The sequence below is a fragment of the Vulpes lagopus genome, chromosome 13 (genome assembly GCF_018345385.1).
Source record: "Vulpes lagopus strain Blue_001 chromosome 13, ASM1834538v1, whole genome shotgun sequence".
NCBI classification, from domain to species: domain Eukaryota; kingdom Metazoa; phylum Chordata; class Mammalia; order Carnivora; family Canidae; genus Vulpes; species Vulpes lagopus.
This window is the reverse complement of record NC_054836.1, coordinates 34,155,477-34,299,655: the sequence shown is the minus strand read 5'-3', so window position 1 is coordinate 34,299,655 and position 144,179 is coordinate 34,155,477. Positions and strand designations below refer to the sequence as shown.

Sequence of the window (144,179 nt, the reverse complement as noted above, 5' to 3'; positions counted from 1 at the left end):
CGCTGAGCCACCCAGGAATCCCGCATATCATTTTCAAAATGGAGCTGGGTTCTTGACACTTTCATGGGTACAAAATAAAGTGTGTCTCTGTATCTGAAAATATAATTGAACCTTTTCCTCCCTTAATCCCCTCAGGGTACACTGTTTCAGTATCTTCCAAGAAAATTATAAGAAGAGGGAGGAGTAAAGTAAGAGGCTGGCCTTTAAATATTCCTATAGATGCCAGTAATTTCATTTTATTAGTTTAAGTGCTTTAAAAAGGGAAAGTCAAAAAGCAAATTCTCTTTTCCCACTCATTGCTCTTTTGTGAGACCGTTATCATTTCTTAAGCATTTTTTTGCATATAACTGTAAAAAAAAGATCTGATAAGAAATCATTTATTCATTTAGAGGAGGGCATGCACCCTGGGTTCTTTTTCTGGTCCTGACGATAGAGTTCTGCTGACCCATGCATACCCTCCTGCTCTTTTCCCGTTATGAAATAATGGCTTTTACTTGTAATGTGATTAACCAGGGTTGGGGTACATTCTGCAACTACGGAACAAAATGAAGCCGTTGCCCCAAAAATGGACTGAACCTTTGACATTGACTGTATTAGTATTTTAATCAATGTGGAAACTATCAGAAGCTTGTACTTATAATAGTCCTAAACCACATAATGTAGCAGATAGTAAATATCAGTATGATTAAAATGCCCCTTTTTGTGAAATCAAATATAAAAAAAGCCTACTATTAGGTCAGTACTGGTGCTTTACTTCCTTTTGAGATTGATAAATTATTTGATTATTATAATAACAGCAGCAGCAGCAGCAGTTAACAGCAGCAATGATAGCTAACATTTATTGTTTCTTTTAGGCCAGTTTTATGGGTTGAATTGTGTCTCCACCTCCCCACCCCCGCCACCCCCAGTTCATATGTTGAAGTCTTAACCCCCAGTATCTCATCACATCACTGTATTTAAAAAGTTTTTAAAGAGATGTTGGAAGTTAAATGAAATCATTGGAGTGAGCCCAAATTCAGTGTGATTGATGTCCTGGTAAGAAGAGGAGATTGTGACACAGACACAAGGGGAAGAGTACATGAAGACACTGGGAGAAGATGGTTGTCTATTAGCCACGGAGAGAGGCCTCAGAAAGAACCAGCTCTGCCAACACCTTGACTTTGGACTTTTACACTTTGGAGTTACCTCCAGATTTGTGAGAAAATAAACTAATGTTGTTTAATCCACCAAGTCCATGGAATTTTATTATGGCAAGGATAGCAAACTGATAAAGAAAACAGTGTGCTAAGTGTTTTACATTCATTTTCTCTCTTAATTTTCATAATAATCTTTGGAATATGTGCTATTATTATTCCTACTTTGCAAATGAAGGATAAAATAATTTTTTTAAGGCTAATGAGTGGAAAAACCAGGATAAGAACCACTGCAACTGGTTTCTAGCATCCACAGATTTATCCATGAGGATGTATTGCCCCTTCCCTGCCATATCTCAGGTGATACAGGCAGTAGCACAAATTGGGAATTTGAGACTCACCTGGGACTCATGAGTGTCTTGTCTAACATTACTCAGATCAAATGCCTAAGTCAGAATCCAATGTCAAATGTGTCTGACTCCATGACTGTAAATCCTTACCATCAAACTATCCTGACTTTATTTCCTTTAGTCGAGGAAAAGACCTATCTCTTAATTTCTTTTTGAATCTTTAGAGCCTGCCATAGTGCTTGAACAAAATTAAAATTGGGCAGCCCGGGTGGCTCAGCAGTTTAGCACCAACTTCAGCTCAGGGCATGATCCCAGGCACCCAGGATCGAGTTCCCTGCATGGAGCCTGCTTCTCCCTTTGCCTGTGTCTCTGCCTTTCTCTCTCTGTGTGTGTGTGTGTGTGTGTGTGTGTGTGTGTGTCTCATGAATAAATAAATAAAATCTTTAAAATAAATAAATAAACAAAACTAAAATTGACAAAAATAACCTACTTTGTTATGCTTACTTTAGTGCAACATTTGCAATTTTAATAATTATTCATTATTACTTAGAACTAGGGTCTAAAAGGAAATAGCAGATTCCTTCTGTTCACCCCCTTCTGTTAAAATCAATAGTTGATGACATTGGCCAGCAATTTTGTATTTCAATAATATTCACAAAAGGATCAGACTGTTAAATGGTAGTGCATGGTTGGATGATTGTCCTTTAGCTATTTGGTTATTTTATCTTCTACCCCATCAGGCTTCTATTTTTTGTATCCACAGAAAGGCAATAACATTTTATTTTAGCTTTCTCAGTAGAGGTTTTATGAAAATTACTGAATAAAATGAGAGTTGGGAAACAATTTTAATTTAATTGAAGAAACATAATGGGGGAAAAGTCAAATAACCTAAAAGCAATTTTATTCGATCATTAAATGACCCGTTTAAACCCAGTACATTTACACAGCATAAATCTTTAAAAGTATCACCTTTTTAAAACCATTCTGTCGTATTTTAAAACTCATTCTCATAAACAACAACAACAAAAAATTCATGAAAATTCTAGGCAGATCCAGAGAGATATAAAGGTGGATATTGTAGTTTTCTGAAATTTTCTTTACTTGTATACTCCACTCTTCAGAACTTGTCTGAAAACCACAAGTTTGCAAATGCAAGTCTTATACTTCAAAAACAGATTTCAGAGTCCATGTATTAAAATTCCTTTGCTCACAGAGCAAGTACAGTAGGTCCTTGGCCAGAACATATTTCCTCCTAAAACATCTAACAAATTATTTATTTGCTTTCCCTAGCTCACTACTTATTAGAAGCAGCAAATTAAAAAGGAAGGCTCAGGGAATTACTAAACACAAATAAATTGTTAGCAAGAAACAGGGCTTCAACATAGGAAGAAATTTTAAAAAAGTAAATTTAAAGTGTTGTTTAATACCAAATGGCAAGATAGCAGTATAGAAAGACTGTAGCTTTTGCCCACAAATAGTCATGTGTAAAGAATCTTTGTTTACTACCTGTTTAAAATTTCATTGTCCATTTTATCAAGTGTAAGATGAAATAATATTTAATTTCTGGAGTGGTACAGGGATTAAATGAAATAATGTGTGCAAAATGCCTGATTAGTATTTGTTTAATTCTTAGGCCCAAAAGCACATCTCTGTATACACTTCAGTAGTTTTCACAACTCAATATATCCTAAAGTAATTCATGCTCATAATAATGAATGATACTGGGTTGTTATGACAATATTAAAGCTATATCCAGTAGGAATCTCTCCCAATATATATTTCATGTTAGAAAACACATCAGAATGATTATTGTTGGAGTCATCAATGGAATGGGTTACTTGGTCCATTTTTCTCTTTGGTTCCTGATACCACCACCATCTGGGGACACTGAGTACAGTATCCTCCTTCCAGGACTCAAGACGACAGGGCAGTTCATATCTCAAATGTTGCCAAACCACCAACACTAGAGATACAAGCTCTGGAAAGTCTCATACCGGCAATTAAATGCTCACCCCAGAAGTGACACATTGCTTTCATGCATGAATTCATCATTGTCATATGTCTCATCCAACCACAGAGGGCCAAGATATGTAGTTTTGTTCTCTGTCCAAAAGGTGGAGGACTGGAAATATTTGGGGAACAACCATATGACTAAACTCAAAAGAGACTGATGTATAAAGCAAGTTTCCAATATATTTATTTGAAGAAGAAAAGTCAGAATGGATCAGACTGGGTGCCAGCATTCATCTGTCAAAAGATCTGTCCCATTGCCATCATATTTGTTTTAAATGGAGAATATCTATTTTTAGTTTTTGGATTATTGATGTCAGCTTTCTAACAACACTCTCACCTGTATCCAAGCTGAGAAGCTATAATTAGAAAGTTGCTTGGTGGTTGACAAGCCAGATCAGATCACAGTGTTAGATAATTTAGAGGAATGATTCATTCATTTTCTGATAAAGCCTAATGAATTATCCTTGCCTCCTGACTGAGAACACTTCTCTAGGAATAGCAATGCTGGATTTAGTATCTCTCTTTGTTAGATCATGGTAAATAATCCTCAGAAAATTTTATATTTCTGACTTCTGTTTTTACCTGCCTCAACCTACTTCATCTTTTTTAGACAGACTCCCTTCAAAGTTTATTAATACCTTTGGTGAGACCCCATTCCAGCCCTGTTATTTCTACTTTTTTTTCAGTCTATTGAGGTACAATTGACAAATAAAATTGTATTATAAATATACATGTGATGATTTGATATATGTATATGTTGAAAACGGATTCCCACTATTGAATTAATTTAACACACATTCCATCACCTCATGTATTTACCTTTTTTGTTTGGTTGGTTTTTGTTTTCTGGTGAAAACACTTAAGTTCTACTCTCTTAGCAAATTTTAATTGTACAACACAGTGTTATCAACTATAGTCATGATGTTATGCATTAGATCCTCAAGACTCATTCCTCTTATAACTGAAGGTTTGTACCCTTTACCAACCTCTTCCTATTTTCCCCACCAAACCATCACTGCCCATCCAGCCCCTGGAGCCACCATTCTCCTTTCTGTTTCTGAGTTTGGCTCTTTCTCTCTCTCTCTCTTTTTTAAGATTCCACATACATGTGATACCATGCAGAATTAGTCTTTCTTTGTCTGGCACTTAATACAATTGCCTACTGATTCATCCATGTTGTTGCAAATGGTGATTTCCTTCTTTTCTAAGGATGGATAACATTTCATCATAGATAGATAAATAGATATCACATTTTCTTTATTCATCTGTTGACAGAGACTGAAGTTGTTTTCATTCCTTGGCTATTGTGAATAATACTGTATTTAATATATAAGTACAGATATCTCTTTGAGATTGTGATTTCATTTCCTTCGGGTATAGACCCAGAAGTGGAGTTGCTGAATCATATGGTAGTTCTATTTTTAATTTCTTGAGGAACCTCATTAGTGTTTTCCATAGTGGCTGTACCAGTTTACATTCCCATCAATAGTGTTCATGGGTTCCCTTTTTCCACATTTTTGCTAGCATTTGTTATCATGTGTCTTTTTGATAATAGGTACCCTAAAAAGTGTTGAGGTGGTATCTCATTGTGGTTTTAATTTGCATTTCCTTGATGATTACTAACATTGAGTACTTTTTTAAGGTACCTGTTGACTATTTGTACATCTTCATTATAAAAAGTCTTTTCTGGTCCTTTGCTCATTTTTAAATTGGGTTATCTGTGTTTTTGCTATTTGTATATGTGTTCCTTGTATATTTTGGATATTACCTCATCAGATATGTGGTTTACAAATGTTTTCTCTCATTTTGTAGCTTACCTTTTTGTTTCATTGATGGCTTTTTTTGCTGTGCAGAAATTTTTAATTTTGATGTAGTCCCATTTGTTATATGTTAGCTTCTGGTGTCAATTCAAAGAAAAAAAAATCATTGCCAAGACCAGTATCAAAGGGCCTATCTTCTCTTGTTTTTGTGATTGTTGGTTGTTTTGTTTTGACCAAAGTATATTTTACTTGAAAGTTGGATCCTGTATATATCTGATCTCATTCTTCATGTTTTACTTCACTAGCTTTATATTAGGGTTGGGAGGTGTCTTTACTCGAGATAAATGGAAATATTAAATTTTTTTAAAAATCTCACATGCTGGATCTGTTTACTAGGTTATGGGTACTAAAATCATTTGGTTAAGAAGGATTCCTGAGTCTAATCGGGGTTCAGTGGTGAAGAATGGTGAGATTGGTTAGCAATGAGACCATGAATTCAAGTGGGGGATGGGTGTCATAACTGTACCTAAGCCTCATATTTGCCATATCAGGACTAAAGCAATAAGGGGGACAGATTAGCAGTGTGCCCACATCATGTCTCCAGATAATGATGGTTTTATTAGTCACCATAATTGTCAGGCCAAATGGAGAAGGGATAGTATAATTTTAGAACAGAAAGGGCCTTATTGACTTTATTCAATATTATTCAGAATATTTTTATGTCCTTGGCTGATCAATAAAGGCCAAAAGACATACTGATTAAATACATTTTCTTTAGAAAAACAAATCATATTTAACTTACCACATTTAATTATATGCTTGCTAAAGAAACACCTTCTTTTATAACTCAAGAGATGAAATCAGAGCCAAAAAGGAACTCAGTACTTACAAGGTCAATACTAGTTGGTATGTTTCCAAAATTGTTCTCAACATTATTGTACAAGAAAAAAGTTTCAACATTTCATTGAACAAAAATATACAAATTACTCTCTTGGGAGCTGATAGTCCTTAACTGGAGAAAAATATTCAAGGGCAAGATGATCTGTAGTCCACTCTCCTGCAAACACAAGGTCTAGAGATAAGGGATGACATAATATCACCAGTAGAAGTGCTTTTCTTGAGGTTCAGCATCTGGAGCACCTTATATAGGGCAAGCTTTTATCTCTAATGGTGGAAATGTCATGGAGTAAATGGTCAGGATATTTGATTTACTGTCTAGTAAAAATGTCATGATAAAGGGTTATAAGAAAAACTATTGTGCGGTGGGAACTAAAACAGTGTTAATACTAGTTCTTATGTTTCTAAAAATGTCTTCAACATCAATATATAAGAAGAAAAGCCTCAGTATTTCTTTGAGCAAAAATGTATGTACTGCTTTTTCAGGTGTTTGATTGTCCTTGACTAGGAAAAAAATCTCTGGGGAAAATTGTTTCTTTACTTTAAGAATCTGTTTCCAGCAGTTCTAGAGATAATTTAATGTGAGCAGATACAGAATCAGTTAATCATTGACTACAGTTCCCACCTTCAGACATTTCAAGTTCATTACTCTGCCATGTCCCATGAAGTGAGAAGGAACACAACCTTTTAGGTTTTCCTGCAATTTCTTATTTGTATGTTTACAGCAACAGATCACATTCTTAGTAGTTAGTGTTTGTGTACTGGCCTCCTGATGAGGCTGCCTAAAAAGGGAAGCCGAAAGCTTTAAGCCAAATGACAGAGGCCTCAGGGTATGTTATCTCTCCAGCTCTCTTTATTCATAATGTCTGAGTCTGGTCTGGTTTTGAGTCACTAATCCTATGCTAAAGCTGATTCCTTTGAAATCTATCTTTAGGACTTTCATTCAATCAACATTTATTTAAAAATTTTTTAAAGATTTTATTTATTTATTCACGAGAGACAGAGAGAGAGAGAGAGAGAGAGAGAGAGGCAGAGACACAGGAAGAGGGAGAACGAGGCTCCGTGCAGGGAGCCCGATGTGGGACTTGATCCCAGGTCTCCAGGATCAGGCCCTGGGATGAAGGCAGCGCTAAACTGCTGAGCCGGCTGGGCTGCCCAACCAACATTTATTTAATGCATACTTTATGCTGAGAAATGCCTAGAATGTAATAGCACATTTTTAAAAAGAAAAGACACAGGAAATAATGGTTTGTTGAGAGGGAGGGAATACATAAGGAAACAATTATAACAAAACAATTAATTTAGCTAAGTTCAAAATTCTGAGGAAACCTAGAGTGAAGGGGATGTTGGGCAAGTTTCCAGTAGAGAGGTGATGAAAATGCTGGATCTTAAAGTTGGGCAGGAGTTTGTCAGCCAGAGAAGGTAAAGTGCAAGTTATATCAAACAGCGTAGAGCATTTAGTGATGAGAAAATAGGAGTGAGGTTGATGTACATTGGAAGCAAGATTTATGGGTTGGGAGATGGGTATTTGGAGAGGAATAGGGGCAGGAAAGGGAGATTCAGATCATGTCATGAAGGCTTTGAATTCCATGGTTAAGGTTTGGGATGTTATTTTTTTGGCAGCAAGGGAGCCACTGAAATTCTGAAGCAGGGAAATACTATGATCAGACCTCTTCTTCAGAAATAACCCTCAGATTTACATGGAGGGTGGACTGAGGTGGGGAAGAGCCTGAGCAAGGAAGGTGGGTTAGGAGGCCATTTCAGCATCCTTGTGAGAGTTAATGGAAATCTGATAATTGGCTCCTAGAATACTGAATTGGCAGGACCTGATGACCAAAGAAGAAGATACATCCTTAAATTCATTCAGTAATTAATCATTGAGCTCCTATTCTGTTCCAGACACTATTGTAGACACTTGGGCTACTGAGATAAAAAGACAAAGCTCCTGTTCCCACAAAGCTGTATTCTAGTGAGAGAGAAATAAATAAGTCCACTAATGTACATCCTCAAATTACATGATGTGACATTAAGTGCTCTGAAGAAAAATAAAGCACATTGTGGAAATGATGTTATATGACTTCTGAGCTTGAAGCTTCTGCTTTTGGCCTACAGAACAATGTCTGAGATGGCCAGGTAAAGAAATTAGTCTAGCAGATAGGAGGATCAGGGGAAAAGGAGATCCCTGGGCACCCACTGATAGCCAGCATTGTCTAACAGAGTAAGGAACATTCTATCTGAACTTTCTACTTCTACTGAAAGCTGCCTCATCAGTGAGCTCAGAAGAATCACTAAGGAACTGCCCAACTAACCCACAGAGTTATGAGAACTCATAGATTTTTGTTACTTTTAGCCACTAACTTTTGGGGGAGTTTTATTACACAGGAGTAGATAACAGAAACAATGAATGAAGAATAAGAGACAGTTACCATTTAAGAGTGATTACTGGATCACTGATATAAAATGACAAGCTGGCTTTGTGGCACCATTGGCTAAGAGAGGCAGAACTTGAAATTCTGAATTGCCCCAGGATGGAAAGTCTTTGGCCATTCCAGATGAGGGCAAAATTTAATTAATATTTTTTTTGGTATTAACTTTGAAAGGCCAGATTTAAAGAGAACTTATTTTTTTCCCTTTAAACCTTAGAAAAGTAAAGTACTCAGTAAGATAGCTCATTAGTTTGAATGCATATTTTAATTAAAGAGTAATTACTAATCAATATGTAACTGTAACTGTTAATCAGATCTTTTCAGATTTTGTTTTGTGTTTTCTGATTATTTACATAGGACAGGATCAGGGACAGTGAGAACAGGTCTTCAGAAATGGGTGGAATGAATAGGGAGACTAATACTAAGAGGAGAAAAGATGGAAACAGGAGCCTGAGTACTGAGATAAAGTTTTCTTATGTTAACTTTTATATACTTGTATAAAAGCCAGTTGACCACAGAACAGCATTTTGACATCCAGTCTGTTTTGAACGATTGTTGAAGAATTTTTTTTAAAAAAAGATTGAATTTTCATAAAATAGCCTTTATTCTTAGGAACTGTACTACTCTTAGAGTTACTATAATGTTTTTTGTAAGTGAGAAGAACCTGTGTGTTTTTCTGGGTTACAGTATACTACATTGGGTCATAAATTAGTGAAAAAAAAGTCCTTGCCAAATATCTTAATTTTTTCTCCAGAAATTTTAATATACATAATATTAATTGTAACATAGTTGTAGTCTTTCATTTTAGATACCAATAAGGATATTTCATCCTTTTATTATTGGCAGCAAAATTCATAGAAATGGCTTATAACACATTAATAGATCATCTTTGTCAGGTCCCATCAGTCTGGAAATTGCTGCTCAGTGCTCTTGTTATATATGTTCCTTCAATCTCCATGAAATTCAGTACAAAAGAAAATATCATTTTATGTATACTTTTATTGTGAAGAGAACATTGGGTTTCAAGAAGAGAAAAAAATAACCTTCACTTATCCATCTCCCCTGTTTAAAATGTACTTAACTTGGCCTGGATATTGATTTTAATGTTCAAGGTGTACAGTTTATACTATGGTTTGATCACATGACCTAACAAAATTCAAAATGAATCCAAAGCTTTGTGCAGCACCCCCTCTTCCAAACTAAATTTATATGTAAACTTCTCTGAAGAGGAGACAATGATGAAAATTGAGGGAAAATAATGAAATAATTAAATCTGTTGATTAGTGCTCTGGACTAAGCATTTGTATCCTTCAAAATTCATATGTTGAAATCCTAATCCCCAGGGTGATGGTATTCGGAGGTAGGGCTTTGGAGGCAGGAGTAACTAGGTCATGAATGGGAAGTGACAGTAGAGTGTTTTTTTCCATTCTGTCTCTTGCTCCACCATTTGAGGACACACTGAGAAGATGGCCATCTGCAAATCAGTATATTGAAGGCCTTTACCAAGAACTCAGACGTGCTGACACTCTGGTCTTGAACTTCTGGCTTCCAAAACTCTGAGAAATAAATGTATGTTGTTTAAGCCACATGGCCCTATTCTATGTTATCACAGCCCAAAGACAATAAGACTTTCAAGTAGGAGGGAAGCAATGACATTACCGCAGTTTTTTTTTTTTTTTTTTTTTACCGCAGTTTTTAAAAATTGCTTTTAACATATACATTTAAACCATGGAATTCTCAGTAGTGAAACTATTAATCTTGGTCAAAGAGTGGTTTTGACACCTGTTAAATAAATGCTAAAAGAAATGTGAACTTTTGTTCTCCTCCCAAAGGCCAGATAAAGTACTCTGCTATAAAGAAGCTGCATTTCAGGGAACCCTGGGTGGCGCAGCGGTTTAGCGCCTGCCTTTGGCCCAGGGCGCGATCCTGGAGACCTGGGATCGAATCCCACGTCAGCTCCCGGTGCATGGAGCCTGCTTCTCCCTCTGCCTATGTCTCTGCTTCTCTCTCTCTCTCTCTGTGTGACTATCATAAATAAATAAATAAATAAATAAATAAATAAATTTAAAAAAAAATAAAGAAGCTGCATTTCTTGGGACAATGGACACACGAGTGTCTGCATTATAGCCTATTATAATTGGCCTTATTTCATAATTATTTATGTCCATGTAAATCTTCCTTATGAGATCATGAGCCCTTTAAAAGCAAGGAGTACTTTTTCCTCATCTTTATATGTCTGACATTACCTAGTACAGAACCACATACAAATAATGAGATGAATGAATAAGTTTGAGATCATGCATTTTGCTTCTTAGGTCTTAGCTCATAGCACTAGCAACAGTTGTAATTATTGTTATTAAATGTGAAGATTGCTACTTAATGCCTAAGCACCCAGTAGACTGGGAGCTTTGTTAGGGCATGGATGGTGTTTGTCTAGTTCATCACTTTATTTCTAGGACAAGCATACTGCTGGAGTATGGTAGTTTCCCAGTAAGTATAAAACCTAGAATAATTGAATGCATGAATAAATAAATAAACAAACACAGCTTCAGTGTACCATCTGTCTCGGAGAAGGAAAAGCCCCAAAAGTACTTCCTTTCTGTGGATATGAGTGTACTGTATTTTTATTTGCTGAAAATGGTAACCCTAGTGTCAAGCCATTTCCTATATAAGACTAGGAAGGCTGTATCTGGTTTGGAAATTCATCTCCAAGGTCAGGGCCCTATTCCTGCTTCAGAGTTTTGTTTCCTCTACACAGGGAGGAAGAGCCTTGGAGAGCCAAAAACTTACCTTTCTACATGGCTCTTTTTCTTAGAGGAGCCATGCAGAGGTCTTATTTACATGGATTTTTTTTTCCTTAGGCACGTTTTGTCTCATTAAATATTACACATAAAGTCATTCCTACTAAGGTATAAGTGACAGGCAAGGTTAATTTGTTATTTCTATCAGGAATATTTATACTGTCCCTAGGCACCACCAAAATAAAAAATTTCAAACTGGAATTTTAGGATTTCTCTGAATTGTTTTTGGAGGTTGTTTTAAAAGTAGAAATTGTTTTGTTCTCTTGAAGTTAAGCATTTGGTGTTTGACTGTTATAGCTTCTTAAAAAGGTATATGTAAATCTGGGGTTCAGGCTCCAGAATCTGGGTGGGAGAGGGTTATCAGAAAAAAGGATTACTCTAAATTATTCAAGTCTCTTTATCCTATGACCAGAGGAAAAATAGACTGTATCTAACCTAAAAAGAAACAACTTCATGGAGTCCCTTCCCTTTGTTAGTGTTTCTTTTGCTAAGTATTCTCACATGTCATTCTTGGAGAAAGTTCTGTGAGGTGGGCCATTTTATGTCCAGGTTTTCGATGGAGCACCTGAAGTTCAGAGAGGTTGAGTGAGCTGCCCCAAGTCAAAGAGATGGTAAATGGCAGAGCTGTGATTCAAACTAAGGGTTTTTTTACTTTGAGGCCAGTCATCTTTCTGTTTTACCATGGTGGCCACCTTCCCCCACAGCCCCCTTTTGGGAAGCCCCAGGATCCCCCTGAAGCTGTTCAGGGTATAGGCCTAGGGTGTGGTTGTTGGGTAGTAAATGCCCCGTGGTTAAATGACTTTTGATTGCAAAGTTTTGAGAAAAAGCAATAATGCCAGATTACTTCAGTGTCAGAGATGGGAAAATGATTCAGAATCATATGCTGTTAGGCAACCAAATTTGGTTGGAAGTTTTTCTTTTTAAGAAGTTGAATTGCTCTTTATTCATGAGTAAAGCCATGGTGGAGGGTAAACAGATTGTGACACCACCATTGAGATCCATTCTCAAGGCCATTGGGCAGTTAAAGGGGAAGTGAAGCAAAATTGTGATGTAAGGGAACTTTGTCTTTGGTGCCCTCTCACTGACCCTTTAAGACTGCCTCTTTTCTCCTTTTAGCTCTGTGGAGCCTAATTATTTCATTTTTTTAATAAGATTTTATTAATTTATTCATGAGAAACATACAGAGAGAAAGACAGAGACATAGGCAGAGGGAGAAGCAGGCTCCATGCAGAGATCCTGATGTGGGACTTGATCCCAGGGCTTTGGGATCATGCTCTGAGCTGAAGGCAGAGGCTTAACCGCTGAGCCACCCAGGCATTCCAGCCTAACAGTTTAGAAAGAATCTGAAAGATTGCTCTACTGTCATGTTAGCTTGTGAATACTCAAAATGGAAACTTTCCTTAGGGTATGAGAACTTCAATAGAGGATATATGAAAAAGAAACAAAGAGTTGTGTTTTTAAATGGCAGCATCCCTGTAGGTCAGTAAATGGGGAGTGGGAGTCTTTTGGGGTGGAAAACTACTGGAACCGTGCTTCCTACGCAGTACTAGGAAAGAGTGACCATGAATTAGAGTTAGATACTTTATGTAAACTGTAGGTTGGTATTCTATAATTAGTAAGTTGAAGGCAGGACCCCATGACTTAAAAGTTGTAGACATATGGTGAAAATCAACAGCAAATTTTAAAAGAGGACTTAAACGCTATTGAGAGTTGGTGAGTGTTGGGATCAGTATTTGGCCTGTGGGAAAGAAGCACAAGACATAATTTCCCTTATAAAGTGGGAATTAAGGGAATTGGTTTGATATCCTTCATCTTTATGAAATAAAGAACTGAGAAAAGCTAAAAATGAATAGTATTTGATACAAAGCATCAGTGGTGCATTTTAATGTTGGATTTCTTGATGAAAAATTGTCTGGAGATACTGGGATTTGCCATTATAGATTTAATCAGACTAGGAGGCGGTATGATATAGTAGAAATAGCCTGGTTTTGAAGTCAGACAGGATTGGATCTTATTCTGAATCTATGTCAGTTACTTACTCTTTTGAAACCTCAATTTCCTCCTCTGTAAAATGAGAACAATAATACATAATTGAGTTATTTTAAGAATATTCTGAAAACTAATGAGATACTATCAATAAAATACCTAGTAAATATATAAAGGACTTTAGTGATATTCTCATATTTCTCTTTCCTTTTATTTTAGTAAATAGCTTATATATAATTATGCCTGAATATCATAAACTGATTATAGTTTCTAAATTAAAGCAGTGAGGTAAAAGTAAGAAGACTTAGAAATTAAGAACAATATTTACAGAGAGTTAGAAAGACAAAACTATGTGTCTAGTTGGAGAAGTTATTACCTTAATTTGATCACACTGTGCTTTCACATTGAGTTAGAAAATAGGCATATCAATAGGCACATGCCTCCTAAGTAGGAATAAAGGAGGAATAAATTACTTGGACCTTAGATCAATAAGGAATAGACCAAGCTGTTTATATTCAAACCTCATAAGCATGCATTTATTGGGAACAGGAATTCATTAAGTATTATTAATAATAATGATAACCTATATCCAGAATTGGAGAATCACTTTTGGAATTGGAAACATTGCCAAGGACTTGATACTTAAAATTCTTTAAATGCAAATAAAAGGAGTAGGGCAGGGAGAAGGGGCTGCATCTGATATAACTGATCAGGACTACATGGAAAATTATTACAATTTGTGAAATATGTACCATATATTAAGAACCACTGAACTTGAACTGTTTTCATAGATAGTTCTTAGCTCTCTAAATCTTCTGTTTTAGAATGAACAGTGAGGAGGCTGGATGAGAGCATGAGAAGAATTGAAGGCTTGACCATGTAGCAGTTTTAGGCTATTTTGAGGAGTTGATCTTTTGCTCATAATCTGACATGTTTTAAAAGTCATTTTTGTGCATTGTTTAGAATAGACTATAGGGAACAAGAACTAAAGTAGGAAAAGAGTTAGGAGGCTCTTATAATAATCAGGTGATAGTAAGTGCTTAGACCAGGGTAGAGGGATTTGAGGTTGTATAACAGATCCTGAATTTATATTGAAGATAGAGCCAATGGGTGTACAACAGACACATGAAAAAATGCTCAATATCATTAATCATCATGGTAATGTAAATTTAAAACCACAATGAAATATTATCTGTCAGAATGGCTAATATCAATAACACAAGAAATAAGTGTTGGGAGATGCCTGGGTTTGCTCAGGGCCGGATCCCCTGGTCCAGAGATCGAGTCCCGCATTGGGCTCCCTAGAGGGAGCCTGCTTCTCCCTTGCCTATGTCTCTGCCCTTCTCTCTGTCTCTCTCATGAATACATAAATAAAATCTTAAAAAAAAAAAGAAGTATTGGTAAGGATGTGGAAAAAATGGAATCCTTGTGCACTGTTGATGGGAGTGCAAACTTGTGCAGCCACTGTGAAAAACAATATGGAAGTTTCTCAAAAAATTAAAAGTGGAATTACCATATAATCTATAGTAATTCCACTATTTGGTATTTATTTAAGGAAAACCAAAACACTAATTGGGAAAGATATGTGCACCCCTATGTTTATCACAGCATTATGTACAACAACCAAGATGTGGAAGCAATGCAAGTATCCATCAATAGATGAATGGATAAAGAAGATGTGTGTGTGTGTGTATATATATATATATATATATATATATACACACACACACAATGAGAATATTACTCAGCTATAAAAAAGAATGAAATCTTGCCATTTGCCACAACATGGATTGACCTAGAATGTATAATGCTAAGCGAAACAAGTCAGAGAAAGATAAGTACCATATGATTCCAATTGTATGTAGAATTTAATGAACAAAACAAGTGAAAAAATAAAGACAAACAAGAAACAAGACTCTTAAATACAGTGAGAAAACTGGTAGTTGGGAGAGAGGGGGCGAGTGGGGGGCTGGGCGAAATAGATAAAGGTCATGTAGAGTACGCTTATCTTGATAAGCACTGAGAAATATATAGAAGTGTTGAACCATTATATTGTACACCTGAAACTAATGTAACACTCTATGTTAATTATACTCAAATAATAATAATAAACAAAAGCTAGACCCAGTAGGATTCTTGATGGATTGAATGGGAAAGATTAAAAGAGTAATCAAGAGTAACTACACATTACTGCTTTGAGTAACTCTACAACGAATATTGCCACTATTATGGGGAAGTCTATGGAGGAGCAGGGTTTTGAAAGAAGAGTTTGAAGTATAAGGAGTTTGGTTTTACTCATATTAAGTTTGAGATAGTTATTAAATATCAACTGGTAGGTCAGGAGGTAAATGGATAAATAAATCTAGGCTTCAGGAACTAGAGAGAGAAACTTAGAATTGTCAGTGAAATAAGATCTAACACTGAATGAAATCACCCAACAAATGAGAAAAGTTCTTAGGGCTGAGATTTTGGGTCCTCCAGCCTTCAGAAGCTGGAAAGATTAGGAGGAGTTCCCAAAAGAGACTGGAAAGAAGTGGCCAATGAGGAAGGAAAAGAATTAAAGAAGAGTTTTATCTTAGAAACCAAGTGAAAAAAAGTGTTTCAAAAAACAGAGAGATTGACTATGTCAAATGTTGCTGGTCAGTGGAAATGAGGACTATGAATTACTTAGTTCAGCAATATGGAAATCATTAGTTGACCTGATGAGTTGTTTCAAATGGAGGGACAAAGAGGCTTGCCCTAAACCTTTGCAGGCTACATAACAACAGTACAATTTGAAGTCCATGCACTATATATCTACATTTCAAAAATTACAAATCAAAATAGAAAAAAATAGAAAAAAATCAAAATAGAAAATAGCAGGTATTTTGTAACCATGAGGCACTAAACATGAAAAAAAGGCCAAGAAAATAGCTGAAACGTTGGCCCTGATGTAATATTTCCACTAAACCAAAGTCAGCAGCCACCTCTCCACACATCCGAGCTTGGCAAGAGAGGAGAAGGACCAGTCCCCATCTTCCCATTATCATGCTGGGAAACATATAGGGGCCAGCAATCTTCAGAACATGGAATGTGGGTTTCCACTTTTCCTTTCCTTATAGTGCAAGCATTGAGAGCAGTCTTGTCAGTGGGATAATGCAGAGGCTATTAGCTTTGGGGTTACCAGGTGTCACAGGAGTCTTCTGGGAACTGAGCTGCTTTGAGGTCCATGAGATGGAGGAAGCCATGAGTCCTGTGGCGCACCAAGGTGAGGTATAGCCCCTCCTGCTGAGAGGATGAGGATCCTCAGTCTTAGCAATTTTTTTATTCACAGTGAGCTCCCAGTCATTTTGAGGCAAGTCTGGTCTTGCACTATAAGATTTTCTTTTACTTATAGTTGAATGAATTCTAACTGATTTATAAGCATTCAATAAATATTCATTAAATGGCTGAATGAATAAGAAAACATTATTATGATATAATATACAGCCATTAATAAGGGTGAAGCACAGCTATAAAAATGATGTTTATTATAATTTATGTATGTTTATATATGTATGTATATACATTTAGTGCATATCTAGAATAGGTGTACAGAGAAATATACATATGCACATGTGTCTTTATCACTTTTCAGTGAGTACAGTTCTTTGCTATTAGCAAATATTTGAATGCTTATGAATGAATAAACATTAAAATAATAGTTCAGTGTCTTAATCTAAGAAGGAGAAAAGGCTCAGATCTTTATCTCAACCATTGGGTTCACTCCAAATTTCAGGTTGTCCTGCCTGCCAAAGGTACCTTTCCCTTTAAGGCCCCAAATATTTATTCCAAGGCATCTTTCCAAATTTCTGCTCAAAGCTGTTATTTTATTTTGCATTCTGTCTACCAGTGTTCATTAAATGCTTCAGGAAGTACTTACTTGTTTTTCAAATCCACTGAGATTTGTGCTAGGCAGGGTCATTTCCAGTGATGGCTCTGAACTACTTTGTTTGCTTTCTGCATTCTGCTGCCTCTGAATAGCCCCCCTCCATGCTGCTGTGGCTCTCCAATCTTCAGATCTTAAAATTCTCTTTTAAAAATATTTTATTTTAATTCCAGTTCATTAACAACAGTGTTATTAGTTTCAGGTGTGCAATATAGTGAGTCGGCACTTCCATATACTACCTGGTGCTCATCAGAAGTGTACTTTTTAATCCCCATAACCTATTTCACCCATCCCTCCACCCACCTCCCTTCTGGTAGCCATCAGTTCTCTATAGTTAAGAGTCTGTTTCTGGTTTGCCTCCCACTTTCTTCCCCCCTCCGCCCACCATTTGATCATTTGTTTTGTTTCTTAAATTACACATATGAGTGAAATCATATAGTATTTGTCTTTCTCTGACTCACTTATTTCACTTAGTATTATACTTGCAAATGGCAAGATTTCATTTTTTATGGCTAAATAATATTCCATTATGTATATGGAATAGATTATATATATAATATAATGAAATAATACATATATAAAATGGAACGGAAGAAGACATATATAAATATATATATATATATAATGGAATATATTCTATCACATCTTCTTTATCCTTTTTTCAACTGGTGGACACCTGGGCTGCTTCCATAATTTCGCTATTGTCAGTAATGCTGCTGTGAACACAGGGGTGCATGTATCCCTTTGAATTAGTGTTTTTGTATTTGGGTAAATAGCCAGTAGTGTGATCGCTGAGTCATAGGGTAGTTCTATTTTTAATATTTGAGGAATCTCCATACTGTTTTCTCCAATGGCTACACCAGTTTGCATTCCCACCAACAGTGCATAAGTGTTCTTTTTTCTTCACATCTTTGGCAACACTTGTTGCTTCCTTTTTTTTTAAGTCTAGCCATTTGGATAGGTGAGAGGTGATGTCTCAATGTAGTTTTGGTTTGCATTTCCCTGATGGTAAGTGATGTTGAGCATCTTTTCACGTGTCTTTGGCCATCTGTATGTTTTCTTTGGTAAAAGCTCTGTTCACGTGAGGCCTTAATTCTCACTGCCCAATGGACATTGGACTATGGTTTCAACATAGGTTTCATTAAGGCTCAATAGGTTTCATTAAGGCTCAGGATGCCCAAGGAATGACAATGCAGACGAAAACTTAAGACTGCCTGTAGGTCTAGCCTCTAGGTCAGGCTTCTAAGAGGGTGCTCCCTACTGGCCACACTTCTGAGGCCTTGCAGGTTGCTTGGGTGGGAGAGCAGGGGAAAGAGGGTGGGAGTGAGGCTGAGGGCAGCTTATCTTCCCCAAGGAATCCTTTTCAGATTTCCTTTTCTTTACATTTCTCTGTGGGCCATATCAGAGTTCCAAAATGTTCCATCTAAAGCCTAATCCAAAGGGAGGAAAACATTAACACAAATAGCCAAAGAAACAAACTGCAACAAACAACCCCATAATTAACCTCAGGCCCTTAGCCCTCAAATAAAGATTGCCTTTTATATCATTACACAGATGAATTATGGATTTAATCTGGGACATCTGCATCTAGATAGTTCAGTGGTATTGGGCTTTTCTGAGAACAAAGCTTACCTCTGTATTCCTTTTCCTTTGCCCTGAACAAATATTTATTGAGTGTATACTATGTGCCAGACACTCTACCAAGTATTTGGGATACAGTGGTAAATAACAGATACATCCCCTATACCCACAGAACTTACATTCTTAAAATTAAAAGTTTGAACATGGTAATTCTTAATTCTTTCTAGAAAAGTGAGAGAGTCGGCCCCAAGAATCAAGACCAGTTTATACTCTAAAATAGAGAAGATACTATCCTCTCAATGGCAATTTCACTTCTCTGCTCAGGCCCAGACACTATCTCTAGCAGTAGAAAGTGGTGTCTGGTTTCATTAATAATGAAGAGTGTTTGTGGGGTAAATCTCTGAATTGTGTCAGTAGTATATAATTTAGCCTAGGTAGAGTATTTTTCTAATCCAAACTCCAAGGAGAGAATATATCAGAACTACTTGGGAGCTCACAAGCACCAAGCACACACACAGCACACACCACATGTACACCATACATACACACACAAACCATCCCTTTTTCATCCCATTGCCCACCCCCCTCCACACACACACACACAACACACACACACACACACACATATATATAAGGGCCATACTGCTGAAGTTTCAAGAGGGAATATTTGACTTGTGGAGGAGGTGGGGGAATAGAGGTAGGAAATCTGTTATGTTAAAAAAGTAACTGGAAATCTTAATCATCTGTCAGATTTGGACTCTAATCCAGTTGAAAAATCAGTTGATTGGGAATTGGGAGAACTTATTTAGAAGGATGGTGACCATGTTCTCTGTAAGTAATCTATTAGGGCATGGGGAAGTCATGCCCTCTTGAGGTCCCACCTCTCCATAATTGTAGTGCTCTCCCCACCATGACCCACAATTGAATTATAATTACAGTTGCTTTTCCCTGGTACAGAACCTTGCCTGTATTCTTCAACCACATTCACATGAGCTGTGGTGGAGGTAAATGTCCTTCTTTCACTGTAGGCCCTAAAAAATCTTACATACAATGCAACATAGGAATTCCAGAGATTGTGATTTTATGTAAATTGTATATTCCTGCATTTGCTAGAATGTAAGTTCTTATAGATTTCTCCTTCAAATCTCCAGTTGGTATTTCTTTCCTATCTTTGGAAAGGTCAACTCTGGCCATGGGAAGAAAAGTTTCTACCCTTTGATACTTTCTCTTTGTCAAGCAAATTCCAAGTCCTGGAGGTTTATCTGGATTCTAATGAGTCTCATCTCTCCCCAGGCTCTGGTCCCAAAAGTAGGAGTCTGGTTCAGACCTTTTCTGTCTCTGACAGGAGCCTAAAAAGCAGGCACACATTGCCAAAACTAGGGCCTTATTTTTTTGCCCAGAGACAACATATTAAGAAAGTGCAGTCCTGTTGTATATGTCTTGGATCAAAATCTTGGCCTAAAAATAACCCTGGCATGAGTGGGTTTTGGAGCATCTGATTCCTTTCGGGGCCTGGCTTATTTCAAGAATCACCTCATTAGCTGTTCATGACTCTGTCTTAGCCATCTTGATGATGGCACCAGATGCACTTAAATTACTTTTTATTTTTTTAATTAAAAATATTTTAATTACAATTATAGGAGATGATGTAACAGATGGTTATTTTTCCATCACCCAGATCTAATAGTTCTTTCAGTCTGTCCTCTTTTTTGATGAAAAAATTGTAGATACAGCTAAAGAAACCTTCATCCTAAACTCTTTCCACATCCTGAGTCCTAGCAAGAGTCGGTATCTCCAAAATGCTATAAATACAGTTTACTATTATACTATGTGTGTTATGTATCCTAATAAACAATATTTAAAGTTGTTTGTGTCTTAAAGTTTACACAAATAATAATAAACAGGGTTAAATTTTATGAGATCTTCATGAATTATGATTAATATATTTTTAAAGGATAATATTTAATTTAATTTTTTTTTCCTTATAGTCTTGGTTTTCTTCATATGGAGTGTTCTTCATTCAGTTAAATGGAACCAGACAATAGTAACAATGACCATTCTTTAAAACAAATGAAATCACACTCAATATTCTATTTGTTTACATATTTAAAAACTATTAACTGCAAGGGAGAAAAAAAATCTATCCTTAAACCACAGCAAAGAAGAGAAATGCGTTTTTCCTTGCTTTCAAAGAACTGATGACATGGTTAAGACCTGATGACAGCTGTAAACAATTGGGTAAGTGCTTCAGCAGAAACTGCCTTGTAAGATAGCAATACAGATTTGGGTTTGGGAAATCCAAAATGCATATGTGGAAAAACCCATCATCATGGAGCAGTTTCTAGTTGTTTTATGATCTTATTAGATTGCAAAACATGAAGCAGAATGGATTAACACATTCTTTACCTTGCCACTGGGAAAGTTTGCAGGAATTTAGACATATGAGCATTTTGGTAGTAAAATGTAGATAAAATCATGCTGCAATAATTTAGAAATACTTGCATGAGGAATTAGAAAGACTTGACCAATGGTTTGAGTTCATTCTGTTTCCTCCTCATTTTTTAAATTTCAAAATCTGTGTGTATTTCTCATACAAAATGTAGAAGACATATAGAAAATCATGAAGAGGAAATAAATTGCTCACAATTCTTTCATCCTGAAAAAAATCACCATTAATCTTTTTTTTTTCAATTGGGATGTTATGAGCATTTACTTGTGTAATTATTCTTGTGTAACATCATTTTCTTTCATAATTTTAAAATTATAAAATATGTTTATTATAAAAAATTCAAGCAACACACACATACTTGCATTAAAAAGTCTGTTCTTGACTACCACTTCCCATGCAAATTTCACTCCACTGTTTCAAACACTGTTTGTTTCTATGCAAACATTTTTTAAACAATGGTTTTCCTATTATATTTTTCATTTGTTTACTTAATGATTGCAGCAGATTGTTACAGTGGTGACCCCCAGTGAACCATGCTTCCTGGAATCCACACCTTTGGATAGTCCTCTCCCACTTTGTGTCTGGGTTTGGCCATGTGTCTGGGTTTGGCTAATGGGACATTAGCAAGCTTGAAGCAAACAGAGGCTTAATAAGAACTTCCATAGTGGGGTTTGACCTCTTAGATCACTTCTTCTTGGAATCTAGCTACCATTCTATAAGGAAGCTGGTCTAGCCTTATAGATGAAGAGAAACTTTATGGAAGGGAATTGAGGTGCTGCTCTAGGTGTCAGCTAGCAGCAAATGACAGACGTGTGAGTGAGGTCTTAGACATTCCAGCCCCAGTTTACCTGCCAGCTAAATGCAACACGATGAGTTCCCCTAGCCAACACCAGAAAGAACAGGAAAATACTTCCAGTCAATCTACAGCATCTTGAAAAATAATATATAATTACTTTGTATTTTATTGGTTGTTAGGTAGCAATCAATAACTGAAACAATAATAGAGCAGTTCATTTTCATTCATCTCATCCTTTTTCATTTCCACTTAGTGCGCAATTATGTGATTATACAACCATTTATTTAGTTTCTACTTGATAGATATTTTGCTTGTTTGTACCAACAGTATTGCAGTGGACATCATATTTAACATTAAGGCAAATATCTTGATATATAGACTTTCATGCATACCTCTGAATATGTCCTTAGAATAAATTCCTGGATACCTCTGAATAAAGACTAGTTTATTTTTAAGGTTATTGATAGATTTTGCCAAATTGCTGTCAAGAAGTGAGATATCTTTATTTTTCAGAAAAAAAAATATTAAAAAAAAAAAAAAAGGACGCCAGGTGGCTCAGTGGTTGAGTGTCTGCCTTTGGCCCAGGGCATGATCCCGGGATCCAGGATCGAGTCCCACGTTGGGTTCCTTGCAGGGAGCCTGCTTCTCCCTTAGTCTATGTCTCTGCTTCTGTCTCTCTCTGTGTGTATCTCTCATGAATAAATGAATAAAATCTTAAAAAAAAAAGAAAAAATGAAGATAAGAAAGGCCACATTTAATCATTGAAAATCAGCTTGGACTCTGGCCTGCTTATGTTAATTACTTAGATTGAGAAGGTGGAACATAATTGTGGATAAACAAACAAACTTCTGTTAATGCTATTGGAATAAGGATCCATCCAGAATCAGGCATTGTTGGAGTTGAAATTTCTTTTGGTAATATCTGTTTAAAAATTGAAAGCAGAGAGGAGTTATGAATTTGACCTCTTTTTTTTTTTTTGGAAGGTTTTATTTATTTATTTGAGAGAGAGAAAGAGAAAGAAAGAGAAAGAGAAAGCGAGCATGCATGAGCAGGGTGAGAAGCAGAGGGAGAAGCAGAGAGAGAGAGAGAGAGAGAGAGAAAGCGAGCATGCATGAGCAGGGTGAGAAGCAGAGGGAAAAGCAGAGAGAGAGGGAGAGAGAGAGAGAGAGAGAAAGCGAGCATGCATGAGCAGGGTGAGAAGCAGAGGGAGAAGCAGAGAGAGAGGGAGAGAGAGAGAGAGAGAGAGAAAGCGAGCATGCATGAGCAGGGTGAGAGGCAGAGGGAGAAGCAGACTCCCCTCTCAGCAGGAAGCCAGATGAGGGGCTTAATCCCAGGACTCCCAGATCATGACCTGAGCTGAAGGCAGAGGCTTAACTGACTGAGCCACCCAAGTGCCCCTGAATTTGACCTCTTTCAAAAAACATTTTTCAATATCTGGTTTAGTTGAAGATGTATATACCCTTTGTTTCAGAAATTTTGCTCTTAAGTATAGCCTAGGGAACTCTCATGTGTGAAAACACATGAATTTTGAAAAGTATTATTTGTAGTGGCAAAGCAATTCTGTTTGTCAGTAGGAAAATACTTATATGGCTGTATATTGATACAACAGAATCATGCAGTGCAAATGTTATTATAGAAACTTGTATATCAACAGGTGAATCTCATCTATGTTGTGTAGGAATGCATATGGATGTAGTAAAAGTATAAAACATGTATGGGAATAAGCATCAAATTCAGAGTAGTAGTTATTCTATGAGGGAGTGAGGGTCATGTGATCAAAGATCAGTTCTCAGAGACTTCTAAAGTTTTGGTAATATGCTATTTTTTATGAATATGATATTAATATTTTATAATACAGCATGGCAAATCTAGACTTCAGATAAAAGGAAAACTTTACACATCCTAGTGTCTTCAGCATATTTTATGCAAATAGTTTCAAGAACAAAAATTCTAATTTCAAATGAAGATTGATGATCGTGCAGCCCCAGGGGCCGAGTGGTTTAGCGCCGCCTTCAGCCCAGGGTGTGATCCTGGAGACATGGGATCGAGTCCCATGTCAGGCTTCCTGCATGGAGCCTGCTTCTCCCTCTGCCTGTGTCTCTGCCTCTCTCTCTCTCTCTCTGTGTCTCTCATTAATAAATAAATAATTTTTTTTTAAAAAGAAGATTGATGATGATCTATTGTGGTTTAATCCTGTATACCCCCCACAAAGGTATCAACAGTTGTTCCATGGAAGCTATTAAAGTTGCTGTCCAAAGTTAAATGAAATTTCAGTTTATCAGAGTAGCATTGAGAAAATAAGGGAATCTGTTCATGGTTCTTGATTAATGCCAAGTGTGATCAACACAAGAGAGTTTATTACACTATACATTATGTGGATAATTTGACATGTCATTGTGCCTGCTGTCTGCTTTGAGTTTGCATGGCCCTGAGTTTCAGAGTTGTATCTCTGATGCACAAAAGCATCTGTCATCCTTTGTTGTATATTTTCTGTTATGCATACTCTTAAAAAACATGCTAAGCATTCATATAAATTATTTAATGTGTTTTGGGACAAAAACATATGTCTGGCTTTTTTTTTTTTAATTTTATTTATTTATGATAGGCACACAGTGAGAGAGAGAGAAGCAGAGACATAGGCAGAGGGAGAAGCAGGCTCCATGCACCGGGAGCCCGACGTGGGATTCGATCCCGGGTCTCCAGGATCGCGCCCCGGGCCAAAGGCAGGCGCCAAACCGCTGCGCCACCCAGGGATCCCTATGTCTGGCTTTTTAATAGGTTCTCCTCACATTGTATGTCATAAAACTGATTAGGAAACTCTTTTCCTTTAGAACTTTTCTTTTCCACTAGTCATATTTGCGTCTTAAAATCTTATTATGTGACTGAGGCGATTTCTCAAGTTGGGAGGTAGGTATGTGGCTATATGTTTTATTATTTTACACACATTTTATGCGTTTTAAATGTTCTGTATGTACACATTTTAAAGACTGTGCTGGGGGTGGGTGGGTAATGCAGAGGTGGCAGATGTCTCTTCTGTGGTATAATATTTCTTCATGCTGAGATGGGGAAAATACAGGTGATGGTTGGGGAATTCCCAGTCATATGTACAATCAATCCTTTTGTAGCTGGTCCCTGCTGACTGGCAGAGGAATCCCCAGTATTTTGGAAATATTTAGAATATCAAGAAAGTTTTCCAGTGGATAGGGCCTATTTTCACTTCCTTTAAAGTACTTCCTAATATCCCTCCCTGTATGATGACAATGCATTTTTGGCTCAGTTGGGGAAATAGTTCATGTCTTTACCCATTGAAGGGCCAGTCCTTCACTTTCCTATATAAGGAAGTGATAGCAGGTAGTACGGTGTAATAAGCATGTAACATGGACTGTGAAGACAGAGCATCTTAAAATCATATCCTGACATATTCTCCTGCAAGCTATGTCAACTTGAGCAAGGGCTAAGTTACTCAATTTTGCTGATTTGTTGTGAAAATCAAATGAGATCTCCTCTATAAAGTGCTTAACACACAGGGGCTCAGTCATATCATATTTTTTTCTTAAGACATCCTACAGTTTCGGGGCACCTGGGTGGCTCAGTTGGTTAAATCGTCTGCCTTCGGCTCAGGTCATGATCTCAGGGTCCTGGGATCAAGCTCAGTGTTGGGCTGCTTACTCAGTGGGAAGTCTACTTCTTCCTCTCACTCTGCTGCTAACCCTCCCTCATGCTCTCTTTCTCTCTCAAATACAAAAAAAAACTTTTTTTAAAAAAAAAAGACATCTGCAATTTCTGCATCATTTTGATGATATCTGTAACCATAGAATTGAATGGTTATATTAAGAAAACATATTGAAAGTCACACCTTGAAACTAAACCAGAGATTCTCAGGGTACTTGTTTTTTTCCTGGCTAACCATTAAAATAGTATGCTCAAAGATTCAATTTGGCTACTCTTTGTTGAGTGAGTTATTACTTATCAAAGCTAAGGACTTTCCTCTCATATGTAATTGTACAATAGAAGGTTCTTTATTTATATTAGAACAGATGAGTACATGTTTTGGTTTTGTACTTTTTATTTGCAAATTAGTGTCTATGATGATTTAACTGGAAAAATTATAGCATTTAAATCCATTAGAATTTTAGATTTTAAGTGATCTTTAGAGGCCATTCTGAGCCTGTTATTGCTACTGTTCCTTGGCCTCTCATTGTTTGTCAGGACCTACCAGGGGGAGGGTGATCCCTGGGGCCTCATCACAAAAAATTTCAATTGATTCATCATCAACAGCATCCTATTCCTGCCTTCCTTCTCCTAGCTGAAGAACTTCTAGAGATTTCATTCTCCAGTCAGTACACTTGCTGTCCTCTTCCTCATCTTGCTCTGGTTTTCAGACTTGAGGAAAGAAAATTCACTCTTCTTTGGGAGGAATTTAGACTCCTTATCTCATCTAAGCCCCCTCAGTTTGGTCATTGTATTTTGCTCTTCACAGCTCCTGTTATGCTTTGATCCCCGTTAAAAATTTGTTTGATTTTAATTAAGGAAGACCTGGAGAAGTTGAAGTTTAGTAGAACCCAAAGAAGGTTAAGCTTCTTTTGCCTTGACAAAGTTGGATGACAATAAGGTTGAGTTAACTGACTTTTTATGCACATAGGAAACTTATACCAGCAGAACTGTTGAAACACTAATGTAAACTGAGATAAGATAGAAGAGAAAGCACCAAAAAACAAGACACCAATCAGATAAATAAAATTCCATTATTTTGATTTTCTTTCCAAAAATTATGGAAGGGTAGCTCAATCCTATGTAGCTTAAAAACAAAAATATATGTTAACATCTCATAATACATACTTTTTCCACTTATGTATCCTCTAGTTAGAATATCATTTGTAATCTGTGTTTTCATTCTTTCTTGTTATTCTTTAAATTTTATTTGATTAGCTAATGCTGTGTTTTCCATTTATGGTAGAAATTCCAGAGAAGGAAACTAATCATCAGATGAAATAAAAGCAAACTGGAAAGAAGGAATGACATATGTGGTCCATTCAGCAAACTAATAACTAAAAGTTTCACATATTTAGTGTCAGAAAACAATTCGTTTCACATAAATACGTTTTTCAAAAATTGAAGATAACTATTTTAAACACATTACTAGAAATATTTGTTAAATGTATCTTGAATAAGTTCATCTCTTTCACAGTATAAACGTCAATAAAATGTTTTCTTTTTCTCAAGATTTTATTTATGAAAGAGAGAGTATGAGCAAGCACATGAACAGGGGGAGGGGCAGAGGGAGAGGGACAAGAAGACTTCCTGCTGAGTGAGGAGCTTGATTTGGGCTTGATCTCAGAACCCTGAGATCATGGCTTGAACAGAAATCAAGAGTTGGATGCTCAACCAACTGAGCCACCTGGGCACCCCTCAATGAACCGTTTTCTTGATGACTCCAGGGAGTATTTATTAACTGAAGATCTTAATCTAAGGTAGCCACTATTCTAAATGGGCTAAGATGATTATGGTTTTATTTTTATTTTTTTTTAATTTTATTTTTTTTAATTTTTAAAAATTTTTATTTATTTATGATAGTCACAGAGAGAGAGAGAGAGAGGGAGAGAGAGAGAGAGAGAGAGAGAGAGAGAGAGAGAGAGGCAGAGACACAGGCAGAGGGAGAAGCAGGCTCCATGCACCGGGAGCCCGATGTGGGATTCGATCCCGGGTCTCCAGGATCGCGCCCTGGGCCAAAGGCAGGCGCCAAACCGCTGCGCCACCGAGGGATCCCTGATTATGGTTTTAGAACTCAGATCTACTTTTCATAGATCTCTTTCTCCTTAGCCTTCTCTCCAGTATTAATAAGTGTTTCCCAATTTGCAGAGGCTAAAAGAGACATGTAATATTTATGGTAACTTGATACATACATATAATGGAATATTATTAAATTGATTAGTTTTAGACTAATATTTACTAAGTAGAAATGCTTAAGATGAAATAAAAAGTGGAAAAAATATATAAAAGTAGTGTATTGACTTGGATATCAGTTGAAGAAAGCAAAAGTATGTATATGCATAGAAAAAACAGCGAAAAGTGAATAATACATAATGGTTGTATTGCTGGAGATTTCAATAGTTTCTTTGTTTTAATTTTCCAAATTTTCTAGTATATATATTCTATATCTACTATATCTGTCTAATATATCTGTCCTGACATCTATATACATAAACTTTAAAGAAACAGGTAACTCACATCCACATAATGCTGCTGCTGCTACTACTACTATTACTACTACTTCTACTACCACTTATATAGTTATCGCTTTTCTTAGCACCTTGCATATATTAACTCAACAGCCTGTTGGAGACAATCCTCCATAGGTTTCTTGTACTGCTAACCATCTTGGTGGAAATGCCAAGAGTGCAAGACCCTGACAGTGCTATACTGGATCACTTCTGAGGATTGTGTTTGCAATGACAATCTTGGGAATGAAAGAAATATTAATATCCTATTCTGGGACAGAGTAGGCTTGCTTTTAGCCTTCCATAAAGCAGCAACTTCCCCAGGCCAGCATTCCTCTTCTGTAACACAATACACTGTGTGTGCAGGCATCCATCTAGGCAAACCTGCAGTGCTACTGGGGACTTGAATTCAGGGAACTGAGCCAGCAGTGTTGACACTCTGGCTACTGCTTTTGCTGTGGGTAATAAAGCCTTTTTTCTCTGATCTATAAATCTTGTATCTTTTGTCAGTGTTCATGAAGTTGCAACAAATTAATTTGTTAGCTTACAAGTAAGGTAATATCTAAGAGTTTTTACAGTTCTTGACAAAATTGCATTATTATTCCCATTATATGAGGAAAGAGAGACACAGAGGTTAAGTTACTGGCTTGAATTTATATAGCTAGTAATTGTCAGAACTAGATGTGAAACCTGGTAGAGGAGCTCCAGTGTCCAGGCTCTTAATTAAATTACTACATATTCTGTTACTGTGTAGCAACTGAAACTAGGTATTTTGGGAGTTCAGATGTCTACCAACTACTCTATGTGGTCAATAATTCTGCAAAATTGGCATTCCTAAGAGTTGCCATATGATGATGCTTATTTTTCTTCAAAAGTATAAATGTGGCAAATTGTTACCATGAGAGCCTGGGGAAAGCAAGTCATAAGGTCCCTCTATTCCTATAGCATCAGCAAAATATAAAAATAAGGAGGTAGGATAAAAGCAGAAACTATTCTATCACCTTTATATTTTGTATTATATTATTGTATGCTTGCCTTTTTGTAATATTTCTGGTAGTGACTAAAAGGAAAAGTTCTGTCTGGGTCTTATCACTGTCAATTATCTTGATATAAAATATGGAGGTGGGTCTCTTTATCACTTCAAAGCAGTCACTAGGTTGAATGTCAGAGCTTGACTCTGCATGAATCTCTAGTTGCACTTGGATCCAGAGCTGCTGTATTATACAATTATTGAAGGTGCCATTGACATGCACACAATATGAATGGCCCCTTCTAGAGTTGTGTGATATGGAGTTATATGACCTTTGATGCAATCTACAAAGAGGGACATCACTGACCTTTAAAAAGACGAAACCAGCATAAGCAAAATATAATTTTTAGTATCTCTTGACTTTGAAATAAAAGAATTGTGTCTGAAAGCACTTCTGAGTGAACTCTTTTAGATTTCTTCCTCCCTGCCTTTGATTTTCAGATTACAAATTTCTATACAATACAAGCTATTCCTATTAAAATATTGTAGGCAAATCCTGGTTTATTGAGTCTGGGGAAGGGGTTGAAATGCTACTATTTAATATTATTTAAATAAAATTAAATAAATTCCCAGGTGGTGTCACTGCTACTTATCCAAGGATCCGTAGTGGGTCTTTACAAACTTATTGGTTGGTAAAAATCATCTAGGCAAGCTAATGTTTAAAAATGCTTTTAGGCCCTACTCTTAGAGACTCTAATTAGGTGGCTCTTGAGGATAACCTAAGGTTTTTTTGACAAGCAATTCAGGTGAATTATCATCAGGAAATTTTGGATACACTGTTCTAAATCAGTGGCTATCAGATCTGGCTGTACTTTACTGTTAGGATAGGGCTTGTTTAAAAAATAAAGTGATCACTGAGAATTAGGCCCAAGTATCTGTTAGGGGCCTAAGAAATTGTTGCTTCCATGAGGGCAGGGACCAAAGTTTTTTGTTACTCACAATATCTAAAGAACTTAGCGCATTGTCTTACAAAGTGAATACTCATAAATTATTTTCCAATTGCCTAATTCTAGACTCCCCACAATTTACCCCTGGATTAGTCATAGCCCTTGTGATTTCAAGTGACCAAAACTCATCTTAAACCAGCTTATACCAAACAAGGGAATTTTGGGGGTTAACAAAAATAGAACAGTCTAGGGTTGTTCTGATCCCTGGCATAGTTGGATTCAAATGTTTAAATAATATTATCAGATATCAGGTTTTCTGCCCTCCCTCTTCCTTCTTTCCTTCTTTCCTTTCTTCCTTTCTCCCTTCTTTCCTTCTTCCTTCCTCTCCTTCGTTTTCCTTTTTTCTTCTTCTTTCTTTTTTTTCCTCCTTCTTCCTCCGTCTCTCCCTTCCTCCCCTCTCTGTCTCTCTTTCTCTCACCTTCCCAGTCTTTATGTCTTTACTCTGTTTCTTTCTTTCTTTTCTTTTCTTTTTTTTTTTTTTTTCTATTTAAGTGCTAATTTCTTTTGTATTTTCAGTAGGAGTCTCTACATGGAAGAAGTCCAAGGGCATCTCCAGGTCTACATGGTCCTTTAATCTTAAATGTCAATGGAAGAGTCTCTTTCCCTGATAGTGCCAACAAAATGATAGAGAGGAATCCAAGTAGCCTATTTCTGTGTGTATATATATATTTAGGGAAGAGGATACTTTGATTTTTGAAATTTGGAGTTAATTCTACTCAAACCATATGGATTGAAGAAGATGAATGGAAAAGTTGGGCGGGGGGAGTCATTCAAAGTTGGGAGGTGGTATTGTGCAGGGAAATATATATGTCTGCTATTGCCTCAAATCTGTATTTCCAGCCTCATTGTTTGGAATATTACTCAGTGGTGTATGACACACCCTTAACTAGTTACTGATCTGGGACTCTTCTGCATCTATCCCTTTTCCTAAGGTATTCTTTTAGTTCAATGTTCCCTAACATTGTCCCCTACTCCTGCTAACTTATTGTAGTCATTCATGTTATTCTTCAAATAAAATGATCTTTTTCTCTGAAGACTTCTTTGGAAGTGTGGTAAAAAAAAAAAAAAAACACATAACATGAAATTTATCATCTTAATCATTTCTAAGTATACAGTTCAGTAGAGATAATAATATTCACAATGCTGTGAAATAACAAGCTCCAGAACTTACTCATCTTGCGAAACTAAAACTGTATACCCATTAAATAACTCCCTATTTCCCCCCTCCTCTAGTTTCTGGCAACCACCATTCTACTTTCTGTTTCTATGAATCAGACTACTATGTTTCATATATGTGGAATCATATGTTATGTGTGTTTTTATACCTGACTTATTTGGCTTAGCATAATATCTTCAGAGTTCATCGATGTTGTAGCGTGTGGCAGAATTTCTTTCCATTTCAAGACCAAATAATATTCCATTGTTTGTATATACCACATTTTGCTTATCCATTCATCTTTTGATACAAACTGGGGTTGCTTCCCCCTCTTAGCTATTGTGAATAATACTGCTATAATATGTCTGTACATGAAACCTTCTTAAATCCCTCCTTCATCTTCTCTTTCTCCAAGGAATGAATTTCTCCCATTCTTATAAAAATATTGGTTCTTCCCATGCCATAATCCCATCTTACCCATGCCACTCTGCACTCCATGGTACATTGATAATTTTATGGGATTTGAATACCATCTGTATCACTCTTGGTGTATGCCTGGACATCCATTCTTACAGATGCCTCACTAGTTGCAAGAATCCAGAAAACAACACTGCTACAATTATGTAAAAACAAAAATGTTTAAGGCTGTCCAATTACTTCTCTATGTTGCAAGTTAAAGTAGAACATTTGGTGTGTGAAATTTTGTCTGTTTGTGTGTCTTAAAGCATTTGATTAATAAACTTCAAGTTTTTGTTCAAATTAATTGCCATAACTTTCTGTAGAAAAATCATAATTTACCCATATCATTTACCCAGTAGTTTCCAGAAGTACATTGCCAGAGAATTATAAACCTCATTCATGGAAACCCATATCCAGCTTCATGGCCATTAATGGTTTTGTATAATTTTAGTGCTAATGATCCCATTTGAAAGTTTTGATAGCTATCTGAAACTGCACATAAGGTAAATCCTTCAGATGTTGTAATTGCCTCTCCAGTCATTCTTGCTTTCAGAAATTGATTGCAATTTTTATGTTTTTTTCCATAAATATGTTTTTTATAAAGGAGAGACGCAAAAAATAATACTGCTTAAGATTCTCTCTCCCTCTGGCCCTTCCCCCCCTTCTCTCTCTCCTCTTAAAAAAAAAGAACATTATTTACAATAGCCACATTATGGAAGCAGTCTAACTCTTCATTCATAGATGAATGAATAAAGAAATTGTGGTGTGTGTATATATATATATATATATATATATATATAATGGAAAGAAATTGTGGTGTGTATATATATATATATATATATATATAATGGAATATATATATATATACACACCACATATATATATAATATATACACACCACATATATATATATATATATATATATATATATATATATATATATAATGGAATATTAGCCATAAAAAGAATACCTTGCCATTTATGACAACATGGATGGAGCTAGAGGGTATTATGCTACGTGAAATAAGTCGGACTGAAAAAGACAAATACAATATGATTTCACTTATTTGTGGAATTTAAAAAATAAAACAAATAAAGCAGAAACAGACCATAAATAGAGAGGACAAACTGGTGGTTGCCAGAAGTGAGGAGGTTAGTGAAGGGGATTGGAAATTATAGGCTTATAGTTATGGAATGAATGTCATGAGGATGAAAAGTGAAGCATAGGAAGATAATCAATGGTATTTTAATTTCATTGTATGGTGATAGATGGTAGCTACACTTATAGTGAGCATAACAAAATGTACAGAGATGCTGAATTACTATGTTGTATACCTGAAACTATACTTCAGTTAAAATAAATTCAGATAGCCTGTTTCAGATAGCCTGTGTTAGCAACTGATAGAGAACACTAGGGTAAGACTTCAAATATGTCCTCATCAGAAAGGAGTGTTTATCTAGTGCCCATCAAATGTCTCCCTGAGGAAAAGGATGTGTATAGATAATCATTCTTGGTATAAGCAGTTCATCTTCAGGTAAGATCTTCAGATAAGCTCCATGAGGGCAGGGGCTTTTATGAATTGCTCAGTGCTCTATTCTCAAAAAGTAGAACAGCAGCTGTGCAGAAAGTATCTGAACATAAAGAAATATTGAATACATGCTACACTTAAAGGTCTTGTATTACTCTCTGGATAGATATCCCTTTCAGGTTTACAATTTTATCTAGTCCTTTTAGTTTTAGTTCCTAAGAGACACCCAGATATGTCCACAGCTCTTCATATGGACAACTGCCAACTCTAACAGAGTGAGCCTCTCATATGCAATGGTCAAAAGTGTGATTTCACATTTGTTCATGTGATTCTTTGATTAAAGTCTGCAATCTCTGTAGGGTCTGTCCTCTAATGTCATAATATATTTCTTATGCCTAGCAAAGTACTTGGCACACAGCAGGCAGTCAGTAAATACTGGTTGAATAAAGAAATGAATGGATGAATGAATAAATGAGTGAAGTTGGACTACCAGAAAACTGGGTCCCAGGTTGTGCCAAATCCTTACACAATCATTCTAATGGGGAAGAAGCATGTTAATATTACTTGTTATCAGGGATACTATTGAAATTAGCTCCGTGAAATCTGTTAACTCTGTTTCCTATAGGGCTATTGGTGAGTTTTTTTTTCCATCATATTACTCAGTTTTCTACATACTAAGTAATGAAAATAATTTATTTTTCATCCAGTTTTGGAATAACTTTGCTTTCCCAGAGAGAGTAATCTGTCGTCTTTCTTTTATAAGTGAACAGTAGGGGTACAGCTTTAAAAGCATGACCTTCAAGTTTGCAACATACATAACAAAGCTCTTGGGAGAATAGACAGCTGATGACTTGCAGCAAAGACCCTTCCTGCTCATGGCCATCTGCTGAAGAGAGCCACCTGGCCCAACATTACTCCACTTCCCAGGAACAGCCTGCATCAATGAGGACCCAATCTGGGTTTGGGAATGAGAGGTATAAGGGCTATGTTATCCAATTGGAAGAACTCTCCAGAGCTGCCCCAGCTTCAGTGTTCCCCAAAAGGGAGATTTCAATGGCTTCATAGTTCAACTCCTCTCTCTTCTCATTGGACTTCTTTATCCTTCCCCATAGGTGCTGATCTCAAGAACCACCCCCTACCCAGTAAACTTCTGAATACAAAGACATCTCCTTCCTAGAAACCTTACAACCTTCTTTTTCTCCAAAATGAAAATTGAATGATTTTACTTCACCTGGAAACTCAGAAACCCAACTAAAGTAGCTAAAGTGACTTATATAATCTACATATTAACAGAATTGGTCTAGGTTGTCTATTTGGATGCCTGTTTGTCCAGTGTCTCTTTTTATTAATATTATATAATATTATTATTTTTAAATTCTTTTTTTTTAAATTTTTATTTATTTATGATAGTCACAGAGAGAGAGAGAGAGAGAGAGGCAGAGAAACAGGCAGAGGGAGAAGCAGACTCCATGCACCGGGAGCCCGATGTGGGACTCGATCCCGGGTCTCCAGGATCGCGCCCTGGGCCAAAGGCAGGCACCAAACTGCTGCACCACCCAGGGATCCCAATATTATTATTTTTAAAGATTTTATTTATTCATGAGAGACACAAAGAGAGGCAGAGACATAGGCAGAGGGAGAAGCAGGCTCTATACAGGGAACTGATGCGGGACTATGTCCTGGGACTCCAGGACCACACCCTAAGCTGAAGGCAGATGCGCTTAATCGCTGAGCCATCCAGGCATCCCAATATATAATTATTTTTATTGGGTATACTCTGATTTTAAAGTGGTGAACAAGGCAGGATTTCGATGAGTAAACAAACCAAATAAATAGGAATAATAGTCTGCTTAGAAGATAAAATAAACACTAAGCACAGAGATTTAGGTTTACTTAGGATGTGTTGAGATTTCTTGCACTAAAAGAAGATAGATATGCTGAAATATTGGGCATCTTGATTGTTTTCCCTCCAGTGTTCTTCCATTAGGGTACAGTTATGACCTTTTGAAATAAGTTGGTTGGACAGAAAAAGGAGGTGTGAGTGTATTTGCCTTTTCCTTAAAATTCACTTTCTGCTAAGAAGCAAGGTGGTAAAAAAAAAAAATGAGAAAGTCAGGAGGCAAATGGTCCCTGGTTCAGTCAACCTTCCACAGTTTCCTCCTTTTAGACAGTTGTCCTCAAATAACCTTTATCATGATGTCTTGATTCTGTACTTCTTCAAGCCATTTATCTCCTGGGAAATGAAACAACATGCAATGTTAAATTTCTCTTATAAAGTGGGTATGACTGCTTCTCAGTTCCTCATTTTCCAAACCCTTGTAACCAAAGTTACCAAACAGAAACAGCGTGAGAATTCAATAACAGAAACATTTGCTGATACAGTCGTTCATTTACAGGCATCTCATAGGTTCATTGTTTTTAGTGAATAGAAAGCAAAGCTTTTGACCTCCCAAAAAGGTGTTTTGGCTTGGGTAAGTGAAATATGTGCTCTGCTAACATTCCTGATAGACTACTCCTTGTACCCATATCAGAGACATTTACACTTTCTGATCTTATTTCCTCATGGTAAGGTTTTCTGATCTATTTCCTCATTTGAAATTTACCTCAAAAAATGAAATAGAAACATGAATTTCTTTGATCATGTTGGGGGAAATGCCAGGATCTCTTTTTCTTGTAATTAAAGTCTTCCTTAGGAGCACTACTTCCCTTAATGAGGGAATACTTTACATAACTAAAGGAACATTTAAATCTTGTGCATTTCCCATTAATGGCAGATTACTTCATACAGTCAGGAGTTTGGATATGATGTTTAAAGTAGACCTCAGAGACCATAATAACTTGAACACTAACTAGAACACTTGAATGTCTGAGTGTTCTAGCAGAGAAAAGAAATGGGGTGAATCTAGAGGTTTATTAGACAATTTGCTAACCTGTTTGTTTACTCTGTATTATGAATACCAGTTAAGATCTATTTATAAAAATAAGAGAAAATACAATAAAAAATATAGTGAGAACTGTCAGGCAGTTAAAGAATTCTTTCTTTAAAATAGAACTGAGGAAAAAAAATAAATAAAAAAAATAAAATAGAACTGAGGGGTGCTTGGGTGGCTTAGTCAGTTAAATGTCTGCCTTCAGCTCAGGCCATAATCCCAGGGTCCTGGTATTAAGTTCTGCATCAGGCTCCCTATTTAGCAGGGAGGCTGTTTCTCCCTCTCCTTCTGCTGCTCTCCCTGCTTGTGTTCTCTTTCTCAAATAAATAAATAAATAATAATCTTTAAAATAGAAGGTCTAGGAGGGCATGCATCTGTGTGACTCAATCAGTTAAGCTTCTGACTCTTGGTTTTGGCTCAGGTTATGATCTCACGGGTCTTGGGATTGAGCCCTGTATTGGGTTCCATACTCTGCTTGGAGTCTGCTTGAGATTCTCTCTTTCCCTCTGCTCCTCCCTCCTCTCACATGCGCCCTTTCTCCCTAATAAATGGATAAATCTTAAAAAAAAAAAAAAAAAAGAACAGAACTGTTCTAATAAGTTAACAAAAGAGTACTAAGTCATAAGAAAAATCTACTTGTCAAATCAGTTTATTCTGATAATCATCCTAAAATTTGTGGATTCTTATAAAACTAAAGTCTTTATAAAAAATAAATTTTGGGAAAATTAAGATAGTTATTTAGCAAAGATAAGATGATGTTCAGAAACATGGCTTGGAGAAATGAATCCTGTTGTAAGAACATCATCCCACCAAGATAACAAGGGAAAAATGACAGTAAAAGTTGTGACCTCCTTAACTTAATTATACTTTTTAAAAAAAAACCCTGTCTCAGTCTTAAAATTTGGCTATAAAATCACTAAGTGGATTCAGTAACAGAGGATGGGAAGCAAAAAAGAAAAGATTAAAATAACTTAGAAGAATATCATTAGAATGTGACATGACTTCATTCAAAAAAGGACTTTGGTGGATTCTGACCCTAACTAGGCCCAACTTCACAAATTAGGAGCACAAGGATCCCTGGGTGACTCAGCGATTTGGCGCCTGCCTTTGGCCCGGGGCGCAATCCTGGAGTTCCGGATCAAGTCCCGCGTCGGGCTCCCTGCATGGAGCCTGTTTCTCCCTCTGCCTGTGTCTCTGCCTCTCTCTCTCTCTCTCTCTCTCTCTCTGTCTGTCATGAATGAATAAATACATAAATCTTAAAAAAAAAAAATTAGGAGCACAGGCCTCCATAAGACTGCCCACATTTCATATATCACCTGCAAGGAGATCCTAAACCACCCTTACTTCTGACCAGCTAGCTACAAATTTAGAGGTTTGCTAGCTAGAATGACTCACAGAACTCAGGAAAGTGCTATACTAATGATAGCTTCAATCGTCTTCTCCCTATAGAGTGAGGACAGGTTACTGTCCCAGCACATCAGTGTATGACAGTGCATGTATTGCCAATCAGGGAGTTAACCTCAACTTTGGTGTCCAGAGTTTTCACTGAATTCGATTATATAGGCATGATTGATGGAATCATTGTCCACATAAGAGAACTCAATCTCTAGTCCTTCTCTCCTCAGAAGTTGAGCTGTTATCTCACTCAAAGCCTTAATCCTGTAATCACAGGGTTGGTCTTTTGGGCATGGCCAGCCTCCATCCTGAATTATCTCATTAGCATAAATCATCCAAAGGACTACTATGTTAATCTTATTTCAGTCACCTAGTTAGTATAAATTTAGGTATGGTTCCAGAAGCCCCCAATGAAAAACAAAGACACTGTTATCACTTTGGAAATTCCAGGGGTTTAGAGGATACCTCTTAGTAGCAAGGGACAGAGGCCAGCCAGATTCATTATTAAACTAAAGGGAACTGGGACACCTGGGTGGCTCAGCAGTTGAGTGTCTGCCTTTGGCTTAGGGTGTGACCCTGGGGTCCCAGGATCAAGTCCCACATTGAGCTTCCTGCATGGAGCCTGCTTCTCCCTCTATGTCTCTGCCTCTCTCATGAATAAATAAATAAAGTCTTAAAAAAAAAAAAAAGAACCATGGTTCATTGAAAATTATTAAAAAACTGATACATTCCAACTTATTAAGACTTAAGGATATTTATTCACTGAATTTTGTATTTAAATACTTGTAATTATTTATGTAATGCTAACATTGTTTTTCTAATAATCCTTCCTACAATATATGAGGTTTTATTTTATTTTATGTTTTAAGATTTTTATTTATTTATTCATGAGAAACACAGAGAGGAGCAGAGATATAGGTAGAGGGAGAATCAGGCTCCCTGTGGAGAGCCCTATGTGGGACTCTATCCCAGCGCTCTGGCATCATACCCTAAGCCAAAAGCAGATGCTCAACCACTGAGCATCCCAATATATGAGATTTTAAAGGTTGACTTCACTGGATAAGAAAATAACACATAGTGGTGTTCTCTTGGTTGTGATTCACAAATTTGTGCTTCTAACTTTACATTTTAGGAATTTTTATTTTCCACTTAATGATTTCCAAAATCACTGGACTGTGTTAATCTTATTCTGTTTACCAAAAATATAATAATGAAAGCTACTATTTTGTAAAATCTTAGCTCATTGGGTCTGAAAACAAGTTTGTGAACTTCAGTCATTTGACATCCAAAGGTTTTATATTTTCTAAAAGTAATTTTCTTAGGCTTTTATAATTTTCAGAAAGGTACTTACATCTACAGTACCCCCAAAATAATTTTTCCTCAAATATATTCAGGAAGATGATTTGTAGAAAGGCATACTGATAAAAGAAGAAAAAAATACAGAAATGACAACCCAACCTGATTCTTTCATTGACAAATCACTTGGATTACCAGCTGCATAAAAATTTTCCTCCACTTGTTTTTTTTTCTTCCTCCCTGCCTCTTTTCCTTTCTTCCTTATTTTCATTCATATGAGAGAGAAATTTTGAATTTGCAGATAGAGACTTTATTCCTTCCTAGCATATTTAAATTGCTTCTAATGTTCCACCAAAGGTCATTTCTTTGTATTGTTAAATTATGGAACTTTTTGAAAAAATACTTAATGTCTTAGGATCCTAGAGTAAAAGGTAATAAAGCTCTGTATTTTTGTATGTGTGCTAACATACTTCCAGAAACTTAGCAAAAATATTTCATAACCCATCTGTGTAATAATCAAATCCAGAATATTCTACTATTCATATCCCAAGCATGGAGCCCTAGGCAATTCAGAAAATTTGTGGGTATTGAGCCAAACTTCTTGTGAAAGCATTTCTTACTCTGCTTTTGTTGTCATAAAATGGAGTGGAAGCAGTAGCTAGAAGGAGACCTGGAAAAGGGCCAGGTTGATAAGTGGAAGGCCACTGGAGATCAAGGCCTTCCCTAAGTATCATTGCTGAAGACAGAACAGTCTTCTTTGGTATTTCCCCACCAAGATTAATAACTTTGTTCATATCCTACCTCCTCAGGCTTAGAAACAATATTCAGCCTTTTCTTTCTACCAGTACATTTTCTTTTTACCTGTTAATGCATTATCTCAATGAAGTGTCTTCCTACAGAAGATATGATTAGTGAATTCACACTAAGAAGTTAGTACATGCTAAGAGTAAAGCATGTTCTTACTCTTTTAGAAGGATATTGCACCTTAGAGATAATACTTTGATTCAAAGGGACAAATGTTTAATGATATAATTTTATGAATGCAGAAGAGATTATGATATTTTTTGTAGATAATTTGATTATAACCTAACGAGAACAAAAAAATTATGAAAAATACTTAGATTTAAAAAAACAGATTGAACATAGGAAGAGAAATTTACAGAAGTCTATAACTTTCCTCTATGATATTTACATCTATCTAAAAGATATAATGAAGAGAGGGCATGGGATATTCTTTATTGAAAAACAAAAAAGAAAGCCTTATATCAAGGTATAATCCTCCAAAACATTTGTGTGGCTTACGAATAAAGCAACAATAATGTATTGAGAGGTATAAAAGAAGAGTTGAATTTGCAATTTTGTACCGGAATACTGCTTTTCTTTCTAAAGAGCTCAAGTCTTTTCTTAATTTTTAGTATAAGTAGTTGACAAATATTATATTTAGCTTCAGGTATACAACATAGTGATTCAATAATTATACACATTATGAAATGCTCATCACAGTGAGTATAGTTACCTTTTGTCACCATATATAGTTGTTATAATCCTATTGACTATATTCCCTATTGACTATATTCCCTGCTATATTTATTATCTCTGTGACTTATTTACTATATAACTAGAAGTTGATACCTCTTAATCTCCTTCACCTATTTTCCCTGTTCCCATGCCTGTTTCCTCTCTGGCAACCACCAGTTTGTTCCTTGTATTTATTAGTTTTCTGTTTTTGTTTTTGTTTGTCTTGTTTTGTTTATTTGTTTTGTTTTTTAGATTCCACTTGTAAATGAAACTATATGGTGTTTGGCTTTCTTTGTCTGACTTCCTTCACTTGTCATAATACCCTGTAGGTCCATCCATGTTGTCTCAAACAGCAAGATTTCTTTCTTTTTAAAGGTGGAATAATGGAATATAATATTACGATATCTTCTTTATAAAGAGGTCAATTCTTACTAAATTATCTTTTGAAATCGCAAACATAATTACTAATAGGATTTTATTATTGGACAGATGTGGTACTTGATGCAAAATTCTGAATTTCATTTGGAAAAAATGAGATTAGCTAAAAATGTTCTGAAGAAAAATATAAAAAGGAGGGGTTTGCCTAAAAATGCATAACTATTATTATTAAATATTGTAGTAGTGTGAGAATAGATTAGAATAGATAATCAGTCTAGAATCAGCCGAGAATAGGTGGATAGACATCCTAGTGAATATTCACAGTTCTTTCAGAGCAATCACAAGGGACTCATGCCTGAAGACTTCCCTTAATTCAGCAACTTATTCAAAATGAATTCTGACTGATGACATTTTTGCCTACCAACTGGAACAGAAGCCGTCCGTACCCATCCTAATACCTAACACCTAATACATCCTAATACCTTAGGCCTCTCTATTGTAGTACACCCCCTCAAAACCTATGCCCCCTCATCTGGCTGCTAGAGCCAGGTGTGCGACCAGAGGCCTCTAGACATGCTAGAGAGTTAACACCACAGCTAGTAGCTATCAACTATCAACTGAGTGGGGTTACTGCACAAAATCTCTAGTTCCTTCCTCCCTAGTGTGGACACCTTAGAGGAAGGAGGTCTACACTGAATCAGACTTAACTTCCAGTTGCCCACGGTGGTAAAGAGTTTGATATGACATTCTTTATTGGTCATTTTTCATTTCTGCTTCTATTCCTCATTTCCCTATCAGTGTTTCCTCAGATCACCTCCTAAATAAATTACTTTCACTTGAATCTTTGGAGGTGGAGGCAGCAGCTTCTGAGGGAGTCCAAATTAACCCACCAGCTAAGATTACATGATTACATTTGCTCATTTTAGGGCTTCACAGACCAGGGCTGCATAGACCAAGAGTCTAATTTTCTAGAATACACAATGCTATGCTGTAGGTGCTACCAACATATTGCACAATTTGGGGACATGGGTGTTATTATTTTTCCTATTTTCTTTTTGGGATTACTTTATTCTTGAGAGATTTTTTTTTTAATTTTTTATTTATTTATGATAGTCACAGAGAGAGAGAGAGAGAGGCAGAGACACAGGCGGAGGGAGAAGCAGGCTCCATGCACCGGGAGCCTGATGTGGGATTCGATCCCGGGTCTCCAGGATCGCGCCCTGGGCCAAAGGCAGGCGCCAAACCGCTGCGCCACCCAGGGATCCCTCTTGAGAGATTTTTAATTTAGAGTACAGCTATTAACTTTTCTGTACAAAATAATTATTTGCTAACATTATCATAGTAGGGTATGTTTTCAGATTCCCATAATTTAAATTTATGAGCAAGAATGCATCTTTGGTTTGTGTGATCGCAATGGATTCACATATTAGTAAAAGAGTTGTATGTTCTTCCCACTGAGCCAGCCAGCACCCTCACATATTAGTAAAATAAAGAATTATATAATACATGGTGCCAGGACAATTAGTTAATTATATGAGATGAAATTCAAGTTATCCCTAACTTCATAATACAAAAATAAACACTAAATTTATCAATAAATTAAATGTAAATAAAAGAAAAAATACTCTAAAGCAACTAGAAAATAGTGTGGAAAATCTTGTCTTGGGATGGGAAATGACTTTCTAACCAAAAAAACAGTGAAGGAAATTGCATTGTTAGATATTACTACATAAAAATGAAATATTTCTGTGTTGCAGTTGTATAAACAAAACTAAGAGGCAAATTATAGAGTGGGGAGATATTTTAAGAAATTTTGGCAAGGGTTACTAAAACATAATATTAATGTTATGGACTTTAGAGAGCCAGAAATGGATAAGTTCACTGGTTTAAGACTTCATTCTGTTTTCTAGCTATGTCACCTCAGGCAAACTAATTAATCCTGATTATTCTCTACTTTCTTATCTGCTAAAGGGAGATAACCGTATATGTACTCATAAGGTTGTTGTGAATATTAGATGAGATTTTCTAGATAAAGTACTTTGCAGAATGTCTGAAATATGGTAAGAGTTCAATAAAGTCTAATTCTAAGTATTACTTTCTTTAAAATTGATCTAGATTTTTTAATAAATAGTGAATAATTACAATGCTATTTATTTTTTTGGAAAGATGAATGTGACAGAAATAAAAAGAGGACATAAACAATTTACAAAATAAAGATACTGAAACGACTAAGTGCCAGGCATTGAGGCACTTTTATGTATTTGTTATTTTAATACAACCCTATAAGATAGGCACTATTGTTATTTTCATTTATAAAATGAGGAAACTGAAGCACAGAGGGATTGAGGAACTTGCCAGTGGTCACACATCTAGTATTATTGCATTTATTTCTCAAGGAGTGTCAGTGATTGTCAAAAAAATATATATAATTTGAAAATTCCTTTACCTAATTTGGAGTACCAAAAAACTTTTCACTATTTTTATAATTAGTTTATTATTGATAAAATATTAAATACTTTTCAGTGGAAATTGATTCTTTCCTTTTGTCCTTGCTAGACATGGGCAGAGGATAGAAATAAAATTTGGTTGAGTGACTGGAGTCATTCTACTTTATCTGCTTTCTCCTACTCAAAAAGCTGCGAAATAGCTGGTGTTTGTGGGACAGGAGAGGGAGGAAAACTCTCAATAACTTAATAAAAAATTTTCAAATAACAGCCTAGAGTAGAAAAATTATCTTTGATAATACTCATAAAATAGAAAGCTGACAACCTAAAGGTCAGAGAAAAAAAGAGAAATTATGTAAGGAAAATGAATCTCTTCACAGAAGTCCCAAATGTAGGGAGGCACTTTGTTTAGGTGTAGATGACAGCAAAAAGTTTTAAGTCTGGGGTGGTCAACAGCATTGAGAGCCTTCTGGAATCCTTAAAGACCTGTCATTCTCATTAGCCAGGATGGCAAAGCTGAGGGTCAACATTGGAGATGATGGGAATGGGGCATCCTATAGGAAATTACTTTGATACAATGGAAGTCTACAAATATCCAATCAGAGAAGCTTTCCCAGAGGTTACAGAACAGAAAGACTCAGAGACTAAGTTAAAATTATTAAAGCTAATGGTTTATTGAATCAACATAAAGTGAAGAGTAAGATGCCAGGGAAAAAAGATAGTGTAGGTGAACATACCTATACTTAGGAAAGGGTAGAGGAGTAGAAGGACCACACTATGTTATACAGTGCTTTCATGTCTTATCTTTCTCTCTGCCTTATCAGCCATCCTCATTGTCAATGTGATTAAAAGGACCAGAATTGAGAATGAACAAGGAACTCAGCTAATGGTAGGGGCCTGAGGTTAAATGTTTGTGCTATAGGAAAGACACAGAGGCTAGGATGACTTGCCACAGGTATAGCTTGCCCATTAGTTTGACTAAGCAATTGTAGATTTTATCTGAGTTTCTTAGGCATAGGACACATGAGCCAGAATGGATGTCACTAATAGATGGAGGGTAATTAAAAATCTCGCAAGTATTTGATATCTATTTTGCCTCATAAATATTAGTAGAACATAAAGATTTGGTGTCTCATGTGCCATACTAATATTTGATCCCTTTGATCTTTCTCTCCACCTTTGTTTATCACTAGTGGCCTTTTTACCTTATTTATATCTAATGTATTTCACATGTTATTAACTTAGTATCTGTGCTTAACACAAGTTTTTCTTGTGTCTCATAAGCTAATTTTGTACTTACTATCTATATTTAATGTTTCTTATGAGTTTTATTGATTCCATTTGCTTTTCCTGTCTTCTGTAGGAGATCTGAATATTCTCAAAGAATACAGCAAACACACCTTACAAAGGGGAGGGTATAAAGAGGAACAAAGAAGGATCAGGGGTAATACAGAGGGAAGACTTCTGTTTGTGGAGGTAGTTCCTTGGTGTAGTATGGCTCTACAGAACCTAGCAAAAGGTGAACAGGGTACTCTTTCTCTCTGAGTATTTCCTGCATTCCCTCTTAGCTCAAATACTCCAGACTGTTTATACAGCATTCCCCCCTTATCTGCGGTTTTGCTTTTTGTGGTTTCAGTTACCCGTGGTCAACCACAGTCCGGAAGCAGATAATCTTCCTTTTGACTTATCCTCAGAAGGTCAGTAGTACCTAGTGCCATGTCACAATGCCTACATCACTCATTTCACTTCTCATCATGTAGGTATTTTATCATCTGGCATCATTACTAGAAGAAGAGTGAGTGCAGTACAATAAGAGATATTGAGAGAGAGAGAGTGAGACCACATTCACAGAACTTTAATTAGGATATATTGTTATACCGATTCTATTATTATTGTTAATCTATTACTGTGCCAGAATTTATAAATTAAACTTTATCATAGATGTGTATGTAGAGGGAAAACATTGCATATATAAGGTTCATACTGTCCCATCTCAGGAATCCACTGGGGATCTTGGTGTCCTGAGGGTGAGGTGGGGGTTTTGGGAGCTACTCGACTGGTTTACATGGATGGTTTATAAACAGGTGCTGAAGAATACTCTTCATATAGCTGCGTATTTTGAAAGCATTTCTTTTATAAACGGTTTTATGTTGTTTATTCTTCTACCATCACATCTTTACTAAAACTAATAAATTGTTTATTTTAGGTTGATAAGGCTTAACTAGAAAAGCATACCAAAAATCAGAGTATCAAAGGCTAGAAGAAAGGGGAATACACAGATATTCTCAAGCAGTTGGCTCCTAAATTATTCAAGATAGAATTAAGACTTGTACACGGAATTTGATTGTAACATATAAAATAGGGATTCATCAAGTATCCTACTCTATAATTCCTACTGCGTTCAGCTTGTATATGTAGTTCAAGACATACATTGATTTTCACCATTGAGTACTATACATTCCAGCTGAATTTTAATTAGCTGTGTTCTAATATAAGGGAGAAAAATCCCCACTATCATTTACAGTAGAAGACTTTCTTCTTTGTTTCTCATCTTGGATCATGGAAATCACCAAAGTTTTACTGTTGTCTCTTAAGTTTCTGATCTGAGTGGGGGTAGTACTAGTCCAATATTTGGCAATTTCTATTTTCCCAGGCACTTACTCCATACAGTGTCTGCCACACTAAGACAAATTTTAAGAAAGAATATTTAACATTTGCAGTTTCTTATCTAGGTAATTTAATTGTCATCTGAAGACTGTTATTAAGGCCAAAAGTGAAAATGTCCAAGTGAATAGGTGGCAAAATACTTCCATGATAACAGGTGCTAGTTTCATCACAGGAAACCTTGACTGTGCCAAAAGTTGTACTGTTCTGAACTCCCATATGGTTTTAATTCTAAAAGCTAGCTTTAACCAAGATGCTTTACATTTTTAATTGTTTTGAAAGGTTTTATTTATTTATTTGAGAGAGAGAGAGAAAGCATGAGAGACAGAGATCACAAGCATGGGGGAGGGGCAGAAGGAGATGGAGAAAGACTCCCTGCTGAGCAGGGAGCCCAAAGTGGGACTCGATCCCAGGACCCTAGAATCATGATCTTAGCTGAAGGCAGATGCTTAACTGAGTGAGCCACCCAGTCACCCTCATTTTTAATTTTTAATGAAGACCATTTGGCTACACTTTAAATGGGTTTTAATTTTCTTTTCAAAGATTATGAGAAAATATTCAAAATAATTTTTACAAATGAAGGATTATATTTCACAGTTGCTTAATAATCAATCTAGTTGTGTAAAAGCATTCAAAATAGTGTTAAATTGATGTTAACAATATTAATGTGACCATATATTTTAGTATTTCTCTATTGAATAGCTCTTTTCCCTAGGTAGAAGGAAACAGTGTGTGTCTGAGGTGGGGGACTACAAAGAGATAGAGATTTCAATACAAGAAAGAGTAAGTATGTATAGGACATTATATGTAATTAATATTTATATATGTCAAATAGGTTTTATTTTTACATCCGCTACAAAGATAAACACAGTGTTTCTCACATGGTACCGCTTAGCATTTACCGAGTGAATAAATGTAACATTTTATCTTATTCTTTTATACATATTTTTACAAAGGATTTTCAGAGAAGCAGGAGGTTCTTTTTATCTTTGCAGTTCCACCAAAAATAAAGGAGCACAGTCTTTCAGAATTATTCCAAGAGCAGTAGGGTGTGTGGAGGATTATCTCATTATCTCTGAGCATAACATTTCTGGAATCTCCCTAGAGCTAGAACAAGAAATTCCCTGTATTATTGTACTAGAAGAAAAAATACCAATTGTAATACTCAAGTATTATGCCCCCCTGCTTCTCCATTACTCTCCACCACTGACTCTTGTCACTCTCCCTTGATCCCCAGCAGTTTCTCCTTCTTGACATGGCTTTTTGCTAATAAAAAAGAGGACTAGAATAGTGCTCATGTCCAAATTATTGGCCCATGGAAAGAGAATTTAGATAACTGGAGGAAGGTTCATGGAGAAAGTGAATTAAACTGGACCTTGAGGTAAAACAGGAATCCAGATAGATGAAGCAACAAGAGCATTGAGGGTTAGAGGATGAGCATCAGTCAAGCAGAATAATGAAGTTCCACAGCTTAGAGTTTGTGATTGTACCTTGTGCAAAATACGGTAGAATATGTAGAATGAGTTTATACTGTGCAGGGTGTTTAAAAGCAGCTGGGGTAGTTCAGCATTGAAAAAGGTCAATAAATGTAAATTTACCATGTCAACAAACTAAAAAAGAGGAAAAATATGATCAGAAGTTACATATTATCATTTCCAGTATATCCTACTTGTTACACAGCCCTATTAAATTTAGGAGAGTGATACATAGAGATGTGAATACCAGGATCCTTGGATCATTTGGGGGGCCATTTTGGATGCTGACTATTGCAGATAGCAAAGAAGGGTATGAAAAGAAGCTTCATGTCTTTACTCATTAGGAAAGTGCAAATTAAAACCACAAAGATAGAGCAGTATACACCTATTAGAATGGCTCTTAAAAGTCTGAAACTACAAAGTCCTGACACGGGTGCAGAGTAACTGAAAACACTTGTGTAAAATGGTATATCTACTTTGCAAAATAATTCGGTAGTTTCTGATAAAGTTAACTGCACATTTGCCATTTGACCTAACAATTCTACATCTAGGTATTTAAATAAGGGAAATAAAAACATGTCTTTTGCCGGAGCCCCAGCGTGGACGAGGTGAGGCGGGCGCGCGGGGGCCGACAGCGCGGGGTCTCAGGCCAGGTCCAGCTTCTTCTGAGTCGTCGCCAGCTTGTCCTGCAGCCTCCGCTTCCTCCAGTCCAGGTAGCGCCTCCGCAGCCGGTTCGCCTGCCAGCCCACGAGCACCCCGGACGCGAAGGCCACCAGCACAGAGTGCATATAGCAGTTTTATTCATAATCACCAAAAACTGAAAATAGTCCAAATATTCACTAACCAATGAGTGGATCATCAAGTTGTGGTACATCCATACAGAGGAATTAAGCAAAAAAAAAAAAAAAAAAAAAAAAAAAAAAAGGAATTACTTATCATGTCAACAAAGTGTTATGCTAAGTGAAGAAAAAACATACACAAAACTCTATTTTATGGTATAATTCCGTTTGTATGACTTTCTGGAAAACAGAGACTATTAGTGGCTGTTAGGACCTGATGATAGGAAGAGAGAATTGACTATTGAGTATTGGAAACTTTTGGTCATGATGGAAACATTCTGTATCTTGGTTGTGGTAGTGGTTATATAACTACATGTATGTGCCTGTCAAGATCCATGAAGGTGACATCAGAGAGGGTGACAGAACATGAGAGACTCCTAACTCTGGGAAACGAACAAGGGGTAGTGGAAGGGGAGGTGGGTGGGGGCATGGGGTGACTGGGTGATGGGCACTGAGGGGGGCACTTGATGGGATGAGCACTGGGTGTTATACTATATGTTGGCAAATTGAACTTCAATAAAAAAATATATATAAAAAAAAGATCCATTTGGAAAGAGTGAATTTTTCTGTAGAGAAATTATACTATAATAAACCTGACTTGAAAAAGCAAATGTAATTTATTTAAATATAATGCTAGCTTCCATACTTTAGTATTGATAAGATTGTGTTTGGGTAAATGTCAGGTGAAGTGCTATTAATTCTGAGGGTAATTGCAGGTAGGATAGTTGGTTATGGTAAGAGAAATCAGTGATTGCATGAAAAGGGAGGTATTCTAGGTTCTTCAGAGGAACAGAAGCAATAGGATGGAAATATCTCTCTAATAGGATGAATATATATTTTTATAGAAGGAACTTTATATGGTTTTTATGTCCATATTTTATTTGTTTATTGGAATTGTCTCATGTATTTATAGAGGCTTACTAAGTCTAAAATCTGATGGGGTAGGCCAGCAAGCTAGAAACTCAGGAAAGAGTTGCAGTTTGAGTCTAAAGGCAGTCTTCTGGAGATTTGCAGATGAAGTCCAAAGAGTTGATGTTGTTCCAAAGGCAGTCTGCTGGAGATTTCCCTCTTGGCTGAGGGAGGTGAGTCTTTTGTTGTATTCAGTGATAGAACAAACTGATTCAACTTCAATTTCACCTGATTGAATGAGGCCCATTCATATTATGGGGGGCAATCTGCTTTACTTAAAGTCCCATAATTTAAACATAAATCTCACTCAAAACACACTCACAGACATATCCAGAATAATGTTTGACCAAGTATCTGGACACATTGTCCCAGTCAGGTTGACATATAAAAATAACCATCACAGGAGGTTGATTGGCTGGAAGGGGAATAAAGAACTTTCTGAGATGAAAGATGTTTTATATCTTCATTGGATTGGTAGTTGCATAGGTATATACATTTGTCAAAACTCATCAAGTTGTAAATTTAAGATCTGTGCATTCTATTATATGAAAATTACACATAGAAGAAAAACATCCAAAAGGGGCCTTGTACAGGTGTGCCATGACTGTTAGTACTCGCACAGAGTACCTATCATGAGTTGTGTATATGTATATGAGAGTGTGTGCGCATTAGGAAAGGAGAGATGGTAGATAAGGGATATTTTCCTGCTGTGATATTTTGTTCTCCACTTCTCTCCTTTATTTTTGAACCACCTGAGACCTTCACTTTTTGAGAATGCATTTACTTTATCCCCAATTCTTCATTGGAAGTGTGTGGGTCTCTTCTATGCTGCTCTTGTTTTCAAATGATTACTAACTAATTAGGCCTTTATCTACCTATTACCAGAATAGAGAGTTAAGATGTATGCTTATTCTTACTGAAACTTAAATTGCATGTTTATCTTTTATTAATAGAGGAAATTTAAAATGATACATATATAGTTACCATTCTAGTCATCCAATTTCGACTCAAAGACTTCTATATATATTTTTACCCAAATAGACTCCATGTCATCAGAAGACAATGAAATGAAATCTTGAAGCTTAATAATTGGTTTTTTCATGATTTATCCAAGGGCAAAGGAAAATGTCATTGTTGTCAAATAATAGGAAGATAGGAAATTGCCTAGTGAAAAGTAACCAACATTTGCAAAATCAGCCTGCAGATTAAAGTTAATATTTTTATGCAAAGAAATCTCATAAATTTAAATTCATTAAATATGAACTTTAATTTTTAATTTAATGAGATATAATCGGCATGCAATATATTAGTTCCAGTTGTACAACAGTGATTTGACATTTGTGTACATTATGAAATGGTACCACAATAAGTCTGGTTGCCATCTGTCACCTTACAAAGTTAATAAAATACTGACTATATTCCCCATGCTATATATTACATCTCCATGACTTATGTATTTTATAAATGGAAATTTGTATTTTTTTACCCCTCTTCACACATTTCTTGCATCTCTCTTCCCTCTGGCAATCACCAGTCTGTTCTCTGTGTCTGTGAGTCTGCATTTTGTTTTGTTTGTTTTGATTTATAGTTTCGACATATAAGTGAAATCATGATATATTTGTCTTAATGTGTGTGACTTATTTCATTCAGCATGATGCTGATAAGGTGCATTCATGTTGTTGTAAATGGCAAGATTTCATTCTTTTTTATGACTAATATGTGTGTGTGTGTGTGTATATATATATATATATATATATATATATATATATATATAAATGCCACTTCTTTTTATCCACACATTCATCAGTGGGTGCATAGGTTTTTTCCATATCTTGCATATTGTAAATGAAGGTGGGAGTATATATATCTTTTTTCAATTAGTGCCTTTGTTTTCTTCAGTCCAAAACCCAGTAGTGGAATTTGTGGATCATATGGTGCCTCTTTTTAAAAATTTTTGAGGAACCTCCATATTATTTTCCATAGTGACTGCACCAACTTCTGTTTTTTTTTTTTTAAAGATTATTTATTTATTCATAGAGACACACAGAGAGAGAGAGGCAGAAGCAGACTCCATGCAGAGAGCCTGACATGGGACTCAATCCAGGGTCTCCAGGATCACGCCCTCGGCTGCAGGCGGCGCTAAACCGCTGTGCCACCAGGGCTGCCCCCAACTTCTGTTTCTATCAACAGTGCACAAGGGTTCTCTTTTCGTCACATCCTCACCAACATTTTTTTTTGTCTTTTAATAATAGCCATTCTGATGGGTATAAGATGATATCTTATTGACATTTAGTTTGCATTTCTTTAATGATTAGTGAGATTGAGCATCTTTTCATGTGCCTGTTGGCTATCTTTGGAAAAAATGCCTATTTAGTTTCTCTGCCCATTTTTAAATCCAATTACTTGCCTTTTTGTTAATGAGTTTTATAGGTTCTTTTTTTTAAATTTATTTTATTTTATTTATGATAGTCACAGAGAGAGAGAGAGGCAGAGACACAGGCAGAGGGAGAAGCAAGCTCCATGCACCGGGAGCCCGATGTGGGATTCAATCCCGGGTCTCCAGGATCACGCCCTGGGCCAAAGGCAGGCGCCAAACCACTGCGCCACCCAGGGATCCCAGTTTTATAGGTTCTTTATATATTTTGGATATTAACCCCTTACTTTGCAAATACCTTCTTCCATTCAGTAGATTGCCTTTTTCTTGTGTCGATGGTTTCCTTTGCTGTGCAGAAACTTCTTAGATTAATTCTGTTCCATTTGTTTATTTTTGCTTTTGTCTCTTTTGGTGGTTGGATCCAAAAGACATTGCTAAGACCAACATCAAGGAGTTTACCCCTTATGTTTTCTTTTCTGAGTTTTATTATTTATTTATTTATTTTATTGAAAGGGTTTTTATTTATTCATGACAGACACAGAGAGAGAGAAGCAGAGACACAGGCAGAAGGAGAAGCAGGCTCCATGCAGGAAGCCTGACGTGGGACTCGATCATGGGTCTCCAGGATCACACCCCCTGGCTGAAGGCAGACGCTAAACCGCTGAGCCACCGGGGCTGCCCTTTTATGAGTTTTATGGTTCAGGTCTTAGACTCATATTTTTAGGACATTTTGAGGTAATTTTTATGTAAGATGTTAAGATAGTGGTCCAGTTTCATTGTTTTGCAGGTAGCTGTCCATTTTTCCAGCACCATTTAATGAAAAGATTGTTGGGGATCCTTGGGTGGCTCAGCGGTTTAACGTCTGCCTTCGACCCAGGGCATGATCCTGGAGTCCTGGGATCGAGTCCCACATCAGGCTCCCTGCATGAAGCCTGTTTCTCACTCTGCCTGTGTCTCTGCCTCTGTCTCTCACTCTCTGTCTCTCTCTCTCTGTCTTTCTCTCTCTCTGTGTGTGTGTGTGTGTCTCTCATGAATAAATAAATAAAATCTTTAAAAAAAATGAAGAGACTTGTTTTCCCATTGTATATTCTTGTCTCCTTTGCCATAAATTAGTTGACCATATATCCATGATTTATTTCTGGGATCTCTGTTCTGTTCCATGGATCTATGTGTCTGTTTTTGAGGCATTACCATACAATAGCTTTGTTGTATAGTTTGAAACCAGAAAGTGTGATATCTCCAGGTTTGTTCCTCTTTCTCAATATTGTTTTGAATTACTTGTTTGAATTCTATGAAAAATGTCATTGGAATTTTGATAGGGATTGCATTGAATCTGTAGGTTTCTTTGGGTAGTATAGACAAAGTAATATGTGCTCTTCCATCCATGAGAATGGAATGTCTTTCTATTTATTTATGTTGTTTCCAATTTCATCCATCAATGTCTCATAGTTTTCAGTGTATAGGTCTTTCATGTCCTTGATTAAATTTAGTCCTGGGTATTTTACTCTTTTGTATGTGAATGTAAATGTGATTTTTTTCTTGATTTATCTTTCTAATAGTCCATTATTAATGTATAGATATACCACAGATTTCTGTATGTTAATCTTATATCCTGTAGCTTTGCTGAATTCATTTATTAGTTTTAACAGGTTTTTGTTGTTGTTGTTGTTTTGGTTTTTTGTTTGTTTGTTTTGTGGAGCCTTGAGGGTTTTATCGTCTCACCTGCAAGTAGCAGCAGTTTTAATTTATTTTCAATTTGTATGCCTTTTATTTATTTTTCTTGCCTATTGGCTGTGTCTAAGACTTCCACCACCAAGTTGAATGGAAATGTGAATAGTGGGCATCCTTGTCTTGTTCCTCATCTTAGAGGTAAAGCTTGCAAATTTTCCCTGTTGAGTATGGTTATCTGTGAGTTTGTTATTACGGCCTTTATTAGGTTGAGATTATGTTCTCTTAATATCCACTTTATTGAGAGTTTTTATCATAAATGGATGTTGAATTTTGTCAAATGCTTTTTCTGCGTCTGTTGAGATAGCCATAACATTTTTATCCTTCATTTGTAATATGTGGCATGTCACGTTGATTCATTTAGACATAGTGAACCATCTTTTCATCTTTAGAATAAATCCTACTTGATCATGGTGTATAATCCTTTCAAAGTATTAATGTATTCTGTTTGCTAACATTTTGTTGAGAATTTTTGCATCTATGTTCATCAGGAATATTGACCTTCAATTTTCTTTTTTTGTGATGTCCTTGTCTGATTTCAGTTATCAGGGCAATGCTGGCTTCATAAAGTGAGTTTGAAAGCTTTTTTTTCCTCTTCAGTTTTTTGGAAGAGTTTGTTGCTACTAAATCTTCTTTGAATGTTTGGTAGAACAGCAGTGAAGCTATCTGGTCCTGGACTTTGTTGGGAAGATTTGATTGCTGATTTAATCTCCTTGTAAGTAATTGGTGTATTCAGATTTTCTATTTCTTCACGATTCAGAGTATTATAAATTTCTAGGAAGTTATCCATTTCTTCTAGTAGTTCAGTTTATGGCAATATAATTGTTCAAACCAGTCTTGTTTGATCCTTTCTATTTCTGTGGTATCTGTTTTAACTGCTCCTCTTTCATTTTTGATTTTATTTATTTAAGCCCTCTTTTTTTTTTTCTTGGTGAGTCTGACTGAAGGCTTGTCAATTTTGTTTATCTTTTCAAAGAACCAGCTCTTAGTTTCATCCATCTTTTCTATTGTCTTTTTAGTCTCTATTTCATTTATTTTTGCTTTCACTTTTAGTATTTCCTTCCTTCTCTAACTTCATGTTTCATTTATTCTTTTTCTAGTCCCTTATGTGTAAAGTTTATTCATTTGAGTCTTCTCTTGTTTCTTGAGGTAGGCCTGTATTGCTATGAGCTTCTGTCTTAAAACTATTTTTGCCGTATCACATAGATTTTGGTAAGTCTATGGGTAAGAAAATGGGATCTATTTTCATTTTTCTCTAGATTTTTTTTGCATGATATGACTGAGTAGTATTTCAGTAACATATTCTTTAATCTCCACATATTTGTAGTTTTTTCAGTTTTCTTTAGTAATTGATTTTGTTTTATATCATTGTGTTTAGAAAAGGGGTTTGATATGCTGTTTTCTTGAATTTATTGAAACTTCTTTTGTGGCCTAACATGTGGTCTATCCTCGACAATGTTCCATGTGCCCCTTGAGATGTTTATTTTGCTGCTTTGGGATGGAATGTTCTGTATATACCTACTAGTCTATTTGGCCTAATATGTTTCTTAAGGCACTTGTTTCCTTTTGCTTTTCTGTCTGGATGATCTATCTGTTGATAAAAGAGAGGAGGATTAAAACCTACTATTATTGTACTGCTGTCAGTTTCACCCTTTGGATATGTTAATATCAGCTTTATATATTTTGATGTCTCTATGTTGTCATTATATAGTGCTTCCTTTGTCTTTTATTACATTCTTTGTTTTAAAGTCTATTTTATCTAATATGAGTATAGATACACCAGGTTTCTTTTCATTTCAGTTGCATGAATATCTTTTTCTGTCTCTTCACTTTCAGTGTGTATGTATCCTTACTTATGAAGTGAATCTCTTGTAGTCAATATTTACATGTGTAAATATTTTTCCTTTTAAAAATCGATTTAGCCACTCTATGTCTTTCAATTGGAGAATTTAGTACATTTACATTCAAGGTAAAGTATTTATAGATATGTACTTACTAAAAAAAAAAAAAGATATGTAAGATATGTACTTACTGCCATAGTACTTACTGTTGATTGTTTTCTGGCTGTTTTTGTAGTTCCTGTCTTTTCCTTTCTTCTTTTCTTTTCTCTTTTTTTCTTCTGATTTGATGACTTTATTAAGTGTTATGCTTAGAATCCTAATTTTCTTTTGTGTATTTACTATAATTTTTTGCTTTGTAGTTATCATGTAGTTCACATATATCATCCTATGGATATAACAGTGTATTTTTAAATTAATAGCAACTTAAATTTGAACATATTCCAAGATTCTACATTTTTACTTCTCCTACCATTCTTTGTTTTTTATGTTGTTTTTTGTCAGTTTTTACATTTTCAAATTTTCTGTATCCTTTATATTTTTAGTTAATTTTACTACTTTTGACCTTTTTTTGAGATTTTACTTATTTATCTATTTAGAGAGTGCAAGCCTTAGCATAAGCAGGAAGAGGGGCAGTGGGAGAGGGAGAATCTCAAGCAGACTCCGTGGTGAATGTATGGAGTCCAATGCAGAACTTGATCTCACAATGCTGAGATCATGACCTGAGTCAGAAGCATAACTGTATGAGTCACCCAGGTGCCCCACTACATTTGACTTTTAGTGGTCTTAATAGCTTTATAAGTGATTAATCCCTGCCTTTACTATATATTTACCTTTTCCAATGAGATTTTTACCTTTGTGTATTTTTTGTTATTAATAGTACCATTTTTTTTCAGGTTAAATAAGTCCCTGTAATATTTCTTGTATGGCCAACTTAGTAGTGGTGAGCAACGTTAGCTTTTACTTCCCTAGTAAATCCTTTATCTCTCCTTCAAATCTGAATGATAATCTTGCCAGGTAGAGTATGTTTGGTTGGAATTTTTTTTTTTTTTAGCTCTTTGAATATGGCATGCCACTTTTTTATGACTTGCCAAGTTTCTGCTGAGAAATATGTTGATAGCCTTATGGGGTTTCCTTTGTACAAAACAATTTGTTTTTCTCTTGATGCTTTTAAGATTTTCTTTTAAACTTCTGACATTTTATTTTTTATTCAATTTTTGCTTTAATTCTAGTTAGTTAACGTACAGTGTAATACTAGTTTTAGGTGTAAAATTTAGTGACTTAGCACCAACATACAACACCCAATGCTCATCCCAACAAGTGCCCTCCTTAATTCCCATCACCCACTTAACCCATTCCCCACCTACCTCCCCTTCAATAACCTTTGGTTTGTTCTTTATAGTTAAAAGTCTGTTTTCTGGTTTGCATCTCAGTTTTCCCCCTCTATGTTTATCTATGATCCAGTAATTGCAGTATTAGATATTTACCCAAAAGATAAAAAAAATACTGATGCAAAAGGATATATGAGTCTGAATGGTTATAGCAGCATTATCAACAATAGCCAAATTATGGAAAGAGCCGAAGTGTCCATTGACTGATGACATGAAATATTACTCAGCCATAAAAAAGAATGAAATCATGCCATTTGCAACAATATGGATAGAGCTAGAGAATATTATGCTAAACAAAGTAAGCCAGTCAGAGTGAAGCAGGAGAGCTAGGTTCTTGTCTCACTGAGTTGAAGAATGAATCTCGTGGACAAAGGAGAGTGGGTAAAGTAATAGAAATTTATTAAGCAAAGATATAGAGAAAGCTCTCAGAAGTGAGAGAGGTCCTGACAGGGTTGCCACAGAGAGCTTTTTTGGCTGGCCTTTCATAGAAAACCTGACAGGAGAGTTGATGGATTTGAGATTTCTTGAGTGAATGACATGACTGTTTTGAGTCTCAGTGATTACTTGATAGCTGCCAAAGGAAGATACTCCCTAGTATTTTGGAGTCAGAGGGCCATATTTATTTCCTTATCTCGTTTTTTTTTTTTTTTTTTTACCTTATCTCTGCTGTGTCTCTGTGCCCTTGGGATTTACAGGAGCCCAGCAATCTGTGGGAGCCTGACTCTGGGCCTTTCCTTTATCTTTCCCTGCCTAACCCCATTTGTCCCTAACTCAAGAGAAAGACAAATACCATATGATTTCACTCATGTATGGAATTGAAGAAACAAAATAGATGAACATAATTTTTGATATTTTAATTATAATGTGTCTTGATGTGTCTGTCTTTGGGTTTATCTTATTTAAAACTCTGTGGACTTCCTGGATTTGGGTCTTTGTGTTTTCACTAGGTTGGGGAAGGTTTCAGCCATTATTTCTTCAAGTAAGTTTTCTCCCCTCTTCTCTCTGTCTTCTCCTTCTGGGACCCCAGTAATGTGAATGTTATTCCACTTGATGTCCTAGAAATTTCTTAAATTATATTTTAAAAAAGGAAAGAGCTATTTAAAATATTTTTGTTTTCTGCTTTATATGGGTGAATTCCAATACTTTATCTTCTAGCTCATTGATCCTTTTTTATTTTTTACTTCATCCAGTCTGTTGATTCTTTCTTGTATATGTTTTGGTTCAGTTATTGTATTCTTCAGCTTTGTGACTTCTATGTAGTATTTATGTTTTCTATCTCTTTATTGATGTTCTCTGTCCATCCATTCTTCTCCTGAGTTCAGTAAGCATCTTTATGACTACTACTTTGAATAATTTATCAGGTGTGTTATTCACCTCTGTATCATGAAGGTCCTTTTCTGAGGTTTTATCTTATTCTTGATTTGAGACATATTTCTTCATTTCCTCATTTTGCTTGGTTCTCTGTGTTTATTTCTGTGTATTAGGCAAAACAGCTACCTCTCTCAGTCTTGAAGTAGTGGCCTTGTATAGGTGGTGATCCTTCTTTTTTTACTGGGTCTCAAAGTGAGCAAAACTGAATGTGAGCCATCCAAGAGGGAGAATTCAGTTTCTTAAAGCACTTTGGGATTTCAGATATCTGTCCTGTTGGACTTCTAAGCCAGGTATTCTGGGGGCTCTCTGGTGCAGATCCCTGGAGTAGGGGTCCCTAATATGGGGCACTAACCCCTTGAGATCTCTTATTATTGTGTATCCCTGCCCTGGTGTAGGGGTTTTTTTTGTGTGTGTGTATGAGACCATGTGTGTTTGCTTCTCCTACCCCTCTTAATGTGATCCTCTTGTTATTTTTTGTTCAGAGTAGTTCATTTAGTTTTCTGATCTTTTTCTGAGAGAACTGATCCGTTTACAGCTGTAGATTTGTCTGTGGGAGGAGGTGAGTTCAGGATCTTTCTATGCTGCCATCTTGGACCCTTCTAAATACTTTTAAAAAACATAATAAGCAGTATTTTTGGAAACATTTTCAACGTTATTTGTTTTCAGATTCTTTGGTCAGGAGAGAGGAAGTTGTTAAATTATATCCAAAATCATTCTTGAGAAGAATCTGACATTGTTTTGCTATTTGAAAGGGGGAAAATGGTGATTATTTCTGTTTCAAATTATGCTCTACCTTGTAAAATAAGAATAGAATTAGTTAGAATTAGGGTAGACATACATAGTACTAGTCATTCATCTTCTTTACCTAGGAAGAAATGGGGCTCACTGTATAACCTTATATGTTATCAGCACCAATCTGTGTTACAACGAAGCCTCTTTTCAAGCATACTCAAGTCATCAGACTTCTCTGTCTTCCAGATGTAAGAATACATTTCAAAGCTTCTACTGGGTCCCTGGAAGCCCCACTAGGCTGGTAGTTAGAAGGAATATCTTTCACCCTATCCCTGTAGAGAGGTGAAATAGAGACTCACAACAGGGATTTTTCCAAAAATTTTTAAAACAATCTTTTTATCTCTACCACTTGTATCCTCTCTTTGTTTCCTCCATGGCCCAAGGGATCCTGACTCCCAGAACCAGTTCTCAGTACCATTTTTTATTCTTTGAGTCTGTCTGGTACATATACATATTTATATATTTCTTTCCCTTTTGCTATTCCTTGGCAATGTAAGTGTCATTTTCCTTTTTCCAAGCTCACACAAAAGCAGAAATAATACCAAAATAAGTGCAAAATTTAGTGGATTAGAGACGAATGTGGGTACATATCTGTTTATAGATCTACTTTTTTTTTTTTTCAAGATGAGATAAAATTGGATCTGGGGCAAGGGAGAAAGAGATGAATTAGACCTGAGGGAAGAAGAATAAACAAAAGTGATCCTCAATGTAAGAGGGACCATAAGGATTTTCTACTGGAGTGCCCAAGGAGTGGAATGGAAAGGCTGCTGTGCCCCGGCATCTTTGATGTGGCTATCCACTTTGTATGCCCTAAAGAAAACAAATAGACCTGGACACTCATGTTACTAAACAGAGAGGAAGGAGAGAAGTTGTATACTTTGGTGAGGATGGGAGTATGAAGAGAAGATTTAGTCCTCTGACCAAGATGGAATTCCATAGGCCATGTTAGGAATTTCCCTGTTAATTAAGGTAGTGGTTGAGATCCTCCACTGTTTCATGCATGCACACAAATGTAAATGCATTTAGCTTTTGGGAAGAACAGAGGGGATTTCAGTGATAGAAAAATGGGAACTGGCTATAGATAATAAAAATATTTAATGTAGGCCTCTATGTACACTGGAGATGTTAGGCTTGCTATAAAAAGCAATTGAAGTCACCTTATTTATTAAAATAACAGGTCAGACAATCATATTATTACTTTGATTTTAACTATAAAAAAATGACAAGCAAATTTCGAGCATAGTCTTTTTTTCAGGACATGTCTCAGGGGCCCAGAGAAAACTGAACATTATCAGCTCACCTGTAGTGAGTATTGAGTATCAAGTATACTATAACCATACTGAGTATCAGCTCACCTGTAGTGAGTATTGAGTATCAGGTATACCAGTAACCATAAGCTATGGGTTATGATTCTAGTTGATTCTAGTTTTCACTGTTTATGGAAATGGTTCTCAAACTTTGGCATGCAACGGAACTACTTAAGAGAGTATGTTAAAACACAGATCATTGGGCCCCATTTACAGAGTTTCTGATTCAGATTTGGGTTAGAAGCCAAAAATCTGCATTTCTAGTTAAGTTTTCTTGTGACATTAATGCTGCGGGTCTGGGGACTACCCTTTGAAAACTATGGATTTATAGATTATAATCTATATCTTGCTCAGTCTTTACTCAGTGAATATAAGAGATAGTAGCACATTCATGGATGGGATAATATACACCTATTAAAGGTAGTTTAAATCTTGACAGAAAAATTTTGAAATGTTCTTGAATAAAAAATACTTTATAATAGACTATTCATAGCATATTTCTATCTTAGATACAAACAGATATAAATCTCTAGAAAATGTGTGTCATTGGTCAATACTGGGTGATCAGATTGGAGTAGTGTTTATTTGCATTGTAGTGCCTAGGTATTTTTGAAGGTTTACATTATTTGTATAATAAAAGTGGTAGAGTACATAGAAAAATGACAGTATGCTTAGATAAGAAAGTGATTGATATTAGAAAGTTGCATTTTGAATTTTTGTCTGCTTTTGTATACTTCCATTTTTTACATTAATAATAAGTAGTATTAAAATTTGGTATAAAAAGTATTTAATAGTATTAAATATTTAATAATATTTTAAAAAGAAAATTTTAATTGAGTATAGTTGACATGTTACATTAGTTTCAGGTGTACAGCATAGTGATTCAACCTTAGTAGAATTTAAAAGTATTGATATTGGGGCATCTGGGTGGCTCAGTGGTTGAATGTCTGCCTTTGGCTTAGGTCATAATCCTGGGGTCCTGGAATCAAATCCCACAACAGGCTCACTGCAGGGAGCCTGCTTTTCCCTCTGCCTAGTATTAGAGGGTGTGAAATTAATGTTTAATGTAAATTTTTTATTTATATTTTGTGAGCATATGCCAAATTTTATAATTCCAATAATACCACTCTTCTATGTAAAAACTTCAGGACTTACTATTTTCCTAGTAGCCAAAATGAAAACTTCTAACCCTGGGAATCAAATTCTCTATAACTTTGGACCTGTAGGTTATTGCCTTTCATTATCCAATAATGTATCTCAACAAGATTTCATTGTTCTTGCATGGAATTCCCACTTTTGTCTGCTTTACCATTCCCTTAATTCTCCCTGACATCACCTTTCTACATGTTCACACTCACCTTTCCTTCAAATGCCAGGCCAAATGCTCTCTGTGGACCTGCTGTGGTATAACTCCAACACGTGAGTGCATTAGCAATTGTTTTTCATTTTTAAGGTTTATTCACTCCTTCCTGTGTAGTAATTTTACACATACATCAACTCTTGAACTTAATTTGTGACATATTTAGGAGGAGGGCATGGGGACATAATTTGAGTAGCAAAACTAGTTAAACTAGTAAAAATCTAACCTCACAAAACATATAATCAGTCATTTATGGAGAGAAAAACAAATCTGGGTATGAATTCTGCCTTGGCAACTTGCTGGCTGTGTGTATTTATATGGGCCCTTTAACACTTACCTGCCTTGTTTTTCTTATTTGAAAAATCAAGGGAAATGATAATTAGCATTGCTGAAGATTCAGTGAGACAATTATATAAAGAATACATTGTTAGTTATAGTTTATCTGCTATAACATCAAATGCAGTGGTTTAGCTAAAAGGATTGTTTCTCTACCAGGTATCAGTCTTGAGCTAAGCAGCTGATGGCTGAAGGGGAAGCTCTGACAATTTCAGCACAGGGCTTCCTTGGCTAGGACAGCTACTCCAGTTGTTCCAGTCAATAAAAAGAAAGAAAGAGGAAGTGAGATCCAAAGTCCCTCTTCTCTCATTTCACTGGCAACACTTAGTCCTCTAATCACATTTCCTGCAAAGGAGTTTGGGTAGTTAAGTCTTAGCTATGTGCTCTACTGACACTCAGGTTCTATTACTGAAGGTGAAGGGAAAAATGGAGCCAAACAGCACTCATAACAAAATCATGATTCTGAGCTTAAAAGAACATAGTCCAAACCCAACTGGGATGAATTCTCAAAAATAAGGTCTTTGTGAGACCTCCTTATAGGTTCCATCTGATCTTTCCACTGCAACTGTTTTACTTATAGATGTTCTCCGCATACGTTTTCTTTTCAAACTATGTCTTACTTAACTTTTTTTTTTAACTTATTTAACTTGTCCCCTCATCTGCTTTACTCTTGCTCCAGTTAAAAAGGAAAATCACAACACAAGAGTATTCCATAAATTTCAGTTGTTTAAATATGGCTCTCAAGAATGGGCAATTGAAGTTTATGAACATGTTAACATTTGTATCAAAGTGATGGTAGAAATCTCTGGCTAGTAAAAAATGCCTGATTATCTTTTAACTAATTTTTCAGTTCTCTATAATTTGGATATTCTTTCTGTTTCCACTTTTGGACAGCTATTAAAAGGGAAGAGGGAAATTTGGATGGCCTCATATCTTCATCATTGGCTCTGCAACTTTCTAGGAAAAAGTAGTAGCTTTTTGAAATTATGTAATGTCCTCTACCAATGACAATGTATGGATATTATTACATTTCCTTGTATGAAAATGTGGTATTGTCTGGCAGCTCTGAGGGTCATGTAACACACAATGGTAAACAAAGAAGCATTCTGTGCATTCTTAGATCTTTACGTTTTTATTTTAAAACATAAAATTTCATATTAATTAATACCTACTTTTAAACAGAATGATGCATTAATTAAATGCCTTGTCATAACTGTTATAAGCTCTGTTAGAAAAATAAACATCTCACAACAAACTACAGTGTCAGCTCTTTAATAAATACATAAAACAGAAGTTAGTAGTCAATCAGAATTACATGAACAGGTTCATAGTATATTTTCTGAAATTACCCCCCAATTTTCTGTGTCACTTAAGGCAGTTTAACTATGTATAGTTCAAAGCCAGAAATAATAAGAAACTTGTTTATTGAGAATTCATTTCTTTCATAAAAGTTATTTTATATTCAAATATTTTAATTTAAAAATACACTCTATATTAATTTTTTACAAAGGCTCAACTTGTTAAATGAGACAAAGAAGGTTATATTCCTGATAATTTAAAAATATTTCTAAATTATTTTTTCAAATGTTTAATAAAAACCCTTAATGAAGTAGCTGGTAAATGTAAAATAGTTTTAAGGTTATGTTAAATACACACAAAATGAATTTCTATATTATGTGCAAATTTATATTTTCTTATAATTTAGAATTAAAATATTTCATATTCAATATTCTTAATAAAATTTATGTACCATGAATTTTGTCATTGTGGGGAGTTCTTATCAAAATCACATTTATCTGTGGTAAGGTGTAAAGTCAGTAAATGTTCTTTACAAAAATCACACATTTTTCCATCCTTGATAACTGTAGTTTTTTTTTTTTTTAAATATTATTGGATTAAATACTTTTAACTGAAATAGGTCACAGGAGTTGGAAATCTGATTAATAGAGTTAGCTTACAATGATAGATTTTATGCAGGAAAGTATGCCAGGTAGATAAAAAAAAAAAAGTAGTGTTATTACCCTCAGGTATTTCATTAACAGCTGCCCAGATAGCTGAACAATTGTTTCATATAACTCAAATAAGTTAAATATGCAGTTTTATGACAATCATTACATGGCATTGAAAGTAAATTTATTAAAGCCAAAATAAAAATCAAACAAAAGGGCAGAAATGAGAAAGACGAACAAAAAACAGAGAGGACTTGAAGGGAAAGTTTTTTCCTACAGTACTAATTGGTTGTATTATATTTTTCTTCTGTCATTGACATAAGACATACAAGATGCTACAAAATCTAATTATGATGGTTTCATATATTTTTCCAGTTAATTCTGTTTAAAAGTGAGATGATCATACGAAAGTATGTTTTAGAAAGGAATAAAAAGATTAAAAATTTGTTTGCAAAATTGGGAGAAACCCACTCATTCTTGTCAGTTAAGTTAGGTTTGCTGAAATCATAGCCACTAGCGTAAAGTGTACAGAGGAAGATGAAAGAGCTTTTATAACCTAAAGGTCTGCAAGATCTGAGCTCATAATCAGACAGGCTCCTTGTTGAGTTGTGTGTAATTTAGTTGTACTGAAAATTGACTTCACACATTATCATAAATAGGTTCTCAAATATTTATAAGAAAAGGAATGTCCCTATTCTCATGAACATTTAAAGATGAATTAGTGTAATATTTATTCAAGTACAACTTCAAACACTGCATCTAAGATGCCAATGATTGCAAGATACACCATAATTTTAGAGATGTGAAATTGAAAAGTAGATGTCTTAGAATCAATGAAATATGAGTATGTACAATCAGTTACCCATAATAAATTTGCGACAGAGTAACTATAAAAGAAAAAGGAAATTATCTAAAAGAATGCTTGTTCTATTTTTTCTGAAAATATCTCTCAGTTTGCATTGCATTAAATGGAATTCTTAAGGTCAATATAAATAAGAATAGTTGTAAATTAAATATTGAATATATAAAACAGATTACAATATGCATATGATTGAATTCCCAAGTAGCTATATTTCACTCAATACTTTTATTTAAGATACAGATCTTAAATCCTTTAGATCTGAAAGAAGCTCAAATGGTTGTGAAAATTATAAATTCTTAGTTTTTAATGGGTGTGTCTTGGTTCAGTTGCATGATGAATTTTGAAATCATTAAGAGATGTTTGGAAATGAAGAACTTCATTAAACCATTATATTGAGTTATTTTTCACAATTAGCCTTATTGGGCTTAGAGTTTTAGGGCAATCTCTTAGGAAAAGTGAGTATGAAAACTAGGAGTAAGGAAAAGAAGGACAAGTCATTAAGTACAATTTACTATACCATGTACCAGAGGAATATAATTCTATGGAGAAATATTTTCATAGTTCATCATAATCATATTTCAGTGTCTCATGGATGCCTGTTGTCATACATAAGAATATCTTTAATGGGATTAAATATATATTTAAAAATTTTATGTTACCTATTATAAAGTGTTGTACTTGATGCATCCACTAATTATAATTTCGGGTTGAAAAATTTGCCTCCAAAGAAATCTATTCTGTTAACCTTAGATTTTTTTTTTTATCCTTATAAACCAAAGCTATATTGAACATTCAGTACATAATCAGATTTTTAGTAAGTTTTTGAGGCTTGCAGAGAATGTCTATGACTTCATACATATTAATGTTTAATAAAAAGATATGAAATGTTTATAAATCCACATACGCTGTGGTGTAAAGATGTCCCCAGAGAAATAAAATGCATACATTTATATTGTAGTGTATATATGGCACATTTCTAAATCATTACATACTTTACGGCACAAAAATGCTATCGTACCAAAAGTGTTGTTCAAGTTCTTTGTTAACTATTTAAAATTTCATTACTTATTTAATATCATGAATCTCAGGAGGCTCCTATGGTCATATTAGTTGAAAATAGGCTCTATTTACATAAATTATTTAATCTAAGAATAAGAATACCCTGTTTTCCCTTACCTGTTAATTCTTACTAGTCAAATATTAATTCTCTTCTTATAAGCCATTTTACAGGAAAATATCCATTATTCAAGTAAAATATAAGCTCTAGACTCTTTAAGAATTAGGTCTTTAAGTAAAAAAAGAAAGCACAAGATATCACAAGCATAACTACAATCATCAGTAAGCATTGAACTGCTTATCAGGAAGTTTGTCTTTTCCTAGAACAGCCTTGGTCCATTATATTAGTGCAAACTAGTGAAAGTATAAAAATATAAACCCTTGATTTTTAAGGGTTTCATTTTATTATGCTCCTTTGGATAATTCATTCCACATGGAGATTAGTTTACGAATATTATAATGTTCATTTTTTAAATTGTCAGTATTTTAATGAATGGATGATTTCCACTTTTTCCTTTTGGAGAGCTATTAGGTATCCATAATTTTCTTTTTAAAATGGGTACTGTGTGTGACAGGCAGCCCACAAAATATGATTTTTACATTATCCCTGGTGTTCAAAGTTATCTTACACAAGTGAGTCACAGTACTGAATTATGTCAGTGTCCCCAATCTCATTAGTTCAACTAAGCATCATAATTGCTTGGCTATAGGGGACAATTATTGGAGCTGCTGTGCTTGTTTGCTCCAGAACAACTTATTTTATGCTTTTAAATCCTCTTTGGGGTAAAATATGGGGTGGGGTTAAAATGCAAATATCTGGCATTTCTTCAAGTGCTGGAAGACAGCAAATTTGGGAAGTTAATTATAAAACATTTTAAACAAATTCCTTTGTTTTCATAGGCAAAGCTCTGTACTACACAAAGGACTATTGGACTTCTAGCCAATAAAATCAGACTGAATATGTCTGTAGGGATATGGTAATTGTGAAGAAGTTTCCATTGTGGAAGATAGACGCTCATGGCCTCTGATTCAAGCTCTCAGGCTGAGCACTTCACAACTCACAGGCTTGTGGTGTGAACAGATTTCCCTGTAGTTAGGCCATGCTGCATTCTCTTAGAAGCTATCAGGTAAGACTGGAAGCCAGTCATGGAATTCAGTTTGAGTTACTCTTTTTTTGCTTTATTTTGAAACTTTCTCATGCCCATATACTCAAGACTTCAATGAATCACATTTAAAAATACTTCCAATCAAAGATTTTAAAGATTCAAGAGGTAGCATGATATTGTACAATGTTGTACAATGAACACTAGCCTGGCAATAAAAAGATAGAAGTTCTCTTCAAATGCTGCCACTTAATCATTTGGGTGTTTTTTAAGATACCATTTAAATTTTCTGAGCCTTGGTTCCCTGACTAACTAAAAGGCTGAATTAGCTTATTTCTAAGATATGTCTATCCTCCTCCAATTGTATATGTTTAAAATTCTGGTGAGTATGGTTGAGGTGATTCAGGGAAAGCATTTCTTAGGCTGCACTGAAGAGTGAAAATAGTATCGCTTAATATAGCTTTTAATTTGAAAAATGCTAGTATCTACTTGGAGTATATATCTGAGAGAACTCACTAAAAAATGTGGCACTTTGCTTGAGGCAGAGTTTCGAAACACCTTGTGATCTTCAACCTGATGATTAGACAAGTGAAATGGTGAAGCATCCAGTTTTTCAGGTAAGATCAGTAAGACTCCACATCTGCGCACAATGAAGCTGTTCAGGTTTTGATGTTACTTTACAGTGTCCCTTATTAAACATTCAGCTTTTAAAATCAGTATTCTAATAAAGTGACATTGTATTACTAGGGTTTTATGGCAGTAGTAACTTAGCACTTATTTAATCCAGTCATCTGTGACATATATAAACTTATCCTGTAAGAAAGAAAAAAATATAAAGGCTAAGAGAGAATGTTGGAATTAGTATCTGTAAGAAGCAGAAAACATAAACACATGCATAACACTACACAGTTTCAGAAGCAATATCCCTTAAAATTAAGGTTTTATCTACTAACCTCTTGAATAAGTGAAACACTAACCATTTATTCATCTAGATGTTTTTATCTATTCACTGCCAGTTGTTGAAGTGTTTGGCAACAGCAGTATAACTGCCTTTTATTTTTTCATCCACATGTGTGGTGTGGGGATTACTGTACCCTTGTAGTGACACAGCATTGTCTCTGGGAAGCGTAGGAATGGCAGGTACCTGTAAAGTGTAATCAGTGCTCTTCAGATGATCTACATTCTATGCTGATCTAAATAAGTTATATATTACAGTAAAGTGCTACAATGACACTAGTCTCAAACAGTAGTAAGACACATTTTTCTCTGAAAAATTCAGCAGCAAAGTGAGTCACATGATGATAAGGATGCTTGTCAGTCTTCATTCAAGTGGACAACCAGCAACCAGCATGATCTAGAACAGTTTGTCTCCTCCTGTGACTTCTAAAATTAAAATTTTTAGGAGCAATTATTAAAAATCCAGTTTCCCATAAAATACTTTTTATCTTTTTAGAAGTTGCACCTGAAAGTTTCATGAGCATTTAACTTGCTGATATCCATTTTTATTTCTTCAGGTTTCTCACGTCGGTAGGTTACTGCTCTTGTGCAAACGCTTTGCAGAATCAACTTGTCCTTGATGGAGAAAAAATATTATTAATTAACAGTCTAAATATTGGAAGTAGACAATGACATACTGATTGTAATTGCTTTTTTAAAATTCACTGACCTTTTTTGAGGCTGACACCCTGTAATCCGCCGAGGACTTAATTTTATTACTATTCCATTGTAGTATCACCTGTCTAATGATAAGGACTTTAAGCAACCCAATCAAGAATGTAACTATGAAGATGATGAAAAATATTCTTAAATAGCTTGGGCTAGAGAAACATTCTGTAATAAAGCAAATAAATAAATGGATTAAAAACTGGAATGAGTAAATCAAAGGATTCTAACAAGCAAACAAGGTTCTCCATCTCAATTAATAGAACCAGAGATATTTGCAAATCTACATTTTCAAGACAGAAGAATGTCATTACTATTGATTCAAAAAGTAAACTCTGTCACTTTATTACACATTTATTACTAAAATATTTCCAAAAGAAAACTTTTGGATAATAGCCACAATTATTCAAAAATATTATTTCTTTGCAGCTTGATTCTTTAATTGTACTAACTGGAATGTGTCCAAATTCCTTAAACAAATACAATTTTATCTGTGGCAGAGAGGGGCAGTTTTTGTGGTGTGCATTGTTGATCACTAAGTGGAAAACAGGATTCAGAAATTATTTAACAACTCTATGTTTTAGCACATGTTTCTCTTGTTATGCTTGGTCTTCATTCGTTGCACATCAGTAATGGAAAATAAAGTAAACAACTGCAGAAGCTAAAATCAGTACCACTTTAAAAGATGAGTAAATATTTCCTTTGAAACTGTAGTGTAAATTTCCATTATTATTACATGTAGCCTCTTGGGACAATATGCAAATCTCTTTCCTCAATTTTTATTAATTTAGTTTTTATTTGTCTTTTAACCAAATCTGTCATTTTTTGCTTCTAAAAACTCCACTGTGTATTTTTTTTTTCAAGAACAAATCATTACTAGCTGGAAAAGGAAATGCTGCATTAAAAGGAGGAGCATACTAGGTTTTCTGTTTTAGCACTAGACCTTTGGCAAACTCTAGTTGGAAACTCTACAGGCTCTGTGGATGCCAGAAGTATTACCCTAATCTAAGAGGAACATTGCACAATATGCCAGTATTCCACAGAATTCACCAGCTGCCCCAGATTCACAAAATTGCCTCCTGGCTTAAAGAGGCATGTGTTTTCTGCCCATTCTCCAGACTTTGGGGACTTTACCTAAATGTCTGAAGGTCTCCCTGAGACAGTCTTTTGGGAGGGGACCTGCCAAAGTTTAGAAGATTACATGGGTAATTTGTGTCTGAATTCCCAGGGAGGACCAAGTATGCTTAGTATGCTTCTGAATAACCCAAAATGCAGAAATGAGGCAAGGGCTCCTCTCGAAGTGGGAAGGAACACTTAGGGCCCAGTTTTCCTTGGTCAGTGATAAGGTTCCTTGAAAGAAAGGCTAAAGGAAGTCCGAAGGACTACTAATTGAAATAGAAACACCAAATGCAAGTGCAAGTCTCCTGTTGTTTTTGGTCTCACACACAGAATCCAGGATGCTCTTTTTAAAGGTGGTGCCCTTAGAGTCTTCCACAATGACCTTCAGGTGAGTGGCAAGCATGCCTTTCATCCTGACAGACTGTCATTTCTCTTGGCTGACTTAGAACTAGTCAGTCAGCTAAAGCCGATCCTTAAAAGGGGACACGTGGTTTGATCCCACTTACTGGCTTCTTGCCTAGGAGGAGCTTAGCCAGAAGACCAGAACTTCACCCTTTAAGTGTGATTGAGTGGATAGATAATAGAGGTGGCTAACAAATGCTCTTTCCTGCTCTTTCTACCATAGTTGTGAAGGGGAGGGGAGCCCCCTAGCTTCCGATAAATTTTACAAATATTTCTAATGGGTTAGGATAGAGAACATTTTCAGGCTCAAATCTGCATGAATTTTAAATGTCATTTTGCATAGCCAAACATTTAGCCTCTGCCATGACTCCCATCTTAGTTTAGGTCAAGCAAGGGCTTTTCCTAAGGAACTTTAAGGGAATACTTTGTAACCACACTTAGGTCAGAGTAGGTTTGTTTACTTAACATAATAAATGACATGTTGACAGTAAGGGCTCTATTTATTAGAAAAGGCGCTTGGCTTTCTGGAGTGATTGCTGCAGCCCCAGCTGGCAGCACATGGGCTTTTTGCAAAGCCAAATTCGTTATGGGCTAAGATCAGTGTGTATGCAATGGAAGAAGGAAACAAAACTGGAGAAAGTTTATTCTTCTGTGCAGTGTGAGAGCTGGAATTATCTTTACAGGTCGGAGGAGAGACTAGAAGTAATAGTAGCAGTAGAAATGTTTTCAAAGAAGACATAATTTCAAGCTTAATTTCCAATTCATATATACTTTACCACCTTAACACCTGAGCAAAGTAGGGTACTGGCTTTTGGCTTCTAATGAATTTTTGTCTTAAAATGGTCTGAACACAGCTTTCACATGTTTTTCTCATTTGCTTTTTCTTTTAATTCACATCTTTCTTTCATGTTCACTGGTTCATTTAATCTCCTACAATTCCTTAAGGTTGGTATTATTATCTCCATTACAGATGAGGAAACTGAGACCCTGGGAAATTTTGTAAGAGGTCTGATATTTCTTATCCATTAATGTCAAGGGAAATGGATTAAGCCAACATCTTCAAATTAAAAGTTTCATGCCCTTACCATTTATGCTGCTTTTATAATCATTCACCCCTAAATTATATTTATATCAGAATGAAAAATACCAAAAAAGAATGGCCCTTTTTAAGTTACACATTTTTCAAAAGCAGATCATTGCTACTTAGAATTTTTGGCTTCACCTGAAACATAAAAGTAAATTTTGGTTTTATATGAGGAACTTTGTAACTGGAAGCAAGTTTGGGTTATGAAAGATAATTAGGTTCCATAGTTTATCCATAAGGGTGAAATGGATTCAACATAGGAAATTTCCATTCTTGGCTCACTGAGGCCTCTGTAGAAAATCTTCTTGGTGTACTTCCACAGGGGGGCACAGCACGAGAATTTAGCTGGATAACTGAGATGGAAGAAGTAACAATTCAGCCAAAACATGGCAAATATACTCAGCGGCTTTTTATAGAGTACCATCTCTGGAAGACTGAGAACACTGAAGCAGTTAGTCCTTTCTTTAGGATGACTGATTATAGGCTCTTTGGGGGAATGTGATTCTCTACAGATACTCTTCAGTGCTTTATTAAGCTTTGGTTTACCTGATGTTTGCTCCATATAATGCTGTTCCATAAGAGCACATGAGGTTTTGCAACGATCAAGTATAGCTTGAGACAGGTTGTGAGGGTGAAGGCATTGCACACAATTCCTGTAAGGAGGAACAGAAATGAAACATTTAAACTTTGTAATGGTTGTAGTCCATAGTATTTTCTGCAAGAAATAAAATATCAAAATAGAGCAGTCCTGCTTTAGGACAGGAGTCTTGTAAAACTGGGAAAGAAAGCCATGACATTTATTTATAATACTCATTGAATTTAATACCATAGCAAAATATAACCACTATAAATATTTTAATAATGTATAAAATAAAAATAATGAATTTTCTGTATTGAGAAGAAAATATCCAGGAAATGCACAGATACTTTTTTTGTTTTAAAGATTTTATTTATTTATTCATGAGAGACACAGAAAAAGAGAGAGGTAGAGACACATGCAGAGGGAGAAGTAGGCTCCTTGCAGGAAGCCGATGTGGGACTCGATCCCAGGACCCTGGGATCACACCCTGAGCCAAAGGCAGACACTCAACTGCTGAGCCACCCAGTCATCCCAACATAAGATACTTTCATCACAGATAAAACTTGCAAAAATATTTTAGAGAATAAATGTTATACTATTAGAAAGGTTTAGCCATGAACACAAAGTTCAAATTTCAATTGGTTTCACTAGAAGTAACTCCAACATTATGTTTAAGTAGTGCATTTCCAAGAGAGTTACATAAATTACTATGTATAATTTAAATTTTTTTACTTGAGCTACCAACCTGGGAAAGTGAATGTCTTAAAAAATTTGAATAAAACAAATTGGAAGGCACAGTGATGTTTAGAGTAGTGATCTTTGAACATGCTCTAATTGTTCCTGGGAAAAACAACAGTGGCACAAACAACGTCACCTTCATTTAACATATCACCTTTTACTTATCCATCACTTATTCCAGAGTTGCTTCATAAGTTTCAAAAACTTGAAAAAAGAAAAATCCAGTAATAATAGCTAACATTTATTCTAGGATTATTATGCACCAAGTGCAAAGTTTGGGGGTTTTGTTTGTTTGTTTGACCTAAATTATCTAACTTAATTCTATCACAGAATTATAGCAGATATTATTAATAATCGTCATTTCCAATATCAAGAAACTGAGGCACAGAGATTTCAACAGTGTACCCCAGATCGAAGAGCTGATTGATAGTAAGCTGGGGAGTAGGCAGCTTTTAATCCTCATGCTGTACACCTAAAGCCTTGATTAAACAAGGTTATACATCAGTTATATCTCAATAAAGCTGGGGAAAAATAACAATGAATACTGAGTATTACTCTTTAAAACAACAAACCCATTTCTAAAAAGCTAACGGAGTGAATGTCCAGATCAGTTCTGATGCTTTTACAGCTATCTAGTGACCAAAAGTTGGAATGTAAGTTTTCTAACTCCTAAACTCTCCATTCAGTTCTTTTTTAGCATGATGATAACAACTTACTTGGTTGAGAAGATCCAGCAACTTCTAAGATTAAGGAAGGCAAAATAGGATGAACATAGCTATAATGAAGGACTGCTTTATGTATATTTGGAGTTGGAGAACATACCAGTTTTCACTGCAGGCTGTGTGACACGTGGGGCAGTGTTCACAGAAGCGGCCAATGCTCCCAGGATCGGTGCACTCACACCTGCCACATACACATGTACCTCTTCCACTACACACTTGGCCCTTTTGATTGACACAGTGCTGGGCTGATGCTGACGGGCACTGGCACCGATCCCCTTCCCAGCCACTGAAGCACTGGCATCTGCCCGCTTCACACTCTCCATGCCCTGCAACAGACACTCCAGGACCTAAGTTATTGGGGCTGCTGACTTTGTGTAGTGTTTCCAAACATAAAATCCCCTCCCATATCCATGGAAACACACCAACAGTCAAGTGAATGGAAACAGCATCATTTTCTATTCGTCTTACAAGAACAGTGCTAGTGTTTAGGAGGGTCTATTTTCAAAGCTGTTCTGTTGTCAATAGTCTCTTGATGCTAATCTTTTGTGGGGACAGTTGTGACATCTGCCTTGATGCAGTGGCTGCTTGGACACTTGAAGGTCACTGTACGTTCAGTTTTATATTCAGTTTTAAATGAAAAACACACAAATATAAAAAAGCTACAAAGGCTGAAATAATGTTAATTGCCTGTTTTAAAATCTGAAGAACAAGAGTATTTGATTAATAGCTTCCATAATTTATTCTTTTGGTCTCTCATTATTGCTAAGGGCCTGGGATCATTTTGGTCTGTGAGGCAAACAAACCCTTCTAGTACTTCAGTTCTGCTAGTGCCATTTTGAAGATGAGATCTCTGGAGAAGTTGAACTAATCCTTTCACATCTTTAGGACATTATTTAGCAGGTTAGAAGGGCATGTCCTAAAATATGCTGTGAGCTGTTATTAGGTTGTAAATGAGAGAAAGCAAGGTGGATTGTGTATGCGTGTGTGTGCACGTGTGTGTGGGTGCATGCAAACATACACGTGTGTTGGGGTTGGGGTCATGCGTGCAGACAAATGAGTTGAGGAGAAACCCTGGTTACATGTACTTAAATGGATTTTAGACTGCAGGAAGCGTCCAAAATTTAATATGCTCATGTGAATTAGAAATCTTCTAAAGGGAATATATATTACAGGATTACATGGTATTTCTCAAGCTTATTTGGCCAGACTTTTCCTTCCTTCCTTCTTTTGCTTCCTGGCCTCATCTCTCCCTCGTTCCCTTCCTTATATTGAGAAGCACATCACATGGTAACTATTTCACAGAATCTACTGTTGGACCAACTCAACTGCTAATGTAAAACTAATGAGGTCCAGGCCAAATAAATGCCTGCCAGACCCTGTTCCCTATATGTAGGCTGCACGACTAATCCTAGCCAGCTGACCTGTGAACATGTGTTTTTATTCTCAAAGGAGACTAGTGAAGAAAATGTTTGTCAGCCTACAGTTTGCATTTATAATTTATACACAAATAATTCAAAGCAGATTTTCAACTGCCTGTGGGCCAGTAGTATAGTCAATATAAGGGCTAGTACATTGGTTTTCGATATTTAACTATAAATAGAGACTGGGCTTCTCAATGTATTTCAAGCTTCTTTGACAGATTAACAGTTGTGGGATATGAGAATTCCACCTGTAATCCATTCTACCAATGATGCTAGGTACAGCAGAATAAATATTTGGCATATAAAATATTCTGTGTATATAATAAAAAGGCAATTCTCCATTGCATGTGATACAGGGCAAATTTCTAGTTTACACAAGAAAATTTGTATAGAAATTTTGTATAGGTTTGTTTCTTTCCATATGGTTATGACAGGAAATATTTCAGTTAATCAATAATTTAATATTTTCTTACCAAAATGCAAACATTAAAAGGGTGCTTTGACAATAAGTGGATTTAGCACACTGTCACAGAAAAATTAAGTCATTAAAAAACAATATTTTCTATTAAATTTAAAATGTTGCACAGATTTTCTAACCTCTAGGTGGCAGCAACTAAATTAGCCAAAAAATACTTTTGATATTTTTGTTTTAAATTATTTCATTTTTAAATGTAGTCTGCATGTGGCCTCTGGTACTAATCTTCTAGATTACTTATGAAACCAGCATTTTCTTGGAGAATGCTATCCTTTGATAATTCTGTTGCTGGCATTGTTCCAAAAATAAATTGGAAAGGTTTAAATTATTACAAATTTATAATCCCATCTATATAATGCATTAAGAATTTTCCAATGAATGGAAACTATGTTTTCATGGCTCACTATCCTCTGAGCAAGCTGGAGGGAGTGACCACTTAGGAGAATGAATCAGATCTTTCTAGAAGAATACTCTGATTATAGAAAACCTGCCAGATATCATCAGTAATTTCTTTTTCTGGGTATATATCTTTACAAGATCAAGGCATACTTGAGAATAACACTTAAGTTTTAGTTTTCATTTTGAAGTATTTTCTGTGCAAAATAATTTAAAATATAAATAGCAGAATCATGTGTGATAAATCTGTTGCCATGCCCTAATTTCATAGTTTGAAATTCTGAATATTAAATGCAGATTCAGGGTTGGTAATTATAAAAATTTGATTTAAAGACACTTCAACATATGTGCTAGCTTAATAGTAACTAGTAAAAATTACATGTATATATTTATACTTACCAGCACACAGATTTCCATGGTGATATGGACAAGAGAAATCATCCTTTTCACAGTATTTTCCATACACTTTTCCAAACTTAACTTTGTGACATAAACATTTTCCACAAACACAAACTCCTCGTCCACTGCAAACAGGTTGATCCTTGTGTGATTTGCAAGTCTCAGAAGGAAATTGAGCCTCATCAAAATGACATTTATTCTCATTACACTGGAAACACTTGGCATCTAGAAAAATTTCATCTACACACTTTCGTTTAGATCCTCTCCCATCATCACACTGACAGCTGCAGTTTCTGTGTATGTGAATTTTAGTGGTTTCATTGAAACCAATAGGTTTGATTATTGCATAGCTCTTTCCTCCTGTGACATCACATTTTCTCATTGTAACTGTTACATTGAAAAGAACCTAAATGAAAAGGAGGGAAAGAAAATATATTTATATGTCCTGATTATTTTTATTGTCACATTATTTATATCTGTTAATGATAGTTTAAATCAATAACATACCATTTTATAGAAATTTATAATACCTGTAAATTATACATGCACTCTTTCATAGGTAGATGTAACATCCCTTTTTAATTTCATTTATTTCTTAATTAATGAACTAGAGAGTTAAAGGAAGCAATGACTGCTGCTTGTCTATATTGTACCATTAAATGAACATGGGTTCAAGCCTATTTGAAATGTCTACTCTACTTCCAATGATTAATTGATGTCCTCTGCTGATTTCTTAGCAAACTTGAGAGGGAATGACTATTTAAAAAATTAAGTCCTTAAAATGTAGAGTTACTGAATATTTGGCACAAGAGATAGATCAAATAAACTAAAGGACTACTGCTGTACTGGTTTAAAACCATGAGATAAGATGTTCAGATGAACAATTTTTTTAAAAAAAGATTTTATTTATCTATTTGAGAGGGAAGGGGGGCTGCACATGAGCAGAGCAGGGGGAGGGAGAAGCAGATTCCCCACTGAGCAGTGAGCCTGAAGCAGGCCCCGGGATTGTGACCTGAGCCGAAGACAGATGCTTAACCAACTGAGCCACAGAGGCGCCCCTTAGATGAACAATTTTTATTTTTGTTCCTATTTTCTGGAGGCCCAAGTGAAGTTTTAGGGTTCAATTTTAGTTTATACATGGTGTCAATGAAGGAAACCACGAGGCTTTCTCTGATGTTACTTAAGGAAAAAAGACTTAGAACTCTCTCAATACATATTTCTCAGTGGAGATGTGAGCCCACAACTAAAGATCTGGGTTGGCAGGAGTTTATTTCCCTTGTGAAATGACAGATCCTGCCAACTTTTTCCTTTTTCTCTATTTTTTCCTTTTTGTAGGACATGATTGGTTTAATGTGTCTCTGTATCTTTGTATTTGTTAGCCTACCTTACGATCTTCAGGTACTTTTGCAAATATGATTGTATGTTTTTTTCCATGTTAGAATGAGATTCATTAAAACTTAGAAATAATTTGTGGTAGCCTTTTTTGTTGGGATGGATATACATATGTATGTGTCTCCACTCTGACCAACAGGGCTAGCACAAATACACACATGCACGTGCACACACATGCACACACACACAAGATCTGAAAGATCTAAATTAGGCTTATATATTACATATATGCATCAGAAATTAGAATCCATTTCATAATAGTAAAATTAATGCAGTTGGTATTATGCTTGAAATGCTTTTTGTCCTTAAGAATGTTAAGGATTAACAGATGTGTAGGATAATGTGGTCATTGCCAAAATTAATAGAGCAAAACTTGGGGTTTATATAATTAAGAGGTCATATGACTCTTTCTGAAAGTCAAACTGTTTATACTACTTAGTTGAAAGTGAGGGGGGAAAAGGAATTATAGACAAAGGAAAAGGGAAAAAAAAGTAAGAAGTAAGGAAAACCATTCTGCCAAAACTGATTTTGAAAAAAAGAACTACTAAGAGGCTAACCCTTTCTCAGAAACTTTTGCTAGTACAAAGTTTATCTATACTTAATGAAAAATCAAATATAAATATTTTATAAACTGGTATATAATATCTTTGGAGCAAAATCCATGATTATGTAGAGACCTGCCGAATTAGATACTAGCAATAGTTGATTTCAAATAGCTTGTTGGAGCAACTATATACCTGCAGGTTCTAAACTTCCCAAGATGGAAAAATACGGCACAGAACTTTAAAGATGAAAAGAAGAGGGATTAGAAATCTTCTGTCTGAACTTTTCACTTAAAAGTGAGGCAATTGATGCCTCAAGACATAAATGGCTCACTGAAAATCACTGCATCTAATAAGAATTCTTCTGTGTGCTTACTTTCTTTTATGCCAATACTTGTGAGAATCCCTATCTCCCCTGGTCCTATCCTAACACTGCAATAATCTGGGCCCTTTGTTTTCCACATTTTATCCCTTTCTAGTTAAATGACACTTCTTTTTTTATTGTTCTTAATAAATTCTTTCACCTCTTCCTAGATTATTATGAGTGTATTGAGACAATAACACAGTGAAAGATTTTGGAGTTCTTAGCCTTTATCAATTGTTCCATCACTCCCATTCTTTTCTGTGCCTTATTACCTTCAATTTCAAATTTATTCTGATAATTTTCAGATTTGAAACCAAAAAGGTATTATCATCCTAAGTGCAGACACTACTTATTTGAAGAGATGTACTTTACTGACATATAGTGGCTGTCACCCCTAAATTTAAAGTTATTATTAAATAAGTATTTAATATAATATGTGTTTATTTAACTTGAGAGTTTGAGAAAATAGTGGAGTTAAAACAAGTAGGAATTTTGGAAAAAGACAATAAAAATCACTTTGAAGGGTGCAAATAAGATCGTTGGAGTCAGTAGTAAGTAAGGTTTTCCAGAATGGTTTGATTTTTCTGTGAGAAAACATGCCAGACAACTTAGTTTATTTTAAATGGGAAGAATGTACACCCACGTACTTCGTCATTGCTTGTCACATTTCCACATCCGTCTGTGCCTGGTTTTCGGGTCCCATCTGGACAGATGGCAGTAATATTAAAATAAACTCCTTTTACCTGGTTTTCCACCTGAACTTTCACTTCTGAAATGAGTTTCTGCAGAGACATCATTTTTTAATTGTATATTACAAAAGTTTCAGATGTAAGCAACTAAACAGTCAAGCTTATTAAGTCATTCTAGATTTAATTTTTAACTAAATCAAAGAGTCTATCTCTATAAAAGGATAAATATAGTATTTCCACATAATGATCCAATTATATTTGAGATACATAAGAAATACTGAATGATTATACCATCTTCATTTAAATTGTTCTATTTTTTCGCATAATTCCATGACTGCATTTTGATGACTTAAAGATATTTCTCGCTCAGGTTGTGTTACAAAAATAGTCATTTTAAATCCAACAGTATTTATATTTTGTTATAAAATTTAAAACATTGAGAACACCTATACTGTCAAAGGGTAAATCTTAACTGCTTAAAATCTGGAAACACATTTCTGACATTTATAGCTATTAAATAAACATTTCCATTTCAAACACTTTAGGCTATCATGAAAATACCTTATTGATATGGAATTGAAAGGTAAATTTTGGGGAGGGCATTTCTATACCATAAGTATAAGAATTACCTGCCTGCTATGGTCCTATAAATTTTCTAAGCATGGCCTAGGATTTCTGTCAAGTCCCTGGGGCTTGATTGTATCAACCAAATTTGTTCTAATCCTTAATACTGAAATGGGACCACTTACTAGACAGAAAACCATTCACTCATTTATTCACTCATTTATACAGTTACTCAAAAAATATCTATGTAATGCTTATCATGTATCAAACACACACAAATTTCTAGCACAATCTCTGGTTCCAAAATCCCCAGCTACATTAAATATATACTGAAGATCTGTGTGTATTTCATCTCATAAAACAGAGTCTACCACATGCAAAAATCCTTAACTTGTAAACAAAAGGAAAGAGGAAAGATGAAGTATATACATAAGGAAAGAGTGAATATAAAGAAAAATTTTTTTCTAATGACTTCTAATTTTTTACTTGAGTAAATTTTCATCTTCAACTGTATAATAGATAAAGAGATGTGTGCTTTACAGACTAATAACTGACCATGGTGGTAAATCTAAAACAACATACTTCTTCAAATCAGTAAATTTTATTTGGATTAGATAAGACTGTGTTAGCCACATTTTTAAATCTCGCAGAGAGTACATCCATTGTAATCACTTAATTCAACATTCTCAGCAAACCAACAGTTATTTCTTTTTTTTTTTTTTTTTTTTTAAGATTTATTTATTTATTTATTTATTCATAGAGACAGAGAGGCAGAGACATAGGCAGAGGGAGAAGCAGGCTCCATGCACTGGGAGCCCGATGTGGGATTCGATCCCGGGTCTCCAGGATCGCGCCCTGGGCCAAAGGCAGGCGCCAAACCGCTGCACCACCCAGGGATCCCCCAACAGTTATTTCTAATGGTATGTAAATGGTATTGATAGGGTCAGAAGGAAATTCCTAATACAATAAGTGTTCTCAGTTCGCCCTTCTGAAGTCCTTTCTCTTAAAAAGTTAATCTTGTTACACTAATGTTTTTTGCTTAAGCAGAGTGCAAAGACAAATATCTAAAATTTTGCCCAGTTTTGAGATTTAGAAATTAGGCCCCAAACATAATATTCAGTTTCCTTTTTAATATCTAACAGGTAAAGAGGAAGAATTTTTTTATATATATAATTGTTTGTATTCAATATAATTTATTTTTCATTTCTTAATTTCAGCTTATTATTGTAGTCATGATTTTTATTTAATTTTAATTCTAGTAGTAGTGGAATGTAAAGGATAAAAAATAAAATGCAGTAAATTCAGCATACACTAAATTTGTGTGTAATTTTATAAAATTCTTAAAAAGGAAATGCAAAAAATAAAAAATTAGGATGAAATATGTTTATTCTTTTCTTCCAATGAATTGTGAATTACTTCTGTTGGACTGTGAAGACAAAAAAAAATTTCAGAATAATTCTGAAAATATACATATATGTAAAATAATAACAGAATCTCAGCTTAAGGAGATTAGTTAGCCAGGCTAAGTCTTAACTGGATTTATATAGTATTTTCCCCATTGTTTAAGGTTAATCAGAACTACAGTTAGCTAAGGCATTGGATGCTTATCCTGGGAAAATAAAGAACAAGAGCCAAATACTGATGTTCCCTTTCCATTGGTATAGTCTGACACACAGGCAAGTTTGTCAATTTATATTGTTTGGAGTAACAACTGGGTTCATACTATAAAAACTAGGGTTATTTCTAACACTGTACATTCCCTTATTTTGATTATTCCTGGGAACAAACTACAGATGGGAATGAACTGTACACATTTGATCTTCCTTGATAAGAAGCTCCCCCAGTCCTAATGTTCTTTTGTAACAGTGAGAAATAAAAACAAAGCTGTTGTTCTTTATTTCATCCAATGTAGTTTTCAGATATAGAACAATTCCTTGGCAAACAAAACAAAAGTCAAGATTTATTTTCTTTTAAAAGAATAAAGTTTAAACAAGTCCTTCATTTACTATCCCATGTCTACTTCCTGACATTCCCTTTTGTGCTCAAGTAGAAGGCAGAAGCTGCAGGGAGAAAATGAGAAGAGAAATCTGAGGTTTCTCACAATGCTTGGGCTACTATTTACACTATTCATCTCTACTGTGTCAAGAAGAGAATCAGAATTTGGGAAGTGAGGCTTTATCAGTGGTCCATAAGTTCCCGGTAGAATAAAGCATATCTTTGATACTATGTAAAAAAAGAGAAGAAAAGAGAAAGAAAGAAAGAGAGAAGAAAGAAGAAAGAAAGAAAAAGAAAGAAAGAAAGAAAAGAGAAAAAAGAAAAAAGAAAAAAAAAGAAAAGAAAGAAAAGAAAAACAGGAACAGGTATTATCACACAGAAGGAAGCACCTGGGGCCTAGAGTTAAGAATGTCCTGGGTTCTGATCCTGATTCTGCTGCTTGTTTCACCTTTTGTTACCTTGCTTATCTTCTTTGAGCAAAGAATGGAAGACTAACATCTCCCTTATGGATCCCTTGTATGGATTAAATGAGGTCATATATAGAAACTAACTGGTTCTCAGTGATATAAAGTAACAATCACAATTGTTACAACATTTTAACAGGGATTATTCTATCCAGGTTTGACCTATACTAATGAGCAGATGTTTCTCTAAATCTTTGTATTTGTCTCTCTTCGCGGACTGGGGATAGTATACAGCTGTCAATTCAACAAAATAGTACACCTCTTCAGGTAATTCTTTTTTTTTTTTAAAGATTTTTTTATTTATCCATTAATTTGAGAGAGAGAGAGAGAGACGCAGAGACACAGGCAGAGGGAGAAGCAGGCTCCACGCCAAGAGCCCGACGTGGGACTCGATCCCAGGACTCGATCCCAGGTCTCCAGAACGACGACCTGGACTGAAGGCGGTGCTAAACCACTGAGCCACCAGGGCTGCCCTCCAGGTGATTCTTTTAAGCAAACTAGTTTGATAAAACTGCTAAAATTACTGGTTAAACAATCAAGTGATTGATCAAAGAGACCCCAACACAGTTGTCTCAGTAATCTATATATCCCAGGCAGTTCATTTTCCCTGAAAGTTTGATGCTTTAGTGTAGATTTATCTTTATGACATAGGAAATTGTGACATTTCTGATAAAAAAGTATATTCTTTAGCCATGATTTAGTGACTTACTGAACATTTGATTTGGAAGGAAATTCAGATAGCCTCTGGCTCAACATGAGTTTACTGTCAATGAGACAGTGAGGTACAGAAAGCTGAGGTGACTTTCCCAAGGTTACATGGTTAGTTAGTGGTAGACCAGGGCTAAATTCAGGTTTCTAGTTTTTAACCTAACTTTCTGCCCAACATTCCTCTCCAGATGACAGGACACTAATTTGTATCCTGCCATAGAAATTGGGGTTAAAAATTTTTGTGAAAAAAAAAATTATTTATTTATTTATTCATGAGAGACACAGACAGAGAGAGAGAGAGAAGCATAGACATAGGCAGAAGGAGAAGCAGGCTTCTCACAGGGAACCCAATTCGGGACTCAGTCCCAGATCCTGTATCACAACCTGGGCTGAAGGCAGACACCCAACCGCTGAACTACCCAGGTGTCCCTTCTGTGAAAAAATTATGTGTAATGTATACATACCTGATAGGCATCTATTACCAAATTATTTAAGTTTGCAGCCTTTGATTCTATTTCACCAGCGATGGTGCCAGGCAAGAGGGGTAGAAGATCCTAGAAAATATACAAACAATATTTACTTAATGACAGTAGTATACAGTGGTTCAGCAATTAACAAATATTAAAAATTCTTGTAGTTATTAGTGGAAGGTGAGCCATTACATGAATGATAAAATATAAGATACAAGAAAAATATAAGCAACCAAGTAGGGCAGCCAGAACACATACACCTGAAATGGGAGTGTATTTATATGTGCATGAGCATGTATGTATGCACAAATTACATATTGACCTAAAAACCCAATCAGAGTACAGACCAGCATTTCCCAAAGTATCTTGCATATTCTGTGGGACGTAGTTATCAAAAGGTTTCTGAGGGCAAATAAGTCTGGAAAGTTTTGCATATGGTTTCTTACAAGTAGATACTCAAAATGCACACTTGCAAAGTAAGGGTTCAGAGAAGTCCTGCAAGTTTTAAATAATTTAGCAGCAATAATAATTTGTTGCAGAATTTCTAACATTTTAAAATTACAAAACCCTTTTCTCATGTACCACATATAAATATTTAACAGAGCTACTGTTCCACGGAGTGACCTTTAAGATATGTTGGCCCAGACTGGAGCATAAAAAATCATTTTTTGCAAGTGCAAGTTTCATGGAGTGGGTTTTCTTGATGGATGGTACTTATAATTACGAAGAAAACTCTAGGTATTCCTAGTGAGAAAATGAGAATTAGCGTAGGGTTATAGGTTTACCTGAGTTCTAGATAAAGAAAACAGAAGAAACCAGTCTGACTGAAGTAACACATAGCAGAGAAGAACAAAGCTAAAGCAGTAAAAAACTGCACAATAATTTGAAATTCAACTATTTTTTCTCTATAATTTTTTTTTAATTTATAATCTCATTCTCTTTTTTTTTTCTTCTCAACTTTTAAAAAATTCTAGTTAGTTATCATATAGTGCAATAAAGGTTTCAGGAATAGAATTTAGTGATTCATTGCTTACATACACTTCCCAGTGCTCATCATATCAAGTGCCCTCCTAATACCCAACACCCATGTAGCCCATTCCCCACTCACTTCCCTACATCAACCCTCTGTTTGTTCTCTATCTTTAAGAGTCTTTTATGGTTTGTTTCCCTCTCTCCTTTTTTCTCTCCTTACCCCCATATGTTCATCTGTTTTGTTTTTTAAATTACACATATGAGTGAAATAATATGGTATTTGTCTTTCTCTGACTGATTTATCTCATTTAGTATAATACACTCTAGCTCTATCCATGGCATTGCAAATGGCAAGACTCCATCCCTTTTGATGGGTAATGTTCCAGTGTGTGTGTGTGTGTGTGTGTGTGTGTGTGTGTACCACTCTTCTTTATCCATTTACCAGTTGATGGACATTTAGGCTCTTTTCCATAGATTGGCTATTGTTGATAATGCTGCTATAAACATCAGGGTGCATGTACCCCTTCAAATCTGTACTTTTGTATCATTCGGATAAATACATCGTAGTGCAATTCCTAGAGTAACTCTATTACTAACTTTCTGAGGAACCTCCATACTATTTTCTAGATTGGTTGCATCAGTTTGCATTCCTGAAATTCAACTATTAAGTTGAGAGGTTAAGAGCACAGGACTGAAGCTGTCAGGAAAGTTTGGATAAGTATATAACCTCCGTTAATGTGTTTCCTTATCTTTAAAATGGGCTTTAAGTTAATTATACTTCCTCATTGTTATGAGTATTACATGAGTTAATGTTAATAAACTCCGTGCCTGATGATAGTAAGTATTCAATAAGTGGAATCTGTTACTTTGTTAATAAAGTAGTTTGGGCATTTAATTTGGGCTCCAGCCCTACTTCTGTGAATATTAATGGTTGTTACATTAAAAAGGGGTTCCATGGTATATCAATTTGGGATTAAAGTTTCGTTGTAGATTTCTAACAGAAGAAGTAGCGTGATTAAAGTAATGCTTTCAGATGAGATATACAGTAGTAAGGTATTGGGGAAGTTGGTGGAGGGAACACCAGCTTTTGTGGCTAATTTAAATAGATTCAAGAATTTGTTGAAGCCAAAAGAAAATATAGTTTCTCTGAAGTATCAAAAGAAGTAAAGGACAGTGAGAGTGGAAAGAAGTAGATACCACACAGGCAGTGGAGATCCAATGAATAGACATGTGCAATGAAAATTAGGCTATACAAACTTCATGAAAATGAAGAAAAGAGTTTCCTGGAAAAAGGAACCTAAAAGACTGTGAAAAGAAAGTAACAGCAGGGTCACAGAAGCAGTTTTTTATTGGGGGGTGGATCCCATGATGCTGCCAGAGTGACATGGCTGCGGGTCTCATCCAGCCTGAAGGATTATGGACAAAACCAACATTATTCTTAGGTAGGCGAGCTCTGTCTGGGTCAGCCACTTTGATGGCTCCTTCTGTTCCTTTATTGGATGACCTAGATCAAATCTTGGTCTATCGTTACTATTGAAAACTAAACTGATATTCCTCAACCTCTAACCTATTAAAAGAATATTCCTATGGACCGGAATAGAAGCAAGAGTCCAGACATAAAAGGTGTAGTTGGAATGCGATCTAAAAAAAGTCACATTCAATCATCAGAATGTAACCTGGTAGAAGTCTTCATTATTGTCACAATCAGTACTACACTAAGTATCAATCCCTACACTTGGTTCTAAGTGTTACATACATAGAATTTATATATAAATCCTAATTTTTAGGATAATGTGTGGTATAACATTAGTTAATACATTATTAAATTCAGATTGTACAAAGTACAATAACTTTAGAGTCCTTACCTGGGTATATAAGTATTCTAATTTCAACTACCAATTTTAATTTTTGTATTTTGGGAATTAACATACCTTATACCAGTGAAACTGTTTTCCTTGAACTGCAAAGATGACATTAATGTTGTTGTCTATTAACTTTTCAGAAAGTTGGCCTAGTGAGGGATGTTCCTACAAAGGAAAATGAAGAAAAGAAGGGAGTGAAACTTAATAGCTCAATCCCACAAGTACCCAAACATCTATTATGAGGAAAATCATACGACTGACATAAAAATGCATTGTGTTGGGAAGGATTATGGTTTTATTGCAGGCATTTAAATTCCTTAAAAAAATAAGATCAGCATCATAAGGATATTTCCACCTCCCATAAAAATCTGTAACTCAGAAAAATGAAGAGGGCTGAACCAACATTGTGCCAAGGATGTTCAGCACCTGTTTAGATTAACATTGGCCTCACAGTGGTATACCCTGAAAGATAATGTGCTATCAGAAATAGACACATTAGTGACATTCATATTCTGAAATTCAGTAACAAGTGTTGAAATGCAAATATATGCATGTATAAACAGAAATATATATTCTATATATAACATGATATAGAATAAACTTTATTTAAAAGCAGAAAACCTGATATTCAAATCCCAGGTTGTCACTTTATGACAAAAATTCTACCTCAGGTCCATCCTGTGTAACATGTTAATGGTTTTTGCAAGATTAAAAAGATGCCAATTGTATGTGATCTATTTAGTGCAGCTTCTTATATATAGTAAGTGCTCAAAACTAATAGCAATTATCATGATTTTTATTTCCAACAGCTTATACAAAATGTATACAGATCTCTCAACTTATTAGTATACTTAACCTTTTGGCTATGTGACATATTATAAATCTGCTTTACTTTGATAAATAGATCTTATGCAGAGCCAACTGTGACACTCTGGATTACCGAGAAAGCTGGGGAAGAGTAGAGGAAGGGTATACAATTTAGTAAATATGAGAAAGCTGCCAATTATGGAATGATATCTAAAGTTATAAAAAAAATAAAATAAAGTTATATAGTTAGACATAGTACTTGATATTTTTTTCTTTTCATAAGTGCTCTTCCAGAAATTAAAGTGATGATTTCAAATAACAACTTCATAACTAGACACTTCTCAGAGGGATGATGTCATAATTCACCTGGAGTGGTCCTCACCTGTCCATTGGTTGCAAGTTGCAAATGAGGATCATGTGACTGAGCCTAATTAGTACCATGTGATTCAAGTTCAAATTACTATGTAGTTTTTATTCCTCCTTTCACCCTCCAGTGCTAATTGTGTTAGGGGAAATGTTGCTAAACCATTTTGATGAACATTTCTGTATTTGGGCAAACTATGTGAACTTAGTAAAAGAGCTAATTTGACTAGTTTCCCTTATAACCTAAACTCTGAGACCCACGTATTAAACTTACATACATAGATATAAGATACAGCTTTGTGTTTAAAAATGCTATTGCTAACATGAGTAACTACTAGGATCTGTTTGTGTCCTCCTCTCCAAATTCATACATTGAAATCCTAACCTTCAAAGTGGGCCTTTGGGAGATGATTAGATCATGAAGGTGGAGTCCTCATGAATGGGATTAGTGTCCTTATAAAATGAGGTCCAGTGGAGAAAGCCACCTTGCTGTTTCTATCACGTGAGGTGGTGGAAATATTACTGCTAGAAGGTGTCATGTATGAACTAGAAAGGAGGCTCTCACCAGATCCTGAATCTGCCAGTGCTTTGACCTTAGAGTTTACAACCTCTAGAACTGTGAGGTGTTTTGTTACAGTAGCCTGAATGGACTAAGATAATAACCATAACAAATATGTTTTATTTCTATATAATCTGTTATTGTTGAGGTAGAAAAAATCAAATTTTTATGAACTGCATTAAAATGTGATATGAAACTAATTTATGAAGAGGTTAAAGAAGTAATAGATTTGCATAGGAAAAATTCTGCCCAAAGCAATTCTTAAGAATGTAACTTTAAATAGAAAAACAATTCCCAAAACATAAATTCTGCCAGATAAATTCTTATGCCTTACTCCTAATACTATGTATACTCTTAAAATAGATTTATGACAGTTTCCATAATGTTAGTAAGTTAAAGAGAACAAATCAAGGAGGGGTAAATCTAGTTGTATTGAGATATTTTTTTAATGGCAACAACTACTTTTGAAATATTTTTGCTTTGACAAAAAATAATCACAGTTTGCCAAGCATTCCCCCTTAGTTTTAAAGACCATTCATAATTTAAGGAAAATTTAATCCATATGTTTTTTTAACTAGTTTATACTTAAGTCACATAAAATCAATATTTAAAGAACATCCCAAAATGTAAGCAGTTTTGGGAGCCTTCTTAATCTCTTTCTCCCTTTCAAAAACAGGAAGTCACATTGATGGAAAAGTACACAAAATTTAAATCTAAAAAGTTCTAGTTTGGTCAGAAGCTCATTAAGAAGGTCAGTTCGATTTTTAAGTTTAAAAGAACACATTTTTTGAACCCTAGAAAGAAATCGGTTTTAAGGGAAAATTCCAGCTACTTTGAGGCAGATTGGTTAAAATTACAAATGTTTAGCAGATGTTTTAGTAAACCACTGTTGACAGGAGAACTGTGGATTAATGGCCATTTTTGAAGCCCCTTCCCCTTTCCTCCATGAAGCATATTATCTTTTATTTATTTTTTATTTTTATTTTATTTTTTTTTATTTTATTTATTTATTTTTTTGCATATTATCTTTTAAATATTTTATCTTTTATGTCTTGTATTTCACTAGCAGAACACTCCCTCTAGGCCAGCTGTCCTATTCTGGTGACGTCACTGCTTCACATCTCTAACTCCCCCCTGTCTAACCCATCACATATTGTTTCTCTAAACTCTAAAAATAATTAATAGAGATAACAGGCATTTCAGGGGCAAAAGGGAGAAGGGAAAGCAATGTGCCAAGACAGCTGCTAAGTATTTAAGGGCAAAAGGATTCCTTTCACATTTTTCTTCTTCACCAGCACCTTCACTGTGATTTGTGGGAAATAACTTCTAAATGTCAGAAGGGAAGAGGAGGTAAGAAAGATTCACAGGGAGCAACTCCAGTTAAAGAGATAATCGTGTAGAGGTGTATGGGAAAATTTTAATAATGTGCATAGATAGTGACAAAAAAAGTGTTTAAAATTCTCTTCATAAAACTGAACCTCATAGTAAAAAAATTTTATAAGCTAATAGAGAATTTATAGCATTGAATATCATCATAAGATGAAAAAAAACCCTCAATGTCTTATTAAATAAAGTACTCAATTATCTGGATTATTTTTTTTTACAGTTCACTTTTTAGAAGAAAGACAAATAACATGAAAGCAATCTGCTAGTAGAAACACATTTAAGATGAAGACTCTAAATTCTGTGTTGTCAAATCATCTATCTGTGTAATAGCATATTTTCTATTTTTATAATTGCGCAGTAGTAATCACATAGACTAGGGTTTCTCATGAGTGGCACTAGAGTATTCTGTGTTGTGGTGCACTGTTCTTGTCCTGTGTTCTGTAGGATATTTAGCAACGTCCCTGGCCTCTACTACTAGGTGCCAGTATCTCCTGCCTTCCACAGTTGTTTGTAACAACCAGAATGTCTCTGGAGATTGACATGTCCTTTGGGATTGAGGGGCGGGCAAAATCACTCCAGTTAAGAACCATACCAAGAGCAGGGGCTCTGGAAACAGACCTCCTGGGCTTTAATTCCTGGTTCTGCAATTACTAGCTATGTGACACTGGGTAATTGTTGTAGCCTTTCTGTGATCCAGTTGTCATATGTATAAAACAGGTATAAATACTACTACCTACCTCTCAAAGTTATGGTGGAGACTAAATGAGTTAACATGTATAAAGGCTTTCACTTACCATTCTATAGTTATTACATCCAGATTATGGTGAGTGGGGCTCATGTCCTGATGTCACACTGCTTGGTATTTACCATAGGCACCACTATGCAGGGCTGTGTGACCACAGACCAGTTCCTGCCCCCTTTAGTGTCCCCATTTTCTCATTCATAAAATGGAGGTAATAGCAATATCTATACCTCACTGTGATGTTGGGTGTTGTTATATAATGTAATGGGCAAATACCATAAAACTTAACAAAAGACAGCTTTCAAGAAAATACTGCTTAGTGAAAGACATTTGGAGGCCATTACCAAAGGCTAGATGTTGGGCTCCACTTGGATATGCTTTATTTGTTATACCTTGGTACCTGGCCCCTCAAGTGTTTGAATTTGTGGGGCCAAACACAGTATCATTGTAATCAGTGATATCCCAGTTGCTGATGGAGGAGGACAGACTACTAAGTTTTGTAAGTTTTTCAATTAAAGTGGTTATAAAAAGTTTTCTGCTTAAATATGATTGAGCTGAAACATGTCATTTAATAGGAACATTCTATTTCATAAATATTTTCACCACATTTGGTTTTTATAGTGTCACTTTTGCAAACCATTATTTTTTTCAGAGCTCATTTTCAGAGTCCTTATATAAGCAGTGCCAGGCTACTGTAAGCCTAGCCCAGGTGTTTCTGTGTGCAACTTTTGCTTTCAACTTAAAAGAAAAAATAAACTAAATATTGTTTGCAGGGATCATTCCCTGGCTATTTTTCTTTGAGCATGAGAAATCTTCAAATTAGGTCTAAAGTTATTATTGAAGTCATTATTGTTCTTATGGCATTTATAGTTTTAAACAGTTAAGACAGCAGTAAGCTAAAATCGGACATTTTGCTAATGTTTAGTGTTGTAATAATATTTTTAAAAACTGCAGCTGGACTTAAAATATTATTTAAAACTTTCTAGATACATTCTGCCTAGGTGACATCTCCTTTACTTTCCTGATTGTGCATGTTCATAAAACCCAGAGGTGCTTAGTGAAAGACATTTGTCTAAACTGGTCTTATCTCTAATTAATTTTAGAAGTTATGGTTTCATGTAGTGTTAAGCAGAGAAAAAAATAAGAAATATGTGAAAAGTATTATTACATGCTTTAGTTTAGCCATATTAGAATTACTGTTATCATTATTATTCTCATAATTACAAATCAGTACTTTCCATGAGACTCAATAAGTACTAATTCCCTTAACAGGATGATTTTGGTTTAGATGTCCTTGCCATTTGACTTTAAATAGCTGTTGTTAAATAAATAAGTAAGTAAGTAAGTAAATAAATAAATAAATAGCTGTTGTGCTGTTAAGCCTCAGTCTGTGCAAAAGGTAGTAGATTGAGGGGGTTATTCTAGATTTGTTTTTCATTAGATATAGAATTCAGTATCGTGCAAAATTAGGACTACTGTATAAATTTGGGCTTGAGAAGTACATTTTTAAATGTTCAAAACATTTATTTTTTTTAAATTTTTTATTTATTTATGATAGTCACAGAGAGAGAGAGAGAGGCAGAGACACAGGCGGAGGGAGAAGCAGGCTCCATGCACCGGGAGCCTGATGTGGGATTCGATCCCGGGTCTCCAGGATCGCGCCCTGGGCCAAAGGCAGGCGCCAAACCGCTGCGCCACCCAGGGATCCCTAAATGTTCAAAACATTTAGAATAATGATTATTTGGGGAAGACTTCAGAGTCGAATATGTTTAAAACTATTTTTTTAAATGACTCAATTTAGCTTGCTGTCAGTGTCACTTGCATTCACTGGTTTTCTGAAAAGCAGCCAGTACTCAGTATGAAGACTGTAGTGTAGGGGGCAAGCTGGAGCTCTAAGAATCAAGTATCCTGGGCAAGATGTTTACCCTCCCTCACTACTTCATCCTGGATCGGTATGATGATACCAACCCTGTCAAGCTGATAGGTAGATTTAATGAGCTAAAGTATGTGGAGGGTCCAGCAGATCATCTAGTTCAGGGTCAGTGGTAATAAATGGAAGCAGCCAGCACAGTCATAGCTTCTGGTATTAGATAGGTTAGGTATGGATCTTGACTGATATTTATAGTATGTTGGTGGCCTGGTATAAATCAATCTAAGGTCTCTAAGTTTCACCTTATTTATAACATGGGTTGTGGTGAAGACTGAATGAGTTAATGTAAACAATATGGTCAGCACTGTGCTAGTGCAAAATAAATGCTCAGTGAATTAACACTTTTATTAATATGTATCTGAGATTAAGAAGGTGAGAAGCAGAAAAAGATATTTAACACTTTATGAAGTTATTTATAAGTTATTTCTTAGCAGCAGAAATGGTTAACAGGGCTCTTTCCTGAAAGATTAAAATTGTCTCCTTACATGGAATGCTGTCTGATAACAGCATTCATTATAAATGAGCCTTGCAGATATTTGAAAATGTCAGAAATAGCCCTTTCATAAAAAAAGGAACACAAATAAATATAATAACTTTAACTTTTGTTAACTCAGCAGTGTTACGGATTAAATTATTCAGTCAAGTATCTTCTCAGGCTCCTTTTCTGCGGTTCTGGAAAAACTGCATATAATTGCAAGTAGTTCAGATACATGGTAAGAAAGAAGGCTTCCTAGGAGCTCCTACATAGCTCTGCCACTTGAATGTCCACCCCTTGATTTCATCTCAGGTCATGATTTCAGGGTTGTGAGATCAAGCCCTGCCTTGGGCTTCACATTGAGCATGGAGCCTTCTTAAGATTCTCTCTCTCCCACTCCTTCTCCCCCTACCTACCTCAAGCTGGCTCACTCTCTCAAGAAAAAAAAAAAAAAAAAAGGCAACCAAACTTAGAAAGGCAGCTTCTTAAACATGTTAAATATAGTTACGTGAGCAGTCACACACAAGCAGAATATTGACTGCTTTTAACCATAAGGAAGCAAAACTCTTTAGTAATGCCTAACTAACTTTTCTGCAGTTCAGCTTCCGTCCTCTAAGGCAGTGACCTGTTCAGCCCCTAGTATATCCAAATGAGCTGCAGGGGAGGGAATGAACTATGAAGCCAGCAGTAAGGTAATTCTGAGGAGTTGTATGTTAGGAGGGGTGAAGAATTCCTGAACATAATAGGATGAGGCACAAAGAAAGGCTGAGTCAAAAAAGAAACATCAAACCTAAGCTACCCAATATGTTTAGGAAGATGGTAGGGTTTTGCCTATTTGCATGTTTCCATCCAGAACAGAGTCACAGCAACTTTTGAAAATCCATTAATAAGGATTCATTTAATGACCAGTGCTCTTCCAAATATTTGCTCTTTGGCTCCCTTTCACTGTTACTAGAGACCTTCATATTATTCTTGGCCTCCACCAAGGATGGGGTGAATGCTGTAAGGAAGGCTCTGAGTAAGGGTGGGAATCACCCTGGAGAAGCTGAGTGGGGAGACAGGTTGAAATCCCAGACCCTCAGTATTAATAACCTTCTTCTACACTATTAATGTTTTTTATACTAATAGCTACTATTTTAGAAAGAATGCCATATTTTAAGCTGCCATTATTACTAGAGAAATTATAAAACACACTACTACTCAAGTTTTCATTCTGGAATTTAGAGAACAAGCAGTGGAAAATGTAATTTAATGAAGAGTATAACATTATTTTACAATGACCATATACTAATACATAATGTGTAAATAGAAACTATTTTAATTATATCTCACTTATTCATGTGAACCAAATTATGTGTTTTATGTCTTCCATAAGTAAGACTGCAACCAGGAAATTAGAGCAGCAATTATGCCAAGGACTTCAGCACTCTATCTCTTGTACTTTTCCCTTAAGACATTGTGGCAAAGATTTTAATGTAAGATTGAACTGGATTGAGACCCAACTCTGCTACTTATTAATTTTTTAGCTCTCTGTCCTTAGTCAACTTACTTAACTACTTCTATCCTCAGTTTTTCTGTTTGTTAAAAAAGGGGGGGAGGGGATAATTATGACTACCCCACAGAGTTACTCTGAAGATATTCGATACTGTATGCAGTGTTTGCTATAGAAGTTTCAGTTAATAAATACCCAAAACATGGTAGCTGTTATTATTCTGGAATTCACATTGACATACATGAAATATATGTACACAAGTAGCAGAACTCTGGCTCATGTAATTTAGTCATATAAAAGGTCTTTTATTAGTTATTTACTTTTATAAATAAAACAACCAGAGTGTCAGACCAAAAAGTTCAGGTACCATTCAACTGGTGTTGGCTGCTGGAGATAAAGCCAGGAAGCAAAGTGTTTGATGGCTTGTCTAACTTATACCTTTTAAAATTCCTCTATAATGCCAAATAGGAGAGGATGGAGATCATTTTTAAATAAGCAGGTAAATATGCTTAGAGTCAGGTTCAGGGTAGCTTTGGATATAGGAAGTTTCAGAGTAGTAGCGCATCTTGCAGATAAAAATAAATGCATAGTTGAGGGATCAATCAAAATGCTTCAACTTCTTTTGTTTTATTTATTTTTTTTAATTTTATTTATTTATCATAGTCACACACAGAGAGAGAGAGAGAGAGAGAGAGAGAGAGAGACAGAGAGACAGAGAGGCAGAGACACAGGCAGAGGGAGACGCAGGCTCCATGCACCGGGAGCCCGATGTGGGATTCGATCCTGGGTCTCCAGGATCACGCCCTGGGCCAAAGGCAGGCGCTAAACTGCTGCGCCACCCAGGGATCCCACTTCTTTTGTTTTAGGGCAGTGTCCCTGGAGATGAAGGGAATGAGAATTCTTAGGAGGAGGATCCCTTAAAACAATGACCTGGGATAAATGAGATAAAAATGTTCTTCTAAGGTATCAACAAACACACTGCTCCTTGGTTTACTCAATGCACATCAGTGACATGTGAAAGGTTCATTCTTTTAAGTAGGTGGAACAATGTTCAAGGAGGCAAATGAAGTTTATGATAGATTGTCCAAATTCCTGATGTCATAAGAGCCCAAACACTGTGTAAAATTCCACCAGAATTACAGTTTATTTCCATAAGGTTAATATGGCATGGCATGATGTCTAAAAATCTGAGAGCATTTCTATGTCTTAAGAAATCTTTCCTATATGTATAACAGCACCCTCTAAAATACAGTTATAAAGACATGACTTCAGTGACTTGGCAAAAATTCAAAAGGACAATGCAATGCAATCTGAGAATAATGTGATTATTATTTTTTCTTTTTTAAAAAAAGCTTCTCCTTGTCTCACAATAGAATAGTTCCTCTTGTCTCCTCCTCCACTCCCTGGAAAATAATTAGTACTCTATCTCAGATTTTAAAAGATTAAGTAAAAGGAAGGAAAGATAAGAAATGACTAAATTAAAGTGGGTGGGTCTACCAAAGCGTAATGTGGCTGAATAGAAGAGAATTAGCAAAGAGGAAGACATTATTGGAATAATTCCAAATCCCAAAATTAAAAATTCAAACTCTAGTTACCTTTTAAAATCTTTAAGTTTTCAGACTGCTATTAAGAGGCTAACCCAACCAAGGTTTGAATTTGTCCTGTGAAGTAACACACTTGCTCCTCTAGATTTTCAGTGTCTGGTTAAGATGTTGCAGATTAAGTAAATTTAAACTATTTAAACTTGACTCATGGGAACCACACAAATTTCAGCATAATTTATATGCTTCTAATATTGCAATTCCCAAATTGTGCATGAGGTTCTTGGAGTGCTACAGTACACTCACCAGAGCGCTTTGAAATAGCTTTAATTTTTAAGGTGATAATTAAGTATCTGCCAGGTAGCCATGAACTACTAGCTGTTAAGTAGCTTGTGGTTTTAAGATTACATTCGGCTCTGTTCCTTTAGGTGACATCATATCTTTGCAAAACTGGGCAGCATGAAAATCAATGTAGAACAGGAAATGAGGGTGGTGATGTCCAGTTTGATTCTAAGGCTTAGGAAGTTCCTATTAGTAAGTTCATTACTAAGAATGACATAAATATACACATATGTATTTTTTGATGATTCATATGTATTATTTTTTAACTGGCTACTATATTTTTAGGATATAAATAGTTTGGACCTAACTACTTAATAAATAGAACTGTCAGATTTTTTTTTCTGATTATGGAAACCAGGGGAAAAATTATTTAGACACTAAGGTACTAATATCTGAGAAAGCTTGGAAGCTTTTGTTCTAACATTCTGTGTAAATAGTTTCCATCAGAAATAAATGATGCTTTATACAGTTGATTTTCCACATGTAGAGTAGTAGCCAATGCTGGAAAGATGTGGTTCTAGGAGATTATATTAAGTGTATGATTCAGAGCTGAAGCTCACCCTCAGGAAGTAATTCAGATATCTACTGATTTTTAAAAAAGAGCCCCTATATATAGGTAAGCTTTAGAGGAAAGCAATGAGGTCCAGAATATTGAAAGCTGGCCTTGTGTTACTTTTTTTTTTCTTAGTCTTTATTTAGTTCTACCTATTATACTGTGAGAATGCTTCAGGCCAAATATCCTTTTCTTACCAATCCTTAATGTATATTAATATACAATTAATATACTATATATATATATAGCAAAGGCATATATATGTATTTCATTTTAAAATTCTTCAGTTGCATAAAAAGTGAGGACTTTTATCACTTTTATTTTTACATATTATAGAGTGCTTTTTAGCATATCAGAGAGTTAGCTACTAGATGTTGTTAAAATGTTTTAGACTTATATCAGTCAGCATTTATATACTGCATTATTCCATAACTTCTCTCTCATGGTTTATCCTGACTCTGTATCATGCTTGTTTAGGTAAACTCTTGGTATAAGAACAGCTGAATTGCCTACTTAAACTTCTACTTTAGCCATGAGAGTCCTAACTTCTAAGAAGTTTTTGCTACATTACCATGCTTGTTGATCTGACGTAGATGTTGTTTTTGAGATGGCAGTTTCCATCATTTGGCACCACTATTCCTGCCAATTTGCTATCAAGAGCAAGATGAGATGTCTGATCTGTCATCACCAGCAGCAATCTTTTAGCTTCTTTTCGCCATCCAATATGACTCTTAAAATAAACATGTAATTAGATATTGTACAATAACATAGATCCGTCTCAAGAAACATTAAGTTCAAGTTTAACAAACATTAAGTCAGGCTAGAATAATGTGCATAAAAACAATGCTGTTTTCTAAGTAGCATTAACTTTTATTTATACATCCTCTATTTTACCACAGCCATTTGACTGAACCAACTCCCAGCTAAAGCTTTCTGGTGTTCCCCCAGAGGAAGAACAAGCCAGGTTTACGAAGTGCAGAGTACCCAACACAATGTGAATAGGAAAACAGGCTATTTCAGGCTCTTCCTTGGAAAGTGGTGAGTGAAAAGAGTAGCTCTTTTGGAAAGGATTTTCCAAGTGCATAAGTTATTCTTTCCCTTTTATATTTTCCTATTTATAACCCTCTCCCAATTTAGCTCCTCTGTCCTGAACACATACCAAAATGAATAACATTGGTGATGAATAAGAGTTAGAAGAATGTATTCTTCTATATTATGTTTTCACTCTATAAATCAAAGAGAAAATAAAAATGTGGGGATGCCTGGGTGGCTCAGCGGTTGAGTGTCTGTCTGCCTTCGGCCCAGGGCATGATCCTGGAGTCCCAGGATCGAGTCCCACATCGGGCTCCCTGCATGGAGTCTCCTCCTCTCTCTGTGTGTGTCTCTGCCTCTCTCTCTCTATGTCTTTCATGAATAAATAAATAAAATATTTAAATAATAAAAAAATAAAAATCTTAAATTCTTGGAGAATTTGCATCTGAGCAAAAATTCAATATTGTGAAACTTCTTACCTCACAGACAGCTGCCTGAAGCATGGCATCAAAACCTCCTTCAGGTGTATCTATGTTTCCAGAGATCTTTTGTCTGTGAACTGCTTTTTCAAACTCAGTAATGTTCTCCGTCAAAGATAGCACATGGATGTATCCATGAGGAGGCATACAATCTAAATTGTAGTCACTATATGGGAAAAAGATGAAATGCAAAATCTATTTTGCTATGCTTCATTTAAAGATACTATTCACAGTAAAATTGTGTGGTTTGGTGTAAGAAAGGAATATATATATAATAATATTTTAATTTATATGTATCATATATATTTATATACATATAAATAAATATATTTTTGCCAATATAATTTTATTAGAGAAAATCTGTACTTTATAAAATCAGAGAAAAGTTCGATATTGGTGGATATTTCTTTGCAAGTAGGAAATAAGAATATAATGGTTTAGTGTCCAAAAACTTAAAGATGATTAAAATGTTTAATATAGGACACCTAACAGGCTTTTATTAATGGTTAATTTTAAGAGGAGATAAGAATTTTCAGTGATTTCCTATCATATCTGACCATGAAACAGCTGAAAAACACTTTTTGGGAACTGTTTTTAGGAATTTAGTGAAAATATTATACTATTCTTTGATATTTTAAAACATTGTACTAATTTTTGAAGTGTTGCTTGGTGTGAAATTATTGATGAAAAATCAGAGTTTATTAAAATTACTTTGAGAATCCTGTGATGTCCCAAGAAGTGAAAATCATTCCTCAGGCACATGCATGTTCAGGGAGAAGGAACATGAGGCTCCATGAGGAGATGTATTCATTCCGACAGTTAGCAGAGCTGTTTTGGTAGATTATCTATAAAGTTATTGGGGCAACTTATGGAAGTAGAAAAGAAGATGTTAAAATGAAATGTTATATTAAGGAAGAACTGAATACATTTCTGAGAACTCAACAGGCTAATTAGGATATTGTCTGAGAAACTTGTATTTTTAAGGTCAGTTCTTGTTTCATGGTGGGGCATATGCTATTTAGAATCAGACTTTCAAAATGATAAGAAAAGCATCTCTTTCCAGAAAAAAGACAAATTCTCATCTTTCCAACTACCCTCCATGTCCTAGCTGAGCTTTCTTTGAAGTCCCATCTTAGGTAACATAATTATAAACATAGCAGCAAAGATAGTTGTCATACTGGCAATATAAGTACTTTAAATTTGACAAACCTTAATTTAACAAATTTGGAGCTTGAAGACAAATACAGAATTCTCAAACACGTATTTATATGCCTGTTTGCCTGAATATTGGAGGTTTATCCAAGATGACTAATATTATTTGTGAGTTTTTTGTGATGAAACGAAGTGATATTTGAAAAAACATAGAAACTTCAAGCTACACATAATCTCATAAATTTTCAGATAGGAACATACCTCCTCTCCAAATATTTTCATTTCTCACTTAATAAAACAAAAATATAAAATTTAGTAAGTCCTTTATATAAAAACAGAGAGATTTTATAAGAAAAAAATAACTTGGCATTTATGAAGTCCACACCAACCACCAGATACCTGCATTGATTATGAATCCTTTCTGGGTGGATGCTAATGTATGGTGAAACTGTTTTATCAACATAGGAGCCAAATCCAAGGCGGAAGTCACGGGAAAAATATGCCATTTTTCTAGATAAATCATTTCCAACGGAATTTAATTTTTCAATATTATTGTGCATTGATGCTGAGACATCAACCAGGTAATAAAGATCCACAGGATATTTCTTCAGAGGATGAATTTTCAGCATAAAATTAGCTTCAGCTTCTGGTTCAAAGAAAGACAGACATCATGTAGTATTCATTTTAAACATCTCAGGATAAGCTCTCAATAAATCAGTCATGCTTTATATACATAACAACTAGCACAAATTTGTGCATAATGAATGAAGTTAGGAATATCCTGGAATAATTTTAAAGCAATTTGAAATCTGTATCAGTTTATTAGTTTCCAACTTATACAATGCATTTCTCACAATTCCGTGGTGCAGATAGTGATAGTAACAAACGAACCATAAAGTTCTATGCTCAATATAAATGTAGTAGAGAATATATTTATCCCCATATGAACTTACTTCCCTTAGTATCTAGGAAAGCACAGCACAATACTGCAAGCAGCATTCTGTCTCAAGAGTAGGTGGCTGTATTGGTTTGAAGAAAAGTAGAAAGGCATCTTAAGAAAGTTACCTCTTATTGGATGAGGGTATAAATTCATCCTTTTAGGTTAAGGCATATTTACATATGAGATGTGAAAACTCTGGTACTGAGTAGTATGTTACACTATCCAAACTAAGTAATAACTCATTATGAATTAGATGATGAGATTCCTCCCAACAGTAGTCATGGGATGAGAAAGAATGAGACAGTGGTCTAAAGAACTGTACCCAGCAGTGCCACACTAGGGACCTGGGCAATGTAGGGAACAATATTTATCTAACACATAGTAGGTGCTTGATAAACATATGTAGAAGAGGGATCATAGAGGCAAAGGAACTAGATGTGAAGAGTGGGAAATGTGGGAGCTTCCCAACAACTGTGTACAAGACAGTTTTATTTGGTTTTCTGTCTATTATCATTTGATACAAGGACCTATATCACTGTATCCAAGGATATGGCACTCTGTGGAGTTGGTAGTTCTGTATTTAATTTTTTTATCAATAAAATAAATAAATAAATAAAATTATTTTTATCTATTGATTGATCTTATTTGAGTATAGTTGACCCACAATGTTACATTAGTTTCACCTTAGAGGTTTATGAAGTTTATACATTATGCTGTGTTCACCACAAGTATAACTACCATCTGTCTTGTTACATAGCTATTATAGTATCATTGTCTGTATTCCTTAGACTGTGTTTTTATTCTCATGTCTTACTCATTCCATAATTGGAAGTCTGTAAGTATATAGTAAAAAGTCATCTATATAAATATGGACAATTTGTGAACTTTACTGTTTTAAACAATAAAGTAAGTGCTTTGCAAGTCATTTGTCAGTGGAGAGTAATTAGTGTAGAACAATTTTTTTTAATGAACACCGATTTGTATATACAATTGATAGCCTGATCTACTTACCAGAAGATATTTTATTTATTTATTATTTATTTATTTTAATTTTTTATGATATTCACACAGAGAGAGAGAGAGAGAGAGAGAGAGAGGCAGAGACATAGGCAGAGGGAGAAGCAGGCTCCATGCACTGGGAGCCCGATGTGGGATTCGATCCTGGGTCTCCAGGATCGCGCCCTGGGCCAAAGGCAGGCGCTAAACCGCTGCGCTATCCAGGGATCCCCTACCAGAAGATATTTTAAGATATTTTCAGTCTTAATGTATTCAAAAGCAGTGACATTGTCTTTTAAATTATTTTACAAATCAGATGTTTTTAAAATCAGTTATAGAATATATTCAAAATAAGGTTTTTCTGGTACGTAATAATAGTTATGGGAGAAATTACTCATTCCTAATTTGCCTGTATGTGCTGGAAAACCCTTTACTGTAACACTCAGTTTTTTGGCCCAAGAGTTTGGGAGATGTAAAGGCCACTCAGTCCACTTTCTCACTACTTCCCTTTATGAGCTGGGCTGCCTCCAAAGAGCATATATTCAGCTCTGCTTTTCCAGTGTCTGGTAAAAAGACCTGTCCCTGTGGAAGTGTCTTGCAATTTGGGTGGAGAAGTTCAATTCAGGAGAAAGTCAGAATCTAGACAGGGCCAGATCAATAAGAAATAGAAATGGAGCATAATTAGGGAACATGGCTCATGTGGCTTAATATGTGGATCAGCTGCTGCTTTTTTTTTTTTTTTTTTAATTTTTTACAAATTGGATGGTCGTTTTTTAACTGTTGACTTGGGTATAAGGCTAAAGACCTTAGGCACTGGTCACATGGTGTTTTCATCTTGGTGATCATTACAGTATATGGTGGCTCTGTCTAAAGATGAATGGCTATGTGATTTCATGGAGTTATTGCAAAATTTACCAGATATTTAGTGTATTGTGCAGGTTGTTATAAAATTGGTTGGTTATCTTAGCCAAGGGAATCTGCAAAGGCACAGGCCTTAGAGGACAAAGATATTCAGGGAGGTCCAACCAAATGTTAGCCGTATAGGGGGCCTCAGCACGCACTAGCTTCTCTTAACCTTGCAAGCAAATTCCTAGTCTCACTGGCCTCAGCAAAGAAGATGGTTGTAAGAAAGCCTGCCAAATGGTCAAGGTTGGAGGGTTTAGGCTGCTCTTGATTTTGAATTATATAGATGCTTGTCTCAGTTTTGTACCTGGGTCACTTGAAGATCTCAAGCTAAGGCCTCAGGAAGATAAAATTTTAATAAAGGGGTAAAGAGACTCTTTCCATACACAGGCCTTTTAGTCATTACTGGGGAATATGATAATTACCATTTCTAAATTGCAAGGCATTTGCAGCACCTAGATGGCAAAGTCGGTTGAGCGTCCAACTCTTGATTTCGGCTCAGGTAGTGATTTCAGTGTTGTGAGATTGAGCCCCAAATCTGGCTCTGCACTCAGCGGAAGTCTGCTTGAGATTCTCTTTCCCTTTCCCACTGCCCCTACCCCCTCTAAAATAAATGAATAGATCTTTTAAAAATTTAATAAACTGCAAGGCATTTGAGGTTCCCATAAAGTTCTGACTTTAAGTCATCAGCTCAAGATAGGCAGCCCTAGACAGCCTGATCCCAAACCCCACTTTGCTTGCTAAGGAGGAAGCTGGAGGGACCAAGCTTGGATTACCGTGTTTTGCCTCTGAGCTTGAGATATTCCACATGTGCTTTCAAGCTGGCTCTTGATGGTTTCATTATATATGAGGAAGAAACCTTCTCAGAGACAGTAGAAATTACTTTTTATGGGAACATGGATACTGTACCCCCAGATAAAATCTCCACTCAGTTCATACTGGGATGCCACCAATACAGGGTTCAAAAGGAGGATTATATAAATGAGATTTTGAATATTATATGAGAAAAAAACTACATGTAAAATAAGACTTACTATTTATGAGGTTATCAATGTAGGCAGCAATGTCATAAATACTACTCTGAGAGCAGAGCTATGTAGGGTGGATTCTTTTAGTGTCTAAGAGCTACTAAGTGACATAATCTATTTAAAATATTTACCTCAGTATTTAGAAATATATATATATATAGTATATATATTAATTACTATATATATATAGTAATTATCACTATTAGTATTACTAAGCTTCATTAAGGTGAAAACCATTTATCTCTAAAGCTTCTGGGTTTGGTACGGGCAAGGCTCCTCATAAATGTATTTAGCTAAACTACATTTGAAGCACATTTTGATGCATCATTTCAAAAGGTCCACATATTTTAACCTTAGTGAGAAGCTAATTATCTATGTTTTCTTCCCCACAGAGTAGGAAAAACTGAAATAGCTTCTCTGTTTGAAAGGAAAGAATATCATCTGGCCACAAAATGTTTATGCCACTATCTATATTATCTCCAAGAAAGCTTCATTCTTACACCTTGTGAGATTCTAAAGGCTCAGATCCTTTTTTCCATCAATCAACTTCAAAGGGAAGAAGTGGGTCTGTGACATAAAATAAGAAAGAGGACTTGGAGGAAAGCTGAGACTTACTTAGAGCTTTTGCCAGTATTGATTTGAATAGCCCAAATAATTAGAAGTAGTTAGAATGGTTTAAAATCATTCAAATAATGAGGTGAACATCTCTGAAGACTTGGCTACAAAAATCATGACTGGACATTGAGAAAAGATAACTAAAACTGTTCTGCATAAAATGAAACTAAGAAACCATAAGAAAATATGGAAAGCTAGCAGGAAGAAAGAACAGCCAGATTCTGTTCATTACACTTGGGCGAGGGAAGGAGAAGGCCCCAAAACAAGATAAGATTGAAACATCAAGGCACAGACTCCAGCATGTTTCTGGATTTCTGTGGGGGATAAAATAAGGGATAAGTGCTAGGGGTGGAGGGGAAAGAATGCGTGATTTCTATATTTTTCTGGTTTTTAAAAATTTTTTGAATTTAGGAAGAATACCTGAAAAATCTTACATTTAAAATTAAACTACACTAAATTAAAGGGCATTCTTTTGTTACAATGTTAAAATGAATCAAGTTTGAAAGATTTTCTTAAAATAGGGAGGTATAGATTGTATTAATCCTTATTATAGACATTGTATTACTTCTGAAGCAGAATTAGAGAATTCGTTTCCCTCCTCTATCTTCCTAAAGATTTCATTTCAGTGTAGGATCAGTAGCTTCTTTATATTATTTTTGCTTAAGATTGATAGGTAAAAATAAAGAAAAAAGTATAGTTTAAGAAGTAAAAATGAAAGAAAATCTCACTTTTAAATCTCACTTTAAATATATAAACTATATGAGTCCTACTACCATTCTTTTTTTTCTACTACCATTCTTTAAAAAGCCTAGTCAGTATATCATATAATAGAAATATTCATGAAAAAAATTTTAATTCTTAATAAGTGCTACATTGAAGGTAATGATTTTTTATAAGATAAGAATAAAATGATTATAAATAAACCAAATCAAAATTAGGGAATAAATACATTTTATACTTAGGTATGCATTGTATATGTCATGGTAGAAAGGACTTTTATATTATGAGGAGTAATGTTTCTATATATCTGGAGTTGGTAAAATGTAGCTTTATATATTATGCCTCAAAGCTGGCACATCCTTGATGCCACATGCATTTTTAGATGAACTTCTTAAATATAATTTAATAACTACTTGTTATATATGCATATTATAAAATATAGTTCTTTCGTAGCTATGTTGGAAAGATGGCTTGTACACTTTAGACAATTACACCAATTTGCATGTAGAAATTCAGACAGTAGTGGGAAACTGAATAAAATCAAGCCACATAATGATTGACATAGATATTAGGCATTTCTCTTTTCACTCTCCTACTCCTCATATACCTTCACTTACCATCATTTACCACCTGGTGTTGATGTCTCCCACATCTTTGTCCAACCCGTGTTTCCTGCTGAACTGCAGCCTCATATATAATAAAAGTCATTACCTCAAGCTAAAGTGTCTCCGTTTGAACTCAGTACCACACCATCCACGGAGGGCAGCCATCCCTCTCACCTTGTTGCTTGAGCCACAGCCCAAGTGTCCCAGTGTTCATCAGTCACCAACCCCTGGGGATGCTATCTCCCATTATCTCTCATGTCTATCCACTTTTCGTCTGCCTCATTACCATTATTGTCATTGCTTATCTATAGCACTGAAGCAGTTACCCATCTTTTGAACTGTTAATTTTTAGTCTTAGAAGGATTCAACCACCATTATATCTACAAAAAGTAACAGACTAAATTCATTTAAGTATATAAATTTAGATGTTAACACACCCATAGGAAAAAAATGCACCCTTGTAAATTTCAAATCCTCTGTTTAAAAAAGAACAGACTTTTTGAAAGAATATAGTCACACTTATTAGAGGTAAAATAATATTTGATAAGCTTCATGTATAAGCTGCTGAAAAGTAGTGTTCAGTTAGAAAAAGAGGAAAATTTGTATAGAGAGGCATATAACACGCTAAAAAGAGAACTAAAGTTGGTTAATAAGTTTAGGAAGCTTTCTAGTACTAGAAAAAAGGCAAAAGAAACAGGTAACAGACTAGTTACTCTTAAAAATGGAAGAGATTGAAAAGAATGAAAAGACAAGGTTGACTCCTAAAAGCTTTAACTGAATATCTATTTTTCTTGTGAATAACCTGATGATATAAATTAAAAACCTAAATAAATGTGTATCTATTTGACCTAGTAAATTTACTTATAAGAATGTATCCTAAATGAATATGCTATTTTATACAAAGAAACATGCATGATGAGGATCATTGAAGGTTTTAAAAATTTTCACTCAAATTGGATTGGGATTGACTTCTAGTTATTAATTCATTTGGATCTTACTAGATTTACAGACTATGTTTATAGAAAACTGTCATTGTTATAATATTGTCTTTCTAATCAAGAACATAAAATTCTTCTGTACTTTTTCATTTCTTCTTTGAGGTAGCACAATAGATCTCATATTTTTTTAAAAGTTTATCCCTATATTGTTTACATTTTAGGTTGCTGCTATGAAAATTGATGCCCTTTTTCATTATATTTAATATTACATAGAAAATTTATGGATTTGAATATTTTTAAAAACCTGCCATATTTATTTATTTTTATTTTTTATTTATTTATTTATTTTTTTTTAAAGATTTTATTTATTTATTCATGATAGTCACAGAGAGAGAGAGAGAGAGAGGCAGAGACAGGCAGAGGGAGAAACAGGCTCCATGCACCGGGAGCCCGACGTGGGATTCGATCCCGGGTCTCCAGGATCGCGCCCTGGGCCAAAGGCAGGCGCCAAACCGCTGCGCCACCCAGGGATCCCATTTATTTATTTTTAAAAGTATGTATATCTTATTTATATAATGATGACTGAGGAATTTATTTTTTTTATTTATTTTTTTTTGAGGAATTTATTTTTAATTTTTATTAATTTTTAAGTTCTAGGCCCAATGCAGGGCTCAAACTCATGACCCCAAGATCAAGAATTTCATGCTCTATAGACTGAGCCAGCCAGGTGCCCCTGTTTTTTATTTTTAATTTTAAAAGTTAGTTGATTTGCTTGGATTTACCAGAGACATATAATGATAATTTTGCTTTATCTTTTCAAAATATTTATAGCTTGTATTTGGTGGGGGTTTTTTTTGTTTTGTTTTGTTTTTGTTTTGTTTTTGTCTAACTGCTTTTAAATAAAACTTTCAGGAGGATATTAATATACATTAAGAACTGTTCTTCAATTTTGCTTTTGGCAGAATGGACACTAAATTTTACTGTATGATTTTCAGCATCTGTTGAGATAACAATATATAATTTTTTTCTTTGGCATTGTTTTCCTTATTACATTTGAGTTAATGTAGTGGTTAACTAAAATGTTAAGGATTTGATACTAGGGTTATGCTAACCTTGTACAGATTGAGTAGCTTCTAGGCCTTTTCTAAAACTAATGGAAGAGTTTATGTAGCATAGGGATAATACATTTCCTGATGTTTGGGTGAACATCATTTCTTCCGAAGGAAACATTAAATATCCAGTGGGGGTGTTTCTTTTATAATGATCTTGATTTCTTTTATTTTTATTAGGTTTCTTAGGGTTATCCCTCTTCTTGAGTCAGTATTAGTTACATATGTTTTTCTTAAAATTATCTATATTATCAAGATTTATACATTTTACTGTAGATTTTTATGCATAATATTTTCATAATGTCTTTTTTCCTTAGTATTTGTTTTTCTGGTATAATCTATGTAACTGGGTTATTTTTTCTTCTTTTCTTAATTAGCCTTGACAGCAATTTATCTATTTTATTGGACTTGGTAAAGAACCAACTCTTGGATTTATACATTAATTTCACCTTTTTATTTCTATTTTGCATTTCATTATTTTTTTTGGTATATTTTTTATTAAATTTTTTTCTTATGAATTCCTTCCTCTTATTTTTCCTTATGGCTATTCTGTTTTTGTTATATCTTAATTTGGATGCTTAATTTTTGTTCATTCTTCTTTAATAATAAAAGCATTTATAGATTTTAAGTTTCCTGGGAGCAACTTCAAACACATTCCATATATTTTGATGTATGTTGTTGTTATTATTAAATAGTCTATGACTAGAGTTTGATTTATTCTTGGAAATAGACTTTATTTAAGGAAAAACTATTTTAGTTTGTTACTTAATATTTGTTTATCCTCTTGTATTGATTTCAAAATTTATTGCATGATTTACAGAGATAGTGACCTATAAAAAGTTTCACTTTTTGGAATTAAGTTTTCTTGTCTAAGATATGACTAATATCCAAAAATATTCCATGGCCTTTGAAAGTATTATTTTATATATCAAGTGCTATAGACTAAATTGTGTTCCCTCCAAATTTATGTGTTGAAGCCCTAACCCACAATGTAATGGTGTTTGAAGATGGGGCCTTTGGGAGATAAATAGGTCATGAGGGTGGGGGCCTCATGATGAAATTAGTGCCCTTATAAGAAGAAACACCAGTGAGTGTGTGTCTCTCTCCCTCTCCAGCCACCAAATCAGCCAGCACCTTGATCTCAAACTTTCTCGCTTCCAGGACTGTGAGAAAATAAATTTCTATTGTTTAAGCCACCTATTGTACAGTATTTTGTAATGGCAACAATAGAAGCTAATGAATGGCATAATCTTATCAATCTATTTACTTTCATTTTTGTGTATCCCTTTCCAACTGTTGCATATATATGATCACCCTGGGCTGTTTTATATGGTGAAGAGCATAGTTTTAATTGGAAGCTGGGAGTATGCCTAGAGCCAAGAAAGAAATAGACTTTGTTTTTCTGGTAATCTAAGAATCTGGAAGAAATAGCTCTGCTTTGGAATAGGCAAGTCATGTGTCAATAATGATTATTTAAAAATTTAATGACAGGATAAGACCACCCAGAATAAAACAATGAAGACTTGAAGGCAATGGCATACTGCTTAAAACTAAATGCATCTAAATGACTGATGCATACCCGTGTACCTGAAATTATCTTGCCATGTGTAGTGTACACCCTGGGATTCTCTAGCACTGGAGGAAAATGAATAATTTCCAGTGGCCTACTACATGTGACAATCTGTGGAATACAATGTGATAAAATGGCAAGTATAAGCGAAGCATAGAAAGAAAAGTATGTGTTAATCTCAGGGGCCATCACAAAGCAGCTCAAGTTAATTATGATAATTATGAATTGTAGTTTTGTGTTTAAAAGTTTATCACAAAGGCTTTAAGGGCTTAGTTTAATTTACAACTCTACTAATTAATTAATCAACTGATCAAGTCAACAAATACTTATGGAATGCTTGCTATAAGCCAGCACTCTGTGAGGCTTTGGAGAAACAGTGGAATAAAACATGTTCTCTTTCTTCCAGAGCTGGCAATGGAATAGGAACACAATTACACTACAATTTGATCAAGTCTGGAAACACATAATTATAATATAGTGTGGTCAGGTTTGCAGAGACTGTCCGAGGCCACACAGCTAGCTAGCTATAGGCACACAAAAAAAGCAGAATTCTGATTTCTTGATTCTGAGCCCACTGTTATTTTTACTACAATAGTACTGCCTTTCACAAAATATTGAATATGAGCAAATAAAGCTAAATTTAATTTCAAGTCAGAATCATAGGTTTATTTGAAAATCACCAAACCTGGACGCAGCTGGATCAACACTTCTCCTGGTGTCACCTGGGTATTAATTTCATTTTCACTTGGTATTACATGTACAGATGGGTATTCTATTGAATCAGTCGAGCAGCCTTTGCTTATTAAGTTGGAAATAATATCACAACGTTCACTCCTTAATCCACCTGAAATGAAATCCTGTGTAAAAGAAGGAAAATGACTGACGTTTTTAGTGCATACCATCTTAGTTATAACCAAAAAAATTAAAAAATAACTCACACAGCAAATATTACAAAGAAGCCATCTTCCAGTATTGCACAAATTATGGAACTATTCAAAATAGCTCCATGTTTCCAATAAGAATATGAGTAAAATTATCTTAATGAAGCTTTAATTCCTAAATCTTATTTAAAAAGAAGAAAATTAGTATTAACGTGGAGATTTAAACCAAGTACTTATATTGTTAACTGATCACTGTAAAATTATACCAACTTCTTTCTAAATATTTTACATTGGAAAGACTATTTCAAAAGAAAATTTATTCAAAATAGGCCATTCAGTCATTCCAAATATAAGTCTCAGTTCTTAAAGAACCCAGCTGGATGTTTATTGTATAAATCATGTTTGGAATATAGAGCAAGCCCTTAGGAGTCACATGCCTGGCAAGATACTAAAATTTTTTAAAAAGTATATTGAAAGTCTATATTTTTAGACCATAAAATCCCCCAACTTAGACACATAATAGCCTGTAAATAATTTAATAAACTAAGGAAGATGTTCATAACGAGGCTGGGAGATACCAAGACTGCAGCTAAAATTCTCCAGATTTTGCAACTAAATCTAGAATTTTTATTACAATTCAGCATTGGTTAGTTGATTGTCATCATTCAATAGCTATACAATAAACTTGAAATTAATGGAGAAAAGTTAAAATTTAATTTATCCTAAGAAAAAATAGATACTTTTATTTTTTATGTAACCATTCAGGTTTTTCCTTAAGAATAGGAAATGTATCGAAAAGTATAGAAATATGTTTTATTATATATAATGTTGGCCTGGACTATTTGGAATATTTGCTTACACATTAGCTGGATATTTGCTCAGTGATCTTCCTGGCAGTGGCTATTTTGATCTGGCATTCAGTCATCCCTCCTTTAGTTCAGCTGATTCAGGGAGTTTGGTTTCCAACTAATCATTCATCCAAAGAATACAGACTGAATACTTACTTAGGGACAGTAGTTTGTTAGGTGCTGAGGATACAGAATAGAATAAGATAGAGTCCATGTCATCAAAGAGTCAACACCCATTGGTGAATTTAGCAATTAAGCAAGTAAATATAATTATTATGGGCATTAAATTTAGAGTAAGCACAGAATTTCATAGGTTTATGGAGGAAGAAGATTATCAAGTTCAATACTAGTTGAATCTTAGATCACCAATTATGAATAGGAACATCCGTAGTACTGGCGAATATTAGATGGGATCGTGGTGGGCAATATAAAAGCATTCCTACAAAGATTTTAATTTAATTCCTTTCTTAATATAGAGCAGGTGCAGGAAAACTAAGGACAGTGGGACAAATAAAACAATCCACGGCCTGTTTTGTGTTACTTGAATGCCAAAAAAAAAAAAAAAAAAGTGATTTCTACACTTAAAGAATAATAAAAAAGAACATGCAAGGGATCCCTGGGTGGCGCAGCGGTTTGGCGCACGCCTTTGGCCCAGGGCGAGATCCTGGAGACCCGGGATTGAATCCCACGTCAGGTTCCCAGTGCATGGAGCCTGCTTCTCCCTCTGCCTGTGTCTCTGCCTCTCTCTCTCTCTCTGTGTGACTATCATAAATAAATAAAAAAAAAATTAAAAAAAAGAACATGCAAGAAAGATAGTATGTGGCCCACAAAACTTAAACATTTTTACTTTATGGCCCCTTACAGTACTGATCCTGAACTAGAGTGTGAAGCACACTTATAATATAAAAATAATTAAAAGATAAAGGAGGATATATCCTTTTCTTTCTTTTCTTTTTTTTTTTTTTAAGACTTTTTCAGGATATATCCTTTTCAATCAAGATTTCCAGCTATCATTTGGTAAATGACTTCATGGGAACAGAAGAATTCAATTTGCTTTGCTATTGACCATACACTTAGATTTTTAGCATGAAGTTTAAAATATCCAAAGCCTTGGGATCCCTGGGTGTCTCAGTGGTTTACCACCTGCCTTCAGCCCAGGGTGTGATCCTGGAGTCCCAGGATGGAGTCCCACATCGGGCTCCCTGCATGGATCCTGCTTCTCCCTCTGCCTGTGTCTCTGCCTCTCTCTCTCTCTCTCTCTCTCTCTCTCTCTCTCTCTTTCTCATTCTCTCTCTCTCTCTCTGTGTGTGTGTGTGTGTCTCATGAATAAATAAATAAGATCTTTAAAAAAAAACCAAAGCCTTAATTTCTTGTATTCAAATTTATCCATCTATTGATAAAACTCAGAGGTACTCAATATAAGATTTAGCTTATAAACGGTTTGGAGTTCCTCAAAGAAAGGAGGCATATAATGTGATAATATGTATCACTTTCCTTCAGAAATCTCCAGGCTAGATGGGAGATCCTCCTGTCCTGGAGCTTAAGGAATATTGAGGCTGCAAGAGATTTGGAACATCTATGCTCATTCATGCCTCACATGATAGGCCACAGACAAAGGGCCATGTGCATTTTAAGATGTAAGAACCCGGACTTCAAATCAAGAAAGAAATAAAGTACAAATAATTATGATTTTCTTTTTCAGCTAGGGATTTTATTCGTGTATACAGAAATGGAAAGAAAGGAATATAGTTAATTCACTGCAACTATACATCACACCATGCCATTTGACCTTTAAATGTCAAATCATTTTGCTGAAATAGGCAAAATAGTCTCAATTATTTTGCAATGTCTGAATCAGCATGGCTGTTTTTACTCCACTGTAAAAACTGAGTTAGAAAAATACTGCCAATTTGACAATTAGGTTTGAGAAGGAAAGAAAAGACCGTGACATCAAAATAAAGAATGGAATGCTGCCCCTACGCACTGTGGCCTACTTTCCACTTTGTATAAAAGAAAAGAATTTGAAACCACACCCTTTTAATTTGTGGTGTTTTGTGTCACTTTAATTTCTTCTAATTCTCATGTTTTATTTTTTCTGTAAGAAATACACAAGCAAAATCATGCTCCAGCTGTCTCCATCTCAAGCCTATTTGTAAATGAAAAAACCCAGGTTGAAGTTACCCCAGGTGGCTTTTCATCAGTTGTTACTTTTATCCATTCAATATAATTATCTGGGGAAAAAAATAGGAAAAGTTTTTTCTTCTCATTTCTGAGTCTTTCTGATTTCCAAATACGGCAATCTGCACAGAAATGAAACAACTCTATCATCTTCCTTTTGACAGTGAATGCCCTTTGTGTTGCATTTTAGTATAATTATGTTCGAAGGCTGCCCTCTAAACTTCTGGCTATGTAACCACAATCCGTGGTTGGCACAGCAGGCAAGAGAGAAAGAGAATTCTTCAACTCATCAAGATGTTTACATTTGTTAAAAAGATTGAGGCATTAAGCTAGGTAATATTGATAAGATCCCTTCTAATTATTTTCCAATTATTTTTATGTAACATGGAGAGAAAGAGAAAGCAAAACATATAGAATGATGGATTAACATGCTATACAACAAGAATGTAGATTAACATGCTATACAACAAGAATGTAGGTAAGTTGAATATGCCCTGTCCAGATTTTCTAGTGATGTTTTACTTTTGATCAGCTTTGAAAATTGTACAAACCACACTTAATTTCTTACTGTTTATCTATTCTAATCATGAACAGGAAGAAAAATGCCTTTCCCTGTTCCTCTACTCTCATTGGTTAAGAAATAAAAGACATCAGTTTCATATGTGTCTAATGGTGGGTAATCTTTCAAAATTAATCATTATAGTCTTCTTCTTGACAATGTCAAGTCAGCCTGCACGGAGTGGACAGCTCCTGTTAATGATATGGCTAATGGCTGAGTCTGGTTGCTTTCTCTTGGGCTGTATTCTTAATACAATCTTCTTGGTTTCTTAACCCAAATGAGTTGTTCTGGAGTCTCAAATTCTTACAGTAACAACTCCCGTCTCTTAAGCAATGCCTGGGTCAAATGCTTCTCGCATACTGTTTCATTTAATCTTCACAACAGTGTGTTATAGGTACAATTATTATTTCCTAGGGAAGACTGAGGTTCAGGGCAGTTAGAGTAAAATGTCCAAGTTAATACAATTAGAAACTGATAGCTTTGGGATTTGAATCCAAGCTGATCTCATTTCAGAACCTGCTTTTTTGATACATGAATTAGAAGACCGTTTACTACATAGAAGAATATTTTGGGACATAGACAGCCAGTTGGTTTCCACATGTTTCCCGAGATCCTCTATTGAAGCATTTGACCAACATCAGACACAGGTTTGCCTCCTCTGCTCTGGCAGCCACCTGACATTTCCTTTTGCATTACCTCCTTCCATTTGGCCACCAATTTCTATAACTACTCAAAATCCTTCCTCTTGTGGCAGGACTGACATTTGCTATGCCTATAACTGTGCCTCTCCAGATTTTCTGTGCTAGCAGCGGTATCACATAAAGGGGTCCCTCTGGAACTTGGCATTCTATATGGCTGGGATGTTACATTTGGCTGACAACTGGGTTCCTTAACCATCTTTTGAAAGTCCCTCTAAACTATACTCACTAAAGTTCTTAGCAGCTGATATCCAGTTGACATAAACTTCATGGCTCTAAGGATCTTCTTTAGTAGAAATCTAAAATGGAATATTGGCCTAGGATCAGGAAATATCAAGCTCTGAAACATTCTTGACAAGAAAACCTAGAAGTAAACTCCAAACTCAGGGTTATGAAGATGAGGAAGGGAGGCTCAAAGGATAGAATGAATTCTATATGGTCATTTGGCTCATAGGTGGTGATGGGAATAGAAACTCTGGAATTGTCCTCTCTCTGACATTGCCTGGTTCCATAGGTTCTGGTGAAGCACTGCCTAGTTTTGAGTGACATCTGATTTTCTCAATGGTAACACCAGAGTATATCCAAGAAGGCTTTGGGTTGTCAATAGGAGGTACATTTATTTTCAGACATGGCTACTATTTTGTGAACCCTTCCCCTCCCTCTTTCCTGACTTGCTTTAGAAGAAAGTAATGTCCACCATCCTTTGCTACTTTTCAGCTTTCTTCTTCCTCTTGGAAAATGCATAATGGCAAGCCAAGGAGGTTGGAAAGACAATGGTAGGTGCGGTATTTGAGTGAAATCAGAGGAGGCAAAAGCTAGAGATTTATCTTTATGTCAAGCAAAAGGCCATAAAAGATCTATTTTTCCAATTCAGAAGAGTTACATAAACAAATATAAAATTACCTATGTAATTTTACAAAAGAAACCTCAGATTAGTAGATGGCTTCTTCATTACAACTTACTACATAAGGTAGTTCTGATTGAACATTACCAACAAAATAAAAAATTTATAAAACAACTTTACAGCCAAGAAAGAAAGAATATAATTATTTCACTACGAACTTTGTTATTGGGGTATATTTCTCTTGTTAGAATATAAAAACACTAATTTTGAACAATAAACTATTTCTGAGTTATTCTTTATTCCACGGAATTTAAATGTACACAGTATTGCATGAATAAGGTCACATGTCAAAGGAAAAGCATCCTATTTTTCATAAATAACCGATGAATTGAGGTACAATGTTGTAATGTTATAAAATGGAGTAAATAACTTATCTCTAAGTATTTCAAATAAAAACAAATGAAACAGACCAATAAACTAACTTTCTTTGTTTTAATAAGCAAGTACAAGACTATGATCCAACTTGGATATATAACCTACTGCCCCAGGCTGCAACAAGAATTTCACACAAAGCCTACTGACCTATCAAAAGTCAGTTTCTGTGTTTGCCAATTCTCTCTATACAACAGATGGAAAACATAAAATGGTTTGCACTTTATTTCAAAATTACCATAATTTTCCTAATGAAAAGGTTATTCTTCATTTTATATTAAGCCAGATATGCTGTTTCCAAGCATAAAACCAAATAAAATTTTCCTGATGCTCAGCAGTATCTTTCTTTTTCCTGATGTACCTTCAAGGCACAAAATATTAGGGCAATGAAATCATGGCTAGAGAAAAGGTCAACCATGAGGAACAGAGAAAAAAGCAAAAAAGAGAGAAGAGAAGGAAAGGGAAGGAAATGGAGGCAAGGAAAGAAGGTAGACAAGGAAATACAAGGAGAGAAAGAAAGAAAGAGGAAAGAGAAAGAAAGAAGAAAGAAAAGAAAGAAAAGAAAAAGAAAGAAAGAAGAAAAAGAAAGAAAGAAAGAAAGAAAGAAAGAAAGAAAGAAAGAAAGAAAGAAAGAAAGAAGAAAGAAAGAAGAAAGAAAGAAAGAAAGAAAGAAAGAAAGAAAGAAAGAAAGAAAGAAAGAAAGAAAATAAGAAAGAAAGAAAAAGGCACACCTCTTGAGCACACCATCCACATTCCGGACCCAGCGCAAGGCATTTGGTGCAGGATGCTGCATTTGAAGATGTACATCTATTGTCTTCTGTAATGGAGGATAAAATGAGGTGTTACTCTCATACAGGGAGTATATACAATTCTAGACCAAAATGTATTTTGAAAACTGAAATAAGCTGATCAATAGTTTTAAGTACACAACATTAAAAAATACATAATTTCTTTGGGCGGAGGTAAGGTTAACTGCATTACAATGAACAGATACAACATTTCCTGGATAGTTACTGGTTTTATAACTTTGGGAGAAAGGGTGATGAAATGTGATTTTAGTGAGATTTGGAATTTGGCTTGGATTCTACTCCAAGAGTAAAAGACACTCCACATTTCTTAGTGTGCTGAAGTTTCACTGTATTTCATATTATCTGAAGTAATGAGGTGTTTTTTGAATATAGAATTTTTCCTGTAAAAATAATCATATACAGACTGAACAGGTCAATCCATATTGGGTCATAGTGAATGAACTTTCTAAAAAATGATCTCAATTTCTTGAGAAATGATAACACACAGAGTCACTTGGGAATTCTGATTTTCTTAATATTGATTATTTTGCCTTGATGGATATCAGAATCAAATATAACAGTTTGAGTCAACATTTTAGACATAAAGTAGTTACAATGGATGCATTTTTTTAGTTTACCCAATTTAGTTTTCCTAGTAAGTTTTTTACCCAATTACATTTCTAATTGGGTAAACTAATTTTAACCAATTTAAGATTGCTTTAAGATCATGACCAACTCACTTTTCCATAGATTCTCACACTTAGCTGTGACATTTTAGTAACATAGCTGTGCCTGGAAACTATTTACCTTTATCTCTAGCCACTAACTACTTATATCATTATGAGGAAACTCTTCATTATGAACTTAAACACATAAAATACAATAAAGAATGAAACATAAATTGTTTTCTCCTGAGGTTTTAGTCCATCCTTTACTATGAAACATCACAAAAAGACTGGAAATCACAGCATTCTATTCATCTCACTCACAGGCATACAGTAAATAAAAGGCATTCTAGCTGTAAGTAGTTCACAGTCCTGGTATGGAGAGAACTGTATTGCTTGCTTAAACAATAAAATACAGTATGATAAGTGAACCAGAGATAGAGATCACCAAGGCACTATGGGAACACAGTGAGGGGCTTCTCCTTCTGCTTTAGGAAGGAAGGACAGGGGTGGGGAAGAGGGTATATTTAAGGATGATCTCTAGAGGCAGTGATATCTAGTATATCTCTTTGCCATTTCATTTTGTTTCTTCTGATTTGTATTTATCTTTAAAAAAAATATATAATGAGCACCTGAGTGGCTCAGTCAGTTAAGCATCTGCCTCCAGCCCAGGTTATGAACCCAGGATCTTGGGATCGAGCCCCACATCAGGCTTCCTGTTCAGTGGGGAGTCTGCTTCTCCCTCTCCCTTTGCCTATCACTCTCCCTGCTTGTTCTCTCCCCCCTACACACCGTCAAATAAATAAGATCTTAAAAAAAAAAAGAAAAAGAAAAAATATAATGAATGAGGCATGAGAGGACTATGTGTGTTTGTATGTGTATACAATCACATGAGGACATGGTAGTTTGAAAGGGGATCAAGTCCACAAAATCTCTAGCTGTCCCCATCCAATCAGTTTTTCTTTTTCTTCTCTTTCAACTTGCTCCAACATTCTAGAATACACAGTTAAAACAGCTCTGACCTGAGGGTGGCAAGGGATGGACTTTGGCAGTGGGAGAGAGAAAAGGGAACTATAGGAGATTAAGTATAGCATAAAGGTACTAATTGGGGTGGTAGTGAGCACTCTTCCCTGTATTTCCCCAGACAACCAACTAGTTAACCCAAAACCATTCCTCCTTAACTCTTAACAGCTGTTCTATTATCTCCTCTCTGTGTTCCCTTGCAGCCTTTGTCCTTGGCTTTATATCAGCTTTTAATACACAGTATACAAAACTTTACTGATTTGTTCAAACCTGGCCTAGACTTCCAAGGACTAAAAATAACTACTGTTTTTAGGCTGCCTTTACTACAAGTGTGGCCACCTGACTATGAAAACTCCATAGCCTAAAATCCTTCCAGCTAGCTTAGCTTACCAAACTATATAAAAGGTGCTTATTTCTCAAGTATTGAGAGGAGAGAGTGACCTTTTTAGTTTTGTTCTCAGAAAGAAATCAAGCACATTTGCAGACCTAACTTGGCTTTTAACAACTCTTAAACTTGACCTGACTGGAACGTGGAATTAAGTCTATTTCAGTTTAGACTTAACTAACTCTTTCACTCAGTAGGTAGGATGTTGGTACTGGCAGTTAAGATTGCACTCTCTTGAAAGGGAAGCTACAGCTTCTATGACTGTGTGTTTGTTTCTACTAGTTGTCTGTGTCCTAAGTTAACCCAGATTCAAGGTCAGTCCATCTCCCCCTTTTTTAAAGATCTTATTTATATATTCATGAGAGACAGAGAGAGAGAGAGGCAGAGCCACAGGCAGAGGGAGAAGCAGGCTCCATGCAGGGAGCCCAATGTGGGACTCGATCCTGGGACTTCACAATCACACCCTGAACCAAAGGCAAGACACCCAACTGCTGAGCCATCCAGGTGTCCTGGTCAATCCATCTCCTACTTCCAAGACACAAATGGTAAATAACGAGTTTACAAATCTTTTTTCTTTATAATCTGCCTTCCAACCATTTGTTTTAAAAAGTTCTAGTGCCAACTTCTGTTCTTAGATTTCAGATACCTAAGAATGATGACCAAGAGGAATAGAAACTTTGGTCCTGTCAATACTTACGAGGTTCCAGGGCTGACATTTCTCAGTCTACATAATTATAGGAAAAATGATCCCCTAAATGGATATGGAGGAAGCAGGCCTTATGATTCTGCAGAACTGGAGGAAGGCCATAAATTGAACTCCATGGGAATAGTGTCAAATGTTACTGCTGGAGAGTGTCATGGTTAGATTTTACAGAAAACAAACCAGATACACTTTGGTATGTAGCATCTTAAGGGTTTTTCTTTTTAATTTTAAACACACATTAAGTAAATACCTAACATGCAAATATCACACCAATTAGAACAGTTCTTTACACTGAATGGTATGCTACTATGGAGGTTGTTAGTCAATATGTGCTGAAGGGATGTGTGTATGTGTGTGCCTGTGTCTGTCTGTCAGCCAGACCTTCCTGTGTAAAGAGAAATCTTTACACTGAACACACATCAATCAATGTGTGAGTGCTATTTACAGACATGGGCAGTTTGTCATGAGCCTCTAAGTTGACTTTGTTCATTGGCTGCCCCATCCCTCATGCAGCATCATAGGAGGCTGCTTTCCAATGATGCTTTCATAACAGCCTCAGCACTGACATCTCTTTAGAGGGGGTGCCTGAGTGCTTCTTCTTACCACTCTATGAGAGTGGTAGCTTCTTGTCCAGCTGTTTGTTCAGTGATGTGGCATAGCACTGTAATCTTTATGTTCTAGCATTGTGTTTTTATTAAGGATACTTTTTTATGGGGGCACCTGGATGACTCAGTGGTTGAGCATCTGCCTTTGGCTCAGAGCGTGATACGGGAGTCCTGGAATAGAGTTCCACATTAGGCTTCCTGCATGGAGCCCGCATCTCCCTCTGCCTGTGTCTCTGCCTCTCTGTGTGTCTCTCATGAATAAATGAATAAAATCTTTAAAGTTTAAAAAATGATATTTTTTATGGATCTTAATGGAAATTAGGAAAGATAGTGGAAGCAGAATCATATTTTAAACCATGTATCTTCAGAACCCTTTTTTGTTCTCATCTGCTTCTTATTTGCTGCCTCACAAATCCCATGTCATTAAAAAATGTGCTACCAAGACAGAAATTAGTAAAGGATTTAAGGTCATTTAAGTGTGTACATACATTCTGAAAAATTCTATTCCTTGATCTATGAGCATGGGCTGAGATTTGTACTTTTACTCCTGTTACAACTGGAGGTAATAGATATGATGAGGTAGCATTGCTAAATAGTAACTAGAAATAAAGTTCCAAATTTCCACAGCATTGTTACTTAATAGCAATATGTTCTTAGGCTAGTTACCTAAATTTTCTGAGGTTCCATTTCTTCCATGGTAACACAGGGCTAACTATACCTAGATTAAAATACTGATAATGAAATGAAATGAGCAAGCATAAGCATGACAAGGATAGTACTTAGGGTATAGTAGACACTCAGCAAAGGGACTATTGTAACTTATTTCTAATTAATATTATAAAAATGTATATGTATATACATACACATGTATAGATGTATACATATATTGTGTGTATAGATCTAGCTTTAAAAAAGGGGGGAGGTGTTGTGTCTTTGTTGTAAATATAATTAGTTGTCTTTAAGATAAAAGTCCCTTGAATTATAAACACAGAGTTTTAAAAATATAGCTAATATATAAAAATAACTATTAAATAAAAAGATACAACTTTTACCTTGGTTATTTAAAAATGACTCTTGAAAGCCAGTTTAGTCAAATATACACACATCAGTCCAATCTGTTACAAATACAATTTTGGTATGATTGTAATTGGTTACTGAAAATCTCTTACAACATCTTCATTTTGTTCACATTTTTCAAAGTGTACCTTGACTTAATCTGAATATTTTTCTAATTATTTCCCAGAATTAAATGTTTCTGACGCATGTAAAATGACCTTTATAACAGTCTGTCATAAAGTATAATAAATATCCATCATCAACAGGATAAAGTACACAAAAATCAGGAAACTACATATTTGTGACCGTCACTTAGATATTCTTTTAGATGATTCATTTATTCATATTATTTTGAGAATGCTTAATCTATAGAAGTAAGAAGAGAAAGAAAATGGACCAAAAAAAAACCAAAAAACTAAAAAAGCCCATAAGTTTCAATGTTTAGATTGAGATCTTTTCATAAGTCAAGTAATCAAATAAAGTGACAGGTTTAGCAAAATTTCTAATGTTTTTCTGCTCTAAAGTCTACCACAAAATTCCAACAAAATTTAAAGGATGCTCAAAGCTATCTATAAGAAGGAGCAATTAAAACTGATAAAAGATTGTAGTCCTTGGTATTCAGAATCAATCATTCTAGATTCTCCTGTTAGACGAGACAGAATGATTTGTGAAGAATGCAGAAATGCATTTTTTTCAGCCAGTATCCTTCCTTAATTGCATTTACTATACAAATTAAACTTGGATAATTAAATAAATTAAAAAAAAATAAACTTGGATAATTATATAAAGCCACTTCCTTAACAAAAAAATAAACACTGTTACAATGAATACATACTCTACTTTGATAATAGTCACAACCAGACAAATTGAGCACACATAGAATAAGGTTTGGAGTAGAACTTTGGATTTTCCTTGTTCTAGATGTATATCAGAGCCATGTAATTGTTACAGATATCTTTTACAGATATCTTTAGTTTTACAGATACCTTTAAAATACATTACTTGATTACTGAAAGCTCTATTTTGCACACTTAGCATGCTATCATTTGATCTAAAAATAAAAACAAAGCAATAGATTTCTGTTCTAATCACTTGCTAGTTATTCCAAGTTTTTTTTTTTTTTAAAGATTTTATTTATTCATGAGAGACACAGAGAGAGGTAGAGACATAGGCAGAGGGAGAAGTAGGCTCCCTGTGGGGAGCCCATGTGGACTCAATCCCAGGACCCTGGGATTATGAACTGAGCCAACTCAACCACTGAGCCACCCAGGTGCCCCTTATCCCAAGTTTTGATTGAGAAGCTATTCCCTAAAGGTGCCTACAAATATATATAGAGAGAAGAGGTGGTTAGGACTACTACTTTGAAAATCAGGCATAGGAAACAAAACCAAAGTCAGTTAAATTTTGAGATTAGGTTAAAGGGGCAAGGGAAAAAACATGGAAGCATGGAAAGCTCTTTGGAAAAGGTAGATCTGAGCAGGGAAGCTCTGAAGGGCTAGAGATGTATTATGAGGAAGCTAGTGACTGAGGGGGTATAACAAAACAGAGGGAGCAAGGAAATAATACAATTAATTACTTGTATTATTCTTTTTCTTCTGGTTTTTTCCTTGGACTTCATATAAACATAAACAAAACCACATTCTTTATTTATTAATATTTTGCATTTGCTCTTTAACTTAGCACTTCCTCTATGCAACATAATTTTACTGTAAAATTAGACAAGGCAGCAGATATTATTAAAGGAATTAAAATAATGTATCTGTGCCAAACTTCAGCATACTAAAATAATTTTTATGCAACAAATGCATATTTCAACTGTACTCACATAGAATTAGTTGAAAAAGAAACTTTAATATCTTCAGTTTGCTACTAAACTAATAGTTCAGGAAATACTACTCTTCTAGCAGCAACACCCAACCTAGAGTATTTTTCTCTCCTTTGCCTTTACCATATTGTTTCAAACTTGTAGCAAATAAGCATGCAGGCAGTGGAAATGAAAATGAGTATCTCTATGGGAAAAAACACTTTGTCTAATAATTTTGCCTCTACTTGCACTTGAATAAACCTACATCCATATTTATGTTTGGTCAAAAACAGCTTCTTGGATTCCTTTCTTTCTTGTCTTCTCTGTTAGCTGTTCCGGTGATGAGGTTTGATAGTCTAAGGATATTTGGAGGAAAAGGCAGCGGTATGATAATGTTCAATGCTTATATGGAAACTCAAAAGAAAGGGTGAGGAAATGAAGACATTATAAGAAAGACAAATAATTGTCTTAGCTACCCAAAGAAAGAAACTGAGATAGAGATTGTTGGTGGCAACGATCTATTGAGAAGGGAAGTGAGGAAAGGTCAGCAAAGACAGGGTGCAAAGATACTGTTGCAGTCAAATTCTGGTCTCAACTGATTCTACCCAGAACTCAGAACACAAATGATACCACAAAGTTTTTCCACTTTGAGGCAAAGTGGGAGCCTGGCTTTTATACCCTCCCATCAGTCAGCCATTTACTGAGGGTAGCACAGAGAGGGCTGGGGGTTGGGGTGGGTTAACCTCTACACATTACTCAGCAATATGGCTCCCTTTGATGGAGGCCATTTTTCTGAAAATGATGTAGCTGTGAGTCATTAATGGCCAGAACTCAGAGCAACTGGGGATGGTGCACCAGCACTATAAAAGGATGTCTAGGTAGTAGCAGCCATCTTGAGCCCTGAGGGAACCTTTCTCATGAAAGCCAATGCTAACAATGGCAGAGGTAAAGAGGGCCTGGCCCCTCACAGCACCATGTAGTTGCTGCCCCATTCTGGGTTGTGTCTCAGAAATTTTTTTTTTTTTTCTTTTTAAGTTCTCTATACCCAACACGGGGCTTGAGTTTACAATCCAGAGATCAAGAGTTGCATGCTCCTACTGACTGAGCCAGCCAGGTGCCCCATTCAGAACTGTTTCTGATGTAAGAGGAAAATTTACATGAGTTTTGAAAGATAGTAAAAGAAAGATTTGAGCAGGATTAATGCAAATGCTTTATGTTAAGCATAACATTACATGACACAGACCATCCACTCTGAAGAGACATATTTTGTTTTTCCTTGGAAAAAATAAGACTACTAGGCTGGCAGTTCTTGGAGGACAGATACTTATATATATTTTCTTTTTAAAACCAGTATCCAAGTCTAAAATAAGTCTTCAGGGAACCTGGGTGGTTCAGTGGTTGAGCTCAGGTTGTGATCCTGGGGTCCTGGGATCAAGTCCTGCATCGGGCTTCCTGTGGGGAGCCTGCTTCTCCCTCTGCCTGTGTCTCTGCCTCTCTGTGTCTCTCATGAAAAAATAAATAAAATCTTAAAAATAAAAAATAAGTAAATTTTAAAAATAAAAATATTTATTTCTAAAACCAATTTATTGCAAAAGGCAATACATATAATTATGCTTACTGGATGAACATATCTTGATGTTTTGAAGTGTGAAAAAAAAAACCCAAAATATAGTGACGAATTTCTTTACATTTGGTCTTCTGATAGTGTATAGTTCTTCTGATTTATTTTATGGCAGGGTAATTTTTTTCTAAAGAACCCTGGATGTGTGATGGAAATGATATTGAATTGATATAGTACTTTTTAACGCTGTAATTAATGGATGCAAAACCACCAAATTCACTTATTGTTTTCTTATTGCATAGATCTAAATCAAATTTCAATTCAGCCAATGTTCTTTTCCCCTATAAGGTTGAGTAGTTTTTTTTGTTGTTGTTTTTTTTTTTTTTTTTTTTTTACTGAGCAGAACTTTCTTATAAGGCTGATGTTATGAAATAGCACTAATCTTTTCTTCTCATCAACTAGGTTATTAGGTTTTTATTATGTGTAATCTTTACATTTCAGGGACAAGTTTCAACCTCCCTTGCTACAAATAAAAAATTCATGTGAGTCCAGTAGGGTTTTAGGCTAGCATAAAGATTTTTAGAGAACAAAAGCGGGAGAAAAACCACTTTCAATGCTGGGCAGGTTAAGAAATGTTAGGGCAATGTTACACATTCCATTTGTCTGCCCTGCCCTATTTGGGGCAATCCCAACATGAGTCAGAATTTAAAGTGGGCTGGGATGGCATAAATCAAAACTCTAGTTCATGATGGAATTTACAAGAAGAACCATTGTAAAGCCACTGATGACATTCATTTGTGTTGAAATGGGCCATCACAAGAAGGCTGGTCTGGTGAGGTCATATCACAACCTTTCATTGTGATTCATTTACACACACTTTAGTCAATGTAGCTTTGAAAAAATTCTGATTGCAGCATACAATGGACGATTATATAAACCATGCTGTATCAGAACACTTTTTAACTTGAAAGAGGGCACTATTAACTACACTGGTGCAAGGTATAAATTAGAACTCAGGTAAACTGCGGTCTGAGGTCACCCTAAATGCACATTAGTTTGGTGGTAAAGAACAAGAAACCAAACAATAAACAAGGCAGTCCATGCTAAGGTGATAAATAGGAAAGGTCAGGAAAGGGAATGCCCTGAGTTAGTGATGAAGGAATCTCTTCACATGAAGGAGGGCCTGACATGTTTTGAAGGACAGGTACGATGCAGACATCTGGTTGAAATTTGTGATGGTTTTTAGATTTTATATATAATATGTTTATGTATATTTGATATTTTATGTATTTTGACATATATTCTTAAATGTGGGAAGATGAAAGAGTATAAAGAATACTTGAGTGCATTTGAGAATGACTTTGCAGTTCATATTATTTTCTAGACAGTGAAGTTTCTCTTGGTGGGCCAAGCAGATTTTCAATTTGTAAAAAAAATTTGTTCCTAAAGACAATCAAATTCAGTTTGCAACTGAAAGCACCTGAGCACATCAGTTTGTCTTCTGACATTTACTCATCTGGGGGAAATTTGTGAGGAAGTGAGAGGAAACTAAGAGAGAAAGATGGGGTCAAAGCACAGAATCTCCCAGGATAGCTTTCCTTCTTCAGACTTGGAACTTCAACAAGGATCAAAATCTCAAGATTCAGGGAGGGCTCCAGAGGCCCCTCTGAGGCAAATTCTGGTTAAAGCTGCATTTGTCTAACTTGGAAAAGCAATATTAGTCATGTGCTTTGTGTCTTGTTTTAACTGGAACTATTCCATACATTCCAACTGTCCTGTTTATGAGGCACACTCCCTTTTTATAAAAGCCAAAATATTCACCGGTTTCCCACTCTGTTCCTCTAAATAATGTTTTTAATCTAACATACTAGAGTTCCAGGGGCTCTTCCTATTTTCCTCTCCAACTCTTGGCAGGTATGAATTTCCTTTCTCCTACTTAAAAAAAATATATCACACTGCTATTCACGTCAAAACCTCAAATGCCATAGTTAAGGATGTAAAAGAAATGCCCCAGGATAGTAGGAATGCATTTTCTACATTATGTTTTTTAAATCAGAAGTCACATTGCAGGTGTGTACTTGATTAGAGAAACAAAGAAACTCTTTATATTATAAAGAATTTTGTTCTTAGTAAAAAAGTAAATTAGAATCCAAAATGAATTTTAGTTCATTTAGCATTTGGCTTTCCTGCAATTACACTTCAAAAACCAGAAAGGTATTTATATTTTACTCTGCCCTTGAAAAAGAAAACCTATATATACAATAGGATAAGTTAGGGAAAATGAAAAACAATAAATATTTATTAAGTGATTACTCTGTTTTAGGTCCTCTACTAAGCACTTTATATGTATTATTTCATTGAGACTTTTAAAAAATCCTATAAGGAAAGGATGCCCATCTATAAAGATGGGGAACTATAGTTTAGGGAGTATCATTCTAAAGTCACACATTTAGTGAGCAGAGACCAGGTTTGAACCTAGTTCTGAGTACAGAGCCTTTTCTTTTAAATGATGTCCTATATGGAATAGAGAATAACATAAAGACAATTAGCAAGACAAACTCTTGCTATTAAACTATTATTAGTCTTTAAGTAATGACTCAATAATAATTCCCATGTACCTCAATTTTTTTTCATATAAATAGTATGTCATTGCTTTTCCTATTATCAGTCCCACTCTTGGGAGGTGGGTGTTAGATTCTCAGCAGTATTATTTTCTGTGTCAGTGCCAAAGACCTCCCTAAATACTACAGTGCCCTTTTCAAAATTCATTTTATTTGCATGCACAAGGAAACTTTGAGTTTTAACACTGAAGCTCCAGCCTGAACATCTCACTGAGTGCTGAGTGCCTAAATTACATTAGTTGGCACTTTTTCAGCATAAGGGAGAACTTATCCTTTTACAACTGTGTTTCCCCAGCCTCTTGCCAGGGGACAGCTCTGGGCTGCATGCTAATTAGGCAGAAGCACTTGAAATGGTGTTTGCAGTTGCTATTTCCATTTGTGAATTTCCAGTTCTGTCCTGGAAGCCAACTCTGGAACAGGGAAGCAGGCATCTTGTTCTTCTCCATAACTGCCTATTCTTTGACCTTGGTTTGATAATAACTTTGCTGGGGTTTTGCTTCCTGGCTGATGAAGCTAAGAAAATGCTCCTCCTTTTTATGTGCTCTAAAAACACTTTAAAATGAAGAGTCTGAGTTAAAAGGACATGATTGGTGGAGAACATTTGCTTTATACCATGCACAGTTCTATTAATTTATGGGAATATTTTAAGATACAATTTATAATATGGAAGATTTATTTTAAAAGGCTCACTAAGGGGCAGCCCAGGTGGCTCAGTGGTTTAGTGCCGCCTTCAGTCCAGGGCCTGATCCTGGAGACCTGGGATCGAGTCCCATGTCGGGCTCCCTGCATGGAGCCTGCTTCTCCCTCTGCCTGTGTCTCTGCCTCTCTCTCTCTCCTCTCTGTGTATTCTCATGAATAAATAAATAAAATCTTTTAAAAAAAATAAAAAAAAATAAAAGGCTCACTAAGCCCTATATGTTAGGTATATCCAGTTGCCCGCCAGTTGTCTGGTAATGCAGAACCATTCACTGTTTTAACACTGTTAACTTAGAGGCACAAGCAAGCTTTTTGAAGGATAGAAATGTTCTTTATGTTGATTGTAGTAGTAGTTCCACAGGCCTATACATCTGTCAAAACCCACTAATTGATACATTAAAGAGACGTGGTTTGTTAATGTAATTATTATTACATATTACATATTATTACATATTAATGCAAATTATATCAATATATTTTATTAAAATGAGCTTTGTAAACTAACATGGAGTATTTTTTGTTAGCTAAAGGACAATCGGTGCACAGTGAGGAAATATATTTCTCTCTTGATAGTATATACAAAAATATTAAATTACTTCAGTGGTTTTTAAAAAGTAAGCCAATGACACATTAATAAATCCTTTGACTTACAGATAATTACAGATCAGTTAGTGAGTAACTAAAGTCATTTATCTCTGCACTGTACTGATCTGATATACATGACTTCCATTCAGATCAAGGGGTAAATTATTTTAATGCTTCTTCAAATACATTGAGCTCAGTTGGATAATAAAATTATTTTTCAAATTCAAAAATTGATTTTTATATTCTACTGGGAACTTCTTGCAAGCCTTCAGAGTATGAAAACTTGAGTGTGTAGTAACACCAAATGTAAGATTAAGTATCTTAGTAATTAATACTGTTATTGCTAATAAAGCTAATACTAAAACTAATAGCGTGAAGTATACATGAATAATATATTTCACATTCTATTCTCTATAGTAAAGTTTCTTCTATCTTCAGTGCAAGATTGATCCTAAATACTTGTGTCTTTTATAAAATCCATTTTATTTTGGGCTCAGACAAAGAAAATTCTGAATTATAATGAAAAGATTTTTCACCTGTCTTATAGGATAGAAATTTAATCTTCTATAATACTTTAAATACCTTAAACTATTTCAAATAATAATTGCTCAGTTTTATTTCATTGCATGGAATTTGACTAGGTACTTCTTTATACATATGCATGAGTTGACAGTGTTTTACCTCATAGTCTTTAGTGTGTACTTCCTAAAAACAAGGATATTCTCTTACAAAACCACCACAGAGTTGGTGAATTCAGGACATTTAATAGTGATATTATAAAACAAACTAATCTATAGTCTGTATTGTCCTATGAAATTCTTGTTCCATATTCTCCATATGTCCCCAAATGGTCCAGCTACTACTTCTCCTTCATCAAAACTCAGCTTTATCAGAGTTCATTTTTCTTTGGGTAAATCTTCAACCGATGCTTTAATCTTCTCTTTGTTCTCACTGGCTGTTTATAGGCCTCTCCCCTAACCCCCCACCTCCCCATTTCCCAAAACTATCAGCCTCTATTTTTTCAAAATCCTAAGCTCTTATTTAATATGACCCCCTCTCCATCTTTGTTATTACCAGACACTTTCCTAAATTTTACAGTGTATTCATACCTTTGCTCATGGTTTTCAGCCTCATCTGATTCCATGTAATCGTCCAAATCACCCACACATCTCACTACCTCCACCTGGGGCAGAACCATTAGCAATCCCTAGAGCCAGCGACTATGGCAGGGAATTCTCATGAGGTATATTCTCATGAGGGACCACTTGATCATGAAACCATGAAAATGATATCTGACTTTTCATAATACGTATAACTCAATATCTGCCCAACAAGTCTATCACTAGATGATCTAGTTTGTGACCCTGTTCTCAGAGAGCAGTGACCTCTGGTATCAATGCTGTGCTGACCACCTAGTAGCCAAGGGTTAGTCCTGAATATATATATCATACCTTGTGCACCCTAAGGGGGAGCACTGGGCCTCATTCTCCAGCTGTGCTATGCGGCCTTCAGCAGGGTACAAGACATGCTCAGGAACCCAGGCCTCTATTCCATCCCAACATCATCCCATTAAATGTCACCAAGCATTATGTGGCTTTGGATTCTTCAAGAGGCATCAAACATGCTACATCCTCTGAACTAGTGACTGGTACTAGTAATGTTAATCCTTGTGTTTCTGTTACCAACTTCAGAGGTTATAGGCACTGTGATTATATTACATTGGCTCTCACCTTAAGGCTCTGGTTCTAGATGGTTATGGTTGAAACACTCATCAAAAGGGACTTTTTAAACCAAAATTTTGAATGCGTGAAACTTACTCTCTTTTTGAGAGTTTTTTTTTGGTGTTACTACCTTCCAAATGAATTCCCTTGGAACTTGAGCCCCATTTATCATTTCCAGAGGGTTTTCTTTTGCAAATTATGTTCCACTCGTCTTCAATAAAAGTTCAAGCCAAATGCACACAAACACAATAGAGCAATATCTTAGGAGGTATGCCTTGTACTAAAAAAGGAGACCAGCTAGGTCATTTTTCCTGCCAATAATACAGTTCTGCTACAGTGAGTTCTTTGTTTGCAACTAGAACAGCCAGTTCTACAGCAATTCCTACACCCTCCAAAACTTTCTTGCATTCTTTGTTCTACTGCAGTCAATGAATACCTTACACTACCAGGCATAGCCAGTCCAGCACCCTAGCAAGCTGGCAATAAGAAAAGACATTTCCTAGTTTGGCATTCCTTAAGGTACCTACTGTCAGCCTAATCTTGTAGAATTCTGAATTTTTCTTTTAATTATTTTCTTTGCTCAACCTGATAATATTCTAAATCTGTTTTGGAACATAGTCGTAATCCCTCATACCATAAGGTTGAAGCTTTCCATCCAGCTCCTTTCTCTACCCAGTATCTATAACAGTTACTAGGGAATCATAGCACATATATGCTCTCCACTGAAATCAGGAAAAACGCTTGTACCTGGGAAATGTTTGTGGTTCAATTCAGAGGATAGGACCCTGGTACCATATGTATATGTGGACAAACAGTACCTCAACTGTGGCTGCATTTTACCATTATCATATTTAGAAATATCAACTTTTTTTTTCTATTGTAAAAGGAAGTTGGGTCCCAAACCATGCAAAATATCAACACATCCATGGCGAAAATCACTGCCCACTTCACATACCTAAGAAGACATATTTGGTACATTTCTTCAGAGCTGACATTTCTTGTCTTTCATTTTCCCACCTTCATTACCAGACTTTCCCTCCACTTCTAAACTTGGTCTCTCCCATGGACTTTGGCTTGAACTAGTCCTTGGCAGGTAATTTTCCTTATTCCATACAATCTGGGGAACATGATTTTGGGAGGCAGTTTTCTAAGTCAAACTGCATCAGTACTGATCTAGAATGGCAACAGACTCTGTCTTTGACAAATATAGTGGTATTTGTTGATTAATACAAAACATAGCAACAAAACAATAAAAACACCTGGGAAAGAGAGAGAGAACACATCTCCAGAATCACTGTAGTAATGATGGTTGGCTCATTGAGAAGGTTATCCTGAAAGGCCACTTCCTAAAATCTTATGTGCTGTTTTAAAATATGAACATTTAGTACTCTGAATAACAGCACTCACAAGCATTTTTAAAAATCACCCTGAGTATATATCCAATAGAACCACTATAATTTAACATTATAATTCTAATTTAATGATCTTATTCTTATTTCCTAAACTAATTTTAATTGGAACATTAAAAAAATAACTTAGGGAAGGTAATTTTGATAAATCTGTTTAATATTAGTAGCTTCCCAGTGTGACTTGATCAAATACTTTTGTTGAAAGGTAGGATTGTTTTAATTAAATTATAAAATCCCAATGGAAACATTTTGACTTCCATTATTTTTCCTTGATATGTAAATTATAGTAATTTACTTACTCTAAAAACCATAAGGAGGTCACATTAAGATTGATCTTTAAAATGAAAAATAGGCCTTTTAGTCCATTAAAGCAGTATGAAAATGTTTATTTTACCTATTCATTCACTTATAGATATTAAATATAAGCCAGCTGAATAATTCAACAAAATTTGGCTAATTTATGTCAGTAAATTACTTCCCCTTGTTTACTTCCCCTCTCTTGGATTAGGCATAAAGGTGGCACAGTCTACCCACAGGATGGCCCTTAAAGTAATTTGGGGCTGTTTGGCCAGAGAATTCTGGAGATGATGTAGAAGGGAATAGTCAGTCATACAGCATGGGATAATTTGCCTGTAGGGAGGACCAGAGCAGGGACTTTTCTCATCCCTGAAGACAGTCTATTATGTATGATAAAGGCTGTAGACTCAATGCATTTAGGTCTGAATTCTGGTTCCATTACTTATTAGCTAAGGATATTGAAGAAGTTATTCAATATTTCCTTAATTAGTTTGCTTAATTATAAAATCGGAATTATCAGAGTATATACCTCAGAGAGTTGTGGGCATTAAAGGATATATTTTTATACTGTATGTACAGAAGGGTACCTGGCATACAGAAAATACTTCACAAATGTTAACTATTATTATTCTTTTAACTCTAACACACAAAGCTATGGATGTTTTAAGAAAGTCTAAATGAATAATGATTAAATGAACTAGAGTAGTCTGTCTTCAATACCTTTTTTAGTATTTGGTTAAGTAACTATAAAATCCAGTTTGTATAATCTAAATAGAAATCTATTTTAAATTACAAATTGACGGTAAAGGATCAGGATTACTTTTAATACTTAATTATCAACACTGGAAATTATCACAGGAATTTAAAAGGAAAACAACTTTGTAAAAAGTAGATTAAAAATACGAAGTCTCTATTTTGATCTTTGCTAGAGATTTTCCTATAAAGCCAAGAAACTGCCTTCTGGAGTGGACTGAGAAAGCAGAAACAGGTGTATTTTATGGGATTAAAACTTTCATAGTAGAACTCACTTTTGGAAAGAAAACTATTTCTTAAAGTTCAAACTCTAATGAGGATTATAGCTAAAGATGTTTATTTGCTTGAATACCCAATTTTAAATTAATCACTATTGTCTCCATCTCATTCACTCAGTCATTTACTTCAAATAGTTTATTAGGACCCTACCATATGCCAGGCATTAGAGACACAGAACCAACCTGAAGTCTCTCTCTCTCTCTCTTTTTTGTCTTTTTGAGATTTATTTATCTAGTTGAGAGAGAGAGCATATGAACGGGGACAGTGAGAGAGGGTCTAAAGCAGACTCCACATTGAGCATGGAGCCCAGTGCAAAGTTGGATCTTAAGACCCTGAGATCAGGGCCCTGAGATCACGACCAGAACCAAAACCAAAGTCGGTTGTTCCACCAACTGCATCACCCAGGCTCCCCACAGTTTCTTTCTTACGGAGGTCACAGGTGTGGAAATGGGACATGAACAAGGATTCAGAGAGTTAGGCATGGGATACCCTAGAAAGAATTTGTCTGCCCTGTGGAAGAACCTGAAGACACTTGTAGTATAGAAGGTTCTGAGTAGAAAGGTAAAATGTGGACAAAGATTTGAAATGATGAAGACTAGTTAGGAAGGAAGGTCATGGAATGAAGGATATATTTCAGCTTTCTCTACTATGGAGGCATTATATTAAAAGGAGGAGATAAATGAAAAGAGTGACAAGAATAAGAACGGCTATTCCGCCCTTAATGAGATAGTGACCAGGGAATACACAAGTGCATCCATGGAATGGGCTTTAAGAACCATGCCCTACAGGCACTTTGCCATGAAGGAGAAAGGAACTCCAGCTGTATACATTGGCATCAGGCTCAACAGAGCTATGTGGGTCATAGGAATAAGGAATGTCCTACACTGCATGTTTTTGGTTGTCCAGAACACATGAGGATAAAGATTCACTAAATAGGCTCTATGTGGTGGTGACCTATGAATCTGTCACAGCTTTCAAAAAATCTATGGACAGTCAATATGGATGAAAACTAACTACTGACTGTCAAATAAAATTCTAAAACTGCAAAAAAGGAAAAAAAAAAAAAACAGCAAAAACTTCTGCCTGAAGAAAGCATAGCAGTATATTCCTCTAGCCTAACTGGAAATGCTCTAAATAACCAATACTGCTAGACATGGCTAATCACTGCAAATATTTAAAAGCCAAATAATTACCTATTTCAGTAAAAATTAATGGAGACATAATAATATGAATATATTAAACTATACAGAGTATCAAGCTATAATAGAATAGCTCCAAACTGCTAGGAATGACACAAGCCCTAGGATGATCAGTGGTCTGACTTATGTACCTTGAATACTTTTGACTGAACAGGTTACCACATACTTAGTAGATCAGTCTCTTTTTCTTTCTCTCTCATAACCACAAGTCATACACATCTGTAACACATTGGAAATCCTGTGGGAGGCAGAGTTACATTCCAAGTTACTCCCATAAAGCCACATGTCTTCTCTCCGTTCTCACTATAATAGGAAACTAACCATAGTGAAGTGTATTTAAGATGAGTTGAGAGCATTTGGGTGCTTCCACTGGAGGTATGCTTTGATCACGCTCCCAATTCACAAATCATTATATTCCCATCTGTAATTACTCTGTGCCACTAACATTGTTACAGGGTAGGACCCAGGAATCTCCACAGAAGCAGTGTGTGAAAGTCCTCTTTCATCTGACAGTCACAGTGAATGTATAACTTTGAGCAACATCCAGAAATTTTTTGAAGAAGGTAGGAGGCAACATAACAGTTCAAATCTCATCTTTTCTACTTACTACCTAGGTGACTGAAATGATCTCCTCTGTGCTTCAATTTCTTCATCTCTAAAATAGATAATTCTACCTCTTTCATAGTATTAGCATGAAGATTAAATTAATATGGCAAATCATTTAGATCAGTGAATGGTATAGAGTGAGAGCTACCTGTTTGTTACATTATGTGAGCATTATACTTTCTTTCCACTGCATATAGAAGCCACACTTTTATGACTTCTTTAGGATGTAATTGGGAAGGTGACATTTTTAGAGATTAACAATTAGGCCATCTACTCAAGCTCAGCATTTAATTGTTCAATTTAATAAAATGCAATATGAATCATCATAAAATGTTATTTTTTCTATGGCTGCTTTTATTTTATAATCAATATACAGTTTACAGAATGCATTTCATATAAAATTGGAGAGGATACACAGGGCTCAGCATTCTCATGCTGGCAAAACTCTAAACGTACAGACTTGGGCTGCGACAGGGTTTAGTTTTGTTTTGGGGACCAAGAAGGTCCTAAGCATGTACTGTACAGGGTAGGTTTTGAATGTTGTTAGGTTATTCGATGAACATACAAAAAAACTTTCCTAATGTCAGTTTGGTAAGATTCAATAATATCATAAGTAACACCATTTTTATACAAGTTACTCAGTGAGTCTCACTGAACCAGCAAAAAGACATCATTCAAATGACAGAATGCTATGTACAACAGTCATTTTCAAGGGGGATGCTTTGAGCATCCTAGCTTATTAAGTACAAACAAGAGAAAGACTATGTAACAAGGCAAGTAGTTTATTACTTTTCAAGAAAACTGATGGTATCTGCATAGGATTGACTTCTACTTGTTAAAGTCTAAAGAAACTTAGATCAAAGCAATACCCTCTGGCACCCAGCTAGTGAATAGTAAGATGACTGTGGGGGTGGTGCTGGTGGACAAAGTGAGGAATTTAACACCCAACTATTTATACTTGGATAAGTCAAATTTAACAGATGGGACACAAAAAGCTCTAAACTGATGAACAACAAAGATCAGGCTATTTCAAATAGTTTATTTGTTCTGAGGAAGGTTCATTTCAAAATAGGGAATAGAAAAATTGAAAAGGCAATATAGTGTTGCCTCATAAAAAAATCAAATTGGAATGAAAATTGATTATGATATTTATCTTGTTGCCTATATTAAAACTTCTTCAAAGATGACACACACTCTCCCAAATAATATCCTCCAACTCCCCTTGGTTCATTAAAATTATTAACTTTTTTTGTTTTTAGTCTAATCAAAGTTTAGTTTACCAGTTGTATATAATTTATCTTTAAAACTTAAATATACATTGAAAAAAAATAAAACTTAAATATACATTGGAAAAAATTATCAGCTGGTAAAATTCTTCTGAGATAATTGTTTTATACCTGATCCGTCTTCTTTTTTTTTTTTTTTTAAGTATTTGTTTATTGGAGAGAGAGATAGCAAGTGTGGAGAGAGGCAGAGGGAGAGGAAGGGAATCCTCAAGCAGACTCCTTGCTGAGCAAAAAGCCAGGTACGGGGCTCAATCCTAAAACCCTGAGATCATGACCTGAGCTGAGACCAAGATTTGGATGCTCAACCAACTAAGCCACTATATATATATTTTTTTCAAGTTCTACCACTTGAAGATATGGTATATTTAAAAATACTTTTAAAAAAGAGAGGTTACAAGATTAATTCAATTTTTATCAAATGTGAATGGACAAGAAAATCATAGCAAAATTGGCTTGATGGGCAATTTTTTCATGTTTATACTAAATATAGAAATACCTTTATTTTTCTTCTTGAAGAAGATTCTGTTATCTAATAAATATAGTAGAACTTGATTCTTCATCTGTTTGTTACAAAGGTTAGAGAGATTGACAAGAAATAAACGAAACCCTGTTTTGGAATGAACAGAGAATCAATCTGATGACAAAACTGAGAAGAAATTTACTCATTCATTCATTCATTCATTCATCAAATATGTATTGAGCACCTTTTATGTAACTGGCATTTCCATTACAGAAACAAGAACAAAGTACCTTCCCTTATAAGCTATAATGTAGTCGCTGGGTTGGGAGCAAGAAAGAAAAACAGTAAATAAATACATAACATATCCAGGATGCTACAATATATAAAAGAAAAAAAAAAAAGACAGGTTAAGGCACTAGATAGTGTTGATACAGAGGACAGAGAGGGCCTCTTTGATAAGATGATATTTGAATAGACATCTCAAAGAACTAAGGGAGAGGGAAACAAATATATTTCATGGAAACACATTCCAGGCAGAGGAACAGTGAGTTCAAGATTGGAGGTAGGATCATACATGGTACATCCCAGGTATAGCAAGGACCAGTGTTGTTGTAACAAAGTGATACAGGAGGAATGGAGAAGGAGGTGAGGTCAGGAAGTCATCAGGATCTTGGAAGCCATACAAAGACTTGGCCTTCAATTTGAATAGATGAGAAATCATGTAGAGTACTGAGAGGAGGAGGGACAGAACCCTGAGGTACATTTTAAAGGAGTAAGTTTGGCTGCACTGTGAAGCAGAGAAGTCAGTTTAGGTAGGCATTCAAGAGTTCAAGTAAAAAATGGCATAGACCAGAGTGGTGGCAGTGGAGGTGGTAAAGTGACTGTGGAATGTGAGAGAAACAGAAATCAAAGATGCCACCAAAGTGTTATCCTGAACTACTGGAAGTGTGACTGGTAACTTAGTGAGTTGAGGGAGAAAATCGGACATTTGGTTTTGAATACATTTGAATTGATTTTGCCTTTATATGTATGGTGGAGATGCTCAATAGGCATTTTGCTATGCCACCTGGAGATCAGAGAAGTCAAGACTGGAGTTGTTGGCACACAAGTGGCATTTAGGACCCAAGACTACATTAGTCCATCTGAAGACTCAGTGTATAACTAGAAAAGAAAGTTTGAGGACTGAGTCCTCAGCCACTTTGACATTTAGAGTTGGGACAAGAGGAAGAACCAACATCAGAGAATAGAAGGAGCTTAATCCAAGAGAATGTGGGTTCAGGAAATCAAGGAAAGAAGTGTTTTGAAGCAGGGAGTGGTCAATAGTGTCAACTCGCTGACAGATGATAGGCCAAGTGGGATGAAAACTATAAACTGGCAGTCAGATTTGGCAATAGGGAGGGCACTATGATCTTAACAGGATGGTATAACTGCAAAGGTGATTAAAACAATGGATTCAAAGAGAAGGTGAGGAAGATTGGAGACAGCAGGAATGGACAACTCTTTCAAGGATTTTTGCTAAAAGGAGCGTTAGAAGTAGAAGTTGAGAGATATTACCACATGTATGGATATGCATATGGTATAAATGGTCCAGTAGAGAGGAGAAAAACTGACAATTCCAGACACAGGGGGAACAATCCTTAAAACTGAAACCCCAAAAAAGCTATACTTGTGATTCCATTGGGATAAAAGAATTGACATTTGTCTGGGGAAGTAGATTTATTCATGCTAATTTTTCTTTTTGATATACATGCATACCAAAAAGCTGTTACACATGCATAGTTTTAAGAGAAATATTTTTAATGCAGCCATAATGGAATCACTGAAAAGTAAATGATTGAAACTACCTGTCTTTGCTTCCTCCCTCACTTCTTCATCTCTTCCTTTAAACATAGTAAACACTCCTATAGCCCTAAATTTCAGCTAAAATATTCATGCCCTGAGACAAATGATAGAGTTTCTCCTATAGTATTTTGATCTACTGAAATATTTTAGAATAAAATGACATAAAATTTACTTTAAAATAACCTTATTGGGGAAGGAGATGAAATGAGTAGGGGAAGAGATAAAAAAAAATTAGCCCTGAGTTGATAGTTGATGGAGCCTGGTGATGGGCGTATGGTGACTCCTTATACCATTCTCTCTCCTTCTGTAGAGGTTAGAAAATTTCCAAATATAGTTAAAAATTAAAAGAAATCTGCCAATACCATACTTAATCCAAATAAATCCATTACATGGTAAAATTTCAGCTTATTTGTTAACAGGTGAAGGAGCTATTTGGGGGCACAGGAATTTTTCCAAATCATAATCAGTTCTTTTGCTTTCATATACAACACAAAGACTTCACATGCAGTACAAACTTTTTTTTTTTTTTTATCAGAAAGCGTTTCAATTGCTTTAAGATAGAATTAACTTGGATGCTTATTGTACAAATATTTTGAAAGGCTGGACTTTTAAAAATGAAGCCTTGATTCTCTTAAATATCCTCTTTAGATAAGTATAAAGAAATCTAAGAATACTTGTGATGTGAAATATGTTCTGAGGTAAAATAATATTACAGTTATAAGAGAATGCTAATCTGATTGTTACTTAAAAGAATAAATAGCTGATTATGCATAGAAGGTAAAATTTTATTGCAATAATAGTTCACATTTTTAAAAAAAATAAATGGTAATTTCTGAAATTTGTCATTCTTATATTGCTCTATAAAAATTTAGTAAAAAATATTTTTAACCTTTCCAAGTGAACAAATGCAGAAACAACAGTGTTTGCTGAATTAACTCTTCAAATATTAACCACTAAGTATTCTTTAGTGTTTTCCAGTTACTCATTAACCATTTTATACTGTTATTGTTTCTCCAATTGTCGGTGATTTCCACCAGGGAAAGTTGAAAAACATTTTTCTAGATCAGAAAAATGGTCAGATTTATTAACAACATCCCCCTTGCTCACCATATATTCATTATTAAAAGTCCACTACATATTTGGGACCTATAAATCCTAATTCAAAAATTAAACCCAAAGTTATGTTGTTGTGCAGTTTATGGTTCCTTATATATGGCTTTATTGTCCTCAACATTTCCTTGGTGTAAACTACTGAGCAAGGGAACAAGATTTCTTTTGTAATTGATACCTAAATTTCTATTCTGCTTTAAGCATCTAATTTGCACTGTGAAGACATATAATCTGAGACTTGTAGCTATATCATGAAAGTACAACAGTTTACGCTGATCTCTAATTTTCAGAGTTGTACTGGCTATAATTTAAATTTTTTGCATGATTTTAACTGAAATGCAAACCAGTATACATCAGGAACCTTTGTATATTGACAGCGACTGGGAAAAGGATGCCTTGTTCTGATTTCAGATAAGCATTCTCTTTTTACAACTGCAGGTGCAAGGGAACCCATTCATAGTATTTGCTCCAAACCAATTACAGTCACTAAATGGAAATACAATGCTATTACATGAGAACTTGACTAATCTTTACAAGCACAAAGAATATTTTTAAAGTATTGTTATTAGTAGTAAATTCTAGAGGCAAGTAGCACTTTTTTCTTTGTCTGTGTACTGGGGATGAAATATACTTTGTTGACACAGTCTTGGTCATTTTAGTATTGTGTGTGTGTGTTCACTAAATCTAGAGAAATACTTTGTCAAATAATAACCCAAGATGGAATTACACTCAGTGGAAAATCTGCTGCAATCAATGCATAGTTCCACTGAAGAGATAATTGATAATGAATGCTACTATTTCCTTTGCCTTCAAGTTTCACTTATTTTGTAATAAACATTTAAGCCAAAAAAATAACCACAAGATAGAAATTTACTCTAATTGCTCTCATTTCACATAACTGGGTAAATCTCCTGTTGAAACAAATATTAGACAACTATTAGTGCAACAAATGAGTGAACTAGCTGGATGTTTCCATGTTGAACTCTTATTTATAAGATTATGACTTGATCGTTTTTATTAGCTTCAGGCAGAAACATGGCACATCAATTCAAAGCATAAGATAAAATTTTAATCTACAAAACAACTACAACTCTACTTCAACAGGAGAGGTCAGAGAAAGGTGCTAGCAGAATTTAAGGGCTTGATAACCAAACACAGATAAAGCAAATTTATTTTTTAACTAGCAATAATCATTGCCTTGGCAAAAATAAATATGTGGCTTATATTTAAAACCAAGAAGAACTCATCCCAAATTGATGATTACTATTATTACTTACTGTATGTTTTACTGTTTGCTAACAAGCCAGGATAGCCACCTTAAATCTGCGTGTAATTCAAAGGGGCCAACGCACCTTTTCATACACTATTTGACTTGAGCTTTTCTTGTGACTTAGGGAGGGAGATCCTGTCCTCATTTGTAAAATCAGGACAATAAACATTATAAAGAAGTATCTTTTCCAAATCAAGGCAATTCTATAGAAGTGGCTTGCCTGGATTGAAAGCTGTCAATCCTGGTCTAGGTTTCTGTCTCATGGTCTCAGTCTCAGGGGCTGATCTGACTGAAGCATCAGTTAGCTAGGACCCTATTTTTATTTTTTAAACTGAAAAAGTGGTGACTTAGAGAATATTTTTCGATTGTGTTCAATTCCTTCAGGCTGAGAGCACTAATGATAGAAGAAACTTTTATGCAGCCATCCTCTTCTTTCCTGGACTCAAAACCATAAATCTCACTCCCATTATACCAGTGTATTCCCAGCCTTGAATCAAATGCTAGTGGTACATGCAAAACGATGAGGGGCATCCTCAAAGATGCCTTCAAGGAGGATGCCCTTAAGGATGGAGCAGAACCCCTAAGTTGGTTTAGGTAAATAGGAGCTCTCCCTCTTCCAAACTTCCATTCTCTTACTGCGTCCCCCAATCCCGGGAGCAACACACAGAGTGTCCTCGTACAGTTAGTTACTGCTGTCACTCGGGGCGGAAATACTTGACACCTGGCCCCCCTCAGGCCGCCTGAAAGGAGGACGCTGCCACACACCCGCCCTTCTAAAGTTCTCAGGACGGATGGAGGCTGACACTGGGTCACTTACCTGGCCGGGATGTTCCTCGTCACAGCCAGGGCCTTCGGGGAGGAGAAGAAAACAAAAGAAAACCAAACAACTTACCACTTTGGCCCAGTCCAAGAACAACTAAAAGCACCCAGGCCGCCCGAAGGAACGGGGCTGGACCCGGCCGGCAGTTTTGCAGGCAGACAAATGCGGCAGTGAAAAAAGCCGGAGCGGAGCGGCACATAATGCACAGCAGCCCGCACCCGCCCGCCGCCTGCCGCTCTCCGGGGCGCACCTCGGGGCCCGCGGGCCAAGGGTCGCTAGGCAGCTGCCCGCAGGCCCTGCGGGCGGACCCCGCGGCTCGGAACCAGCGGTGCAGGTACGCCGGCCCGGACGCCGCTGGGCATCTCAGGGCCTCCCAGGCCCTGCCACACGGCGCGCCGGGTCCCGCGACCTCCGCCAGAAGCACCTCCTCGGACGGTCAGTGGCCCGGGGCGGCGACGCGAGCGAAGGCTCCGCAGCCCGCTCCGGGACAAAGAAAAGAGCTTTTGTTTCTCTCCAGCCGACGGGGCTTCTGCTGCATAAATCAGCTTAGGGAACAGCCAAACAGAATCAAACCCAAACAAAGCCCGAAGCCTGGGGGAAAAACCAGCCTAAAGTACTATCACTGGGTGATGCTGCCTCGGTGGGAGGGGACGCCGGCGAGGCCGAGGGGGAAAGTCGATGGCGCATCAATCAGCGCGAGCTTCTTCCACAGGTGGGCAGGGAGGCCAGTTCCACTTGGGTACAGCTCCGCAGCCGCGTCCGCCGAGCGGCGGGCACAGTCGAAGCGGCGGCGTCCTGGCTGGCGACGGAGGAAGCGCGGGCTGCCAGCAGCTGGGGAAGCGGCGCCCGCAGCACCTTAGAAGCCGCCGCCGGCGCCCGCGGACGCGGAGGGAGGCATAGCAGCTCCCCGCTCGGCCGGGAGTGGGGCGCACGGCCGCTGGCGCGGGAGGGGAGGCTCGGCCAGGGTGCCTAGCCCGGCCTCGCGGGGCGGGAGCTTCGTGCCCTCGTCCTTTCGGCCCCAGCGTGCCCCCTCGGGCGTCCCGCCGGCCGGAACCGGGCAGCTGGCGCTCTCCGGGGTGCACCCCCGAGGAGGCGAGAGGAGCGAGGCTGGCGAGGGGCGGGGGAGCAGCGGTCCCGCGCGGGGCCCGGGCGGGGGGAGGGCTCCCGAAGTGCTGGGAGCTGGGCGCGCTCGGGGCCGCGAGTTGCTAGGAAACAGCCCCACGCCACCCAGCGCCTCGCCCCGGCCGCCTGCAGGCGCAGCGGCGGCTCCGGCGGCGGCGGCGGCGGCGGCAGCGAGAGCTCCGAGCAGCGTGGGCGGGACATTGGTGAGGCATGAAGTCACCGCGGCCCACACTCGCTCTTTGTTTTGCTCACTCCGGCTCCTTTTTTCTCCCCCTTGGCTCTGATAGTTGTCATGCCCACCGTTCACGAGCGCTCCTGATGCGTAGCCGCGCAACAAGAATCGCTCCCCCTGTTCCCTCGCCCTCCGCTCGCCGAATCCCTACACCCCCACGCTCCCTCGGACGGTTTGGAGATTCGCTCAGCCCTAATGGCAGCTGCGCACAAACCCCCAGCCTCTGCCCCGGGCACTCTGCGCGCCTTTGTTCCCAGATACTCACTGCCCGGCAGCTGCAGCATACAGAGGGCAGCTTGGGGGCCTCTCCCCGCCCCCAACACCCCCGGTCCGCGGGTGCGCACTGCCAACTTTGCTTGCAGATTTAGGGGCTCACCCTTCACCCACCCCAAGACCGGCCGGCGTCTCCCCAACACTGGGAGAATTGGCCCAGTCCGCGGAGGCCGGACCCCGAGCCGCTAGCTGAAATTCCTCGCGCCTCCTCCTCCCGCGGAGTCTCAGCCCCGGCTGGACAGCCCTGTCCTTCCCAGGGTCTGGTGGTGGCTCTGGGTTTTGCTCGTTACAGTGGATCTTTTGACCTTAAGCGTCACCTTTCCAATAAACGGAACAAAGAAGTTCAAAGTGCCGCGCAGCAGGAGAGAGAAGCTAAGGAGAGGATGAGAAAGGGCATTTCTGCCCGCTTTGGAGCTCAGAAGTTTAGGTGCAAAAAGGAAGCGGGTATTAAGCTGGGCAACTGCCGGAGAAGCGGCGCGCCTCCCTGAGTCCTGTCACTACCACTCCAGGCCGAGGGAGGGAACCCCGTCCTCCGGATTGAAAACAAGGCTCGGTTTCCAATCTGAGACACAGGGTGATGGTTTTCTTTTTCCTCTAGGGGCAGGAGTGGTTCCCTGCGGTAAAGTCTGACCTCTCATTTTCCCCCAGCAGCCTGCCGACGTCTTTCATAGAGCACCCGCCTCTTACAGGCATTACACCAGTCCAGCCAGGTCAAGGTGAAATATGCGGGAGTTTCCCCTCCTCCTTATTTGTTTAATAGTTTCCATCTCCATATTTGGAGTAAAAAAACAAGTAGGAGGCTTTCTTTCTCTCTCTCTTTTTCTGTTTTCTAATTGTTAATGAGTGAATGGAAAGTACCTGGTTAATAAGCCACAACATTGAAAACTCCCCCTTTTCAGGTGTGGACTACGCATTGGGACCCACAGAATTAGCTAAACAAACCAAGAACCCAGCTGGAAAATTACAAGTGTCCTAGATCTGCAAAACAGGTCCTTTTGAGAGACCAAATGAATGCTCCAAACCTGAAAACTGATACTTTGAAACACAATTCATTATAGTCTATGTACTCTAAATAAGTAGAATTAATTTTAGTTCAGCTTCTTATTTTCTTTCTTTGGTTCCAAGTTGGAACAGCTTTTGTTTTGCTGTAGGTGATCTTAAAGGAAAGGCCTGAAAAGTGGCTGGGATGGAGATGAGGTCTTTAAATTTGAACACAAAAGGAGCTCTCAACAGTCACTCTTCAATGCGGGGAAATGTATATTTTCTAGAGATTATTTCACAGTCTTAAAGAATACAGCCACTGTTGAGACAGTGTGGTACTGCAATGGAGAAAAAAAGTCAGGGCAGCCCGGGTGGCTCAGCGGTTTAGTGCCTGCCTTCTGCCCAGGGTGTGATCCTGGAGACCCGGAATTGAGTCCCATGTCTGGTTCCCAGCATGGAGCCTGCTTCTCCCTCTGCCTGTGTCTCTGCCTTTCTCTCTCTCTCTCTCTGTACCTCTCATGAATAAATAAATAAAATCTTAAAAAAAAAAGTCAATTCATAATCCCTATAAGGTTGTGTGTGTAAGTGTACTCTACACTGTAAAGTGACTATCACATGAGAGTTTCATGATGTATTTAAAAATCTAACTCTTGATGTTGGAAATGTAAATAGTAATTATAATATTAAGTGAAATGTAAATTAATGTAAATAATAAAGGATATAGTTTTGTGACATTGAATAGGTATACACCAATTTTTAACTCTATACATATCTTCATCTTTGACTTACCATGGGGTTATGACTTTAAAAATCCATTATAAGTTGAAAAAAACTCTAAGTTGGAAATGCATTTAATACACCTAACTTACTGAACATCATAGTTTGGCCTAGTCTACCTTAAACATGCTCAGAACATTTACATTAGCCTGCAGTTGGGCAATATCATCTAACACAAAGTCTATTTTATAATGAGTATTGACTATCTCATGTAGTCTATTGAATACTGTATTGAAAGTGAAAAACAGAATGTTTGTATGGGTATAGAATGGTTGTAGGTGTATTGGCTCTTTACCCTTGTGAGAGCATGGCTGACTGGGAACAGTGGCTAACTGGTGCTGCCCAGTATGAGAGGTAGGTGTCCTACCACACATCACTAGCCTGGGAAAAGATAAAAATTTGAATACAATTTCTATTGAACTTGTATCACTTTTTTATCTTCGTAAAGTCAAAAAATTGTGAGTCAAACCATCATTAAGTCAGGGACTGCCTGTATAGTTAGATGTCTATATATCCTATATGCCAGGTCAAAACAACTGTGTAGCAAGAGGAATAAAACATTTTGTAAATCTGTTGCAGGAAAATTTTGGAGCCCTTTAAAAAGAAAGACTTCCATGTTTTGTTTTATGAAAGCCATGTAAATATGTATCAGGATACCAGTTTTATGGAGTTGTTGAAGAATAATTACAGTGCCGTTTATCACCACTTCACAGTTGTAAAGAGGTTATAATTCTGGTTATCAAAGTAAAATAAGACAGTA

General features: G+C 35.8%; 1 protein-coding gene across 10 annotated transcripts; it reads right to left on the bottom strand.

Annotated features, from left to right (window-relative positions):
* Positions 1 to 62,899: 62,899 nt before the first annotated feature.
* ITGB8 (integrin subunit beta 8) lies at positions 62,900 to 142,391 on the bottom strand. Of its 10 annotated transcripts, none has more exons than XM_041727400.1 (16): positions 140,107 to 141,626; positions 135,029 to 135,139; positions 115,222 to 115,307; positions 108,736 to 108,907; positions 99,026 to 99,272; positions 97,475 to 97,640; positions 96,535 to 96,693; positions 85,843 to 85,938; positions 82,934 to 83,023; positions 78,697 to 78,831; positions 75,752 to 76,157; positions 73,161 to 73,386; positions 71,567 to 71,673; positions 68,420 to 68,583; positions 68,216 to 68,325; positions 62,900 to 68,136 (listed from the first exon to the last, which is right to left on the bottom strand). In XM_041727400.1, exons 1-16 carry the CDS (start codon positions 140,231 to 140,233, stop codon positions 68,079 to 68,081), a joined length of 2,460 nt encoding a protein of 819 aa, XP_041583334.1. In that variant the 5' UTR covers positions 140,234 to 141,626; the 3' UTR covers positions 62,900 to 68,078. The 10 variants fall into 10 exon arrangements, with proteins under 10 accessions (XP_041583334.1, XP_041583342.1, XP_041583343.1 ...); XM_041727408.1 differs by lacking the exon at positions 135,029 to 135,139 and adding an exon at positions 109,791 to 109,959 and having other exon boundaries at positions 140,032 to 141,624; XM_041727409.1 differs by lacking the exons at positions 135,029 to 135,139; positions 140,107 to 141,626 and adding exons at positions 109,791 to 109,959; positions 119,326 to 119,344.
* Positions 142,392 to 144,179: the final 1,788 nt, after the last annotated feature.

Bases quoted from the DNA above. Each gene is read 5' to 3' on its own strand.
- ITGB8 (XM_041727400.1), bottom strand. From the start codon at position 140,233: ATGTGCCGCTCCGCTCCGGCTTTTTTCACTGCCGCATTTGTCTGCCTG. The intron at 85,939-96,534 runs GTAATGTAGCAA...TTTCCTTTGTAG, and splicing joins ACGTCAGATCAACAAGCATG to GAACATCCCTCACTAGGCCA. The intron at 83,024-85,842 runs GTATGTTAATTC...TATATTTTCTAG, and splicing joins AACAGTTTCACTGGTATAAG to GATCTTCTACCCCTCTTGCC.